This window comes from Miniopterus schreibersii (assembly GCF_964146895.1).
Source record: "Miniopterus schreibersii genome assembly, chromosome: X".
Lineage (NCBI taxonomy): Eukaryota > Metazoa > Chordata > Mammalia > Chiroptera > Miniopteridae > Miniopterus > Miniopterus schreibersii.
The window spans coordinates 18,858,457-19,002,635 of record NC_138104.1 but is presented as its reverse complement, the minus strand read 5'-3'; the positions used below and the strand labels follow the sequence as shown (position 1 = coordinate 19,002,635).

At 37.6% G+C, this 144,179-nt stretch overlaps 1 pseudogene across 1 annotated transcript; it reads right to left on the bottom strand.

Annotated features, from left to right (window-relative positions):
- Positions 1 to 40,939: 40,939 nt before the first annotated feature.
- Positions 40,940 to 143,062, bottom strand: LOC308551734 (eukaryotic translation initiation factor 2 subunit 2 pseudogene; annotated as a pseudogene). The gene is made up of 3 exons: positions 142,935 to 143,062; positions 142,606 to 142,818; positions 40,940 to 41,686 (listed from the first exon to the last, which is right to left on the bottom strand). The product of its transcript is annotated as a eukaryotic translation initiation factor 2 subunit 2 pseudogene (transcript).
- Positions 143,063 to 144,179: the final 1,117 nt, after the last annotated feature.

Sequence of the window (144,179 nt, the reverse complement as noted above, 5' to 3'; positions counted from 1 at the left end):
AATGTACAAAGATATAAATGTCTTCTTCTGTCTTTGAAAATGTAAATTTTATAATTTATATACATATATGCACAACCCAAGGACACGGACAATGATGGGGAGAGAGACTGGGGAGGGGGAAGGGACGGGGTGGAACGGGTCATTGGGGAGAAAAAGGGACATCTGTAATATTTTAAACAAAAATAAAGTAAGAATTAAAAAATGAAAAGAAAAGAAAGAAAATGTAAGTTTTAGGTTGGCTTCTTAGATAGCAAATGAAGTGATATTCTTATTTGTCCACATTTCCAGATATTACCTAATCCTCTTGCTTTTCCATGACCCCACCTTTATTCACTTCACCTACACAATGCACAAGAACCACATAATAATAACAATAATTGCTACTATTAGGTGGGCATATGCTATATACTGTTGTAAGTATTTTATATGCATGCTCCCATTTTATTCCCACAATGACTCAGTCATTCACATTTTAGAAATAAGGAAACTGAGGCACAAATGGGTCCTCACTAATCTTTAAATTTGGCTCTTACAGACTATCTGGGTATTTAGTAGTTGAAATATGAATCCTAGTCTATCAGCAGATATTTCAGAGGCGGTTGTGCAGTCCTCCAACCTTCTCCCCAAACCTCACTGCTTGCACATCTCTGACCACAACAGTAAAAGAGCTTTGGGCAGGGGTATATTTTCACCTATGGGGAAAAACAGACAAGACAGATGGACAAAGCTTTCTCCCTGCTTCTCCACTGCCCTTTTCTTGTGCTTCATGTTGTACAGAACTACTCCCTGCTGCTCCCTGTACCCTCCACACAAAGCAAGACAGAAACTTCAAACATTTCTTTTGAGGAACAAAAATGTTGACATAAACTTTAGCTCTGTGAAATGAGATTATATGAGGTTATCAGAGAAATTCATCTCTTGCAATTTTCATACAGGATATGTATTTTTACTATGGAAAGGCAAGTATTAATTATTTCTACATTTTATATCCCTAAATCAGATCTCCTAAATACATTTTTTGAAAAAATTCCCCCCATTTTTTTCTGATCTTTTGAGGTCTGTATCAAAATGAGGGGACATTCTGAAGGAAAGCATGTTCTATTTTGACTTTCCTCCTTTTTTTTCCACGAAGATTTAACAGTGGAGAACTGTTTGGTGGACTCATATATCAACGAAAGAAAAATCCAACTTGACAAGCTGAATTAATGCTCTAGGCATATGCTATCTTGAGGTGATTGAAGCAAGAAAAGGTTGAGGTGATGAGGAATATGCAGCTTAACTATTTTGTTAGTGCCTAGATAAATTATATAAGCAACCATAATCCACATAAAATAACAGAAATTCATGTGCTATCATTAAAAATAATCACTTCGGCTGCAAAGCACCAGTGGCCTATAGCTGAGTTGAGTAGCCTTCTTGACATTGATACTCACTTCCACAAATGTACCTACAAAGGGTTAACATCCTCAGAAAGAAAATTCTTTCATTTTGAAATTCTTTTAGAATGAGAGGATTCTTTTCAAAATTAGAAATAATTGGCATGTATTTCTTATTAAGAATCAATACTCTCTCATTGTTGAAAAATTTCACTATATAGATAAAAATTAGCCATTGAGACAATCATTGTTAACAGCATGGGATAATATTATTATATAGATATAAATATACACAGATTTTACATGTATATAATCTTAATTTTTTATCTCTTTATCCATGTCCATATGTCTTTCTCTTTTATCTATTATTTATAAGACACATCCTTCATTACCCAGTGGTACATTTTGTTTTATTTTTTATGTTAAATCTTAAAAATTTTTTTATTGAGGTGTAATTGACATATAACATCATTAGTGTCAGGTATACAATGTAATGATTTGATATTTGTATACCCTGTGACATGATCACCACAATAAGTCTATTTACCACCCAGTACCACACAAAGAAAAAAAAATTTGTGATGAAAACTTATAAGATTTATTCTCATGGCAACTTTCAAATATGTACTACAATATTATTGACTATCGACACCATGATTATACATCAATTCATCAATATATACCATTACATCTCAATGACTTATTTTATAACTGGCAGCTTATACCTCTTGACCCCTTTACCCATTTTGCCCACATCCCAAACCAGCCTCCGCCTCCCCCTGCAACCACCATTCTGTTCTCTGTATCTATGAGTTTTGTTTCTTTCTTTAGATTCCACATATAAGTGAGATCATACAGTATTTGTCTTTCTCTGTCTGACTTATTTTACTTAGCTTGATACCCTCAAGGTCTATCCATGTTGTCCCAAACATTTCTTTTGATATTCAAAATATTTTATCTCTAAACTCTCATCTGGTTTACTGGAAAAAGCTCTGTCTTCTCTTGTTGGGTCCTCCTTTCTTATGATAAGTCCCAAATCCTCATGGTTTTAAGCAATCCAAGAGATTACACTTGATTACCATTGCCTAGTGGTGGAAATATTGGAAAATCTGGTAAGACCACTGACCCATTTTCTGCAGCTGTTGTTGCTACATTATCAGTTGGTCCACATGAGAACAGATGGTTCACTTATCTGTGCAGATTCCTGGCCACTTTAAGGAGTTTCTAAGTGCACAGGTCACCTGACAAGGGTATAAGAGAAAAAAAAAAGAATCCTCTTCTTCCAGTGTTACACTCATTTATATCTAATGCATGCCACATTAAACCAGATCTCTAACACATTTTTGTGTATTTAGCATCTCTGTGGAGCCAGGAAGGATCAGCAGAAAGCCAGCAGGAAAACATGCCATACTGGGAACCAGTCCTCTCCTTTCTTAAATGAAGCTGTCCTTTGAGCTGGAGTCACAGTTCAAATTCCTTCTCAATAAAAATGAGTATCCCTTGTTGGGGAAGGGGGTGGTTAGTAGGGCTGATGTTGCTTCTTGATTAGTAAATCATATCTCAGTGCATAAGATATACTGTAATAACTTTTTGATAATTCATGATTCCCTTCCTTTCAGAAGGCCCCTTTACCAATTGCCTCCCCTCCCCAAACCCCAAGCTCAATATACCAATATGTATGGGATACAGTTGGCACAGCTCCATTTTCCTGAAAAGTTGGAATCACTAGACCATTGCCAAACCCCCAAATTTCCAGTTACAGCTTTCTCTTTGAATAATAGATTTCTACATACTCTACATTTGTTACCACTGAAATGATAATTTATTTTAAAAAAATTGATTCCAGTGTTTCTTGCTGTCTTAGCAACTTGAAATATTTGTGGATAACACTTAGAAATGGTCTTACTGGGTATGCTAGTAACTATTGTTATAAACTGAATTGTGTCTCCCCTAAAATCATATGTTGAAGCCCTAACCCCAAATGTGATTGTATTTGGATAAGGGTTTTTAGGAAATAATTAAGGTTAGATGAAGTCATAAGGATGGAATCCTAATCTGATAGCACTGGTGGCCTTATAAAAAGATGAAAAGAACTCCCCCCGCCCTTCTCTCTCCACATGAACGCATTAAGGAAAGGCCATGTGAGCACACAGTGAAAAGGCTGCCATCTGCAAGTCAGGAAGAGAGCTCACACCAGAATTCAACTATGCGGGCACCCTGATCTTGGACTTCCAGCCTTCAGAACTATGAGAAAATTAGTTTCTGTTGTTTAAGCCACCAAGTCTATTGTATTTTGTTATGGCAGTCCCAGAACACTAGTACACATTTTGGTATTGAGAATGGTTCTAGAATATCAGAATTTTAAGGATGAATTTTCTGAATTGGTTCTGAGGTTTCTGAAATTGGCTCTCTAATCAAGCTAGTTTTAAAGGTGCTAATGACTCTATTTCTAGTAGTAAAGAGAGTACTGATAGTTCATGGCATGATCTAGCAATGTATATGTACAAAATATCATTATTGGATATTTCTAATCAACCACTTATAAGAGGAAGGAGCTGGGTGACTGTACAGTTACGCACCCAAAATGATGTTTCAGTCAACTGCGAACCATATATACAATGGTGGTCCCATAATATATAATGAAGCTGAAAAATTCCTATCATTTAGTGATGTAGCCATCATAATGTTGTAGTGCAATGCATTACTCAGAGCTATAAATATAGTATAAATATATAAAGAAATAAATATTTTTGTACAGTTGTGCAATGTTTGTGTTTTAAACTAAGTGCTATTACAAAAGAGTGGAAAAGTTAAAAAAATTTAGAAGTTTATCTCTGTCTGACTTATTTAACTTGGCATAATACCCTCTAGGTTCATGCATGTTGTCACAAATGGCAAGATTTCATTCTCTTTTATTGCCGAGTAATAGTCTATTATCTATCTATCTAATCACATCTCCTTTATCCATTAATCTATTAATGTACACCTAGGTTGTTTCCGTATCTTGGCTATTGTAAATAATGCCACAATGAACATAGGGGTGCATATATCTTGCATATATCTTTTCGTATTAGTATTTTCATTTTCTTTGGATAAATACCCAAAGGTGGAATTGCTGGGTTGCATGGTAGTTCTATTTTTTAATTTTTTTTTTGAGGAACCTTTATACCGTTTTGCATAGTGGCTGCACCAATTTGCAATCCCACCAACAGTGCCTGTGTGTTTCCTTTTCTCCACATCCTCACCAACACATGCTATTTGTTGACTTTTTGGTAATAGTTATTCTTAGAGGTTTGAGGTGCTATCATGTTCTGGTTATTTTTTTAAAATTACAGTTTACATTCAATATTATTTTGTATTAATTTCAGGTGTAGAGCATAGTGGTTAGATAATCATATACTTTACAAAGTGTTCCCTCTAATATTTCCAGTACCCACCTGGCACCATACACAGTTCCTAAAATTTTAGTGACTATAATTCCTATGCTGTACTTTACATCCCCATGACTATTTGTAACTACCAACCTGTACTTCTCAATCCCTTCACCCTTTTTCTCCCAGCCTCCCAACCTCCCTCCCCTCCGGCAACCATTAGTCTGTTCTCTGTATCTATGTGTCTGTTTCTGTTTTGTTTGCTCATTTATATTGTTCTTTAGATTCCACATATAAGTGAAATCCTGGGGTATTTGTCTTTCTCTGACTGACTTATTTTACTTAGCATAATACCCTCTAGGTCCATCCATACTATTGCAAATGGTAAGATTTCATTCTTTTTTATGGCCAGTAGTATTCCATTGTATATATGTAACACAGCTTTCTTAGCCACTCATCTATTGATGAGCACTTGGGTTGCTTCCATATCTTGGCTATTGCAAATAATACTACAACGAATATAGGGGTGAATATATTCTTTTAAATTAGTGTTTTGTGTTTCTTCAGAGAAATCCCCAGGAGTGGAATGGCTGTGTCATAAGGCAGCTCCATTTTAAATTTTTTTGAGTACCCTCCATACACTGTTTTCCACAGTGGCTGCACCAATCTGCATTCTCACCAACAGTGCACAAGGGTTCCCTTTTCTCTACATCCTTGCCAACACTTGTTGTTTGTTGATTTGTTGATGATAGCCATTCTGAGAGGTGTGAGGTGATATCTCATTGTGGGTTTAATTTGCATTTACAATAAAAACAATGATAAAAAATGAATAAACTTAACAAGAATATTGCATGAACTTTATAAGACAACCTTAAAATATTGATGACAACAAAAAGGATTATTGAATAAATGGAAAGGCATTCCCTGTGTTTGGATAAAAGGCACTCATTTTATTGATGTAATTTCTCCATAATTTAATTATACCTTTAATATGCTCTAGTAAAAACACCAACATGATGGTGACACCAGCAAGATGGGGGAATAAGAATCCTTGCCCTTGTTACCTCACAGAGACACCAAATTAACAATGATATAGGAACCAAAATGCCTTTATGAGAACTGCAGAACCAGTTAAGAAGTTGTAGTACCCTACGCCAGTGCCAAGTTGAAACAGTCAGATTGAAATAGCTAAGAAGAGTGACTTCATGTTACCATAATTTACACTTCCCTTAGCTGGCACAGTGAAGCTTGGTTTCTGGTTCCTCTCTCAGAGGAGGGAGCAGAGGAAGAGAACACTTGGAATGTTTGTCCAACATCCTATCTTTTGGAGGAATACCTGAGAGACTGGTTTCTTTCTCATGTGACTTGAGGCACTAACAGAAGTGGCATAGTTTGGATGCCTGGGGGCTGCTGAAAGTATTGGAGAGTGGATCAACTTGCTCTAGCACTAGGGGGACTGCAGAGATGCACATCAAGACTGGTGTGGCTTGGTGCCATCGAGAAGGTACCCAGCTATGACTTCTTCCATGGGAGATAGGAAAAAGAATCAAGTGTGTATCTTATGGTCTAGCTTTTTGGAGAGCTACCAGAGGGACTGGTATTTGTCTTGCCTCTTTTGGAGCACTGATGGAGAGCTGGAATAACTCCTATGCCTGGAGGCCACCAAGAAGAGTAGTGCGGCTTGCTGCTGTAGCAGCAGAACCAAAGACAGACACCAGAGAGAGCGTCAAGTCCTTAAAAAGATGAACAGAATAGATTCAATGACATGGGAGCATAGATCAGACTGACGAATGTCAGAGGGAGGGAGGAGGGCGGGTGGGCAGAGGGGGAGAGAGTAACCAAAGAATTTATATGCATATATGCACAACCCAAAGACACGGACAATGGTGTAGAGAGGGACTGGGGTGGGTGGGACAGGGTGGAACGGGTCATTGGGGAGATAAAGGGACATTTGTAATATTTTAAAAAAAAAAAAAGAAACCAGCAAAATTCTCTAATTGGAAAATTACACTTACAATCCCAGAGAATTTATATCCCTCCAAAAAAGATTTCAGAGGCCTCTGAATTTCTAGCCAGGCTAATTGGTGAAAGTTTTCCCCACTATAAAGTCAGTACATAAAGACTGGTAGAGGTGGCTGTTTCTTCAAATGCATAATACTCAGTAAAAAAAAAATTACAAGACACGTAAGTAAACCAGGAACTAAGGCTCAATCAATGGCATAAAATAAATCTCCAGAAACCAACCCCAGAGAAATAGAGACCTATGAATTACCTGACAAAAATTTCAAAATAATTGTCTTAAAGAAGCTCAATGACCTACAAGAGAACACAGATAAACAACTAAACTAAGCCAGTAAACAATGCCTGATCAAAATGAGAATATAAAGAGAGATAGAAAGTATTAAAAAAAACCAAACAGAAAGTCTGCAGCTGAGCAATACAAAAAAGGAACTGAAAAATTCATAGAGGGGTTCAACAGCAGACTTGATCAAGGAGAAGAATTAGTGACTTTGAAGAGATGTCACTTAAAATTGTCAAGTCAGAAGAGCAAAAGAAAAAGAATGAATGAAAGTTATGAAAGCCTAAGGGACTTACAGGTCATCATAAGCAGGTAGATATATGCATCATGGGAGTTCCAGTAGGCGAAGTGGGAGATAAAGGAGCAGAGAGCTCATTTAAAGAAATAATGGCCGCCCAGCTGGGCGTGGCTCAGCGGTTGAGCGTTGACCTAGGATCCAGGAGATCAGGGTTTGAGTCTCGGTCAGGGCACATGCTCAGGTTGCGAGCTGCAGCCGATCAATGACTCTCTCTACATTGATGTTTCTATCTCTCTTTCTCCCTCTCCCTTCCTCTCTCTGAAATCAATAAAGATATATTAAAAAAAGAAAGAAAGAAAAAGAAATAATGGCCAAATACTTCCCAAATCTGAGGAAGAAAATGGATATCCAAATTCAAGTTCAAAGGATTCTAGGTAGGATGAAACCAAGGAGGCCCACACCAAAGCACAGTTGTAATACAAATAACTAATACAATAATTAATAATAATAATACAAGAATAAACTCTGTGTTTCATGTACTCACAACTGTAAACCTACTTTTTCCCACCCCTGTATATATAAAATATAAAGTAGTTATTAAGCAAACAATTAAAAATAACCCCACAATTGATAAGCTAAATCACATAATTGATAGAGCTGAAAATTATTTAGTGCATTGGAAAAATTAGTATTTGGAGTCTCTCAGAAGTGAGTGCAAAAAAGGTCAAGAAGAAAAGTTTGGAAAAAGTTAAAAGACAAAAGTTAGACTTGGAAGTTCCAACATCTACTCAAAAAGAATGCCAGAATGGGGGAAAAAGGGCCAAATAAATAAGATAAATTTTATGAGATGAATGAAGCCTGGATGATTTACTATGAAAGAATCCACAAAATGCAGAGTAAGAATAATTAAAGAAGACCTATATCAAAATACACCTTACTGAAATTTCTAAATGTCAACATTACAAAAATGTTTCCAATGAGAAACAAATAGGATACCTAGGAAGGAACAACATTCAGGCTGATCCCTACCATATTAAATACTAGAAGATAGTGAAGCAGGATCTCCAAAGTTTCAAAGGAAATAATTTGAAACCCATAATTTGATAGGTAGCCAAAGAATGTGAATATGAATTTAACACAAAGTTATTGAGTTATATGCTATAATTTTGGTGTGCTGAAGGGCCTCGCAACACAACAGAATTCCCCCCAAATCATAAAACTTCCTATATGGGTAAAAACACCAATAACAAACTGGCAAAATTATTTACAATGCGTATAAGAGAAAAATGATTAACATCTATACTATCTCAAGAACTTCAACAAATCAACTGGAAAATGACCAATAATCCAATGGAAAACAGTCACAAGCATTTCATGGGAAAAGTAATATAAATGACCAATGAATACATTAAAAGATGCTTAACCTTAAATCATTGGGCATGAAATGTCATCTACTCCTTGTGTGGTTTAAAGAGGAGTTAAACATTTGGGTAAGTGCCTATCATAATGTCATTGTTAAAATGCTTTTTTTCATCTTAGAGTATATTTCTGTGTAATTTGTGTAACTTTAAAAAGTATCTTTGATTATAAAAGCATAATTAAAGCAATTCTTTTTATCTAAAAAAAAGATGCTTAACCTAATTAGTAATCAGGGAAAAGCAAATTAAATAAATTGTGTGTATTATTCTTCATTCGTTGGATTCGAGAAAAATTTTTTAATCCTCACCTGAGGATATGTTTACTGATTTTTAGAGAGAGTAGAAGAAAGGGAAGGAGGTAAAGAGAGGAGAGAGAGAACGAGAGAGAGATATTGATCGGTTGCGTTCTGTATGCTCGCTGAGTGCCCCAACCAGGGATTGAACCTGCAACCTAGGCATGTGCCTTGATCGAGAATCGAACCTGAAAACTTCTGGTGAATGGGACAACACTGCAACCAACTGAGACACCTGGGAGTGGCTGGACTTGAAAATTTAAAAGATTGTTAACATTCAGTGTGGATGAGTGTGTGAGAGAAGGAAGCTCTCATATAATTTTTGTGGGGAGCAGGGATGATACTAAATAAATTTAATAATTGGTATGGCTCTGGTTTTCACCAATAATGGATACCAGTCAATGCATTCCACCAGTGCATACCAGTGGAATATGAGCTCTGAGTGGGAGAATAAATTGCTAAAACTGTGGGAAGCAATTTGGGATATATTTCAATTTTAGGAATGAACCTATCCTGTAGAAATACATGTGTCACACACGCAGAGGGGTACTTCTTGCAGAATTTTTGTGTGTGTTTTCTTTTCTTTGTTTTTAATTATTCTTGTTTAAAATATTACAGATGTCCCGTTTTCTTCCCAATGACCCATTCCAACCCATCCCTTCCCCCTCCCCAGACCCTCTCCCCGCCATTGTCCATGTCCTTGGGTTGTGCATATATGGATATAAATTCTTTGGTTAATTTCTCCCCCTCCACTCACCCACCCTCCTCCATTCCTCTGACATTCATCAATCTGATCTATGCTTCCATGTCATTGAATTTATTCTGTTCATTGGTTTATTAAGTTCTTTAGATTCCATATATAATTGAGATCATGTGATGTTTGTCTTTCTCTGCCTGGCTTATTTCGCTTAGCATAATATTCTCCAGGTCCATCCATACTGTCCCTAAGGGTACGAGATCCTTCTTTCTTATACCTGCATAGTATTCTATGGTATAAATGTCCCACAGCTTTTTTTTGTTAAAGGATTTATTTTATTTTATTATTATTATTATTTTTTAAATTTATTGTTGAAAGTATTACAGGTGTCCCATTTTTTCCTCCCCAATTGATCCCCTTCACCTCGCTCCCACCCCCTCCCTAGGCCTTCAGCCCCTCATTGTCTGTGTCCATGGGTTATGCATATATGCCTATAACTTCTTTGGTTAATCTCTTCTCACTCTCCACCCCCCTTCCCTCTTCCCTCTGAAATAGGATCGTCTGTTACATGCATCAATGTCTCTGGATCTATTTAGTTCATCAGATTCTTTTGTGCATTAGCTTCTTGTTAAAGAAGACCCTTCAACATTTCCTGTAGTGCTGGTTTGGTGGTAATGAACTCCTTTAGCTTTTCCTTGTCTAAGAAACTCTTTATCTTACCTTCAATTCTAAATTATAAGTTTGCTGGGTAGAGTAATCTTGGTTGTAGTTCCATGTTTTTCATCACTTTGAATATTTCTTGCCACTCCCTTCTGGCCTGCAAAGTTTCTGTTGAGAAATCAGCTGACAGTCATATGGGTGCTCCCTTGTAGGTAATTAATTGCTTTTCTCTTGCTGCTTTTAAGATTGTCTCTTTGTCTTTAACCTTTGGCATTTTAATTATGATGTGTCTTGCTGTGGGCCTCTTTGGGTTCCTCTTGTTTGGGACCCTCTGTGCTTCCTGGACTTGTAAGTCTATTTCTTTCCCTGGGTAGGGTAAGCTTTCTGTAATTATTTTTTCAAATAACTTTTCAATTTCTTGGTCTCTTTCTTCCCCTTCTGGCATCCCAATAATATGAATGTTGGGCCTCTTGAAGTTGTCCGACAGGCTCCCTATGCTATCTTCATATATCTGGATTCTTTTTTCTTTTTGCTCTTCTGGTTGGGTGTTTTTTGTTTCTTCATGTTCCAAATTGCTGATTTGATTCTCAGCATCTTCTACTCTACTGTTGATTCCCTGTAAATTATTCTTCATTTCAGTTCATGTAGCCTTCATTTCAAATTGGTCCTTTATTATGTCATAGATTTTCTCAATTATTTTCGTCATACTCTTACTAATATCCTTGAGCATCCTTATAACCATTCTTCTTCTTCCTCTTTTTCAAATATATCTTTATTGATTTCAGAGGGAGGAAAGGAGAGGGAGAGAGAGAGATAGAAACATCAATGATGAGAGAGTCATTGATCAAGCCCACAACCGGGCATGTGCCCTGACCGGGAATCAAACACCGATTGCCTGGATCCCAGGTCGACACTCAACCACTGAGCCACGCCTGGCCAGGCATAACCATTATTCTGAACTCTGTATCTGTTAGCTTGCTTGGATCTATTTCATTTAGTTCCTTTTCTAGAGATTTCTTCTGTTCTTTCCTTTGTGACATGTTTCTTTGCCTCCACATTTTGGCTGCTTCCTGGTGTTTGTTTCTGTGTATTAGGTAGAGCTGCTATGTCTCCTGGAATTGGTAGAGTGGCTTTGTGTAGTAGGTGTCCTGTAGGGTCCAGTGGCTCAGCCTCCCCAGTCACCTGAGCTGGGCCTTCTAGGTGCTCCCCTGTGTGGGCTGTGTGCACTGTCCTGTTGTAGTTGAGCCTTCATTACTGTTGGCATCACTGGGAGGATCTGACCCCTACACCAATCAGCTGTGAGGACCAGCTGCAACTACAGCCAGAGAGCTGCTGTGCTGGAGACACCCCTATGGAGCAGGATTTACTTCAGTGGAGCTTTGGTGTTCACCAAGTATGCCCCTTGAGTGTGTCACTGGTGGATGTGGTAGCATTGTAATCCAGCGTGGTTGAGTCTGACCACCAGGTGCACTTTCTCTGGGGCCTCTCGGGAGGTGCAAAGTCAGCCTGTGCCAGTGCCTTCCCCAGGGACACCCAGCATGAGCTACACAGCAAACCGTAGTTGGCTGCTACTTGTGCTGGGCTTGGAGGTGCCCAGGAGAGGTCAAGCTATGAGCCAGTGCAGGCTGTCACTAGTGCCAGGCCTGGGGCCACTTATCAAGCCGTATGGGGCCCGCCGCTGCTTGTTTGAGAGGTTTTAGGAAAGTCCTAAGTATGAGGCTCGAGAGGCCACTTACACAGAAAAGCCCCTGGAAATGGCCTGAATGAGCTGCAGGTAGGGAGGAGCGGGGTTTTGGGGAATCACCAGGGTGGGGCCAAAGGTGTGAGTCAGGTGCTGGGGATTCAAATATGGCGCCTGCGTGCCGGCTGTGTGTGGGGAGGACTCGCCAAAGGAGCCATGGCCTCTGCCAGCTCTTCTGCCTGGGAGGAAGCTGCCCCCCACCTCTCGCCCAGATTTCAGGCAGGTTAGTCCCTCCCCAAGTGTCCCAGGTCCTTTCAGGCTGCTGCCCGGCGCTGGGCTCAGAGGGAGAGCATCTGAGTGAGTCCATGCTGGGCCCTTTAGAGGAGCTGCTGGGGCTCCCGCAGCCTCTGCGACCCTCAGCAACAGTCCCCGCTCGTTTCACAGTCAGGAGTTATGGGGAAATCTCTTCCCAGTCCTGGAGCCCTGAGCTGGGGGCCTGCTGTGGGGCTGAGACCCCTCACTCTTCCAGGAAATCCCCACCACTGAGATTCCCTCCCGGGTTTCATCCGGGGCACGGGGTGTTGGCCATGGATGAAATTCAGCCTCTGCAATTCAGCGTCGATCTGCCCGCGTCTCCGCCCCTCCTACTGGTCTCGGTGCTTTTTCAGCTCCCTGCTTGTGGGGCTTCTGTTTAGATGGATTTCAGAAGTTTCTGAGTGATGGTGGTTCTGTATTTTAGTTGTAATTTTGATGTGGTTGTGGGAGGCGACGAGTGCAGCTGTTACCTACGCGGCCATCTTGTTTCTCCAATCCCCACAGCTTTTTTATCCATCATCTACTGATGGGCACTTGGGCTGTTTCCAGATCTTAGTTATTTTAAATTGTGCTCTTGCAGAATTTTTAAATAACAAAACATTGTAGGGAAAGTGTTTATCGATAGGGAATGGATAAATGAATCATGAACCGTCTCCACTATGGAGTATTATGTCGCTCTTAAAAAAATAAGTTATATCAAAATTTAGTGGAAAGCTGTTCAAGTTATAATATTATGATAAAAAATTAAATTTTAAAATAATTTTAGTATGATGACTTAAAAATAAGATGAAAACTTTGTACTTATATATATATCTATGTAAAGTAAGGAAAAAAGCTAACTGTATCTCTGCTTAAGTATTATTTCATTCATTTGTTAAAGTATTCAAAAGATGTTGATGGCCCGGCTGGGCGTGACTCAGCGGTTGAGCATTGACCTAGGATCCAGGAGGTCAAGGTTCGATTCCTGGTCTGGGTACATGCCCAGGTTGTGGGCTCGATCCCCAGTTTGGGGTGTACAGGAGGCAACAGATCAGTGACTCATCATTGATGTTTCTTTCTCTCTCCCTCTCCCTTCCTGTCTCTGAAATCGATAAAGATATATTTAAACAATAACAACAACAAAACAAAATAGAAAAAAAAATCCTGACCATAGAGCTTATTTCCTAGTGGGGAAAAAATGAGTTTGGAAAGTCGGTGATTCAAGTGTATGTTTTTTCTATATTCCTCCATGCTGGATTTTTACTTTTAAGTACACTTATATTTATGTATTATTATTGAATTAAAAATTTAAACATTTATATAGATGGAGATAACTATCAAATTTATCTTTTGAGGTGAGAAGAGAATAGACAAATACTCTACATGGGTTATCAAGTTCCCCCCCAAATCAGAAACTACTTATACCTTTGGGGAGAAAAAAAGACAATGAGTGATGATCAGTGGTACAAGATTGTGGTAGTAATAACTTCTAAGTCTCTGTGAGGTTATTCTTTTTGGCTAGAAATAGAATATTTTTAATAATAATAAATTCTTTTTAAGAGTCCCAGGTTTATACAAATCTATTTGTACTTGGAGGCTTTATAAGAAATTACTTGGCTTTCCAGAGTAATTTTAATTTATTATTAAATTTTGTATGCAAAAATTTTAAAATTGAAAAGTATTTTTACATGCATAAGATAAAGTTTAAAAATATATGGTTAGTACTAGTTCCAAGGCCATTGAAAAAAATTGATCTCTCAATACATCAAAATAGGCCCTTCCAAATGGGAAAAGGAATGTGGCAAAAAAAATAGTTTTAAAAAAGATTGCTATCATTAATAATGTAATAAAATCAAATAATAAAATAATTATTTTTATTATCCTGTGGCAAAGATTACAATAATGATATCATAAAATGTTGATAAAGTTTTGGGGAACCAGGTACTTTAATATGCTGCTGGTAGAATTATATCTTGGAACACATTTTATGAATGATATTGAGTAATATAAATAAAAATATTACTATTACAATACTTTTTTGTTTAAAATACTCAATTATTTATTTATTTATTTATTTATTTTCATTCATTTAGTTATTTATTTTTATTTATTCATTTATTTTTATTGTTCACAATATTACAGATGGCCCTTTTTCTCCCCATTTATCCCTTCCACCCACTCCCCACCTCCCTCCCCAGTCCCACACCACACTATTGTCTGTGCCCTTGGGTTATGCATATATGCATATAAATTCTTTGGTTAATTTCTCCCCACCCACCCCCACCTTCCCCTGAGATTCATCAGTCTCAACCATGCTTCCATGTCACTGAATCTATTTTGGTCATCAGTTTATTAAGTTTGTTAGATTCCACATATAAGTGAGATCATGTGATGTATGTCTTTCTCTGCCTGAATTATTTCACTTAGCATAATATGCTTCAGGTCTATCTATACTGTCCCAAAGGGTATGAGATCCTTTTTTTAAATTAATTTATTTTTTTTATATCTTTATTGATTTCAGAGAGAGGAAAAGAGGGGGAGAGAGAGAGAGATAGAAACATCAATGATGAGAGAGTCATTGATTGGCTGCCTCCTACACGCCCCTAACCAGGGATCGAGCCCGCAACCCGGGCATGTGCCCTGACAGAATATTGAACCCCGATCGCCTGGACCCTAGGTTGACGTTCAACCACTGAGCCACGCCCGGCAGGGCGAGATCCTTTTTCTTTACATCTGCATAGTATTCCATGGTGTAAATGCCCCATAGCTTTTTTATTCACTCATCTACTGATGGGCACATGGGCTGTTTCCAGATCTTAGCTATTGTAAATGCTGCTACTGTGAACATAGGTTTGCATATATTCTTTCTGATTAGTGTTTCAAGATTCTTAGGATATATTCCGAGAAGTGGGATCACTGGGTGAAAAGGCAGCTCCATTTTTAATTTTTTGAGGAACCTCCATACTGTTTTCCATAGTGTTTGCACCAGTCTGCATTCCCACCAGCAGTGCACTAGGGTTCCTCTTTCTCCACATCCTCCCCAATACTTGTTGTTTCTTGATTTGTTGATAGAGCCATTTTGATAGGTGTGAAGTGATACCTCATTGTGGTTTTAATTTGCATCTCTGATGATTAGCAAAGTTGTTCATTTTTTTATATGTCTCTTGACCACCTGTATGTCCTCCTTTTATATCCTGTGAAGTAATCCCTTCCACTCTGTTCTTCTTTCTCTGGATGGCTGTGGGTATTTGGGGTCTTTTTCAGTTCCATATAAATTTTTGGAATATTTGTTCTAGCTCTGTGAAATATGCTTTTGGTATTTTAATAGGAATTGCTATGAATCTATAGATTGCTTTGAGTAGTATGGACATTTTAATGATATTAGTTCTTCCAATCCATAAGCATGGTATATTTTCCCACTTGTTTATATCTTTCTCTATTTCTTTTTTCAGTATCCTGTAGTTTTCCGAGTATAGATCTTTTACATCCTTGGTTAAGTTCATTCCTAGGTATCTTACCTTTTTAGTTGCTATGGTAAATGGTATTGCTTTTTTAGTTCCTCTTTCTGAGGGTTCATTGTTGGTGTATAAAAATGCTGTTGATTTCCGGATGTTAATTTTGTATCCAGCTACCTTGCCAAATTCATTTATCAAATCTAGTAGTACTTTGGTAGAATCTTTAGGGTTTTCTATGAACAATATCATGTCATATGCAAATAATGACAGTTTTACCTCTTCTTTTCCAGTTTGGATACCTTTTATGTTTTCTTCCTGTCTGATGGCTATGGCAAGGACTTCCAGTACTATGTTGAATAAGAATGGTGAAAGCACACATCCCTGTCTTATTCTTGTTTTTAAGGGAAATGGTTTTAGTCTTTGACCGTTAAGTATGATATTGGCTGTAGGTTTGTCATATATGGCCTTTGTTATGTTGAAGTATGTTCCCTCTATTCCCACTTTGCTGAGAGCTTTTATCAAAAATGGATTCTGGATTTCGTTGAATTCTTTTTCTGCATCTGTTGACATGATCTTATGATTTTTGTCCTTCATTTGGTTTATGTGGTGTATCACGTTTATTGATTTGCAGATGTTGTACCAGCCTTGCATGCCCGAAATAAATCCCACTTGGTCGTGATGTATGATCTTTTTAATGTATTTCTGGATCCGGTTTGCTAGTATTTTGTTGAAGATTTTAGCATTTATGTTCATCAGGGATATTGGCCTGTAATTTTCTTTCTTTGTAGTGTCTTTATCTGTTTTGGGGATTAGGATGATGCTGGCCTCATAAAAAGAGTCTGGCAGTTTTCCCTCCTCTTGAATTTTCTGGAATAGTTTGAGGAGGACAGGTGTTAATTCTTCTTTGAATGTTTGGTCAAACTCGCTGGAAATCCATTTGGTCCAGGGCTTTTGTTTGCTGGGAGTTTTTTGATTACTGCTTCAATTTCATTAGTTATTATTGGCCTATTCAGGTTCTTTGGTTATTCCTGATTCAGCTTTGGAAGACTGTATGCTTCTAGGAATTTGTCCATTTCACCCAGGTTGTACAGTTTGTTGGCATATATTTGCTCATAGTATTTTCTTATGATCCCTTGTATTTCTCTTGGGTCAGTTGTTATATCGTCTTTTTCATTTCTGATTTTATTTATTTGTGTTCTCTCTCTTTGTTTCTTGGTGAGTCTTGCTAAAAGTTCATCAATCTTATTTATCTTTTCAAGTAACCAGCTCTTGGTTTCATTGATTTTTTGTATCATTTGTTTAGTCTCTATGTCATTAATTTCTGCTCTGATCTTTATTATTTCCTTCTTTCTACTTCCTCAGGCTTTTCTTGCTGTTCTTGTTCTAGTTCTTTTAGTTGTTGTGTTAGATGGTTTAGTAGAGCTTTTTCTTGTTTCTTGAGGTATGCCTGTACTGCTATGAACTTTCCTCTCAGCCCTGCTTTTGCTAATGCCCCCTAGATTTTGGGTTGTTTTCTGTTCATTTTAATTTTTTCCCCAGGAAGTTTTTGATTTCTAACTTGATCTCATTGGTAACCCATTCGTTGTTTAATAACATGCTTTTTGCTTCCATTTGTTTGAATATTTTTTAGTTTTTTTTATAGTGGTTGATTTCTAGTTTCATGTCATTGTGATCTGAGAAGATGCTTGATATGATTTCAATCTTCTTGAACTTGTAGAGACTTGTTTTGTACTCTAACATGTGGTCTATTTTTGAGAATGTTCCATGTGCACTTGAGTAGAATGTGTATTCTGCTGCTTTGGAATGAAATGTTCTGTAAATGTCTCCTAGGAAGTACTTGTGTGTCAGCCAACATCAGGGGCTGTCTAGGTTTGTCAATGGCATCCTTAGGTAGTTGGCTGGTCTGAGGCTCACTGTGGACCACCTTCACTTGTCAGCTATTTTGCCTCCCCCTTTGTGGTTGCCCGGTCTTACTCCAGAGTCTTCTGAACAGTCTTTAGGATTCAGGCTGGCTAGTATAGCTTGGGATATTGTTCCCCTTACTTAGAGGTTTAGCTGTCAGGCACTCACTGTGGGGAAGTTAGTTTCTGCTTCAAAGCCAACTCCTCAGTCTCTACCCTATCTTCTAATTCTAGTTCCCCATACAGTGGCCTGTTGCAGGTTCAGATTGAATTCAGACTGTTGCCCTTTCTGTATGGGCAGTTTCAGCAGCCTGGGCTCAGTGGGTTTGTTTACAAAAGATTCTGGTGAGCAGTTTGTCTGCCCAGCGCTCAGAAGGGGTTTCAAGCTTTTCTTCCAGTTTCCAAACAATAGTCCTTGAGAGTCTTATTCTTGTATGTGAGCTGATCTCCCTTCCCCCTTAGGACTGTGCCATGTGGGGAATATCTGGATCTTCAGTGAGCTCGGTGGGTGGTGCTCTTAGCCTGCAGGAGAGGTAGGCGTGGTCTGCCCCTCCTTTCCTTGATCTGGTTAGCTGTTCGCATGGGGCGCTAGGTTCAAACTCTCCACAATGCATACACAAATCCCAGCTTTTGCTGGTCTGTCTCCCCAGTGCAATCCAGGAATGTGAATGCCCTTTCATCAATCAAAAATTCAAAAATGTGCAAAGCAACACAGGCAGAGAACTCACCCTGCGAGGTCCTGGTGCTTCCGCCCCTCAGAACCAAGCCGGAGGGGTTACAAAGTCTGCCCCACGCAGCTCCCCTACACAGCTAATCTAAGTAAAGCTGGGGCAGCTCCTTTTGTCCTATCCTGTCTCCCCTCAGGGCCGGTCAAAAATGTCTGATTTGCTGAATCTGCAGCTCTGGTGGCTGAAGTCCAGATCTGCTCCACTGCAGCTCCAACGGATGGAGTCCCAATCTGTCCTGCAGGCAACTCTGGTCTCTCTCTGGTGGTGGGAGGGCTCTCTTCCCCTTCCCTGAGACACACAGCTGAAATTCTTTCTCAGGTTCTACACAATGCCTTTCAGGAAAGCAGAGGTTCCCTGTAGGTGGCCTGCTCAGTGTAGCCTTCTAGCCCCTTTATATTGGGAAGCCACACACTGTGGGTCAGCCTTTCCCACAGTCAGCACCATGTCAGCACTGGGGGTGAAAGACTCCTGTCCTGTCTGCCTCCATTACACTCATTGTTTCACTGGGAAGGCACAGTCCCCTTCTTGCAGGCACACTGTAACCCTGGCTTCCTATGCCCGCCCTGCACTGGCCTTCCCTTCTCCTTTGCTCAGGGTTTGAGATCCCAGTTTTTGGGTGGCAGTCCACACTCTCAAGTGGGAGGGAGCTTTGCCACCTCTAACCCTCAGGCCATGGAGCTCAGCACTGGCTTCAGGGGGGACTCCTGCTTTGGACACCTTCCCCCCCTCTTACCAGACTCTATGATGTTTCTTCACTACTCCTTCTTGAAATATGTCCACTCAAGTATGTTTCTCTTGTTTTTCTAAGCTGGTTATGCAGTATTTTAGTGGTAAATCAAGTCCTTGGTTGGGAGCAAGGGTGCTCTGCTTCTTGTCAGAGTGCTGCCATCTTCCCTCTCCCTACAATACTTTTAATAAAAACTTTGGACCCTACAAATATATCTGAACAATGTAATTTGTTTAATTTACGAGGGTTGCATACATTTTTCACCACAATACTTTTAAAGGTAAAAAAATTAAAACTACTTGAATAACAAAACATAAGCAAAGTGAATCATCTATCGATATGATTTTATGAAGTTTATAATTGTAAATATAGATTTTTTAAAAATAATGTAATTCTTTTTTTTTTTTTTTAATATATCTTTATTGATTTCAGAGAGAGGAAAGGAGAGGGAGAGAGAGAGATAGAAACATCAATGATGAGAGAATCATTGATTGAGCCCGCAACCCGGGCATGTACCCTGACCCGGGAATCGAACCCCGATCGCCTGGATTCCAGGTCGACGCTCAACCGCTGAGCCACGCCCGGCCGGGCTGTAAATATAGATGTTTATTGACACAAATGTTCAAAAAGAAAGGTATGTAGAAAAAGGTTACAAAATGAAATATACTGCTCCATTATTGTGAAGATTATTTTGTGTTCACTTAGGACAAAATTAAAAATTATTTACCAAATTTAACATGTGTAGCATGTTCCCTGCTACTTCCCCTTCTACATTCTTGGCAGACATAAGTAATAAAACTGTCCATACAAGCCTAGGTATGGTCTCAGAAACCTTGTCAATACCATTTTCAGTGTAGTTTTTATAAATCAAGCAAAATTGGCACTTGAGATAAAATATATGTATATATTTTAATTTATCTTTATTGTTGAAGGTATTACGGGTGTACCATTTTCCCCCTCTAATTGACTCCCTCCACTTCACTCCCACCCCTTCTCCAGGCCTTCCTCCATTATTGACTGTGTCCATGGGTTATGCATATATGCCTATAACTTATTTGGTTAATCTCTTCCCACCCTCCACCCCCTTTCCCTATTTCCTCTGAAATATGATCATCTGTTGCATGCATCAATGTCTCTGGATCTACTTAGTTCATCAGATTCTTTCATTTGCTTCTTCTTAAATAAGACCCTTCAACATTTCCTGTAGTCCTGGTTTGGTGGTGATGAACTCCTTTAGCTTTTCCTTGTCTGAGAAGCTCTTTATCTGACCTTCAATTCTAAATGATAGCTTTGCTGGGTAGAGCAATCTTGGTTGTAGTTCCATGTTTTTCATCACTTTGAATATTTCTTGCCACTCCCTTCTGGCCTGCAAAGTTTCTGTTGAGGAGTCAGCTGACAGTTGTATAGGTGCTCCCTTATAGGTAACTATTTTTCTCTTGCTACTTTTAAGATTCTCTCTTTGTCTTTAACCTTTGGAATTTTAATTATGATGTGTCTTGCTGTGGGCCTCTTTGGGTTCCTCTTGTTTGGGACCCTCTGTGCTTCCTGGACTTGTAAGTCTATTTCTTTCCTCAGGTAGGGGAAATTTTCTGTAATAATTTTTTTAAATAGGCTTTCATTTTCTTTCTTTCTTCTTCTGGCACCCCAATAATATGAATGTTGGGCCTCTTGAAGTTGTCCCAGAGGCTCCTTATGCTATCTTCATATTTCTGGATTCTTTTTTCTTTTTGCTCTTCTGGTTGGGTGTTTTTGTTTCTTCATGTTCCAAATTGCTGATTTGATTCTCAGCATCCTCTACTGTTGATTCCCTGTAAATTATTCTTTATTTCAGTTCGTGTAGGCTTCATTTCAAATTGGTACTTTATTATGTCATCAATTTTTCTCAGTTGTTTTTGTAATAATATGCTTGAGCATCTTTATAAACAAAATTCTGAACTCTGTATCTGTTAGTTTGCTTGGATCTATTTCATTTAGTTCCTCTTCTAGAGATTTCTTCTGTTCTTTCCTTTGTGACATGTTTCTTTGCCTCCACATTTTGGCTGCTTCCAGGTGGTTGTTTCTATGTATTAGGTAGAGCTGCTATGTCTCCTGGAATTTGTAGAGTGGCTTTGTGTAGTAGGTGTCCTGTAGGGTTCAGTGGCTCAGCCTCCCCAGTCACCTGAGCTGGGCCTTCTAGGTGCTCCCCTGTGTGGGCTGTGTGCACTGTCCTATTGTATTTGAGCCTTGGTTGCTGTTGGCATCCCTGGGAGGAATTGACCCCCAGGCCAATTGGCTGTGAGGACCAGCTGCAACTACAGCCAGAGAGCTGCTGTGCTGGAGACACCCCTATGGAGCAGGATTTACTTCAGTGGAGCTTTGGTGTTCACCAAATGTGCCCCTTGAGTGTGTCACTCATGGATGTGATAGGGTTGTAATCTAGGGTGGTCAAGTCTGACCACCAGGTGCACTTTCTCTGGGGCCTCTGGGAGGTGCAAGGTTAGCCTCTGCCAGTGCCTTGCCCAGGGCCACCCAGCATGAGCTACACAGCAAACCGTAGTTGGCTGCTACTTGTGCTGGGCTTGGCGTTGTCCAGGAGAGGCCGAGCTATGAACCAATGCAGTTGTCGCTAGTGCCAGGCCTGGGCCACTTATCAAGCCATATGGGGCAGGCTGCTGCTTGTTTGAGAGATTTTAGGAAAAGTCCTAAGTATGAGGCACGAGAGGCAACTTGCACAGAAAAGTCCCGGGAAATGGCCTGGATGAGCCGCAGGTGGGGAGGGGTGGGGCCACTGTGAATCACCAGGGCGGGGCCAAAGGTGTGTGAGGTGCTGGTGATTCAAATATGGCACCTGCCTGCTGGCTGTGTGTGGGGCGGACTCGCCAAAGGAGCAATGGCCTCTGTCAGCTCTTCTCCCTGGGAGGAAGCTGCCCCTCCACTTCTCGCTCTGATTTCAGGCAGGTTACTTCCTCCCCAAATGTCTCAGTTTCCTTAAAGCTGCTCCCTGAGTGAGTCCATGCGTGGGCCCTTTAAGAGGAGAGCCTGGGGCTCCTGTAGCCTCCAGGACCCTCAGCAACAGTCCCCGCTGGTTTCACAGCCTGAAGTTGTGGGGATTTCTCTTCCTGGCCCTGGCGCCCTGGGCTGGGGACCTGATGTGGGGCTGGGACCCCTCTCTCCTCTGGGAAACCCCCACCGCCGAGATTCCCTCCCGGGTTTCAACTGAGGCACAGGATGTGGGCCCGTGGCCACGTCTTGGTGATACTGCCGCAATCTGCCCATGTCTCCGCCCCTCCTACCGGTCTGATTGCTCCTTCAGTCCCTGGTTGTGGGGCTTCTGTTCAGCCAGATTTCAGGAGGTTCTGCGTAATGGTTTTTCTGTGTTTTAGTTTTAATTTGTATGTGGTTGTGGGAGGTGGTGGGTGCAGCCATCTTATTTTCTCAACCATGATGAAATATTTTGATATCCTTTACATAACATAAATGTTTTCCTTTTTATTTTCTCATGCTATTTAACAAATTTGTATCAATAGTATATTTTAAAATAAAATTTAAGTTAAAGATTGTTCTCTTAAAAAGCAACCAAGTAGAGTGATCTTGGTGAGAATGGTAGATACACAACCTCTGAAAATTCCTCTATGATAAAATGAGAACACTGACAAAAATGATCAGAATCAACTCTTTCAGGACTCTGGAAATTCACCAAATGTTTGGACCATTCTCTAGTGTATATATTTTTTAAATGGTTGAACAGTGAGCCTTGTGCCATAACATGCCCTGTACTTATGCCCCTCTCCTAATCTCAGTGGTAGCCTTGAAATTCAAAAGCCCACAATCCTGGTGAAAACCAAGAGCCTAACATCCATTGAAGGATTCAGAATGAGGTTGGAGCTCTTTAAAATCCTTGTTTCAGCAAATTGCTATTATTTGACTTGTTTGGCAGTTCCATGGGTAACCCTAGTTCAGAGGCTTATCTTTACTTGACCTGACTCAGAGCTAACCCAATGTGGAAAGTGTTTTCCTCAGGGGTGATCGCTGAAATCAATTATAGGGAAGTAATTAACTTTGCAGCTGCCTGAGGTTGTGGATAACAGTTGAAGCAAACAATAGACAAACCATAAAATTTAGAAAGAAAAGCTGGGGAATGAGGTCCATAGGGGTTTTGAAAAGCTCTTGCAGAATCCTGGAAATTTAGAAGGCTATGTGCATGCCCAAGGCTGCGCACAGCTGTGCACATGCTCCGGAAAGATTTTAGAAGGCACTAAGCTTTCAACTCTGGCTGATCTTGAGGTTGTGCATATGCAGGAAATGAAAACTAAAGCAGAACTTGAAACTGCCTGAGTGCTGATGTTGTTCCCGAAGATGCACACAGAGCCACTGGCAAAGATTGGAAGACTTATTGGTCCAAGTGCTTAATGAAATCTTTGTCCAATCATTAGATGACCACTAAGCTAACCAAGCAGAGATATAAAAAAGAATAGAGACTTTACAAAATTAGTTCAGAATGTCAATAAATAAGTAACCCACCACCACCACCAAATAGCAACAACAAACCCTGAAGGGGGGTCCATAACAAATCACAACAAATTCCAATTTTTGGTATTATACAATGTTCTCCAATCACAATGCAGTGAAATTAGAACTTACCAACAGAAGGAAATTTGGGAAGTTCTCAAATGTGTGGAAATTAAACAATACATTTTTAAGTAGCCAGTGGGTCATAGTAGAAATCACAAGGGAAATTAGAAATTACTTTGAGGTGAATGAAAAATTAAACACAATATACCAAAACCTATGGGAGTTAGCTGAAGTGGTACCTAAAGGAAAATTTATCTCAAATCAATAACCTAAGCTTCACCCTTAGAAACTAGAAAAGAAAAAACACATACTAAATCTAAAATATGTAAAAGAAAAGATATGAATGAAAATAAAGGAAATAAAGAATAAAAATAAATAAATAAAATAAACCAAAACTTGATTGGAAAATCAACAATATTAACAGAACTTTGGGTAGAATGAACAACAACAACAAAAATAGAAGTACTCAAATTACTAAAACCAGGAATGAAAGAGGGAAAATCCTATTGACAAAATGGACATTTTCTTAGACACAAACTATTGAAATTATATCAAGGAGATAGAGAAAATGTTTATAAACTTTTAGCAAGTAAAATAATTGAATCAGTTATCAAAAATTTTTCATGGAGGAAAGCCCAAGACCAGATGGCTTTGCTGGTGATTCCTACCAAATGTTTAAGGAAGAATTAAGTTTTCACAAACTCTTCTAAAAATAGAAGAATATGGAATATGTACCAACTCATTTTATAAGTTACTCTTACCCATATCATAAAACCACATGTAAGGAAAACTACAGACCAATATTCCCTATGAATATAGACACAAATGTCCTCAACAATATGTAGTACTAGCAAACTGAATCCAGAAACATATAAGGATTGCATATATCATATATACTATATAATTACATCTAACATAGAGGTATGTGCTTTACAATTATATTTATTATTTATATTATATTATATTATATTATATTATATTATATTATATTATATTATATTATATTATATTATATTATATTATATTATATTATATTATATTATATTATATTATATTATATTATGCTTAAACAGCATGACCAACATGGATTTATCTAAGCCATAGTTGGTTGGTTGAATGTTTGATTTAATATCCCAAATCAATGGAATATACCATATCAATAGAATAAAAGATAAAAACCACACAAGCAACCCAATAGACATAGAAAAAGTTTTGGCAAAATCTTATATCCTTTCATGATAAAAACTAGGAATACAATAGAACTCTCTGAACCCAAAAAAGGGCACCTACAATATTCCCACAGCTAACATCATACTTAATGATGAAAGACAGAGCATTCCCCCTGATATCAGGAACAAGACAAGGATGTCCACTCTCACCATCTGTATTTTACTGGTGGTTCAAGCAAGGGATATTGGGCAAGAAAAGGAAATGAAAGGCATCTGGATTACAAAGAAAAGAGTAAAACTGTCTCCACTTACAGAGAATATGATTTTATAAAATCTTGAAGAATCCACTAAGTCCCTAATAACAAAAACTTCGGCAAGGTTGCAGGATCCAAGATCAATACACTAAATTCAATTGTATTTCTTTATGATAGCAATTAATGGTAGGAAAATGAAATTAAGAAAATTCCATTTATAATAGCATCAAAAAGAATAAAATACTTAGGAATAAATTAACTAAGGAAGTTCAAGACCTGTACACTGACAAAAGAAAGCATCACTGAGGAAAATTAAAGAGGACTTAAATAAATGTAAAGGTATACCATGCTTTGGATTGAAAGATTTAATATTGTTAAAATGGCAATACACCTCAAACTGATTTACTGATTCAATACAACCTTTTTAAAGCCTACTGTTTTACCAGAAATTGATAAATTGAGCCTAAAATTCAAATCGAAATGCTAGAGACTCAGAAGAGCCAAAATAATGTTGAAAAGAACAAAGTGGGAGGACTCACAGTTCCCCATTTTGAAGTTTAATATGCAGCTATCAAAATCAAGACAGTGTAGTGCTAGTGTGAGCGTAGACATATAGAACAATTGAATAGAATTGAGATTATAGAAATAAATCTTCACATCCATACTGATTTTCTAGAAGTGTACCAAGACAATCTAATGGGCAAAGGATAGTTGTTTCAACAAATGGTGCTGAAACAACTGTGCATCCACATGCAAAACAATGAAGTTGGACCCCTACGTCACACACATATTAAGTTAACTCAAAATGGATCAAACGCTTATATGTGAAGTTTGAGGCTATAAAATTGTTAGAAGAAACCTTAGACATAAAACTTCATGACCTTAGATATGGCGATGGATTCTCATCATAAACATAAGCAACAAAAGAAAAAATGATAAATTGGACTTCATCAATTTTTTTTAAAAAGAACATTCATGTAATCCAATGGACATCATCAAGTAAGTGAAAAGACAACCCACAGAATAGGAGAAAATATTTCCAAATCATATATGTGATAAGGGGCTTGTATCCAGAGTGTATAAAGAACATGTAAACTGAACAGCAAACAGACAAACAACCCAATAAAAAAATGGGCAAAAGACATGAATTGACATTTCTCCAATGGTGATATACTAATAATCATTAAGCACATGAAAAGATGCTCAATATTATTCATTATTAGGTAAATACAAATCAAAACCAAAATGAGACACCAATTTACACCAATTAGGATGGCTATATTGTAAAGACAAACAATAACAGGTGTTGGAGATGGTGTGGAGAAATAAGAATGCTCATACTTTGCTGAATTGCTCATGAATTCGTGAATGTTCACACATGTAAAATGTTGTAACTACTCTGGAAAACAATTTGGTATTTTCTCAAAAAGTTAAACAGAGACTTAACATATGACCCAGCAATTTCATTCTTTTTTTTTTAAAAAAAAAAATATATATCTTTATTGATTTCAGAGAGAGGAAAGGAGAGGGAGGGAGAGATGGAAACATCAATAATGAGAGAGTCATCGATCGAGCCTGCAACCTGGGCATGTGCCCTGACCAGGAATCGAACCCCGATCACCTGGATCCTAGGTCGATGCTCAACCGCTGAGCCACGCGCGGCCGGGCGCAATTTCATTCTTAAGTATATACCTAAGAGAATTGAAAACATACATTCACACAAAAACTTGTACATGAATATTAATTGAAGCATTGTTCATTATCACTAAAAAAGTGGAAAGCCATTCCTGGATGAATAAACAAAGTTTGGTAAAACCATACAGTGGAATAGTACTCAAAATAAAAAGATACATAGTACTGATACATTCTACAACATTGATGAACCTTGCAAACATTATGCAGAGTGAAAGAAGTTGAAAACAAAAGACCTCATTATTGTATGATTCCATTTATATGAAATGTTCAGAATAGTAAAACCAATAGAGACAGAAAGTAGATTAATAGTTACCAGGGACCGGGTGAGGGGAGAATTGGCAGTGACTGCCAATGTGTATGGAATTTCTTATGAGGGTGATGAAAATGTTCTGGAATTAGATAGTGTTGGTCATTGCACAACTTTGTGAATATACTAAAGGCAATGGAATTTATCATTGAAAATGTGAATTTTATAGTATGTTTAGAATATATCAATAAAAAAGTTATTACCTGAGAAAAATACATAAGATATTCTATTGCTATCATTAGTTAATAGACTGGTGTGATTATGATGTATATGTGTTCGTAAGAGAATAGTGAAGAAACAGGCCAGAATATTTTGCTACAATGATTCTGAAGGCAAAATACTAGTCATTAATGTCACAAATGATATAAGAATGCCTCCTATCCCTGTTGTTGCTGTTGTTATTTGTTGCTGTTGTTATTATCATTTATATTTATTATTGTTATTATTGTCATATTATGGAAGCTCTAGTAAGAACAATACATCATGAAACAGAAATGACAACTATAGCTATTGAAAATTAAGAGGATGGATTTTCATTATTTGCAGATTATATGATTGTTCCCTGAAAACTTCCATGAAGTTCAATTTAAAAATTGTTACAATAAGAATGAATAAAAATAAGATGGATACATATACATATAAAAGCAACAGTTTGCACTTAAATTACAAAACCTCATTAGAAAATATTACTCCTAAAACTTCATTTTCCAAGATTGGAAAGAAATTAAAAGCTTAGAAATAAACACCCCACAAGAGTTAGGATTTATGTGAGGAAAAGCAAAAATTGAGCACTTTGAAAGAAGAAAAATAAATGCAGAGGTAGGTCATAATTCTGAACATCAACACTGAATCTTTTGAAATTATTAAATTATTTTCAAAATTATTTATGAGTTCAATGTAGTTTTTATTCCAACCTCCTAAAGAATTTATATTAGAATATCATGAAAAGATGCTAAGGGTTATCGGAAGGAATAAACAGTGAGACTAGCCAAGGAAACTTTGAAAAGGGAGAGTGATAGAAAGGTCTCATCATATAGCATATTCTAACTTTATCCCCCCTCAGACACCCGACTCACTTTAAACTACAATAGCCAGGGAGGTGTGGAATTGGTACAAGAATTAATATCTGGATCAATGGGAAAAAATGGTCCAACAGAAAACAACTACCACCATCACCAACAGCAACAAAACACTTGATTTTATAAATAACTTATAATATGACCAGTATGACCTTACAAACTAGTGAGAGGAATAGAAGAATTATTTGGTAAATGATGCTGGTACAATTGTTTAAATATTTGGAAAATAAATTTATATCCCGATTATTTTCCTTACATCAAATTCATTAAATAGTTGAATATGAGAAACAAAGAAAATGATAAAGGCCAGAGAAAAGGAAGGTAAATATTCATTAACTTTAGTTGAGAAGGAACTTTCTGAGTATAAATTAATGGAAGAAATCACAAAGGAAGAGATTGATCAATAAGACTATATAAAATTAGAACATTGTGTGCATAAAAAGTGCCCTATACATGGTATCTACCATAGGGCTAGAGTGAAAGATTGATGGTTCTGGACTTGTGTTTTGAAAAATCACTGTGTGGAGAATGGATTCTAGAAGGGCAAGGGTTGGAAGCAGATAGGCAGTTTAGCAGAATGTTGCAGTAAATTAGGAGAGGTGATTCTGGCTTGGACTAGGGGAATAATGGAGATGGTTAAACGAGGTCAGATTTGGGGTACATTTTGAAGCTAGATTACTATTTCTAGAAAAATTTGTTCTGTGCAGATAATTAAGAAAAGAGAATGAATAATTAGAGAGGTACTCAGGGTTTTAAAGATGTGGTCAAGATTTAAATATAATCCAAAGGGCAAGTGCCAATACAGAGGAATATGTTGATCAGGAAAGAGTAAATAGACTTTACAGAAGAAAGTATCAGAGGAAATGATATTGGGATGGAACACAGAGCACACCTCAATGAATTAGCTTTGACAAGAAGGAAGCAATTTCATTTGATGAATTGATAAAAAAAAAAGATGGGTACAGGGGTACAGGATATTGCTGTGTTTGTGAGTGGTAGATTAGTAAGGTGAAGAAGTCCATGCTTCAAACCTCTATTTTCTTTTGTACTGAGGCAAATGTGCATTAGGGAAGAGCAGGCTTCATGAGGTAGTGACCTATGCAGCCACACAGGGCTCCTCACTCAGAAGGGGGCTCCACATTTGGGGTTTTAATGCTCTGTGATTGCCATTTTGGAATTCTTAATCATTGAACCTTCAAACTTGTTTTGTACATGTGAAGTCCGATGGGAAAGTGGAACCAGCTTGGGTCTTGGGCATTGGATCAGGCATGGTTTTACCTCCTGCTGCCTCCCGCCTCTCCAGGACTGATTCTGGGTTGCCCACTTCCCTGCTCCTGCCCAGCTACTGCTGCCACCCTCTGTCACTGGCAGAGGCCTGGGTAGAAGCATGTTGATGATCAGGGTCAGGTGTATATGGCCCATTCCTTAAGTGGTGGGGCAAGGACCTGGGTAACTATGAGTGTCTACATTTGTCCTAGGAGTATCCCTGCACCCAAGGGAGTGCAGCATTATATAGTAATTAAAAGAACATGGTGACAAATTGAGGCAGAGACTGCAGAAGGAAGAAAAATGCTTTTATTTTCCTTTTTGAACCAGCAACCTTGCATTTTCATTTTGCATTGGGCCCTGCAAATTATGTACTTGGGCCTGATTAGGGGCCCTGAAGAGGGCAGTTAAGGTTTGGAAAATGTCTCGGTGGAATGGGAGATGGAGTATGTAATAGGATATCTAGGCAATGTTCATGAATCTAGATTGGCACTAATTTACAGTGTTATGTGTCATCACTCTAGAAGCATTCAGTATCAATTTATCCATTACTGGTGATTTCAGAACAAATGTGATAGAAATGCAATACTGAAATCAAGGAAGCAGCCTTTATGTGATTAATAAGGCTTTTTAATGGAAGAGCCACCAAGTAATGATTCTTTGAAAGTGTTGACTGAGCACCAAAAGTGTGATTCCTCAAACTTCTGCAGAACTCATGTAGTAAACATTTAGCTTTTCAAGGCTATGTGGTTAGACACTTCATCATTTCTGTGATTCTCTCCAGTTGTAGGGCAATGGAGACTATAGATTCTGTTCTGACTTTTGTGATATTTGCTTGGGCACTCTCAGTAATTTTGCATTGGGCATAGATGAAAATAAAAACAGCATTTCATAGAAAATTTTGGTCCCTTTCTCAAAGACCCAGGAAACAAACATAGCCATCTTAAGATGGGAAAGATTTGCTCTAGTTCAGAAAGTCAATGACTTATTTAAAACATACATTTTTCTTTTAATCTTAAGCTGGAAAGCTCCACTAAGATCAGAAAATTTCCTTGCTTGACTGAAACAGCAGCATTTTGAGAGGAGGTCAGTATAAACATTAATTTAGGACTTGCAAGATAACATCAGCTTTTGCTTTTTGTTCAAGGCCATGTATTGGTTTAACTTCACTCATTGTCCCTTTAGATTGGGGAAGATGGGGGTATAAAAATGCAATTTCTCAGTGATGTTACTCTAAACTACTTTATTATGCAGTTAGCTCTTTGACCAGCAATGTGTTCAGTGACTTGCCTGATTCCCTGTGCACACATGCCTTCATTCTTGCTTTTTGATAAAGGCATTAGTTTCCATGACTCGAGACCGAAAGCATTATCAAATTGGAAGTGTTTAGTGTCTCTGAGAAGCTATTTTTCAGTCTCACTTGAGTTGTTATAGAATAGGCTTGCATCTCAAAAATCTGACATTTACCAAGGAGAACAGTAGTTCAAGAGGCAAATAAATTGAGTACTTACTGCTTTATGCTACTTTCTGCATCAATGTGCAATTCATGAATGAAGGCAATGTAGGAGATTTGTCATACATTTGGGGTCTTTGATCTCAGCCCTCTACCAATTGTAAATTCATCTATATCTCCTGCTTTAGGACAAATACGTGGAGCTGCAACCCAAGACATGAAGAATTCAATATTGATGCACTTGATTGTAGTTTTTCCCCAATTTTTATCCTGGTTCAAGTAACTGGGTTTCTATTTGGTCCCTGAGACTTTTCTGTACTGATAGGCTATCAAGTTCTGAAGGATGGGGACCCTGACTTGTTCTTGCCAGTTCTGAACTCAAGCTACATTCCTTTGACTAAAGCCCTATTACCAGGTACCAGACTTTCCTTGGTGCTGCCTGCAAGCTTACATCTTTAAATACTATGTTCCTAAACTCTTTGTGGTAGTCTCTGTATACTTGTTGGGTAATTCTTTTACCGGTTGCTATCACTATGTCAACAGCCTATCCATGCCACAGGACTGTTATTTATTTTATTGGAGGCCATCTTTTTTTCTGTCTGGCAGGGTCTAATCCCATTACTTGACATTTAATCAGTTTCCACAGTCTGTAGCACACGATGTGTCCTAGTTTTGTTAATCCTTTGGCTCCCAGATCTGTCACAGGAAAAGACAGAATATACACAGGAATATCATCAAAAGACTATAGTTTCAGCTGCTTTGAACTTGTAGGATGTTAGAGGACCATAATGTTTTTTGGCCATGAAGATGTTGGTAAGGGAAATAAAGGTGAAATCAGTATTATGAGAAAGGTAGAGGGAATGTGTTTTGCAAGCTTAGAGGTAAAAGAATGAAGTAGTTAGAAATATTTTGGTTGGCTGGCAATCAACAGAAAACAATTAGAAATATCTTAAGCAAAAAGGGAGAATTTGTTATAAAGAGGTATATGGAATTCACAGGTATAAATGCAGCCCATTTTTGAGGAAAGGACTCATTTATCTCTCACATTTCTTTTTATTTATACATCTGCTTCATTCTCTGAATACAAGTGTGCTCAGCTTTTAAGATGATGGAACAGAAAATATATTTTAAAAACCAAGCATATAGCCCTGGCTGGTGTGGCTCAGTTGGTTGGAGCGTCCTCTCGTACATCAAAAGGTTGTGGGTTCAGTTCATCAGGGCCCATACCTAGGTTGCTCAGGGTGTGTACAGGAGGCAATGTTTGGATGTTTCTCTCTCCCATTTATGCTTCTCTCCTTCTGTGTGTGTCTCTCTCTCCCTCCCCCTTTCTCTAAAATCAATAAGCATCTCCTTTGGCAAGGATTAAAAGACAAACATACATTTGATCATGTAACTCCTTGTCTTAAAATCCTCTGATGGATCCCCATTGCACCTAGAATAAAATCTAAAGTCCTTAACATGTTCTACAAAGACCTATGTTATCTTTTCTAACCTTCTCCTACCTACTTCTCTAACCTCATTTGCTACTACTTTTTTTTATTCTTCTGTTGGTAAACAAATTAGACTCCTGCTTTTAAGCCTTTAGATTTCATGTTTCCATTATTCTTTATTACATTGCCCTGTCCTATTTTTCTAGTATATGTTACTTTCTGAAATTATACTGTGCATGAACTTACTTATCTGCTTATCATCCAATACCTTTTCAGTTGTGAGCTGCAGGAGAGCTAAGACATTGCCTATCCTTTTCACTCTTATAGCTTCAGTACCTAGAATTATGTGTGACACATGTTAAGGACTCAGTAAATATTTGCTAAACCAATTAAAAGAGAAAGATGATTGAACATTGAGAGTCAGACAGCAGCAGTTACCTGGCTGTCTGTTAGGGAGAAAGAAAGACATAAACAATAATAATGTTTTTTAAAGATATATAATGTATAACAATAAACAATAAATGGTAAGTCATATTAGCTAATATTTTTTGAATACTTTCTTTCTGTTGCTGTTCAAAGAATGTGTTAACACATTTAATCCTCTCAACAATCTTATGAAATAGATCCTATTATAATTCCCACTTTAAGTCTGTGAAAGCTATGGCATAAAAATGCTACGTAACTTGACCGAGGTCAAACAGCTTGTAAAACAGGAAGACAGGATTCAGGGTACAGGCCTAGATAGTCCTAGTACACACACAGTACACCTAATCACTAACACATACTGCCTACCTTGGTTGCATAGCAACACAGTAGCAAAATAAACTCAATTCTGAAGCAAATTCTCCTTCATACATTCTCTAGCCAGAGTTATATCTAGGGTCTGAATATGTAAGTTAACTTAAAGGTTGGAATAACTAAGCATATACAAGGGCAAATCAAAGTGTGTGAGAGGTGGGAGCCAAGCTGTTCTCAACACAATAAATAAAGCTCAAAAATGGAATTAACCAACTTTAGGAATAGTAAGTGAACTCACCGAAAATAAAATGTGAAGGTAGATTTTATTTTATTGTCTCTAATTGGTGGTTTTTCAGAATGAAATACACAGTGCTGAGATTTTAAAACATACTGTGTGTGTGTGTGTGTGGTCACATTCAACTACATCATAGTTTGTCCCAAAGTAGGGCAATATTAAATTCTTGTGTACTTATATACATTCATCCAAACTGTGGAACATCTTTTATTTCTTATGTAAAGCAAAATTGGTGTCATAAAATAACTACTGGAGTATAAATATTGAAATTACTCTGGCATCCAGCAAACCTCAGACCAAAAAAGGAGGAAAAAAAAGAACAATAAAAGAAAAAATGCTTACCATAAGAGCAGGTGAAAGGGATAGGAACCATCCGTTAAGAAGACATTAAAATGGAAATCTCAATTCTTACCATGAAATGTTGAATACTGTTTTATACAGTGTGTGTTGTTTACCACAAGATGGCAGCTAAGCGATTGTCATTTGAATGTGGCAAAGGTAGGTAGGCAGTGTTGTGTAGAAATCCTTTCTTTCTTTAATGAAGTGCAAATTGAATTTCAAATTTTGCTTCTAACAATATGTATAAAAACCATGGTACAGAGGACCCTGTCATCAAATATATAGACTGCCAATATTTTTCTGATTTTATAGATCTTTAAAGTTATTGGGAGGATGGTATTGATTGTCAGCCAAGAAAAGCCTCGAATAAGGCTTATTTAAAAATCAAATAATAATTGAAAGCACAAGCTATACAAAGAAGATGTGCCAGGATATTGGAGAAGAATAGAAATGTATAATTTGGATGAGGGAACCAGGCTTCATTACAGCTAATTGATCATTCCAGCAATGATGCTCATCTTGGTTGTTATATCAGTGGTTCAGTAAACTCCATCTATCATTAAGAAAGCCAAACCATGAGAGGAAAGGTATTTTAGAAACATCAATGAGGCACAAAACATTATTCCTTTAAGTTCAGCCTCTTCCATGAAGCATTTTCTCACTTCTGAATTCCTATCACTCTTGTTGCCCAAACTACTCACGTTGGGATTTAATCATGCCTGGACCTATGTTGCTGTCTGTGTCTTTTGTGTGTTTATTTTTTATTAGATTATAAAGTCCTTTGTATAAGAAGTGTACTTTATTGGTTTCCCCACCGGGAGCTCATGGGAAGGAAGACAATCTAATTAAAAAATAGGCAAAGGACCTGAATAGACACTTCTCCAAAGAGGACATACAGATGGTCAAGAGACACATGAGAAAATGCTCAATATCACTAATCATCAGAGAGATGCAAATTAAAACCACAATGAGGTATCACTTCACACCTGTCAGAATGGCTGCCATCAACAAATCAACAAACGACATGTGCTGGCGAGGGTGTGGAGAAAGGGGAACCCTGGTACACTGCTGGTGGGAATGCAGACTGGTGCAGCCACTATGGAAAACAGTATGGAGGTTCCTCCAAAAGTTAAACATGGAGCTGCCTTTTCACCCAGTGATCCCACTTCTAAGAATATATCCTAAGAATCCTGAAACACTAATCAGAAAGAATATATGCACCCCTATGTTCATAGCAGCACAGTTTACAATAGCCAAGATCTGGAAACAGCCCAAGTGCCCATCAGTAGATGAGTGGATAAAAAAGCTGTAGGACATTTACACAATGGAATACTATGCAGCTGTAAAGAAGAAGGATCTTGTACCATTTGGGACATTATGGAAGGATTTGGAGAATATTATGCTAAGTGAAATAAGCCAGGCAGAGAAAGACAAACATCACATGATCTCACTTATACGTGGAATCTAAAGAACTTAATAAACTGATGAACAGAATAGATTCAATGACATGGAAGCATAGATGAGACTGACGAATGTCAGAGGGATGGAGGAGGGCGGGTGGGTGGAGGGGGAGAGAGTAACCAAAGAATTTATATGCAGATATGCACAACCCAAGGACACGAACAATGGTGTGGAGAGGGACTGGGGAGGGGGGTGGGACGTGGTGGAATGGGTCATTGGGGAGAAAAAGGGACATCTGTAATATTTTGAACAAAATGAAATAAAATAAAAATAACACAAAACAACCAAAATAAATAAATAAATAAATAAATAAATAATAAAGAAATAAGAAGTGTACTTTACTTTTTCATGCTGAACATGTGGTTCACCTAGCAGCATGCTTGGTTACAGAGTGATCATAGTAGCATGGGCAGTTAAAGAGTGTGCACCTTGGAGCCATACCGCTTGTATTTATATCCTATTTCTGTGTAACCTTATGTAAGTTATTTAACCTCTCTGAGAGTTCATTTTTTTCAAATGTAAAATGAATACCAGTTAATATAAGTAAAAGTTTTAAGATAGCACCTTGTGTGCAGTAAGTTCTTTATTAGTTTTTGCTATCAATGATTCACGTCTTGGAGAGCCTCCTAATATGAGAGACCCAAGTGGCCCCTTTGAGCTGCCTCCTGGTAGACTTAATAAACCTGGCGCTGGGAAACCAACTGCTCTCTACTGGTAAGCCCTCTGGTCACAATTACGTTAAACGATGTTTCCTTAAGAGAAAGAAAAGGTTTAGTCATAAGTACCTGAAAATCCTATAACCTGTTCTATAAAGAGTGCTTTCCGTCATACTTCTAGGAAGGAAGTTCTCGCCATTTTATAATTTATAAAGTTGGCACACCACTTTGGAGAGGCTTTCTCTCAGAGTGAGGTCTGTTGTTTCATAATATGGTCAGTTCCGCTGAAGCGCTGGTTCAGTATTGTCTCCTGGACTGTGTCTTGTTCCAGGAATATAATGGCGGGGGGAGGGGGGGGAGGGAGGAGGCAGAGTTTGGGACTCGTGGTAATAGAGGATAATCAATATTCATGGAAATTTACTATAAGCCTTTTGGTATCATTTTATAGCCAAAAAATCTGAGCTTCAGATAGTTTGTAACTTTCAAGGTTATTTATACTGGTGGCTGCTTTTACACGTGGGTTTACCTTTAATCCACTCAATGCCTTTCCTCAATCCTTGTGGTCCTTTTAGTTCTGCTTATAAGAAAGCAGATAATTCTTCCTTGAGAGACAACATATTGGTCCACCCATGAAGAGTTTGATGTTTCCTTCTCAATGTTTCTGCTGTATTTTTTTATGCTTTTATTAAAGGGTTTAGATATACAAGCATATTTTAGGGTTGCCAGATTTAGCAAATAAAAAGGCATATATAGCGTATCCCCCAAAATGTATACACATTAAAAAAAAAATCTTTATTGATTTCAGAGAGAGTAAGGGAGAGGGAGAGAGAGATAGAAACATCAATGATGAGTCATTGATCGGCTGCCTCCTGCATGCTGTATACACACTTTAACAGCTAATAGCTGTTAAATGAAAATGAAATGTATTTTAATAAACACTGCCTTTATAATTATTCAGAGTGTACGTATACATTTTTGGGGACACCCATATGTCCCAGATATTGCATGGGATGTACTTATATGAAAATGTTATTTGTTGTTCACCTGAAACTTAAATTTAAATGGGCATCTTGTATTTTTTGGCAATTCTAAAAATTTGCATTATTGTAAATATGTTCTTCCCTCCCCTCTTTCTTCTCTCACTTCCTCCCAATGTAGTTTCATTCTCATTTATTTGGAGGGTGAGGGTATCCCCAGAGCTGCCCACAGTACCTACATACAATAGGTGCTTAAATGTTGAAAGGAAAGAAATAATTTCTATGGGATTTCAAGTTAGTTTAATTGGTTGCAAGGTATTGGTGTCCATTATCTAAAAAACTGGTGGCTGAAAGACAGGAATCACTGTGAGTTACACTTGAAGAAAAAAAAAAGAAACAATTATTATCTAGTAAAATAATTTGGTCAATACCAGATAAATTATTCTCCTAGGGTAGGTTTGAGGGACACAGATCATGTTTAGTTGGTTAGTTTCCATTTTCACCTCTGAAGTGCTTGGTCTCATAGAATTGAGTCTATCCAAGCCCCTTCCTCAGACTCACAAATGAAGTAATCCATATGTAACAGTTTAATCTCAGTTATCAACTCATACTGGTATATGTTTTGATGGGACTCCTGTTGTCACCAATCTGCACACTTGACCATCTCCTCTTTCCATTCCTGCCCTTAGTGTCTCAAGATGGATACAGACTAACTGAAATGCAAAGGAAAATTTCCCAGAGAGTTTCGTCTTCATTTGTTTTTGCCCATGAATCTCCAGCTGTGGTAAGCAATTCGTGTTAAATTAATGAAAACATGTATATCATTACATGTATCTAAATGCTTCTAAAAATCCTTTCTTTCTGAAACATGATGGCTATTGTTAGAATTATTTCCAAAATGGAAAATGACAGCATTTTTAGAAATGGAAGGTTTATTTTAAATCTTCAGAGTTGTAACTACCCCCAAGAGGAACTGAAACTGATAATTATTAAATCAATTTATAATTTCATTGATGGAAAATATCTTAAATAGACATTATCCTAAATAGACATCCTGCTGAGGACCTAGAAATAAAGCTCATCTGTGGAGCTGTACTAGGTTTTCCTGAAAACAAAATTAGCTAATTTTGTGCAGCATTTACAGTCTTATTACTCTTAACAAAATTCCAAACTCCATCTAAACCCTACTAATGTAATAGCTGCTCTTCAGGGTAGAATAATAAAAGCTACTTACACAACTTAGAGGTTATAATTATAATGTGCTATAGTTCCAATTTCTATAGGAGAGTGTGCCCATCCTAGCAAATTGAGAAAACTTTACAGGAAAAGCATTCATTTTAAAGAAAATTATTTAATTTCTAATACATTTACAATTGCTTTCCAACTGTCAATATCTCTGGTGTGCCTCAGAGGATGTTAACCAGAATGTAAGCAAGCAAACTCCCACAAACACAAAGTCTTCAGAAACAGTTTCCATTAGCTTCTATTGACCAGATGTCAGGGGTGTACGAGACATTAGGAAAGCAAAAATGAGGTGTAGAGGATGGAAGCAGGAGTCTACATGGAATCTTGCTTATATTGTTGTGAAAATATTTCTTCCTCAAGGGGTTATCTTTCCATCTTTTTTTTCTCTCTTGGGCCACTGTTGTATTCATGCTTTCCAGATAAATGACCCCCAAACTCCAATTACTTCCCTGTCACCTTTAGACTGCTCTCAGTCATGATATGAACACAGCACAAAAAGTAAAAGATAGCACATGGATAGAAGGTGCCAGAACCAAACCTGGGCACCATGTGCCTCTGCAATGTTTATGGTTTGTGTGTCTAGTAACTACTTCCACCCCAGGCATTGTTCTGTATATTTGCCTGTGGATGTGTGGAGGGTGCAAGGACGAGGGAAGATCTACATCAGAGTGATCTGCTCCCCTCCTTTGTAGTTGCAGAAATAGTTGGAAGTACAACTTCAGGGATTCCAGAAAGAACAAAAGTATCTTGCACTTGTAGGGGCTGTGTTTTCACAGAAGACCATAGATGATCCTTACAGCAGTACTATTTGGGTAAGGTTAAGGAATCTCTTTTTTTCTCATAAGAAACTGAGGCTCAGAGGAGTCAAAACCTTGTCCAACGCGACACATCTCATAGAATATGGCTGCTCAATATCTTACTTTCTTCTCCAAGTTAGTAGTGGAACAAATGGTCATTCTTCTGTAACTGCTGTTTTTCTTTTCCTTTTCTAAATAAAAATTTTATTGAATTTATTGGGGTGACATTGGTTAATAAAATTATATAGGTTTCAGGTGCACAATTCTATAATACATCATCTGTATATTGTATTGTGTGTTCACCACCCCAAGTCAAATCTCTTTCCATCACCGTTTATCTCCCTTTACCCTCTTCTACCACCCACCCCCCTCTTCCCTCTGGTAATCACAACTGCTGTTTTTCTCTTCCTCCCAGCCCTCTCTGTCTTTTCTCAATTTTACTGACCACACCTTTCTTTACTTTGCTTTGCTGATATTGGCAGACAGCCAGTCCTGGGGTCATGTTTAACAATGCAGTTCCTTTGTACTCACAGGTCCTTTTGCTTATGGTATCAGTGAGGCATCTTCCAAGACTTGTCCTGGATGTAAGTAGAGTATCTTTTTCACACAAGGAATTTCACCCCCTTTCCCTTTCCCTATCCTATTTAGTGAGGAATAACAATAGAGACAGTTCACCTCCTCAAGGCCACCACATGTTGCTAACTTCTGGACCATTGACATTGGGATTTTCCTTACCTTAGTCTTGTCTTACAGTGTACATCATATAAAAGTAGAAATATGGCAGGTGCTTACAGATGAGACAGCATTTGAATACACATGGCACTTTTCCCTAAAGCTTTAATGGTAGGCTTCCTGGGGCTCCCTGGCTGGTCCTCCATTAACCTTTATGTAACTTTCACTATTATTACCTAATCAGCTCACAAAAATGAATAAGAAAACCTTTTTTTCTTTTGGGGATTTTTTTCTTCTTCTCATGTTTGGAGCACCTATATACGTCTAATATGCTGAAGCCACCTTTCTCCCCTTCAGTTTTACCTTATGGAAATATGATTATTTAATTTTATACAGATCCAAAGTTTCTATCCAAATATCATCTCTAACATATGTTATTCCATTCATTGTATTGTAGCAAATTACATATATATACCTAGTAGAATTTCAGTTAATGTTTGGATCCAGATTCCTTCAAATGGATATAATAATTTTACAGTACACAGGGGAGAGTGTCTATCACTGGAAAGTATCAAGATGAGTGTGGGGAGAGACTAAGGAAATGATGAATCAATAGAAAGCCTAGTAGATGGAGTTCTTCTGCCGGACTTCCATCTATACTCTTGGAATCTAAAAGTTTTGTTCTTCTCAGGAAATTTATCTGTATCCCTTTGCTCCTAATTGTAGTGGACCACATATCAAGCATGGTATAAGTATCTCCCTTTCCATATTTGTAAAGAAAGTCCTCACTTAACACAGTCAATAGGATCTGCAACTTTAAGCAAAATGACGTTTAATGAAATAAATTTTTACCATTGGTTAATTGATATAAACAAGAGTCAAGTTCTTTTTATCACTGCTATAATAACTTTAATTTATCTTGCATTTTACAGAAGTCTATGAACAATTTTTAAAAAGCACCACCTTACCCCATCATGTGTCTCCAAAATTGTTAAAGTAGGCCACGAGTATGTCAACAGCTTGAGCATCGGTATCTTGAGAGGATTTCACACTAACCAGCCACACACCAAAGAGCTTGGCAGCTTTTCTATATTTAAAAAAAATTTTTAAATCCTCACCCAAGGAGTGAGGATATTTTTTCCATTGATTTTTTTTTTTTTTTTAGAGAGAGTGGAAGGGAGTGGGGAGAGAGGGAGAGAGAGGGGGGAGAGAGAGAGAGAAACATCTATCCAGGTACATGCCCTTGACCAGGAATCGAACCCATGACCCTCTAGTGTGCAGGCTGATGCTCTAACCACTGAGCAAGCCGGCCAGGGCTCTATCTTGTTTTTAATACAATGGTGTATCCACACTGATGTTAAACCTGTCCAGCCAAATTTCCAAAACACACTTTGCAAAATCAGTGGTGATTTGCAAATTAGTGAGCTTTGGCATGGAGTTGTGCTCACTTGCCCGTGACAGGCTGGGAGCCGGTTTTAATGCTGGCAACAGAGCATGAAGAATGACAAATTTCACACTGTAAGAAATAGAGGCAGATGTCCTTTTGCAGGATTTTGTTCGATGATTGGCACATTTGATAGGTGATGTATTCTTTGAAGTATCTTCTCAAAACATTTTCTATCTATTTCTGTTGGAATCTTCCTTTGATTACAAGTTTGTTATTACCATCGATAGAACCACTTGTACCCAATTCAACCAATAAAAATGCAATGAGATGTTTGGGTGGTGATGTAATAGTTTACAGATATCTGTAAAGTTGACAAAAGAAGTTTACATGGTTCCTACTCAGAAGACCTGTGGAGATATCATGACAAATTTCCTTTTCTCTCCAGCAATCTTAGCTGGATTCTTTTCCCTTATGATGTTGAACACTCAATTCAGTAACTCTTCATACACGTCTCTTTCTGAGCTTGCTCACGCAGAGCCTTTCTGATTATGGAATGAGATACCATAATCTTTTTTGCTGTCTTCATCTTCTAAAGCTTTGTCTTTCTCTAGAATTTTACCCTCATCTAACAACTTGACATTTTTCTATTTCTTCTTTTTATTGTCATCATCTGGCCCAGCTGGTTCTTGAACATCACTTTCAGCCTTAGGAGCCTTTACACCTTCTTCAGCTTCATCAATATCCAATATATTTTTTTGTTTTTTTTTTCTTCTTTTTCTTTTTAAAAATTAAGTTTATTGGGGTGAAATTGGTTCATAAAATTATATAGGTCTCAAGTATACAATTCTATAATACATCATCTGTGTACTGCATTGTGTGTTCACCACCCAAAGTCAAATCTCCTTCCATCACCATATATTTGACCCCCTTAACCCTTCACTACTTTCCCCACCCCCTTTCCCCTCTTGTAACCACCATAGTGTTTTCTGTGTCTATGCATTTTTGTTTGTTTGTTTTTCTTGTTTGTTCATAGTTTGCTTTCCGTTTTATATCCCATATCCCACATATGACTGAAACCATATGGTTCTTGACTTTTCTGACTTGTTTTGCTTAGCATGATATTCTCAAGATCCATCCATGTTGTTGCAAATGGCAGTATTTCATCTTTTCTTATAGCTGAGTAGTATTCCATTGTATATATGTACCACATCTTCTTTATCCAATCATCTACCAAAGGACACATTGGTTGTTTCCATGTCTTGACCACCATGAATAATGCTGCAATGAACCTATGGTACATATACTTTTACAAATAAATGTTTTCAAAAATTTGGGGTAGATACTCAAAGGAAGGGTTGCTGGGTCATATGGTAACTTTATTCTTAATTTTTTGAGGAACCTCCTTACTGGTTTTTATACTGGCTGTACCAGTTTACATTCCCACCAGCAGTGAATGAACATTCCTTTTTCTTTACAACCTCTACAACACATTGTTGGCACTGACAGGAAGTCAGAGAGGTCAGCCCCAGGCCCTGGCAGCAGCACAGTTCCTGCTGACACCTCTCCCACCACTATACTAGGCAATTGCATCAGCCAAAACCAAGAGTTAAGTTCTTATGGCATCTCATCAACATTATAACAAAATGATGTTGAACAAACTGACATTATTCAGGGAACTGCTGTACTAAGAAATCCATTCTGTCTTAAATATCTGAAGAAATCTTGATGGGAGTGGCTATAAGATAGGGCTGTCTCCAACTCCCATACTAATATTCAGGCTGGTAGGTTTTTCTCCTAGGATTCTGGGACTGCCTCTCTTCACAGTCCTGATGCAGCCATAGCAAATGGCACAAACAGGTGAATATATGTTTAGGTGACTCAGCCAGAATATTGACGCCCCCTGAATTAGTCAGAGTCCTATTATCTCTGGACAAAGAAGGAGCAAAAGGGGATCATCCAGAAACTCTGAATAGCATTGTAAAAGGATTACTCAATGAAAGCATATTGGGTTTTAGAGTCAACTTTTTGGAAGTTGTGCACTAAAGCTAAGTGGAAAAGAGCGAAGGCTCAGGCCTCAGCATTTGTGAGCTGAGACAGTCATTTACTGCAGTGCATTTTGTTGGCTGCCATAAAATGTTGATGGTGGCAACATGCTACCATTCTCTTCTAACTGGCAGAGAAAAGCACTGAAGAGTAATTAAATAGTGAGCCAGCTTGGAACTTGCTGAACAAGAATTGACCAAAAGAGTAGAGAAGAAAGAAGACAAAGTTTCACCCAATTCATTCTCTGCTATGTTACTGTAAGTCCTAGTGGGCAATATCAGTGTAGCAGGTATGGTAATGGGTTGTTCAGACTGACATGTGGTACTTGAGATACAGTGAGACTCCTCCAAATTAGGATTAAGCCAGTATTCATTAAAGACAATTGTATAATAAAGCATTTTGTTTTTCAGCAGACCAAAAAAATCTGTACTACTACCAAAGATTTGTTAAATAAATACACCTGCCCTGCTGGAGAGTGAAGTAAATCTATATGGAATGCCAGGCTCCTGACTAATGTATAGAGCTGACAGAGGAGGAACCATAGCTGAATGGGAAGGCAGGGATATAGGGCTGTGTCCACATCGACAGCTCAACTAATTCAAGCATTTGTAATAAAAGTAACAAGTTTAGTTGGGACTATCTTAATAGTCCAGGTGTTTGCTTTAAAAATTGAAGTGTACTTCACAGAATCATGTTTAAGAAATGTAATAACTATTCCATTTCTTGCAACTAAAATAGACCTCTTTTTATAGGGGAGCTATTAAAATAGACAGATATTTTCAGAACATTTCTGCTTAATCTTTAGAAAGAAAATATACCTCTTGAGGCAAATACGGAATTTTGACCATTTCAAATATGAATAAAAGTGAGATTGCAGTTGGATGATAGCAAAGGGAAATTTAACTCTTTGTTTTAAACACTTCTTTTATGTTTTAATTTCTCCAATGGGAATGTAATATATATATTATATATATATAATCCTCACCCGAGGATATTTTTTCCATTGACTTTAGAGAGAGTGGAAAGGAGGGAGAGGAAAAGAGAGAGAGAGAGACAGACATTGATGTGAGGGAGACACATCGATTTGTTGCCTCCCACACGTGCCCTGACTGGGGCTGGAATCAAACCCACAACCCTTCGATGCGTGGGGGCAATGCTCTAACCACTGGGCAACACTGGCCAGGGCAGGAATGTACTATATTTGAAATTTATCTAAATGTATACATATAGATGTAGTTATAGATACAGTGAAAGTGACCCTGGGTCAATGAGTGTAGTGGTTAGCACCATAGGATTTTAAATATGGCAGATCTTCGTTCATACATGGTTTTGCATGGACTCTTTTTTAATTACGTGGCTTTGGGAAGGTTACCTAACCTTGTTTGTAAAATGAAGATAATAATACCTACCTTGAAGTATTGCTGAGAGATTGTAATAATGTATGCAAAGTGCTTTGCATAGTGCTGAACTCAGAAAGGTATCCAATTAATGGTTAGCTACTATTTGTATTATTATTACTTGTATAGTGCTTTATACTTTTCTAAGTTCTTTCAAATGTTATTTTATTCATATGTCTTAATAATCCTGAGAAAAGTTAAAATCAGAGGAGAATTTTCAAGAATATTGTCACTTTTTCTAATGGAATGGTCACCGATGTAGATATGCACCCACATTCAGAGGACTGTCCTTCCTGTTTCCAGTTTTGTCCAGTAAAATCTTGGCCTTTGTGCTCAATACTTACTAACTTGCAACATATCATTTTGAAAATGGTGACCACTGAGCTCACGTCATTATCCAGAATAGAGGAATGTACCTTGAAGTATTTAAATGTTTCTGAAGAAAATAAAAATCAATTAGAATCAAGAGGTTTTAATCTATGAAGAGAAAGTTCAAATTCAATCTCAACAGTAGATACTTAGGTTCATTATGAGGAAGTAAGTACAGTAAGTCCTCATTTATTTTGTCGATAGGCTCTTAGGAACTGCAACTTTAAGTGAAACAACATATAACGAAACCCATTTTCCCATAGGCTAATTGGTATAAACAAGAGTTAAGTTCCCACAGCATAGTTCTGGTCACAAAATCACCAAACTTCTAAAGACAGATCCAAAACATGTCTAATATTAAACATTGAAATAAATGTGAGCTATACACACATTTAGGAAAGATGAAAGAAACAAGTAAGAGAATTATTTCCCAGCTCACTTATTCCAGTTCAGGTGGGTAGGTAGAGCTTATCCTCATAGCTCAGAGCATAAGGAGGGGTCCACCCTGGATAGGATGCCCTGCCATCACAGAGCGCACTCACACCCACACCCACACTTGGATTGGGACAATTTAGACACACCAGTTCATCTGGTGTGCACATCTTTGGGAGGTGGGAGGAATCCAGAGTACCTGGAGAAAACCCATGCAGACATAAGGAGACATGCAAACTCAACACAGACAGTGAGTGGCCCAACTGGGAATTGATTTTTCCCCTCTCATCAACATTATAATGAAATGACATTGAACAAAATGACTTTATTCGAGGACCTGCTGTTTAAGGGTCATTTAAATGGCATCCACAGCAAAGTATATTGACCTAGATCTAATAGAGCATGCAAAAAAAATGCTCTGCTAATATTAAACAAAACAAACTCTAGAAAAGGCAGTAGCTATCTTTCTAATCTTGCCTTTTATGGACTTAGGTTTTTATATACTTATTCTTTTTCATTTTTTACCTTTAAGAAACCTTCTTTCTAGTCTACCCTTCTTAGATATTTCACTTGTGCAAAAGAACTTTGATTAGACTGATGGTTCTCAGAGCATCACCTGTAGGGCTTGTTAAAATACAGATTGCTGGGCCCCAGCCCCCAAATTTCAGATTCATTTGGGAACTACTAACAAGTTCTCAGATGATACTGATGTTGTTGATTTGGGAACTATACTTGGAGAACACCTGAATTAAAATAAGGCAAGGTCACAGAGATTTTGTATTTATAGCTGATTAGAGAACAGAATCTAATATTTATTCACTTACAGCATGAAGGCTGTGTTTCTACCTGCTGCATAATGTCTTGGCAAATGGGACTTTAAACTACTTATCAGTTCAGTGGATATTTATTTTAATATCTGCTATGTGTCAGGCACTGGGCTAGATGCTAGGGATATAGCATAAAAATTAGACAATGTTCATGGACCCCAATAGTTTTCATTCTAGTAGGGGGTGACAGACAAAAAATATTGAGATGTACCAAATAGTGATAGCTTCTATGAAGAACAATAAAATCAGGTAGGAGGATAGAAAATAATAGAAAGTAGGTACTGTTTTATAAAAGGGGTTAGGGGAAGCCTCTTTGAGGAAAGAAAATTGAGCAGAGACCTGAATGAAGTAAAAGGGTAAGCCATGAGGTTGTCTTGGGGTGAAGCTTTTCAGGTAGGGGGTTAGGCCCCAAGGTCCGATTAGAGTGTTTAAAAAACAGCATGAAGGTCACTGTGGCTGGTGAAGCCTGAACAGCGAATGAAGAAATGAATGATAGGAGATGAGGTCTGTAGGTTAACAAGGGCTAGGTCATGTAGAGCCATCATAAGGATGTGGAATTTTATTGTGAACAAGATGAGACATAAGCAATAAAAAAGACTATATTTGGAAGATGACTTGATTTGTCATTTTAATTTACATGGTTTGATATTGTGTACAGATAGTGATTTATGGCATTAAATTCTGAAAATTTCAACATTCAAAATTTCCCATTGTTATCTTTTCCCCCAGGACAACTCTAGTCAAATCTGAATTTTAACTTTTACTGAAGCCCAATAATTTTTTGAGAGTGAATGAAACAGATACCATTTTCCAGGAATGTCTGTCGTCATGTTTCTGGTATTTCTTTAATTTGCTTACTGTCTTTTCTGACACTTGTTTGTTTTTTCCCAGTGTATAGCACACACTGAAGAGCTTTCAGACCTTAGCTGGAATTTCTTCTAGTAGGCAATGCCAACTGCTGTCTTGTCTTTTCTCCAAAGGATCTGGAAAATTTACAATAGAAAAATGAACATCAGCTCCTCAAACACAGCAAATAGAGAATCCTGATAAGCTTGGAGATGTCTTAATAGGACAAACCCCTTTGTGAGTGAAGAAATAATTAAAACAATTTATGGTTCTTATGCCCATTAGTAATGTAACCTCTTTGGAATTTAAGAATAAACTGGTGGGGTCACAAAAAGGAACATTCTGTATGATTCCATTTATAGGAGGTGTCTAGAATAGTCAAATTCATAGAAACAGAAAACAATGGTGGTTTCCAGGAGCTGGGGGGAAAGAGAATGGGAAGTTGTTTTTTAATTGGCATAGAGTTTCAGCTTTGCAAGATAAAAGCTTCTAGAATTTGGTTCGACAACAACATGAATATACTTAACACTAATGAACTGTGCACTTAGAACTGGTGAAGATGGTAAATTCTATGTTATGCGTATTTACCACATTTAAAAGTAGTAAAACAAATTGGTTGAATCTAATAACAGCAATAGTAAAAATGAACTAGTAATATAACGCTGCTAGAGAGTATGGATAAGATCACATGCCCTATATGGATTCCATTTAGATCAATTCAGTAGACAGTTACTATTATGTGTGTGACAGAAGGCTAGGTGCCATAGATACAGACCAGAATAAGATACTGATTTTTGCTCACTTGGAGCCTAGTTGTTAAAGACAGACTTATAAACAACAACAAAATAGAATGTTACTATACCATCAGAGAATTTTGGAAACGTGGTAAATTAAGGAAGGTGACTCCTAAATTTGGTTTTGAAGGGTGAGTTTTCATGTTGGACTAGGGAATGAAGAATATTCCAGCCACAGGGGATAGGCTGTGGTGTGAAAGATTGTGTAATTTTAAAGTGAACTCTGATGTAGAAGCAGTAATGAAGGAGAGATATTCTAAGAAAGATTTAAGAGGTAGAGATCAGAAGTCCTGGTGACTTAGTTGAGGTGAAGTCGGGGAAGAGCAATAAATTGAGGATGGCTTCCAGGCTTTTTGCTTGGGCTACTGGATGGGAGTACTATATATATACATATAGATGTAGTGATAGAGACATAGAGTATAACTCTCAGGTGTAGGTCTGTATTAAGGCAGTCCAGGTACTTCTCTATATGGATTAATTTGAGGGAAGCCAGAATGTCTGTCTAAAATTATCATTCAATCTTCTTGATCTGAAACACCCAAAATGGTCACTGACTGATTACATATGGAAAGATTAATGCCAGAAGAAGCTCAAAGTGAAAATCTCTGTCACATAGTATCAATGATATCATAGGCAAGTCAGTCAACATCCATATTATCTTCCTCCTAGCTTGTCTTTCTGTACTTGGTGACTGAAAAGTCAAAATTTCATTTTTCAGATTCCTTTGTAGCTAGAATGCTGGAATTTGACCTGGTTCTGCAGAAACTGCATTTGGAGAGATGGGAGTTCTGTCAAGAAGGGCAGCCAAGACATCTGGGTCTTTTGAAACAACTGTGGCAGAGTTTATGGCTCCAGGCTCAAGTTAAAAGTACAAAACAGGAGGCAGCAGAGGTAGTCTTTCCACTATAACCATCCTGGGGTATGGTTGGGCATTTCTCGTTGCTCCATCATTGCTTCTGGCTATTTGGCATCCGAGCCTGGTTCTTGGCACTCACAGAGATTCTATGGGGTACCCAAGTTATTTTTACTAAATCTCTTTTTCTTTAGCTAGAGTGGATTCAGTTATCTATACCTAAGAACTGTGACCAATATACATGAGACTAGCCTTCTCTCATTAGCATATTTGATCAAATGAACTAGCTGACATTTAAGCCCCTTAGAGTACTTAGGTTAGGTAGGTTTCAGGAGTGGAGGTAATAGAGACTTGTAAATGCTGAGGTCAGACAGGTCAGGTTTAAGTTATGGCTGTACCATATGGTATTCTTGTTACTTATTCAGGTAAGTTACTAAAGCTCCATATATTTCAGTTATTTCAGCTATAAATTGGATATAATCATCATGTTTAACTCATAGTGTTTGTGATAATTAATATATATAACTTATCCCAATGCCTGGAAGATAATAGTGCCCAAAAAATGTTTACATTTGCTCATATTAACACTGCATACGTAGGTTCTGTCTCACACACTAGGATTAGGATTCCATGACTTTTCACTGAGTCTTGTTTTTATATTTGGCCTAATAGACCCATTTCTCTATACAATGCACAATTACAATCTATTTCTTTCTTATTTAATGAATTCCATCGTTAAGTGAATAAAAACAAAAATAAAGAAAAGAAAAAACAAACAAAAGGAAGATTTTTTTTGTATTAATTCAAGTCTGAGCTTGGATCAACCTATGAACTTCCATGATGACTCTTAGAATGTTTAACAGTCAATAACTGTGGCATTTTAGATGCTAGGGCTATGCCTCTGTTCCTGTTAGGATTGGGCAGTTGTTTCACTCAGTTTCTGATTTGAGGATTGAAATACCTTATGACTGAGTGAGGTGGGCAAGACCATGGATTACTTTTAAATATTTTTTTTTAAAAAAATATATTGATTTCAGAGAAAGGAAAGGAGAGGGAGAGAGAGAGATAGAAACATCAATGATGAGAGAGTCATTGATTGGCTGCCTCCTGCACACCCCCGACTAGGGATCGAGCCCGCAACCCGGGCATGTGCCCTGACCAGGAATCGAACCCCGATCACCTGGATTCTAGGTCGATGCTCAACCGTTGAGCCACTCCCGGCCGGGCTACTTTTAAAACATAATGCTGAGCAAAAGAAGCCAGATACCCAAGACTACATAATATGTGATTCTGTTTATATGAAGTCCAATAACTTGTCAAAACTAATGTATGTTGATACTGTTTAGAAATAAGGTTTCCTTTGGGGAAGAGTAATGACTGGTAATGAACACAGAGGAATTTTCTGAGTTTCTTAAAGTGATTTGGGGGGTGGTTACATGGGTGTATGCATCTGTAAAATTAATTGATCTGTGTACTTAAAATGTGACACTCTGTTGTGGTTATTTATCAATTTAAAAGAGGACTCTGATCACACTTTGTTGAATGGCAGCATCACTGAAATAAATACATGAGGTTCTACTTTAAAGAGACAATATTAATATGATTATATTTGTTCTGACATTAGAGACACGCATATTACTCTACAGTCACTCCTATTAGGCCCTATCCACAGTCTACAATCCAAGAAATAAAAACAAGTATATCTCTGGTGCTAATATCAGAATATGTTGATTTAGGAACTTATTTTGGCCTTTGTGAAATACTGAATAGTCACTGTTAACTTGCTTAATGTTCAATACTAAAGAAGTCACGAAACATTTTAAAACAGTTCCATTCCATTGGTTGTCTTTATTTTACCAATAATTAAAAAAGTAAAACACTGCATTTTACTCCCTTTAAGGTTAAAAGGTGACCATCTGATTTCTATTTAATGCTGCATTTGTGTTTGGTTATGGTTCAAAAATGTTCCTTTAATCATGACATGGAGAATTGTTTTTGGATGCCAGATATCATATGCTGTTCAAAACTCTTTGCGAATTGTGAAATTAATTTTTCTTGTATACCAACCTTTCCTCAGCTGTTTCATTGACTTGGCTTTTCCCCCATAATTCACTAAGTAAAGGGTTATCATTAGTCATAGTTTGTAAAGAACTTGCAACTTTCAAATCCCAATTTCCTAATCAATAAATGTGGAGAAAATTAGTAGATATAAAGTTGCAACACATGAAACATTAAAAAAGCAAATGTTAAAAGAGCATATGTTAAATATAACATGTTGCTTCAGATCTATGTGACTTTCAGTTAGTGTTTTTTTAAATTAATATTTAGAAAAAACATTTGTTTTACAGACGAGGTCTCCAGAGAAAGGGAGAAAAGGCACCTAGCAAATATCAACTCTCTTCTACCCCAGGTTATAAATATTTTGAGAAACAAAACAAAGACTATAATAGAGATACCCAGATATTACTTTCATTATTGGGAAGGTCCAGTGTGAGGATCTGTCTTTAGGTTTGGTATCCAAGTGGCCCTGCCCATGAATCCCCAGAATTAGGCAAATATGCCCACCCAGTGTCGGAGAGAACGGATTTGGGGTGGGCCTCCCCCTGCAGGTGTAAGCACGTGTATAACCAATGGTCTGGAGGAACAGAGAACTTATGTTGTCTATAGGAAAGCTTACTCCCAAGAGGAAAAGAGAGCAAAATCAAGCCAATCATGCCCAGTTATTTTTTGCAAATTTACCAGTCAACCATGCCCTTCCATCTCCCCACAGGCAACAAAGTAAGGATTTAGAAAGAGGTCCTTAGTAACTAAATGAGCTCACTTTGCAAAAAGGGAACATCAGGTCTGGAGAAGTGTTCCTAAGTAACGTAGCTTTTTTTCATTGAATATTTCATGTCCTTCTATTTTCCGAATTACTAAAGAAAAAATGTAAATAAAAATATAAGGCATAATTAAAGTCTAAATGAATAAATGTTTTTAAATTATCAGCCATGGCACTACCTTCAAAATGAAAAAAAAAATTTTTCTCTAAAACTATAAAGTAAAAAATCAAAGAGAACAGAAAAAAGTTAGTTTGTGTTGAAAATCTCTAAGATTGTGATCATTTATTTTCAACTATCTTCAGAATTCAAAATGTGAAATATTAAGATTATGTAAAAACTGATACCCAAATATTTTTAGACCATTTTACTTTTCAATGCAAAGTATAATGCTTAGAAAATTAGGGAAATATTACATCTTCACTTTATAAAGCATATGTTAATTTCTCCCAAGCCTTATTTTATATTAAAACCTCTGTTCTTTCCCAGGAGACCTCTTCATCACAAGGAGAACCTTCTTATCATAACTTTCTGGACCATGTTACTGGTTTGCTTCTCCAGTACTTTTCTTTGCTATTTTCTGATAACATGCTGACAAAGCAACAGAAGTCATTCTTATTCATACACTTCCCAAATCTTGGTCTTGTCTATGGTCTGTTTGCTATTATAAAAAATAGAAGTCCTCATTTTATAATTTTCTAGAATCCAGAATCATGTGCATTAGATACCACTACATGAAATCTGAATACATTTCACAAAAGATTGCTCATGTCATAGCAAAAGAACAAAAAAAATTGCTCCCAAAATACAGGGGTAGGCAAAAGTAGGTTTACAGTTGTTCTTTTGGAAAATAATACAATAATTAATAATACAAGAATAAACTGTTCCACATATTCACAACTGTAAACTTACTTTTTCCCTCCCTGTACAATGAAAGTAAATGGAAAGTAAAGCTTTAAATTACATCCCTATTATTGAAAGGAAGGAAAGAACAGTAACATTTGAAGAGTCTATCCTATGAGCCAGACACTATGTTCCAGTGACTTTTCATACATTGCTTTACTTAATCTTTACAAAAATTCTCTGAGGAAATGACATTATTCCCATTTGTCTGATAAAGAAACTAAGGATTAAAGAGGTAAGTGGCTTACCTGAATGTGATTACTAAGTGGTGGAACTTGAATTTGAACCTGTGTGTCCAGCTTCAAAGCCCATGCTCTTTATCAGGTTAAAAAGATGAAATGTAAGAGGGGGAACATTTTTTACATAGTTTAGGTGAAATTAGAAATTCCTGGTTTATCAGCTATAATTTATCAGCTATAATGTTATATAGCATTTTCTGGCAATTTTGGTGAAAATACCGACACTATTTCCTAGACACCATTCTCACGGTATTCTATGCACCAGACCAGATAATATCAGACTCAATGTCATTGTGACACCTACAAAATTTGACTCAAAGACTCTAAGGAAATTGCTGGCAATGGCAAGACAAAGTTCTGTCATGATTTCACCAAGGACAGGAGCTGCTAAATCCCATGTTATACTTAGGCCTTCCAGTGACATGTTGAAAATCCCCAATTTCTAGTCTAGCATGCCCCCAAATACCCCAAATTATTTCTCAGAAGCATGGTAATGCCAGTCTGGATCCTAGGGTTTTGGGATAGACCTTTTAGGATTCCTAACAGCTGCTTCTTTGTTGCTTTCCCTAATTGCCTCAGTACATGCTAAAATTTGTGCCCTTGTGGAAAGTCATAACTCATTTGGACTAGTAAAACATGTAAAAGTATAGCTGCCCTTGTGCTTTCGAGTCTAGTAATTTCTTTATTTTATAGAAAAAAATAACCAAATCTGTTTTGACACCAGCATTATCTTAAACCACTGTAATTATGCTAGTCAGCCAGTAGTTTTAAGCAAATTGAACAGTTCAATAACCTAAATCTCCAGCAAAAATCTTATCTGCCATTGAATAGGCAAAAGCAAATGCAAAAAAATCTACTTGTTAGATCAAATTTTAAAATTTCTATCAAATACGTTTCAAAATTGCATTTGATAAAAAACAAATTACACAGGAAATATAGTTTTGAAATGACTCTTGAGTCAAATGGCTCAACGTCTAAGTGAAAATTATCACATGTACTAGGACTCTCAACTGAAAGCAACTGAGACTGACTCTGATTTGATTTAAGCAGAAAAGAAATGTAAAGAGTGGACAGGAAAACTGGAGAACTAAGCTAATAAACTGCAAGCCAAAGATAGCACTAGAAAAGTGCAATGAAAAGTGAAGAAGAAGCAGTGATTGATTCTGGGTAGGATGTTTTCCACTTTATGAAAAAACTGTTATTTACACTAACTGCCATCTCTGCTTTATAATCATTTTGATATGTGGCTTATCTTCTCTGCTAGATTGAAGTTCCCTTATAGGAATTGCTCCTTACAGGAAACAAAATAAGGATTTAAAATTTTTTTTCAGCACCTAGCACAATTAATTGCATACATTTAAGATGTTCAACATATCTTTATTAATATACCTACTTTATGTGAAGTACTATGTACTACATACTGGAGAAAATGAAGTTAGCAGAAAAAAGCTTGACTTCTTTCTTCCCGGAGCTTACAGTATGGTGCGTAAAAAAGGTATTCAAATGACCACGTTAATGAATGTATGATTATAAACTTTCAAAAGTGCTATGAAAGCATACAGCAGGAGGATCTAGCCTTGTCTCTGGAGAGTAGAAGAAGACATCCTTGCAGAAATGACATTAGAGCTGAAGTCTCAATGATGAGTAAGAATTTGGCCTAATGATAGGCAGAAAAAAGCATCTCAAGCAAAGAGAACAGTATATGCAAAGGCCCCTGTACATGGTGGGTGCTGCACAATTATTTTGTACTCAGCTTCACCTTCTTCTGTTAAACTTTAGGTGAAAAGGTTTCTCTTCCCCTGTCAAAATGAATCTTTCTTCTTGTATTCATATTTATACCTTTGCTTTTGAACTTCAATCTATGAACTGTCTTTTATTTCTGCTATATCTCCAACTACTCTCTCCATTAGATATTTCCCTTCAAGATATAATGCTCAAATCTCTGTGACCTTTAAAAACCAAAATGATAAGCAAACACTTCTCTGAACCCAACATCTCTCTACACTACTTTAGTTATTTTTATTATCAAAACTTCTAGAATAACAATATTCTCCACCTACAATCTGCACTTCCTCAATTCCTATTCATTTTTGACCCTACTAAATATGGAATCCTGCACAACCACTTCACTAACGGAATCTTACCAAAGTCACCAATGACCGCCTTGTTGCAAAATCCAGTGGATATTTTTCAGGTCCCATCTTATTTGATTCTTGATAGCACTGGACACTCTTGACTACCTCTCTCCTTTTTGAATGTCATAATACTGCTCTTTCTTTGTGTTCTACCTTTATCTCAGTCTACTTTAGAGCCTCTTTGATTTATGTGTATCCCTTAAATATTGGAATTTCATCTTAGATCCAGGATCTTCTTATTCTATACACTACAGCTGGGTGAGCTCTTCCACCCTGCTTCTTGGTCCTTGAGCAAATTTTTTTTGTTTTTTTTTGGTCAAGCCTTGGTTAAAATTTACACATTGTGACTTTTTCTCTGACTTCCTCAAGTCATTGGTAGAGTTTACTTTTCTAAGCTTCACTGCATTATATATCTATATATATCCCCATAAAAACAAGTTTCATCTTATGTTTATCTGTTTCCTAGCCTGTATCTCCAACTAGGTTAGCAGTTCTTTGAAAGCAGTGGCCATCTTTTTATACCTAGGTTTTAGCCCAGTGCATGGCAGAAAGTAGGTAATCATAAACATTTACAGATGTTTAAATGGATGGGTTTGGGTAACCTCTTTTGTCTTTACAGCTTTGTAGAGAATGTCAGGGGAAAGCTGTGGCTACCTGAAGATTGCACAGGTAATAAGTGGCAGAGTCAAGCATACTCTCAGTTTCCGTGAACCACAATATGATGCACATTTATGTGATGTTCACATTCTGCAAACTGCTCTCTTATCTATTATCTCATATAATTATCATAACAATCTTGTGTACTAAGATAGATATTTTGTTGCCATATATATGGAAATTGAAGTTCAGAAAAACTGATTAATGTTTACACAGGTAGTAAGAGGCAGAGCCAAAATTTGAACTAATCTCCTATGGGTACAACTTCAGTGTGCTGTCCACAGCTAAAGAACCACTTAGTTCTAAGGTGATGTGGATTAATGGAATGAACAAGGTCTTTTAAGTCAGATAGACCTAGTTTCGTATTCTAACTTTGCCGCCAACTAGCTGCATGGTTTTAAAGAAGTTTTTTGATGTTTCCATTCCTCAGTTCATCTCTAGGCTGGGATAATACTATATACCTCAAAGGGTTAATGAGGGGACTAAGCGATACAAGAGATGGAAATGGCAGTGCTCAGTAAGTGCCCACTCATATTAATATTCTTTGTTTCTCTCCCTCTCTCTCTTTGTTTTATTTCTGACTTATTCTCTTCAGGCTTGTCCCTATTTTGTACCAACACCAACACCAATGCCAGAAAAAGGCATCACAGAGACCACTTTGGAAAGATTTTATAGGACATTCTTTCCACCTCCTCTCTCTCAAGATTGTTCTGTCCCACTTAAAGTGACAATATAGATGCCAGAAAGGACTTATCCTGCCCTAAGTGAATGTGTTATTGAAGGAAATAAACTCTGTTATTGTATGACTGTTACCAACCACACCCATGTGTGTTCACATATTCACTCCCATCATTACCCTTGCCTGGTAGAATCTCCTTTCTTCTCTTCTCAGACTCACCCTTCAAATTCACACACATCCTGTCTCCTCCAGGAAGCCTTCTTTGACTTTGTCAGCCCTCAGTGAACTCAACCTTTCCTAGGCTTCTAGGACACTTCTGGTTTATGTTGTAGATATTTTCACTTCCTTGTATATTCAGTATGTCTTCTCGATTAGCATGAGGTTCTATTTTTTTGTTTTGTTTTAATCCTCGCCCAAGGATATTTTTTCCCATTGGTTTTTAGAGAGATGGAAGGGAGAGAAGGGAGAGGGGAGAGAGAGGGAGAAAGAGACATTGATTGGTTGCCTCCTGCACAGGCCCAGATCAGGGCTAGAGATCGAACCTGCAATCCAGGTACCTGCCCTTGACCGGGAATTGAACCTGAGACCCTTCAGTGCACCAGCCAGTGCTCTAACCACTGAACCACACAGGCCAGGGGTAATGTGAACTTCTTGAGGGTAAGGAGTGTATCTTATGATTCAGTACTCTCTACCCACACCCTCATCAGCCCCTTATTTCCTGCCAGAAATGGTATAGGGGTGTGTACCTATGAGGCATGTAGGAAATACTGGTGGTTTGATTCACCTTGCATACTACACTTCACTGTCAACAGTAGGTGAATGAAGGGAATTTCCCAAGGGAAGAATGTGAAAATCTCTGCACCTTTAGCTACGTAAATCATATTGGTGAGGACCTGAACACAATGGCTTGCATTATGTCAAAGTTTAGGTGAGAACCAATGTCACATTAATCTTATCTTGTTTTTCTTTTGAGTCCTGTAACCCAGAGTGTGTGTACTTTTGGGAATAAATACACTATTAATCATGTTTGATAAACCAAAAAGGCTGAAGCCCCAATAACCTACTTATTCTGTTTACTCAGGGGAGGTTAGACAAGAAGGATGTGATTTGCATAGACACCTAATGTGAAGGCTTTGAGACTTCACCGTGTCTCCTGAGACTACTTTACTGCCCTTCTATCTTTCTGATAAGATAAGAAAACTTATGCACCTGGGCAGTGCTTTATGCTTTTCTACAAGTCCACTGCTAGTACTATAATCTCACACCTACTTTATTGCAACATCCTCCTAATTGACTTCTCTGACTCAGTCTTTTGTTGTTTACAATCTATTATCCACACTGCAATGAGAGTGATAGATCCAAAGCACAAATTTGATTTTGTCCCACCCTTGTTTAAAACACTTCAGCATCCTTAGGATAATGTCTAACCCCTTTGGTATGCTCAAAACAAAATGAAAAAAAAAAAGCAACTCTTCCTGGTTTGCCTCCTGCTTAGCATTTCAACTTCATCTCCTGTCACTCCCTGCCCCCATCTTCCATCATGTTGTACTCTAAGCTCCAACCTTCCTGAAATACTTGTATATCCACAAGTGTGCTGTTTTATTTATTTATTTATTTATTTATTTTAAATTGCAGTACCTTTGCATATGCTTTTTCTGCTTATTATCTTCCTGCCTTCTTCTGACCTCTAATTGGAGAAGTTTTCTCCATCCTGTCACTTAACTCAAACTTCATCTTCTAAGTGAATCCTTCCTTAATTCACAATTTATCATTATTTGTTCCCTCTTTTGAATATACATACCTGCATTATGACACTTTTCTCACTGCATTATAAATATCTGCTTACACATCTATCTCTGTGGCCTATATATAAATTTCTTGAATGTTGAAACTATGGCTGACCCGTCCCTCCAACCTTGTTCCCTCAGTACTATACACATAATTGGTATTAGGGAATGTTGGTTAAATGAGTAATTATTATATTTCCAAACTTAAAGACTTCTTTTTCAATTAGAGTGACCTCAGAGTTGCAGCAAAATAACCAGTTGTTCAACTATTCACAGGCTTTTGGGCTGGGTTAGGTGTGGTTATGTCTTGAGAAAGGATGAATTTAAATGTTCTGTCAAGTTTCTTCTTAATTCAGGATTCTATAAATAAACATCAGATTAGAATAACACCGTCAGCAATGTAGAAGCAACGAAAGTTCCTTGTTTTTTGCTTTATACTTTCCATTAGTTTTCTAAATATATCATTTCCTCTAGGCCTTCTCATACTAATCATTTATAACAGGAGGTCCCTGAGTGATTTTTGGTCCTTATCTCTATTTAAGCTCAACCAGGACCAGTTTATTTCATCATATATATAAACACACATACATAAATATATTTGCAACCTCAGAGGCTTTCTAGGTGAAATCTGAAACCAGCCCCTATACACAGAGGGCAAAGAGAGACTGAAGAACAAGGCAGACCACTCCACGTTGTTAGGTGGCAGTTTAATAAGCAAGAGAAGATACTTATGAGGCTTGTTCTTGGGCAGCTACAAGATGAGTAGAACTCTGGGCCCACCCATTAGAATCTTAAAAGTTTACATAGAGGTCTCAACAACACATTGCTCTCTCAAGGCTGTGTCCTTGAAAATGGCTTCCACTCTAGGAATGGTGGGAAGAGTGGACATTCCAACCACAGGCAAGGGGTGAGGAACCTCTGATTGCCCAGGTCTGGCTCTCTGGTCAACTGGAGGTCATGTCCTCTCAATGACCTCCTCTAACAATATATACACATATCACCTTCTTACTAATATCCTATAAGGTACTTACTATTTTTATCCATATTTTGTAGATGAAGAAACTGTAGCTCAAAGAGGTTGGAAAACTTGGAAGTGCTGGAGACTGAACCTAAACTTGGATCTGATTGTAAAGCCTATCTTTGAGGCATTATACCACACTCCCTCATCCTTTTTAAAAAAAATGGCTTGAACTAGATTATCCTTGAGAATTCTGTCCAAAGTTTTTCCTCCCACCCACCCTTCAAGGGCTCCATTGGGGCCAAGCAAGAGTGTGGTGTTCTGCAGATCTGGGAGCTGAAACAAAGAGATATGAGGTGCCAAATATTCCCCTGTGCATTCGTTTTTCTGTAATTATTTCATATTGAGATACACTATAAAGACTCCTAAGATGGCATATTCAATAGTAATCTTCAGGACTTGTGGTTGTTGCCAGTCATTTATCTTCCTCTTAGGCAACTTGATCTTTTAAAGCTAAATTCTTTCCACAAGTGAGTGATGAGAGAGATAAATACACAACTTTTGGGAAGCATTTGTTCCAAAAGTGTGAAAAGCCTAAAAAAGTGGAATATTTCACTAAAGAAAGGAAAAGCTTATACGGAGCTGAAGAGATCTGTGTCCTGACAGCAAAACGTTAAAAAACAATAAAAACATTTTTTTTCACTGTGTCATCCCTCAAAACACCTGGAACAAATTGTCATCACAGGTGTCTTGTAGAATAAAACAAAGAACACTGACTTTGGAGTCAGAGACCTGGGCTTGAGTCCCATATCTATACCTTACTAACAATGCAACCTTGAGCAGGGGACTGAACCACTCTGAGCTTCTATTTCCTCACTGTTAAATTGGAGATAAGTGCAGTGGAGGGGGGATCAAAGGTAAAAATAAATATAATACTGTCAACAATAAAAAAATAAATTAAAAAAATAAATTAATTGGAGATAAAAAATGGGGACTACCTCAAAGGGTTGTTCCTAAGATTAAATGAATTAAATCATGTTTTAATAATGTTTTATGTGCTTCCATTCACATCAGATATTATTACAACTTACTTTGGTCCAGTGCCAAGCCACTAATCTAGTTACCCTTCTTTTAATACTGATCATTCTCTGTTTGACCACAACCAGACTTCATTGTACCCCTACCCCCCTCCCAGGCTCACTAAAAAGGCAGAACTATGACTGTTCTAAGAAAACAATCCCTTCAGCCAATATAAGCAGATAACACACATGGTGAACTGTGGTTGTTGACTTAGTTATGACAGACAATATCTGGGTGCCAGGAGACCTACATCTAAGCATCTCTACTGCCTATTTCTAAACAGTAGGAATGATACCAGGCACAACAATCAGACCCAGCTGCTCTAGTGGGAAAGAGAAAAAGAATGGTCTGTTTTGTGACAACTGGCCTACACCAATTCAAGGGACTTAAAACTTGAGATTAAGTTAAAGTTCTTTGAACATAGGAGTGACTGAGGTGCCAGTGGGGAATATAGAAGTATGGCTTTGACAATGGTATGTTTCACAAAGAAGGAATAGGCTGCCATATTTCCTGTGGTCACAACTTCCTAAGGTTGGTTAGCTTCTTGCTGATTGCAGATTTCATACTGGGAAGAATCACAACAGAAAGGAAATTAAGGAGATGCAGGAGCAAATTAGAATGCTGAATATCTCCTTAAAGATCAGGTGGACGCCCTCCCCAGTGTGGCTCAGTTTGTTGAACATCATTCCTTGTACCCAAACATCACGAGTTTGATTCCTGGTCAAGGTGTGCAGGAGACAGTCAATCTCTTTCTCTCTCTCTCTCTCTCTCTCTCTCTCTCTCTCTCTCTCTCTCTCTCTCTCTCTCTCTCTCTCTCTGTCTCTTTCCTCCCTTTCTCTCCCTCTAAAATCAATAAATTAAAAAAAAAGTGAGAAAATGAAGATCAGGTGGAGGGGCAAGATGGAATGGCATAGCTGAAATTCAACATCTAAGGTTGAGTATTATGACAAAAACAAAACAAATTAAATAATGTCTTTGTGGTTCCATCACTGGTCTGATTCTCCACTTTGATTGCCCTTTCCCTCTTTTTTACTTTCTTAAATTAGTACCCTTCATATGACCTATAGCAGAAATAATGAACTGTGTATCTCAACATATAAGGCAATTCTTGGTGGTGAAAAAATAAAAATTTAAAAATTAGTCATCTCAGAGGAAAGTTAGTAAAAATGCTAGTTCTGTGTTGAAGAGTTCTCTTGGATCAAACTGATTGCATAAGGCTTAAAAATCAAATAGTATGCTTGTTTACTAACATATTCTGAGATTTTTTTCCCCTTGCAGATGTAAGACATGAAAAAACCGGGGCTATGCTCACATATGGAGGTAATTTGTTCAGATGTACAACTGGGCTGGAGCCATCATCAGTAACCCGGTTATAAATTCTGAACACCCTGTATTTTGTTATTTCAAAGTATGTTCTCCATTTCAAGACAAAAATCAAATCAGAATTGCTCTGAAAGATATCACATTGAGGGTTCTGAGTACAGAAAAACATCACTGGCAACAGTTTGGACATTGGCTTATACCAAGTCTGTCTGAATTTAAACTCATGAACTCTCATACTTAAGTCCAACATAAATCGTTTTGTTTTCAAGTTCCCTTAAGCTAGGAAAATTAAGACTTCCTGTTCTTTAGGGAGAAAAAGAGTCTAAAAATGTAAGAGGTTAGAAATTGTCTTGAAGCTCTTCATAATTGAGTATAAATGAATCCAAACCATATGGATTGCATTTCCTTTTTTTTTTTTTTTTTTTTTTTTTACTTTGAACACTGAGGGGAAAAACATGTTTGGCAAAATACTTTTTGTTTTTTTCAAACCCAAATATGTTACTTTCACCCCTGAGCCTTCTTCCCAAGCTGTACCATATGCTAGGAATGTTCCCAGGATTCTTCAGTCTTTAAGTTTGCAGCTCCTGTGAGGCCTACCTACCTCAAGAAGCTATCTCTAGGTGACTTACAAGAGACATTCCAAATGCCTCTTGAACCTTTCTGGGTAACATACAACTTTCAAGACCTTTTTTTTAACCTTCTGTTTATGTACACTTTTAGTTGTGTAAAGGTCTATTTTGTTCATGTGTAATAGCTTATGTCATTTATTCTACATTTAACAACCATTTATTTAGTATCTAATGGGTCCAATGTTTTATGGATAAATGCCTAGGTTAGCACAAGACCCTTACATTGTGCTGAATGATGCAACCCATATGAAAGACTAAACAGAGCCTTGGCTAAGTATCCACAAGTAGGAGACAACCTAGAAGAGGGAATTGGAATGATCTTAACCAGAAGAAATTTCTTGATGATGGGATTTGAAAGGCTCCAATAAGTCTTCTCCAAAAGTAGCAGATTCATTTGTTTGAATTAATAAGACTATTTAAAAAGATAGATGTATCCTAAAATATAGTAATAAAATTTTAAATCCTGCAATTTACTTTCTTCCTACTAACTCACTGAGTTTTACACACCAAGGAGGGTAAGTTTCAATAGGAGTGATAAGGGAATCAGAACAATTTGGGCTGATATTCACCATAGATTGATTTTTAATTAAAAAAATTTTCAATTACAGTTTACATTCAGTATTATTTTGTATTAGTTTCAGGTGTACAGCATAGTGGATAGACAATCATATTTTTTACATAGTGTGCCTCCAGATATTTCCAGTTCCCACCTGACACCATACATACTTACTACAATATTATTGACTATATTTTCTATGCTCATAGATTTTTAAAAATTTAATATATATCAAAGCAACTTGTTATTTTTGTGAATTGAGGTTAGGAGGAGGAGATATAGAGAGAGTGAGAACAAGAGTGTGAGAGTGTGAGAGTGAGAGGAACCTGGGTAGAAAAGGAAGTAAGGATGCTTGAATTAGATTTTAACTTATGTTTATGACTTAAAGAGAACACACACACAAAGATAACTCAAGTTGAAAAGGAAACTGCCTATAATATGTATAATATTAATTTTTCATATTTGCCTTATTTCCCTAATGAAGCTATAACCATTTTGGAAGTTAAGGACTCTCTAACACTTACCATTTGCCACCCATACCACTCCCACTCCACTCTCACCTCAACACCTAACCAAGCCTGAGCCCAGAGGGGACATTCAGTTCTTGGTTGATTGATTATAGGCACTTCTAAACATGGAGAATGCCTTCAGCACAGTGTCACACACTGCAGAAGAGATACAACCTGAGGAGAGAATAAAATGATTGTGACTGTTTTGTTTGGAAAAGCAAACCTTATGTGTGAGAATAACCCTGTGAGGATAATTCAATGCAATACAGGATTTCCATGGGAACCCTGGGACTCTATGATAAGAAAACATCTAACTCCAAAGGAAGCTTTAAAGCAAATGAAAGTGTGTGTGTGCTACTCTGTGTGGTGGAATTGAAATTTAGGAAACTTGTTACCTTGAAGTGATACAGGCTGAAAATATGTTTGTATAGCTTATCTTACCTGCCCAATTGTATACTTCTAGGAGATCTTCTCCTATCTCTTCCTCTGTTGTATTTCTGATGACTTTCCTAGGACTTTCTCTATGATGAGGAGGGGAGAGGTAGACTGATAAATAGGTTCAATAAGTAGATTTGAAGGTGTGATTTTATAATGCTAAATTAAGATGAAGTTAATTATTAGAGATGTAACCCTAACCTCCCAAGGCTGATAATACTTGGGAGCACACTTCCACAGAAATCCTAATTAAAAATCATTTTCATTTTCGGTGGCTTGTTTCCATAAAATCCCTGTAGGGATTCAAGAGAGACTGAGCCTCTGAGGAGGAGGTGGATCTTTGCCAAGCTATGAAATGAGTAAAGTGAGGTTTGACGGGAAACACATTCAAATTACAGATCCAGAAAAAGGAAGTGAAACCATGGTGAAATGAAGATTAGAAGGAGGTGCCCAGGGCCCAGATGAGATAATGAGAGAGTAATGCTTATCTTATTTTGATTGACATTAGCATGTATATACCTGACACTCTGTTAAGCACTTTATATATGTTACCACATTTAATCAACACAATTTCATGAAATAAGCACTACTATTGCATCCATTTTATAGATGAGAAAACTGAGTTTCAGAGAATAAATATTTCCCCAAAGTCACTCAGCTAATACTTAGAAGAAACAGGATATAAACATAGACCTGTGTAGCCCCATTTAACCACTTTAGGACACTGCCTTAAATAGATTCACCTCTTCTGGGTCCCAGGGTGTTCATAAGTGGGAAGAATTAAATGACCACATTTGGTTATATCTCAGTACTTGGACTCAGCTTATTATAGCTTGAGGGAATAGGAAATACTAAGACTATTGAGACAGAGTCCAAGTCCTATCTTTAAAATTTCCCTTTCTAGATATTTGCTCAGGTACAACCACCATACTTTAAGAGAAAGATATGAAGAAGATTTGTTACGTGGAGCACGTTGTGGAAGCTGGTCAGAATGATGAAGGGACCCACTGGCATATCTTTTGAGGGACAGATGAAATGTGGGATGATTAGCTCAAGAAGAAAAGCCTATTGACATATAATAGCTGTCTTTAAATATTTGATAGACTGTCACATGGAAATAGCATTAGACTTATTCTATGTGGCTGTAGAGGGGAAATGTGGGAACAGTGGGAAGATATTAGAGTAAGATAAATTCTGGATGAATAGAAAACATCTGCATAAACATAAAGCAGAGTTTCATAACATTATTTTATGCCTTGGACCCATTTGGAAATCTGGTAAAGCCAATGAACTCTTCTCAGAATAATGTTTTTAAGTGCATAAAATAATATGCCTAAGATTACACAGGAAACAAATTACATTGAAATATTATTAAAATATTAAAAATTGAAGATATCAGCCATGATTTTTAAGTGGATTGAAAATACTTGTGTGTTTTTTATTATTGATAATACTACTAGGGTTTTTTGCTTACATTCATAACAGAAGAAATGGTAAATTTCAATTAGAGATTAGGGAAAATAAAGATATAGAATTTTTTGTTGTTGTTGTTCCCATCAAAATTCATGCTACCTCTAAGGGCTTTATGGATTCCACGTTAAGATTTCCTGAATTAGAGGTATCAAAGAGTAGAATGTAAAGTCATGTAAAGTTGTGGTTTTCCTGTCACAGGAATAGTTATTAAAGAAAGACTATCAGGGATGTTTAAATAGGATTTCTGCTTTGGTTACATACTGGATGAAATAAACTCTTTAGGTGCCAATTCTAATATTCTATACTCAAAACTCTTTAATGGCTTTTATTATCTATAGCAGGGATTTTCAATTTCTTTTTTTTTTTTTACACCAAATGTTACATTTTATTTATTTTTTAAATAGTGATTTATTTATTTTTCCCATCACCTTTTATTGCCCCTATATCCTTCTCTACCTCCACCAATCTCCCTCCCCCTTAATCATCACACTCTTGTCCAGTTCTTTCAGCAGCAGCAGACTTTCTTCAAAATAGAGTCTTGTACAATCCCTCAATAAATATCAGAAAAGGTGGGATCAGTTTTACACAGAAATAGAGGGCCTAGATATCTGCCTTCTTAGCTATCCCACTCACTACCTTCCCTCTTCCCCACCCGCACCAAATTGAAGTGTCTGTTTTCTAATGTGGGATCTCTTCTGAGAAGTCCTAGAACTCTGTGAAACACAGCCATAGGATTAAATATAAGCTCCTTAGGTTTGCATCCAAGGCCAGGTAAAATCTTACGTTTGATCTGCTGCTCAACAAAGTATTCATTGTCTCCAAACAGCCTACAAAATTCTTTTTAAAAAAAATACATTTTATTTTTTATTGATTTCAGAGAGAGGAAGGGAGAGAGAGAGACAGAAACATCAATGATGAGAGAGTCATTGATCAGCTGCCTCCCGCACACCCCTGACTGGGGACAGAGCCCCCAACCCCGGCATGTGCCCTGACTGGGAATCGAACCACCACCTTCTGGATCCTAGGTCAACCGCTGAGCCACGCCCGGCTGGGCCTTACAGCATTCTTGACACCACACCTTTGTTCACACTGCTCCCCAGTCTGGAATGCCCTACACACCCTCCTCCCCTTTGCCATTTCCCTAAACTATATCCTTCTTCAAGTTTAAATCAGGTTCCACCTCCTCCAAGAAGCATCCCCTGATCAGTCACCCTTGGTGATTATTCCTGTGCTCTGATTCATCCAAATACTTCTATTTGACACTAAATGATGTTGCTTTGCTTTTGTTGCCATGTCCATTCTGTGTCCTCATTAGGAGAGAAGCACCCAGAGCTCTTAGGCTACCCTGTATCTTGGGGGCCCAGTAACGTATTCTGTAAACATAGGATGCTGAATTAGTTCGTGCCTATGAAATTTATTTTTCATGTTTGTCCCATTTCCCTAAAGAAATCATAAACTTTTTTTGGACAAGGATTTTCTTAGACATTTCATCTGCTACAATCTTTCCAGCACCTAGCATAATCCAGAACCCACAGAGACTTGAACTAGGCATAGTAGGTTATGGACAGGAAAGATATTAGATAAGGGCAATTTTGAAGGGATGAAAAATATGATTGGATATAGAAAGAGTTGTATCTGTTTCTGGGTAAGACAGATGCCAAGAATAAGGTGTGAAGGGATTCCCTTGAGAGGGAAAGAGCAGGTCAAGACATGATTAGGTAAGGCAAAGAATAAAATATCAAGGAACAGATAATGTGACTCACGATGGGAGAGATCAACAGAGATTAATATGGAAACGCTCTGAGGTAAAAAGCATGGATAGAATCCTTCTCTTGTTGACACTTAATCAAAGCTTAAGCAGTTATTCAGTCTAAGCACAGAGAAAATCTCTTCTTGGGCCTAGATTCTGAGTTAAGACTCAGGGTCTTTGACTCAGTCCTCAAACAAATATCTGAGATTTCCAAATCCTCATTTGAAAACACTGGTCAGATGACGTGTCTCTGAACCACTAACATCCTAATGTCTGCTCTGTACCACGTGTTCAGAAATCCAATTTAATAATAATAAGATTTATTAATAAGAATAAGTACCATTAGTTGTAAGCTTACTTAGGATCAATGCACTGTAACAAGTGATTTAGATGAGGGAGGAGAGTCTGGAATTCCAGATAGGATAAAATAATAGGATAAAATGCTCCCAAGAAGCCAAGTAGGGTAAGAACTCACAATAAATAACAATAGCTCACAATGCTAAGTGACAGGCATGGTTTCATACATTTATGTTACTTCATTTGATCATCATAACAACCCTTTGAGCTAAGTATTATTATCACCATGTTAGAGATGACAAAACTGATATTCAGAGAAATTAATTGACTTATTTTAGGTCCCACAGCAAGTATGAATGGCAGAGTGGCAGTTTTTTTTAAATAAATAGCTTTAAAATTTTTTTCATTTATTGATTTTAAAGAGAGAAAGGGAGAGAGAGAAACACTGATTTTTTGTTCCACTTATTTATGCATTCATTGGTTGTTTCCTGTATATGCCCTGACCTGCGAACCTGCAACCTTGGCTTATTGGGATGACACTCTAACCAACTGAGCTACCCAGCTGAAGTGGAAATTTGAACCCAAGTCATCTTGGCTGCAGCTGATGCTCTTTCCATGGCTTACATTGCCCCTATTTGCTGTACTGTCAAACATCATTCTTATCTGTTAGGGAAGAAAGAAAACAAAAAGAACTCATTCAGCAAAATTGCCAGTTATATATAGAAAGAGGGGCCAGGAGTTTGAGTATAATGAAAAACTAGAAAATTCCTAAATGTCACTTGAACTAGACATTTCAGTCTCTGTCCCCAATATAGTGTAATACCCCTCCCAAGATTCCTGAAGACACTCTGAAGAAATAGCTAGTAAGTGTCCAATGGGATTTTGATGCCTTTCTTTTTACCTCATGCAGGTTTTAAGACAAGGAACTTGCCAGATAGCACTGCAGAGATCTGAGAAGGAAGAGAAAGGGTCATTTGCAAAATAGTATAAATCAACTGGAATAGTCAGAGGGTGATTTGTTTATGCTGTGGGTGCTCCAACTAGATGGTTTGTAATTTACACTGGGTCAAAGCAGGAACCAGTGGTCAAGAGAGGAAAGATCCTGCATTTTTTTGTTGTTTCTGAATATTATGTTCAAACAGTAGCCTTCTCTCCTCAATAGGTCAGAAATATCAGTGGGATTCGCCTCAAATTCTGAGTTAGTAAATTCATCCTCAGTTACTTCAAGGAGAGATACACAGGTATTGCCTAAGGGATTCTTGCACTTCAGGAACCTATTTAAAGGGTTTACACAAGTTCAATTTTATACAAATTCAGTTTTTTTATTTTTTAAAATATATCTTTATTGATTTCAGAGAGAGAGATAGAAACATCAATGATGAGAGAGTCATTGATCAGCTGGCCCACAACCGGGGCATGTGCCCTGACCGGGAACCGAACCCTGATCGCCTGGATCCTAGGTCGATGCTCAACCGCTGAGCCACACCCGGCCAAGCTACAAATCCAGTTCTTGAGCACACATTTGGTGAGATGGCTCCAGACTCCATATCCAAGGCATTTCATAGCAAAGCCTCTGTATCAGTGCAAGCCATTTCCTCCGGATCTTCTACCAACCCACACCCTCAGATTATCGTCTTAATGGATTATGCACAGCCACACCCCTTTCCAGGTCTATGATCTTGCCTGGAATGCATAAATTCCTCTTTCAAATCTTTACTGCCCCACCCTGTTCTTATTTCTTTTTCACCTCTGCCTTTTTAGTGTCTTTTGCTCCTTTTCTGACTGACACACATTCACCCTATCCATCAAGTACCTCGAGGGCATACTACTTTATCTTTGGCATCAAGGTCAAAACTGATATTTGCTTACAAATAAAGCTATCACTTTTCAGCCTAACAGCATGCTCAGGCTGCTCCAGGGGGAAGAGAGGAGAATACATATCTCTAAAACCTAGAATGCTCTTTCCTTTTAAAATTAACTTTATTGAGGAAAAATTTACATCAAATAAAATGCACCCATTTGAAATGTACAGTTTAATTACTTTTGACAAATGTATACACTTGTGTAACATCACTACTATCAAGATATAAAATAGAAGCCCTGGCCGGGTAGCTCAGTTGGATATAGTGTCATCCCTATAAGCCAAGGTTGTGGGTCGATTTCCAGTCAGGGCACATACAAGAATCAACCAATGAATGCATAAATAAGTGGAACAACAAATTGTTATCTCTCTGTCTTGCTCTCTTTCTCTCTCCATCCCTTCCTCTCTCTGTATAAAAACCAATAAATAAAAAATGTAAAAAAGATATAGAACATCATCCCAGAAAGTTCCCTCCTACCCTTTCAAAGTCAAAGCCCCCACTGTAACCCCTACCTTCTGGTAGCCACTAATCTGATTCTATCTTTATGGAATAGTTTATACCCTTTTCTAGAACTTTGTACTTATGAAATTATATAGTATTACTTTCTTTAATCTGAATTTTGGAGATTCATTCATGCTATTGCATATATCAGTAATTTGTTCATTTTAAATTTCTGTTCATTTTTATTGTTCATTTTTTATTTCTAATTTATATTTTTTATAGACTATGCTGCAATTTATCTATTTTCTGTTGACTGATGTTTGGGTTGTTTCCAGGTTTTAGCTATTATGAATAAAACTACTATGAACTAGTAAATATATGAAAATCTTTTTGTAGTCATACACAAAATACCAATATATGGAATTACTGGGGTCATAGGGTAGACATACATTTAACTCGATAAAAAAATTTACAAAATTTTTTTCAAAGAGGTACCATTTTATACTCCTATCTACAATGTATAAGAGTTCCAATTTTTTTCACATTCTCACTGACAATATTGTCACTTTTTAATTTTAACCGTTCTAGTGGCCATGCATTTTAACCTCATTTTGGCTTTAATTTACACTTTCTAGAAGACTAAAGGTGTTGAGCATCTTTTCATCAGCTCATTGGTCTTCCATATATCTTCTTTGTAAAGTGTTCAAAGTCTTTTTCATCCCCTCCTTTTATTAGTTTCTTGTCTTCTTACTATTGAGATGGAAGAGTCCTTTGTATACTTTGAATGCCAGTACTTAGTCATATATATTTTGTGAATATTTTCTTCCAATCTAAGGCTTGCATTTTAATTTTTTTTGTTGATGTATTTTTATAAGCAGAAGTTTTTCAGTTCCATTATGTTCAACTAAGCATTTTTTTTTTCTGTTACAATGAATGCTTTTGTCTTAAGAAATGAAGGTCACAGAGTTTTTCTTTTATATATTCTTCTAGAAATTTTATAACTTTATCTTTTATATTCAGGAATATGATCCATTTCAAGTTATGTAATTTGTGTGTATGGTGTGAGGTAAAGATAATTTTTTTTTTTTTTTTTTTGCGCATTTGGATATCCAGTTGATACAGTTCCATTTGTTGACAAGATTATCATTTCCACATTGGATTACTTTGAAACCTTTGTTAGGACTCAATCATACATAAATGGGTCTATTTTGGAATTTTGGACTCTATTCTATTTCATTGATCTTACTTGAATATCTTTTTACCAATACTACACTTTCTTAATTACTGTATCTTTTAAAAATATAGGTTTATTGAATTTTTTAGAGACAGAGGAAGGGAAAGAGAGAGAGAGAAAGAGAAAGAGAAAGATTGATTGATTGCCTCCCTAAAACCTAGGTATGTGCCCTAACTAGGAACTGAACTGGCAGCCTTTCCATGTACAGGACAATGTTCCAACAAACTGAGCCACACCATCCATGGCTTGATTACTGTAGCTTTATAATAAGACTTGATATAAAGTAGTATAAACTTTCCAACTTCTCTTTCATTTTAAAGATTTCTTTGGCTATTTTAGGTTTTTTGTATTTCCATATTAATATTAAAATAAGCTTGGCCATTTCTGAAAAGAATTTTGCTGAATTTTTGACTGAAATTGCATTGAATCTACAAATCAATTTAGGGAGAATTGATGCCTTTAGAAAATTAGGTCTTCTGATTATGAGCATGACATATCTCTCCATTTATTTAGGTTTTCTTTACTTTCAGAAATATTTTATAGTTTTCAGCATGCAGGCCTAGTATATATTTTGGAAAACTTATTCCTAAGTATTTTTATGCATATTAAATGGAATTATTTATAAAATTTATTTTTAATTGTTTTTTTGTTACTATATAGAAACACAGTTAGTTTTACTATAAATTGATCTTATATCATGTTGCTATTGCCTTGTGTGCAATATATTATTTTCCAGCTGCTTTCAAGAGTTTCCATCTTTGATTTTTAGCTAGTTAACTATGATATGTCTGAGCGTTGTTTTCATTATAATTCACCTACTGAGTGCTGTTGGGTTCTTAGATTGTTGTTTTTCAACATTTAATAAAGTTTCAACATTATTTTTTCAAAAAAATCTTTCTGCCCCATCCTCTTTCTCTTTTTGCCCCCGGGGATCCAATTACATGTATATTTGAGAGCTTTGCATTATCTCACAAACATTGTATTAACACACAAAAGTTCACTAGCTCTGGTTGGTATGTCAGTTGGTTGAGTGGCCTCCCATCATTGAGAGGTCACAGGTTCAATTCCAGTCAGGGCATATGCCCAGGTTGCGGGTTCCATCCCCAGTAGGAGGACGTGCAGGATGTTTCTTTCTCTCTCTCCCTTTCCCTTCCTCTCTCTCAAATAAATAATAAAAAAAATTAAAAAAAAGTTCACTAAATTGTTTTTCAATATTTTTCTCTCTATTTTTCAGGTTGAATACTTTCTATGAATTTGTATTTAAACTTACTCAGCCCTTCGCTAACTCCAGTTTGCTTTTAAGCTCTTCTAATGAATTATTTCATTTCAGATACTTTGCTTTAAATTTCTAGAACTTTAATTTGGTTCTATATTGTTTTTATTTTTCTGTTGAAACTTGTTCTATTTATTTATTTATTTATTGCCTCAACTTTTTAAAAAAAATATGTTTTTATTGATTTCAGAGAGAGGAAGGGAGAGGGAGAGAGATATATAAATATCAATGGTGAGAATGGTGAGAGAGTCATTAATTGGCTGCCTCCTGCACACTTCCTACTGGGGATGAAACCCACAATGGGCATGTGCCAGGAATCTTAACTGTGACCTCCTGGTTCATGGGTTGAGGCTCAACCACTGAGCCACACAGCCTAGGCTGTCCTCTTATTTAAACATTTCTCTTTTTCAAATCATATTTTCCTTTATATCTTTGAATTTGTTTTTTATAGCAGCTTTAAAATCCTTGTCTGTTAATACCAAAATCTGTTCTTCCTTAGGGTCTCTTCATATTGATTGCTTTTTACTTGATTTAGGTTCATATTTTCTTTTTATGTTGAAAATATTTTGATGTATTGCTAGAAATTTTGGATGATATATTGTTAGGAATGGATTATGTACGCTTTCTTCCTTTACTTTACTGGCAGGTCTTCTTGCTTTTGTGACAGCTTGGTTATAGGATTTGGTAGGGTGGGTCTAGAGTACCCCCCCCCCCAGAGTAGTCCAGGGTAACTATAGCATGGTCCTTTTCCTAATGCATGGCCTTTCTGTGTTCTTAGTTGAATGCTGGGGATTTTACTGAGGTCTTTTCACTCTGGTTGGGGTGGAACTCCAATGTTTCCGAGCACTGTGCAACCCCTAGAATCTCAGTTCCATTCTCAGCCCCATAACAATCTTTTGTTGCTAGGTCTTGTATAGTCCTGCCCTGCACGTGTTTAGCCCAAGTCTTGGCTAATGACTTATGGAAAAGTCCAGCAGAGTCATCTGTGAACCCTACTGCACAGCTCCCTCCTCTTTGGTATCCTTCCCTGAACTCCAGTATCTGTTCTATCAGCTCAGCAGGACTACTGTGGTCCTCTTGGTCTTTATTTTCCTGTGTCTTGTTCTGGAAGTTGTTCCAAAGCAGAGAATTGACATGAATTTGAGGCTTGCTTTTGTATGTTTTCTTTTTCTCAGTAATCAAAGTTCTGCACTGCCTACTGTTCTGTACCTTAAAACAGTTGCTTTACATTATGTTCAGTTTTATAGTTGTTTTTTTAAGAGCAGAGGGGCCTTTTGGTACTAGTCACTCCATCATAAACAGAAGTATTCCTGATTTCTTATGCTTTAACACATTTGATTTTTAAGTATTATTATCACTGTTGTTGTTGATCTCTTTTTAAAAATTAAGAAATGCTAAGTGAATGAACCAAGGTCCAAACCCATGCTGTTTAACTTTAAATCCCACGTGCTTTCCATTACACTGTGTTGCCTCTACATTTAAGTAGCTTTCTAGATTTAGTGATTTGATAGGTGCTGAAGAGGCACCATTTCAACTAAATCTCTTCTCCCATAGTCTAGTACAGAACTCTGAAGATTTCACTATTTCAATGTCCACTTTAAAAATTTACTCTCAAAAAAACCCCCTCACCTGAGGATATTTTTACTATTGCTTTTTTTTTTTTTTTAGAGAGAGTGGAATGGAGGCAGGGGGGAGAGAGAGAGAGATAAAATCCATGTGTCCGGGAATTGAACCTGCAACCCAGGCATGTGTCCTTGGCTGGGAAGCAAATCCGTGACCCTTCAGTGCTCAGGCTGATGCTCTAACCACTGAGCCAAACTGGCCAGGGTTCTTCTTTAAAAATTTAGACACTCATTTTATAATAGACTAGAAAAGACCTTTAAAACCTGTATTTATTGGGGTGACATTTGTTAAAAGTTTAAACTGCATAAGTCTGTAATACACCATCTGTGTATTGAATTTGTGCCTTATTAATTATCCAAAACAACGACTTCATTTTGAGGAAAGTGAGGCAGAAAATAAATTATCTGCTTAAGGTCAAACATTCAGTAAGTAGAAGAATCAAGACCTGAACCAAGTTTCTTTCTGTCTGATGTTCTTACCACCAGTCTCAGTAGCCTCTATGACTGCTTAGAGTAAGACTCTTGGAGAACAGAGCCTAGAACCATTGCCTAGGAAAAGGTATAGCAGTTTACATAGTTGCTTCATATATTTGAGAAGGCAATGATGACATCAGTAAAGTGTAGTTATTCCTTTGCATGGTCATCCTCTGAGAAGTTCAGAGAAGAATACTGGACCTGAGCAGGAAACTTCATCATAGTTACAAGAATATGAGACGTGAGCCATACCTCCTTTCAGGAAGTAATTACTTCTGAACATAATGGTGAAATAGTAGCAGGATCAGGTATTGAAATTTACATGCAATCAAGGGATTTTTAAGTGGGACAAAGCCACCCTGTTTACTACATTTCAATTGTGATAGCCACATCTGGTATTACTTCAAAGCCTTTCTGAGAATCTGGTAAAAATGATCTGTGGGTCCTGTCATAAAAAAGATGAGTTCAATTTAACTGGAAATTTCTTCCGCTTAGCCTTCAGCCATCCAGATATCAGAGTCAGACAAGTAAATACATCATGGCTTTTCTTGATCCTAATTTCATTTATTTCCCATTGTTTCACAAACATGTATCCTAAATCTTGCTGTAATTTCTACATCTCTTAGAATTTTCTCATGTTTTTCTATCTACTTGTTAAGAAAAGGAAAGCTAAATTTTTACCTACCTGGGTTTGATATTGGAAACCTGCCAAAATTACTTGAGTGCTTCTTCCTTTTGGACGTGGCTGACTGTCCACAAAGTGGACATCCAGACAAATCTCTTCTCTCAAACATCAAACCCAAAGGAGTTTGGGTCTGATGAATCTCCTTCCCCTTTGGAGTTTCTGTTAGTAATTAAGAAGGCAGAAAGTATGAGATTTTAATCCATTGGACAAGCTCTAGCTATTGTGTCCCACTTTCCAGGGCTAGATTCATACAAATAATCCAGTGAGGGGCTGCTTGATGTGCGTTGGCTAGTATATGAAATCCTGTAACTTCAGTACCGAAGTATTATCTCACAACCTTTTAGTGAGAAACAAGTCTGAGGAAGCTTATTTACATCATGGCGCTCCTCAAACTTCAAATAAACAAGAAGAATAAATGTGAAGTTGCCAAAGTCCTATAGATTGAGTTATCAACTATAATATCAAGAAAAATAATAATAGCTTATATTTATTATGTATCATACATAATTCTAGGCACTTTACATGTGTTCCTTATTTTACTCTTTGCTTCAACCCTCTGAGGAAGAAGTTCGGTCAGAGTGGTTAAGTAACTTGTACAAGGTCACAAGACTGGTTCAGTGGCTAAGCCCAGATTTCCACCTGGGCTGCCTGCCTCCAGAACTCTAAGCTTATTAGGCAGGAGTGATAAGCATTATCATTGGGTATCTGCTCATACTCAAACTATGGACTACATTCTAAGTAACCATGCTTATAAGGATTTAAAAATACATGAATAGTTTTAAAAGGCATTATGAAATAGTGACATTCTTCATTTTAAGCTAAGGATGGTCCCTTGTAGTTAATTTAATTACTTAACTAGAAAGCAGATGTGGAAAGATTGGGTGGCTGGTGACATAAGCTCTGGCCCCAGTTCTGCTATTAACTAGTCTTATACCTAATTATCTTAGAAGTCAGTTTCTTCACTTGAAAATTCAATAAATATTGAGCACTTACTATGTGCCAGGCACTGTACTTGGTGCTACAGAAACAGTGATTAACAAGGAATTATGACAACTGAGAATGTCAAACTAGGAAGTCTCTAAAGTTTGTTCCGGAACTAAGCATAATCAAAGTCAGCAGTATTCTAGATACTCTTCAACAGAAAGGTGCTGATTAAATAGCCATTTGACTCACTAGAAAAAATGTGTAAAGCCTAGACTCAAAACTGATTCAGAACTAAACTGCTTTTGATTACTAATCTCCTTACGTCATCGCCCAGGTGCTAATGCAAATTATCTCTAGGGTAAGACTGCTGGAATGTACACTTCCTACTCAGTGCGGGGCCCTGAAACAAACAGAAAAAAAGCCATAATTATTTTCATGCTCTCCTCCTTTCTCTCTACTTTCTGGCTTGGCAAACAGTTCCCTTTAGTCACAGGGATTTGTAGCTTTAAAAAGTAGGAACAATCAGGCTTAGAAATAAGCAGTTCATAACCAAAAAGTTGAAATAAGTGGGCAAACAGAAGTCACTTTGCTGAAAATGCACTTCTTATTGATTTTCAACAGAGAATACAAAGATAAAACTCTTAACTGGCGCCACCTTCATTCTAGCCAAACCATCCAAGAGAAACCAGGTATATATAGCCTGGTACCTTTCCCCCTCTTTTTTCTTGGGAGTGAGCTTGCCCACAAGAATCCCATATTTCCTTCTGGTCCTCTAAGCCATGAATTTTAGGGTAGGCTCCTCTCATGACTGCACTGTATCTAGTGTAGTATAGTTAGATCAATATGACTGAGCATAGAGTCAATATTTGGAAGTGGCCTAAGATGGAGCAAGGGTCAGACCATGGATAATGATGCCCTTTCACAGGTTATGTACTTGAAAGCAAGAACCACACTGACTGCAATCTCTCCATTTTATTTAGTTTTGTCATCAATCCACATAAAAGAAGAATCAGAATGTTATTTTGCTATTTCATAACTATGTACTCATTCATATAACCATACCTCATCTATTCATATTTCCTTATTTTACAGATGAGGAAACTGAGACCTAGAAAAGCAAAGTAATGTGCCCAAAGTACACTGCTTATGAGAAGCAGAGTGGATATTATTTCTCAAAATAGAGGAGTCTAATGCTGGGAGAAGTATCAACCCCAGGTTTAGGTTTAATTTAGCTAATTTTTATGAATACTTATTCAGACTTTACTTTTTTATTATGAGAATTTACCTTCTATAGGAGTTCCACATTAGGTCATCACACTTTCATGGGGAGAAATAACAAAGATGATTGATGGCTTCTAAAATTGGGTGTGGTTACTGAAAGAGAGCAACTGTTTCAAATGAAAACGACACTCCAGTGTAAATATTCTTTACAGAATGAAATCTAAGGTTCTGCACTTCCTAGCCCCTGGTCCATGCCAAGTTGCAAACTGTCCCAGCTGCCAGCCTGTGCCATGTTGACTCATATGCAACCACCGGAAGGTTCTTTCAAGGCATGATTTCTCTCCTCAGCACTGAGTCATGAACAATATCATATGCTAGCCATTTGGAGTGAATGCAACAAAACAAAACTATCTTGCTACAGGTAAAGTAAGGGCCCTTGAGGTGTCAGCTTTATGAAGGCAGATGAAATATAATAGAATGACAATAGTGCAGGTGATGTGAATGACCCAATTCCAGTCTATTTGCAGCGTACATCCTTCTCTGCTTTACTGAGTGAGAAGTTCCATTTCTCACCCTTCTTTTGCCTTTTTAATCTACCCTCCATCTGCAACTTGGACTAAAATTCTATTCCCCTTTCAGCCACTTGAGACAGTGTAAATTAGAATGGCTGAAAACCCTCAGGACCCTGAGCAGCAACATTCTCCAGATCCACAGGACTCTTTTCCAGCTGCTCTGCTAACTATTGCTAAGCTGCTCTGTAAACTATTTTTGTTCCATTCTCTGTTCCATTTCTCTTTCCTCATTATCCACTCTTCCCTTTCCTTGGGTTTCAGTTTTCTCTTTTCATCCTTTGTTGAGCTGTACCAACTAAATCTAAGCACCTGATTTTCTTCCTGCCTCACTACTTTCCCACACTAACAAATGCAACCATATTCCTTAAATCAATTCTTTATAGGCTGATATTTTTTCTCCAGAAATCCAGCAAGGACATAAATAAGAAGGAGTATCTTTCTCATGCTTTAAGAAACCAATACTGAGGAGGTGTGAAATGCAGCTAGATAATAATGCAGATTGAACTGTGCTAGTTTTTGTTTGCCCCGGTTTCTCTGAGAGCTTTTTGATGAGGTGACATCCTCCTGAACTTGGTCTTAAGATTTGAATTTTCCTTATTCACAGACCTTGAAGACAAGACAGTGCAACATAAAGTATCAACTGAAGGCAATTTCCTTCAATGGTTCTGTTTGATTCCATTTAGTTTATTTACTCTGGAGTCAGATAGCACTAACTGAAGAGGACAAGTGTGCATAGGACATGATCACAGCTTCTTCTTCATCTTATCCCAATAAGTAAGCAGCCAGTTTACTGGCTTTGCTTTTGGCTTTAGTGGAAGCAGATTTTGATTGGTAGCAATCAGGAAGGCAGACAACTGAGAGACCATCTGTGTGCTTAGCACAACAGCCCAAATCTTCAGATGGTGGGTGCAGATCTGAACATCACCAGAGAGCTCTATAAAAAAAAGTTAGTCAAATTGCTGAATATTCCATGTATCTCTCTTTGCAATACTCAGACTGGAGCCATATTTTACTTTGAACCTTGTGGCCCCTCAATAAAGCCCAAAGAGGTGGCCTTGGTCAGTGGTGATAGAAGATGTAGCTCCAGCATCACAGAACTGGGAGAATCACTCAGGTAGGTATTTGTATCATGGAGACAGACATGCAAAGTGGTGTTCATGACAGGAAACAGTATGACCACTCACCTTATTCAGGTATATAAGAAATAACATGTATTTTCCTCTGTGTTTTAGGGCAATTGGTAAAATTTTAAAAGTATTAAAATATGAAACTATGTACATTCTAAAACTCAATAAATAACCATAATCAATATTCTAGCATACTTCTTTCAGATGTATCAAATATCTAAGTGAGATAATACTGGGAGTATAATTTTATAGAGAGTTTTTTAGAATTATGACATAGTAATAATTTCCCTATGTTGTATATTCTTTTAAATGATATTTTAATGCCTGCACAATTGCCTGTTTCTCTTATATATTTAGCTTTCCCCCAACATTTTGCTTATATACAAAATGTAATGAGCATTATTGGGCATAAACATTTTCCTATATTTTGAATTTTGTTTTTCTTCTAGGATGGATTCTGAAAAATAACACCACTATTGAGACATAACTTTGACTCCATGACATGATTGTTGGAGCGTGGATTTTTACCCTGGTTTTATAGAGCTTGAATGCACTTGATTAAATTATTTGGTGTCCATCCAGATGTTGGGCATTGCTCAGTCATATCCTTAGAAATTTTTTTTTTTTTTTGGTCTTCTGAATTTTAATCTTTTTTTTTTTTTACTTTTAAAATTTATCTTTATTTTTGAGAGTATTACAGGTATACCATTTACCCCCCCCCAAGTGATCCCCTCCTCTTCCTCCCCCCCCCAGGCCTTCACCCTGTTATTAACTGTGTCCATGGGTTATACATATAACTTCTTTGGTTAATCTCTTCCCACCCACCACCTCCCTTCCCTCTTTCCTCTGAAATATGATCATCTGTTGCATGTGTCAATGTCTCTGGATCTATTTAGTTCATCAGATTATTTTGTTCATTAGCTTCTTGTTAAAGAAGGCCCTTCAACATTTCCTGTAGTGCTGGTTTGGTGGTGATGAACTCCTTTAGCTTTTCCTTGTCTGAGAAGCTCTTTATTTGACCTTCAATTCTTTGCTGGGTTGAGCAATCTTGGTTGTAGTTCCATGTTTTTCATCACTTTGAATATTTCTTGCCACTCCCTTCTGGCCTGCAAAGTTTCTGTTGAGAAACCAGCTGACAGTCATATGGGTGCTCCCTTGTAGGTAACCAATTGCTTTTCTCTTGCTGCTTTTAAGATTCTCTCTTTGTCTTTAAACTTTGGCATTTAATTATGATGTATCTTGCTGTGGGCCTCTTTGGGTTCCTCTTGTTTGGGACTCTCTGTGCTTCCTGGACTTATAAGTCTGTTTCTTTCCTCAGGTAGGGGAAGTTTTCTGTCATTTTTTCAAATAGGTTTTCAATTTCTTGGTCTCTTTCTTCCGCTTCTGTCACCCCAACAATACGAATGTTGGGCCTCTTGAAGTTGTCCCAGAGGCTCCTTATACTATCTTCATATTTCTGGAGTCTTTTTTTCTTTTTGCTCTTCTGGTTGGGTGTTTTTTGTTTCCTCATGTTCCAAATTGCTGATTTGAATCTCAGTGTCCTCTACTCTACTGTTGATTCCTGGTAAATTATTCTTCATTTCAGTTCCTGTAGCCTTCATTTCAAATTGGTACTTTATGATGCTATCAATTTTCTCAGTTATTTCCCTAACAGTCTGCTTAAACATCCTTATAACCAAAATTCTGAACTCTGTATCTGTTAGCTTGCTTAGATCTATTTCATTTAGTTCCTCTTCTAGAGATTTCTTCTGTTCTTTCCTTTGTGACATGTTTCTTTGCCTCCACATTTTGGCTGCTTTCAGGTGTTTGTTTTTGTGTATTAGGTAGAGCTGCCATGTCTCCTGGAATTTGTAGAGTGGCTTTGTGTAGTAGGTGTCCTGTAGGGTCCAGTGGCTCAGCCTCCCCAGTCACCTGAGCTGGGCCTTCTAGGTGCTCCCCTGTGTGGGCTGTGTGCACTGTCCCGTTGTAGTTGAGCCTTGGTTGCTGTTGGCGTCCCCGGGAGGAACTGACCCCCAGGCCAATCAGCTGTGAGGACCAGCTGCAACTACAGCCAGAGAACTGCTGTGCTGGAGACACCCCTATGGAGCAGGATTTACTTTAGTGGAGCTTTGGTGTTCACCAAGTGTGCCCCCTGAGTGTGTCACTCGTGGATGTGGTAGGGTTGTAATCCAGCATGGTCAAGTCTGACCACCAGGTGCACTGTCTCTGGGGCCTCCTGGGAGGTGCAAAGTCAGCCTGTGCCAGTGCCTTCCCCAGGGCCACCCAGCATGAGCTACACAGCAAACTGTAGTTGGCTGCTACTTGTGCTGGGCTTGGCGTTGTCCAGGAGAGGCCGAGCTATGAACCAATGCAGTTGTCGCTAGTGCCAGGCCTGGGCCACTTATCAAGCCATATGGGGCAGGCTGCTGCTTGTTTGAGAGATTTTAGGAAAGTCCTAAGCATGAGGCTTGAGAGGCCACTTGCATAGAAAAGCCCCTGGAAATGGCCTGGATGAGCTGCAGGTGGGGAGGGGCGGGGCCTCTGGGAATCACGGGGAGGGGCCAAAGGTGTGAGTCAGGTGCCGGCGATTCACATATGGTGCTTGCCTACCAGCTGTGTGCGGGGCGGACTCGCCAAAGGAGCAGTGGCCTCTGCCAGCTCTTCTGCCTGGGAGGAAGCCGCCCCTCCACTTCTCGCCCCAACTTCAGGCAGGTTAGTTCCTCCCTGAGTGTCCCGGGTCCTTTCAGGCTGCTGCCCGGAGCTGGGCTCAGAGGGAGCGTCCGAGTGAGTCCGTGCCGGGCCCTTTAGAGGAGCTGCTGGGGCTCCCGCAGCTTCCGCGACCCTCAGGGACAGTCCCCGCTGGTTTTACCGCCCGGAGTTGTGGGGACGTCTCTTCCTGGCCTGGAGCCCTGGGCTAGGGGCCTGCAGTGGGGTTGGGACCCCTCCCTCCTCCAGGAAACCGCCACCGCCGAGATTCCGTCCCGTGTTTAAACCGCGGCACTGGCTGTGGGCCTGTGGCACGTGTCCATGATGCAGCCCCGACCCGCCAGCGTCTCCGCCCCTCCTACCGGTCTTGGTGCTTCTCCAGGTCCCTGGTTGTAGGGCTTCTGTTCAGCCAGATTTCAGGGGGCTCAGAGTGATGGTGGTTCTGTGTTTTAGTTGTAATTTTGATGTGGTTGTGGGAGGCGGCGGGTGCAGCTGTTACCTACGCCGCCATCTTGTTTTCCTCTCCTTAGTAAACTTGTATTTCTTTTAAAGGTGTCCTGAAACACCAGCTTTTGAATCCCAGTGACAATGTTATTAATTTAGTAATAAATAGTGTAAATAGTATATGTAATTAATAGCAGCTTTTATTGTGTATGTATTATGCATCAAGCATTGTGCTAATTTTTTTATGTGGATTATCAAATTTAATATTTTTGAAGCTTTCTTGATCATAATAAGCACTTGGACTTACAGTTAAAAATAACAAACTCTCAGGCCCAGGAAATGATTGTTTGCCCAGGTTTCTCTGAGAGCTCTTCGGTGAGCTGATATCCTCCTGAACTTAGCCTTAAGATCTGAATTTTCCTTATTCACAGACCTTGAAGACAAGACAGAGCAACAGACTGTTTTGGGGTTTAGTTACCTCTATAAAATGGGCAAATGTACTGGGCTTGCTCACCTTACAGGGTTGTTGGGTAGTCCTAAGGAGATAAAATATTTGCTAGAACATTATAAAAGTTATAAAACTCTGTGCAAAGCAAGTTCTTAGTATTGTCTTTATTGGTAATAGTAAAAATACTTGACTACACCTTCCACAGCATTGAAAGCTGTGGTTTAAGGAACCAATGTAATTAAGCTGAGCCCGAGAAAGTTGCAATTTTATATTTCTTTATTTTTGAAGCAGATAGTTAAATCCTTTAGGAAAGAGAAAAATATAATTGTAAGTTTTACCATCATTGTTACTGATAAGAAAAAACAGGTTAATGCATATATGAAGAATCATGAGATTTCACCCTATTGTATTGGAAAGTCTATGGAGGAGTTGTTTGAGAGAATTTAGTTTATTATGACCTTTGAGATATCGCTTTATTTTCCATTGAAATGTACATAAGCAGGAAAGAAAACAGCCTTTTTTACACCCGGGGAAAAATGATCGAAGACACTTTATTACCGGGCACACCAACAATGTAGTCAGCTATTAATAACCCCTTTAAGCCATTCCAATGGTTGTTAACTATTAAAATTTACTGGGACAAAAAAGATCCTGAGACATTGAAGCATGCAACAGACTGATGTATTTCAGAGGGAAGGCAGGAGTGGGTGGGTGGGAAGAGATTAATCAGTTAACTTATATGCATACCTGCATAGCCCATGGACAGACATTAGTGCCGGGAAGGCCTAAGGGGGTGGTGGGGGGTGGCGGCAGGGGTCAGTGGGGAGAAAAATAGGGGACATCTGTAATATTTTCAACAATAAAGGTAAATTAAAAAAATTACTGAGTAAATGAAATATATAAAAAAGAAAGTGCAGGTCAGGTAGGCATTTGGGAAGAAGAGACTGAAAATAACCAGTTTCATTGGCTCCTCTAATATCTTTGAAACTTAGGCCATAAGTTTTTTTGACTTCTTTAAAAGCTGGTCTAGTTATTCTAGGGTTGTCATAATATCCCCACTCAATTGGCCACACCCTTTTAAAATTTCTATAATACTTTCCTGGCTTTTCTAGTCTTATGTTTTATCATAAACCCTTTGTGCAATTAAAGCATCTTTCTGGGTAATTGTGACTCTACTTGGATATTGGCCTAGGTATTATTTCTGCTCAAGCATCCACTAACTCTGGGTCCATGGAAGAAGACATTTCTTTTTTCTCTAGTCTAGCTCATCTTGCACTAACCTAACACAAAAGACCTGTTGAGGACATTTCTGGGTTGTTAAAGCCAGTCTTTCCAATTTTTGGCTCTGGATTTTTTAATGTAATACATCCCTAAGCGTAGTTAGAAGGTAAAGAACAGGAAAAGCTTGGCAAGGATTTTGATAAGTTATGAAACTCACTGTTGTCTCATTCACCTTTCAATTGGTGGTCCCTGTGCCATTTTGTAAGATTGTGTTGCATGTGGTTTCCAGAGATTAAGGCAAAGTAACAAAACAACATAACTTCTAGTAACATGTGTGTCTATAGTAAAAATGACGAATATGTGAAAAAATTTTAAAGTTTGTTACAAAACAAGCATTTTAACACTCAACAGTGTTAAAGTCCCAAGCCCTGTACCTTAAAGATAGAAGACTGTATCTTTAGGTGGGTGCTGGAGTCAGTTAATCCCAAGTATAAATTACTCATATCTGAGAGGAAAGAACCAAGAAGAAATGCAGCAATTTGGTTACCAACAGTCATTCAGAAAGACCGATCAACCTAAAGGTTGTTAAAAGTATTTGTGTTGCCCGACTGTCAGAATTTGCAATCAATCTGAAATGATATTAAAAATAAATGTCATTGCCCTGCCAGGCATGGCTCAGTGGTTGAGTGTCGACCTAGGATCCAGGAGATTGCAGTTCGATTCCCAGTCAGGGCACATGGCTGGGTTGCGGGCTCGATCCCCAGTCGGGGGCGTGCAGGAGGCAGCTGATCAATGACTTTCATCACTGATGTTTCTATCTCTCTCTCTCTTCCTCTCCCTTCTTCTCTCTGAGATCAACAAAGATATTTTTAAAATAAAATAAAAGTCATAGGTTCATTCTTCTTTTTGCTATTATAGTTTTATTAGTCTTTTTTTCTTTTGTTGGGCCATCAAGGTGATTTAGTTTTGTTTACAAAAAATGATATAACAGTGCAGTCAATGAATATTGTTTTTGTTTTCTTTTTTAAAAGAATACAATATACTCCCCAAATCTTAGGTTTTTCTTAAAATTCATGTTGTTCTTGAATAAAAAATACTTGAACCATCCTTGTATATTTGTACAGAATATCTTTGTGTATTTACTTAGGTTTTCCTTCTGTTTGGAATTCTATTACCTTCTCTTTTCTTCCTTATAAACTTCTGCTTTCTCTTTGAGACTCAAATGTGCTTCAGGAAGCCTTCTAAGACTTTTACAGAGAGATAAGTACCTCCTCTTCTGCAGTCCCATAGTATTTCATTCATACCCTTATTAAAGCTCTTATCATATTGCTATAATTATGTGTCTCATCACTGCCCCCTCCATTAGCATGTGTGGCTCTGGAGGAAAGGGACAACACTCTAGTATTCTCTGATTATTTAGAGAATAGTAAATATTTATTACATGCTTTTTAAATAAATGGATTACTATCTTAGATCTAACTGATTCTTGCTGGCACCTCAGTTTAATGAAGTCCAAGGGACCACTGAAAGCAATGTGGCCTGGTGCCAAGAGGGGGAGATAGGGTGGTTCCGTAAGTAGAATCCATAGTTATTTTGAATAGAAACAGAAGCTAGAATGGTAGTTTTCAAACCTGGCTGCAGATGAGAGTCACCTGAGGAGCCCTTAAAACTCAATGCCTGGCTCCATCTAAGACCCACTTAAATTAGAATACTGGGGGTAGAGCCCAGGGCTTGATAGATATTCAAATCTTTCTATATGATTCTAATGTGCAGCCCAGGTTGAGTACCACCAAGCTTGAAGTTGAGGAACCCAGGAATGTCAGAAAGTGTCTACGCTGAAATGGAAACAGGAAAGCAGATGAGGTATAGCTACTAAGTCACAAACTTGAACCCAGGAATGAAATCAAGGTTGGTACAAATCCATGAAGTGGAGAGGAGCCCAATTCGGCACATGAATAAAAGGCTGATTCTTGCCAAGTTCAGTAATACTAGCGGGATAAGTCAGAAGTCAGACATACAGAGATCAGATATGGTCAGAGAACGAAGTTTCTAATTGTAACAATCAGTTGCCAGAGATGATAAGTTCTGTTCCAACCATGACTTGACTCCATCTAGCTTGACAAACTTACAGAGTCTCATCTCTGGTGCAGCGAAGGAGCTCCAAAACAAGTTAGACTTATGATAAAACCAGAGGTTTTATATGTGCATACAGTCCTTATTTCTCATATTGTTCTCCTCACCAGCATTGTAAAATTTTGAGACAAAACTTAAGAAAATACACTTTCCAACAAAATTTCTCTCTCGCCCCTACTCATTATTTATTTTGGTACAGTACTCATGCCAGGCCAAAGATAAATGAAAGAAGCGTGGGATACAAAAATCCAATGACTCTAATTTAATACATTAGAAATATAAGCAGATTGACAAGGACAGTTAATGACAGAGAGTTGAATAACATGTTAAAATAATTTGCTATGTATGCCAAACACTGTTATATACATTTCCTTTGAAATATTTTATTACCTAATTTCACATGTATTTGTGTAAGATACTATTTAGTTGTTACTAAGCGGATTTATTTCTAAGTTTCTATCTCTATGTATATTTCACAACAAAAATTGTGAAACATGTTGAATCAGAAGTCCCTCTGAAAGGCATACTGTTTTATGGTTGCATTCAAAATACAAGATCCCTGCCCAGCCCATGTTGCTCAGTGGTTGATCGTTGACCCACTTGACAAATTTTTACTTGACAAGGAGGAAGAATAATTCTCTTACCTGAGATAGGACAGAAGGAAGAAAAAAATTAGGATTCTAGGATGTTTCTGAGGTTGAAACATCATCTCATGTTAGATGACCTCAGTTATCACAAAGGAAGTCATTACCTGAAGGTGAAGATCAGATTAGATGTTAGAGAGAGAAAACACACACACACACACAAAAACTTCAGACCATTGCCATTCAAATTGTGGTCCCTGAACCAGCATTATCAACACCTGGAAACTTGTTAGAATCACAGAATCCTAGGCTCCACCCTAGGTGTACTGAATCATAATCTTTTGGGGGTGAAGTCCAGAAATATGTATTTTTAATAAGATCCCCGGGACATTTTTATTACATTAATGTTTGAGGAACACTGGTCTATGAAAACTACTGTGGAGGTGCCAATACAGAATTCATTGGTAACGTACAAAAGTGCATCTTTTGAAATGTGAATAATAATCTCTGAAGTTCTATTGTGAATATGGCAAAGATGATAGTATTATTGATGCTGACGACTTATCCAGGCTGAAGGGGGGTGTGGAACTCCCTTAAGTTACAGGATTTCTCTATGGCCAAACCAACTTTGTATCACATTTTTACTCCAAAAAAAAGCAGAGTAAGGCAACAAGCTGTGTGGACATTGTCTCCCAAATTATTATAACTCTTTGACCTATCTGGGCTGTCCAGTCTTACATAGTAAACCATTTGAAGGCACATATCTTATATTATTTGAATTAAGATTCAAGATACGTGTGTCTGGCCACTCAAATGTACATAAACAACATATGAAGTAAAACTGTTAATACTATAATTCCAGTCAATTTCCTATTCACATTTTTGTCATTGTTGGTTTTGGTTGTGGAAAAAAATGGTAAAGACCAAAAACTTAGTCCTTTTTTCTAAAAGAATCTTATTTATAGGTGGGACCCAGGGACCCATAGTTCCAATCTTGTCCCTATCTTGATCTTTTTCTTTCTGTGTAATTGAATATTTTGTGTTGTCAACATTGCAGACCTGGGAACTTAAAACATCATTAGAGCTATAAAATATGTGTAGATTTATTTACACTTACACTGATAACTCCTTCTGTAGTTTTTAAAAACAAAATGATTTCCATAAAGTTTCTGCTGCACTAACTCAAATAAACTCCAAATCCCTTACATTTCCAACCACTACAAAATGCATAAAACTAAAATTATTTAAAAACTCTCAAAAGTCCAGTTTGGGATTTCAGTGAAAAGTCAACTATTTGATCTGAATCAGTTCACTCATCTTGTTTTGCAATAAACAGTATATGGGGACATGTCAAATCTGAATTAATATGGCAGGAAGGGCAGGAAGATAAGAAAGAAGAATTATTTTGTTTATATGGAACTATTCTGGTCACAAGATGAAAAAAAAAGGAAAGGAAGTCTGACCTATGGCTAATATCTATTTATTTGTGATCATAATCAGCTTCTTGACCTAAGTTTCTATGGATATAGGACTTAGGATGTCATATAGTTACCGTGATGCTCATTAAGATACCATTTACTTGTTAGTATTTTAAATCAATCTTTTGCTAATTTAAGCAAAAGACTTTGGTAGCAAAATGTACTTGTGTTGAAATCTATACATCATGGAAAATGCATAATGACTTAAATAAAGACTCCAAACGTGATACTAGTGGCCTAGCTGGACCCAGGAAGTATTGTTCCTCAGCAGGACTCATTTGTGACGTGACTATTGATCACTAAGCCAGACCCACCCCCCCAAAAGAGTTTAAAAAGACGCTGAGTGAAGTCAGCAATGTATTAGTCTCTTGCAAATCTTTGTTCCAATGCTGCTTCCCCTACCCCCCCCCCCCCCCCCCGGTGGCTTGTCTAATGATGGTAGTGAAACATTTTGCATGTTGCACCATAGAAAGAAGTATTTTTAGTAAAGCAATGAGGCTGTACAATAGTGTGGCGAAGGCCAAGGGAGGGAGATGTGGGGGTGGGAGGAGGTGGGCAAAGGGGTGGAAAAAGGGGGACACCTGCAGTACTGTCAACATTAAAACTTTTTAAGTAAAAACATTTAAAAAGCAATAAGGCTCCAACTGAAAAAAAAAAACTATGACAATAACATCTTCAACTAGTAAATAAATAGTGGCTGGAACTCATATATTCAAAGAATTTGTAACAACTACAACAACAATATTTAATACTGTTAGTTTGTTCTAGATAGGGCTACAAGTTTTACATAAATTATCTCCATTAAGACTCACAGTACTTCTATGAGGTAGGTGCTCTTATTATTTCTATTTCATAGACAAGGAAACTAAGGCTCAAGGATCCCAAGGCCACAGAGCTGCTCAGTTGCAGAGGCAGGATTAGAATTTACCTTTTTCTCTTTGTAGAGCCCATGATTTTAACCACTACTTACTAAACTGCTTAATTGTGTAATTGTGAATAGCAGGAGTGGCAGTAGGGTTATTTGTAACTTGAATTTTCCTGTTTTTAATCCATATTCTTTGTACAATATGGAATCAAATAAATATACTGTTATCTGTTTGGCAAAGCAACAGATCAGACACTTGTACATGCTGACTCAGGGATGCCCATGCTACTGGTTGATGAGCCATGGGTTAGATAGCAAAGAACTAGAGGAGAAATAACCACAAGGTTTAGACTTCCTTATAGGCCTTGAGGGTCAAGTGATGTTTAGGATCAGAGAGATGAGCTGGGTAAATGATCCCTCAGTATGTGTTAGGCACTGAACTAAGAGATTACATATGTTATGTCACTTCTAAGAAGAGCAGGTGTGAGATGCTACTTACAGTGAGGCAGATTGCTGAAGGGGTAGAAAGCATAGCATTGGCTTAGGCTTCCTGAGGTATCTTTTGAGTTCCTCAAATATCACATTTTCTATTTCTTTTGTTTCTCCACTCTGACTCAGCATGGGATTCTGGTACTCAATAAACGCATGTGTTCTGGATCTACACTAAGCATTTGGGTGAAGACTGGAAACAGTTGAATATTTGGATATTTTCAGATATTGAGATTTGGCATGCAGACACAGCCAGAGGTGCAGGGTCTGTTTATATGATTTAGGGTCTAGTAAGCATTTGCTGTGAGGTTAAAGTTTTTTTTGCTCAAACTCTGACATCTATTTTTAAAGAAACAATTTCTATGTAGGAAGCAGAATGGGTGATTAGCAGGCAACATCCATTTTCTCTGAATTTCAGGGGTTACTAGTTTCTTGGAATAATAATTAACTCAGGACAATAGAATCATAAACCATATCTTGGATTCACATTTTTCTCCATGTATAAAACTCTGCAGCATGGAACCCCACAGCAAGGAAAATGGAACCCCAACTCGTAAGACACCTCTCTCTCTCTCTCTCTCCCCCCCTCCCCCCCTCTCTCCCTCTCCCTCCCTCCCTCCCCCTCTCTCCCCCTCTCTCTCCCTCTCTTCCTCCCTGGCCTACTGTCTGTGTCTTTGTCATATTTCTTTTTCTGCATAGGTTTTATATTGCATCACATTCTCATGCTCTTTTCTGTATTTTGTATGCACATCTTTGTAGGTTTTAGTCCTTATATGAGTCTATCTGTAAGATAAATTCCAACTTGAAGGGAAATTGCTAGTCCATTGAGTATATGCAGCTTTTAGGGGGGTATTCTTTCTTGCCCCTCTTGCCCAGTTAAGCAGATACAATCTGTTCTATTTCTAATCACGGAAACCCCCAAATTCTCACAGCATTCTATGGGGTTTGTATAAGGCCTTTTTTCCCTTTTCTTATAATTTTACAAGGCTATGTATGCATGTAAAAATTTTTTTCCTTTATTATGCATATGCTCATATGCACTTTCACTGAAATGTAGGAAAGTGATGATATATATGCTGCCTGCTCTATGTAGTCTTCTCTGTTCTGCTCCTTCATTTGACAGACACTCTTCGGCTGATTTCAGTCCCCTCATTAATGCCTCCCTTAGGCAGCATTGCCCTTAACCCACCCTAATCTGTCTTTATACTTACTTTTTTAAAAAAATATATCTTTATTGATTTCAGAGAGAGGAAAGGAGAGGGAGAGAGAGATAGAAACATCAATGATGAGAGAGTCATTGATCAAGCCCGCAACCCGGGGGGTGTGCCCTGACCGGGAATCGAACCACAATCGCCTGGATCCCAGGTCCACACTCAACTGCTGAGCCACACCCGGCCGGGCTATACTTACATTTTAATTACTTTACAATTTACATTGTATTGTATATTGTTTTCATTCTTTTTATTCTTTTATTTTCCTCCCTACCCACTTCCTACCCCATCTTCCTCCTTCTCTGCTGGGACAGAACCTTTTCTAAGGGAGTGTTGCCTTTTGCTATTTCAGTCTGTCTGTCCTGCTACTTCAGTCTGTCTGTCCTGGGCCCTGCTTCCAGCTAAGCACTCTCTTCGTTAGCAACCAGCCCATGTGTATTGTGCATTTGTTACATGTGTTACACTATGGAGCATGAGGTAACTTGTTTTAGCAGTCTTCATATTGTGGAGTACAAATGTGAAACATTTATGTTACTTTCCCATCCATGATTTCATTCTATTCTGTGGAGACTTTTCCCCCCTTTTTCTTAATAATTTTATAGGAATTTTATACAACTTCCTAGGTACTTTTAAAAAAATTAACAGTTCAGCCCTATTCAGTTTAACCCTGCAACCTCATGTCTGCAATTAATTTCTCTCCCCATCCTTTGCTGGTTAGCCTTGTGCTTGAAAGATTTAGAAAGGGGAGAGTGACAGGATGCAATTGGAGGAGAAGGCAAATCTCAAAATGAGTTTAGGATCCCTTTTCTTTTAAAAGTATAAACTCTTCTAGCATTGGGTTTGAGAGGGGGATAGGAGAGATGGCAGGTTTCTTCTTATATAACTGGTCATCTGGTGCTGATAAGGAGGCCTGCCTGGATTCCTTCTGGCTTTATCTGGTTCCCTCTCTTACTTATGGCCTTCGCTAATACAGCAGTCTATGTAGAAAGATGGTTGGTGTCATTTTCGTGGTGGTGGTGGTAGGGCAGTGTTTAGCCTTAGCTTAGCTTCTTGAAAAAGGTCTTGCTTATGGTAGATACCCTTAACCTTTCCTCTGGTCATGGTATTACATTCCTTGGCTCTCCATCTTCTTCTGTAATCTCTGTTTTCCTCATGACAGGCCGTGGGCACTGCTGAAGTCCTCTTCCATGTCCTCCAGCATTAAGGGCTAGCCTATTCCCTGGAAGACTATCATAGTGTTTCTTACTCCTCTGTTGCAAGCTACTCATAGAAACCTGTTACTTTCAGTAATCTTCAGATGATAAGTAGGCAACACCTATGTGTTCGCATATAATTTCATTCATAGAGAAATACATCAAGTTCTCTCAAGATTTCCCTCACCAAGATTTACTGCATTCTTACAGATGCAGAGATGTGCCTGTAGTTCATAGCTTGGCAAGTATTCAGTGAGGAAATGAGATAACAGACTCACTTTCTTGCAGGGACTTTGGAAAGGAGTAACTCTCACCCTTTCTCTCATATGAAGAGAAGGGAAATGACTTCTTTTTATATTAGCAGTCCTGACAACTCTGATTCACTTTCAGCTCCCAGTCCCCTGGTCTTCTATGGGTTGGCCAAAGAGTAGAGGCTTGGGGCAGCGGCTAGTGGTTTCATGGTCAGTTCTTCCACACTTTTAAGCCTTTATGACAGTGTCTGCATCCAACTATTTTTGGGTCTCCTAAGAAGTATTTAGAGATTATTTTCTCCATCTTTAAATCTTTGTTGTCAATTTTAGAACAACATGAAAAATTCCACTAAATATCTTAGTGGATATTTAGTGAAATAATATATAAGGAACTTCTGCTAAAATTTATTGTGGTTAAACCAAACCATTCCCTACTTTAAACCTACATATCCAGACTAGTACAAGTTATACATATCAATTTCTTGCTATAGTCAAATTTCAAGCTTGATAGATTCTCAGTAGGGCAAACATTGCATCTGTAGCCTTCCTATATGCCTCTACTCCAAACTGATTTCCTCAGTCTAGAACAAACGGAACTAACAAGCAAAATAGAGACAGATTCATAGATAGAGAGCAGGCAGACAGCTCTCATGTGTGTGTATGGGGGGTGTTGGAGGCAGGTGAAAGGATTGAGCAAAAAAAAAAAAAAAAGAAACTCATGGATAGGGACAGTGGTGTGGGTGTGGTGATTGGGGGGAAGAGGTGTGGGTGGAGGTGGAAGAGGGTATAGAAGGGATAAATGGTGATGGAAAAAAATAAAATAAAGGTAAAAACAAACTGCTTTCCTCAGTCTATGAATATTTATTGAATTTACAATCTAAACCAGAGGTCCTCCCCCATGTATTACACATGATTGATGGATACACTTATGAGACAAAATTTCATGGTTAAGTCAGGATTATGAATAATTTCCAATGAATTAGCAATAACTTCCTCCTTCTCTCCCACTCAAGAAAACATAGTGGGTTGCAAAGAGTGAGTGATATTATTAAAGCACTTAACTTAAAAAAATTGCTCTGATTTATTAAAAATAATTTTCATATGTTGATACTTTTTCTTAGTAACAAATTATTAGTAATGCACTTTACAGCTTCTTATGACATCCAGTTCAGAAACTGCTGATCTAAACCAAAAACTCTTTATATTCTCTACTTTTGACTCAACAAAATTGCAAATTTCCTAGAGGCAGAAATCACATCTAATATACACCTGATGCTTAGTATATTGCATTTATATAGATAGTGTATATATATATACATATACATGTGTGCAAATATACACACATATATATTCAGTACTTTACATATGTGTGTGTGTGTGTAGTACTTTAGTTGAGCTGGTGCATTGATTATTATGTCAGGAGTGAATAGAGAAGAAAGGCATTAGTTTTTTATAGCCTCAAAACATTACTGTTATTAAGAAGAGATAGGAGTTGGACATTGATTTGGCCTTTGTCACAACTTCTGCATCACCTTTTTAGGATCAGAAAATGCTAGGGAGCTAGATATTTATTCATATATTTAATTCATACTTAATGAGTATTCATGTGCTAATCATAGTTAAATAGGCACTATGAGTAAGATATAGTTGCTGTCACAGATGAACTTACAGCCTATTGGAAGGAGGGGCTTATTATTAAACAGTCAACTACATTATGCTGTGCTCTAAATTAGGGGAACTATAGAGTGATACGAAAACATATGACAGGGGAACTGAACCCTGACTTGATGGGAGGTGGCCATGGAAAGCTTTCTGAAGGAGATGACAGTTAAGCTGGGACCCAGGTGGTGAGTGAATGTGATTGGTGGGGAGCTGTCCAGGCCAAGGTAATAGAGTCTGCAGGGGCCCAGAGTCATTTTAGAGCATGCCATTTTCAAGGAACCAAAATAAATTCAATAGAGCTGGAATACTGAGTCAAGAGTTACTCAAGAATTTAAATCATAAAGGGCCTTATATTCAGGCTAAGAAATTTGAGAGCAATGCATGCAATTGAAGGGTTTTAATTAAGGATGTGACATGATCATATTTATATTTTAAAAGCATCACTCTAGATGCTTGGTGTGAATGGATAGAAAGAGAGCGGGGTTGGAGGAAGGAAAACCAGTTAAGAAGCCAGTAATTCAGATGATAATGATGGAGACTTGTGATTTTAAATCAGTTTTTAAAGCTTTTATCTCTTTGAGGTGGCCAGATTATTTGTTCCCTTAAAACAAGCAGTCTTTATAGATTTCTCATATAGCTTATCACTCCTCAGATGGCACTCCAATCCTGTGCTTATTAAAATAAAGTAAGTGGAGGTTCATTGTTCACTCATTATGTTTTCTATAAATCTTCCCGTGTGTGCGATGTTTTCTTTCCACACAGGTTTTGGAGAACATTCCCTCTTTCCTTGCATCAAGAATCTTCATTAGACCTAAGGGTCCTAAAATGTTTTGTGGGTTAGGTTTTTCCAAAAGTAAACTATGGGATGGATGTAGGTATTCATGATGTTTACTAGGCAATGCTCTCAGGATCAACAACTGTACAAGGGAGGAGCAAAGAAGGGAAGGATTTTTTTTAAAGGGAAGAAAACAACAGTGAGTAGAAAGAGAAGTTGGGCTGTGAAACAGTTGCAACAAAGGCCTCAGCCAACTCCAGTGTGGGCTCTGAAACTGGGATATTCCTTTAGAGTTGTCCCACATTGTGATGAGTTATCAAGTCTTTCTACTTTTGCCTTGACCAGTCCTTAAATACATACAGTTCCAGGGAAGGGGTTATGAAATGAGGAAAGGCAGTTCCTTCCAGCTAATGGCAATTTCTGGAAAGGACCGCCAGCTGAGTGCTGTCAGTCAGAAGTATTTCCAGAAGCTAGAGAATATTACTTCTATGGTAAAATAAGTTTGGCAAATGCTAGGCTAAACGAGTTTCTTTACTGAAAGAATTCTTAGAAATTTAAATATGTTGGTATGCACGGTGAATCTTCAACATGGAATAGAGTGATTAGAAGATAGCAACTGTGGGTGGCCAAAGAACACATTCTTTGAGGACTATCTCTTAAGCATAGTGCCAGTAAACATCAGTTTGAGAAATGCTGTAGTAGAGGCAAAGAAGACAGAATAAATAATATGATCATGGGGACCTGGAGCTCTGTTATCTGAGATTTTGTCTTAATGGTCCAACATAGCAAATAACCCATTTTGGTTAAACTATTCACAATGTCTGCCTTTGCTTAGATTGTTAGACTAGTAAGTCTGATCCACAACCAAGTCAAACAGGACTTAATTCTTAATGAAAGTCTAGCTTAGTGTGGAGCCAAAATGTTTGCTTCATTGTTGACCATATTTCTTCTCATTCTGATGGGCTTATGGGGCCATTGTGTTTTGTTTTTGGAAATTTACACTTGTGACAACAAATGCAATGTTGCTTTCAAGAAAAATCTGTCATGTAATAAATAGTATTGCTGCATGATATAGGAGTCCTTAAAAAAATTCAGATAAACTAGAACTTTTCTCAGCTCAATTCCATGTCAACTTTTGCATCCCTGTGATTATTGACTCAAGTGTTAAATCTATTTTCTCACTCCTCTTTTCCTGAAATAGTTCTCAGTTCAGAATGTCTGCTTACCTGGCTTTCATACAAATCAATTCAGATTAAGTTAGAATCAGGCAAAAGGTAGTTTCAGAAATAAGATGTCTTCATTGAAATATGCTGCCTGTACTTGAGAAAATTCATAGACAGGAAGGCATAATATTTTAAGAATAACTTTGAAAAGTTAGAGAAAAATATTTACCTTCAGAAATGGCAAAGAAGGCTCTGAATGCCCACCATGACCTGAAACTACTTTTGCTATAAACACCATGACATTAAACTTTCTCAAAGTCAGTAGAAACTAACGTGTAACTTTGACCATTAATTTTCAGTATAACACAGATGTGTGTGTGTGTGTGTGTGTGTGTGTGTATGAGTGTAGAGAGATAGAGGGAAGAAAAGAGAGGGAAACTTGCTTAGAGGTAATCTAGATTATACTATAGTAGTTTGTCAATGGGATAAATTTTGCCTGGAAGAATGATTATTTTATATTTTGAAGTTAATTGCAATGTTTTACAGTCTTAATATGCTGATTTTTAGTTTATCAGAAGTTATTTGAATCTTTCTGCCAACCTGAGTTTGTTAATCTTGGGCACTGGGATATTGTTAGTTTATTATTATTTTTTTAATCAAAATAGTGTCAGTGCCCTTTTCCTGACCAAGTTTTCATTTTTAAAAATGGTTCCCCAAAGCAGAATTTTTTCAAGCTATATTTGAATACTGTAGGAACTGACAGGAGAAAAGAGCTTAAATGGATTCAGCTAAATAGAAATACCAGTGAAGTTACATATTCAGAAGTACACTGGCTTTTGAAAATACCTAAGACAAGATAAGCTACATTTTAGAGAAGTGCAAGAGAATTTGTTTTAAAATAAATGAATTGTTCAAGTCCTACTCGAATGTGCTTATCAGAGACTTGGCAACCTACCCTGCTCCAGTCAAAAACAAATTTTGATTGATGATGTGCTGTCTGCCAGGTCCTGATCACCTCATCTTTTTCATAGCAGTCACTGAGTGAAGTGAGCGTGTTATGAAAAATAGCAATAGTGAAGAGGCTAGGATACCAGGAATCTGGGTAGAGTGGCATCAATAAAAGTCACAAGTTGCCTAATAGACAGGAAGTATAGCTTTATCCTTCCTTGATCCCTGTTTCCCTTTCCAAAGAAATGAAATGCTATCGACACCAAACTATCATCACTCTCCTTATTCCCCCACCCCCATGTCCACCCAGACAGGAAGAAAGGAATTGGTTCAGTTAGTTTCCCTGCATTGCAGATGTCCTGTTCTCAATGTATATTTGTTTGCTTTAGCTTTACTAGCATTTCCCCTTTATATAATGTATACATATGATCCATACAAACCTGGGCAGTAGGAAATCAAAACACTCTTTTAGCCAAAGATGTTCACAAAAATTTAAAAATAAAGAGAATTCCTAACTCTAGTGTAGTAGCTTGTAGCAAAATTGCAGTGAGCCCAGACTTTGAAATAACCAACTTACAAAAGATAACATGTAAACAAGAGGACTCTGAGACTTGACTTTCTACTCCCAGGCTGTTTTTTATTCTCAGTATCTTATTCATTCATTGGGAGACATTGAAAAGAATCTCAGAACTTTGAGGAATTATTCAGGTTCAGCTGTAAATAGTAGGACAGTTTAGGAGAACAGGCTCCAGGGAAAATTCTCAAGGAAGCCCAGTCCACCTGTGGTTGGTTTCCTGCCCTTGATTTTGTCTCCCTCCTACAGTGTTACTACTTGCACTTTAATTTGTCGTACTACCTAATTAGGGAAGGAGGACATAAATTTTATTTTATTATTTTATTTTATTTATTATTAGTTTTTTATGATTTCTTTTTAGAATCATAAAGTTAAATTAATTTATTCACTGTTTTCAACATTTTAAAAAATATTTTTACTGATTTTTAGAGAGAGAGGAAGGGAGAGAGAAACATCCATGTGAGAGTGAAACATAGGGCAACATCAGTTGGCTGCCTCCTGCCTGCCCCCCCACCTGGGATCCATTTTGAAGACGGGCATGTGCCTGGCCCTGGGCATGTGTGCTGACCAGCAAACCTTCAGTACACAGGAGATGCCCAACCAACTGAGCCACACTGGCCAGGGCCAATTACAGTTAATTTTTTGATGCTGAAATTGTCTCAAATGTAGCCAGTGGGAGCCCCTCATGCTGGGCTTATGCCCTTTTGTACAATCCCATAATTTTGTGAATACTTCCTTACTTTTTGGAACAATAATATATATTTCAGATCACCTTCACTTTCTCTGTCCTGGCCCTGGAATCAGTCATTTCTCCAAAGACGTTCGGAGTTCCTTTGAGTGAGGGACAGAATTTAGAAACCAGGATCTTGGTGCCTGGTAAGATTGTTGCTATCGGGTGTCATTTTTTCTAAGACCTTAGCAGTGGGCAGAACTATGCCATATATATATTAGAACATTAGTTTACAATGATATTTCCAATTCAAGTTTGATATATATATATATATTTTAATTTTGAATTTATCTTTATTGTTGAAAGTACTACAGGTGTCCCATTCCCCCCCCCCCCCCAATTGATCCGTTCCACATTGCTCCCACCCCTTCCCCAGGCCTTCACCCCATTATTGTCTGTGTCCATGGGTTATGCTTATATGCATATAACGTCTTTAGTTAATCTCTTCCCACCCTCCACCCCCCTTCTCTCTTCCCTCTGAAATATGACTGTCTGTGGCCTGCGTCAGTGTCTCTGGATCTATTTGGTTCATCAGGTTCTTTTGCTCATTTGCTTCTTCTTTAACAAGACCCTTCAACATTTCCTGTAGTGCTGGTCTGGTGGTGATGAACTCCTTTAGCTTTTTCTTATCTGCGAAGCTCTTTATCTGACCTTCAATTCTAAATGATAGTTTTGCTGGGTAGAGCAATCTTGGTTGTAGTCCTATGTTTTTCATCACTTTGAATATTTTTTGCCACTCCCTTCTGGTCTGCAAGGTTTCTGTTGAGAAATCAGCTGACAGTCATATGGGTGCTCCCTTGTAGGTAACCAATTGCTTTTCTCTTGCTGCTTTTAAGATTCTCTCTTTGTCTTTAACCTTTGGCATTTTAATTATGATGTGTCTTGCTGTGGGCCTCTTTGGGTTCCTCTTGTTTGGGACTCTCTGTGCTTCCTGGACTTATAAGTCTGTTTCTTTCCTCAGGTAGGGGAAGTTTTCTGTCATTTTTTCAAATAGGTTTTCAATTTCTTGGTCTCTTTCTTCCGCTTCTGTCACCCCAACAATACGAATGTTGGGCCTCTTGAAGTTGTCCCAGAGGCTCCTTATACTATCTTCATATTTCTGGAGTCTTTTTTTCTTTTTGCTCTTCTGGTTGGGTGTTTTTTGTTTCCTCATGTTCCAAATTGCTGATTTGAATCTCAGTGTCCTCTACTCTACTGTTGATTCCTGGTAAATTATTCTTCATTTCAGTTCCTGTAGCCTTCATTTCAAATTGGTACTTTATGATGCTATCAATTTTCTCAGTTATTTCCCTAACAGTCTGCTTAAACATCCTTATAACCAAAATTCTGAACTCTGTATCTGTTAGCTTGCTTAGATCTATTTCATTTAGTTCCTCTTCTAGAGATTTCTTCTGTTCTTTCCTTTGTGACATGTTTCTTTGCCTCCACATTTTGGCTGCTTTCAGGTGTTTGTTTTTGTGTATTAGGTAGAGCTGCCATGTCTCCTGGAATTTGTAGAGTGGCTTTGTGTAGTAGGTGTCCTGTAGGGTCCAGTGGCTCAGCCTCCCCAGTCACCTGAGCTGGGCCTTCTAGGTGCTCCCCTGTGTGGGCTGTGTGCACTGTCCCGTTGTAGTTGAGCCTTGGTTGCTGTTGGCGTCCCCGGGAGGAACTGACCCCCAGGCCAATCAGCTGTGAGGACCAGCTGCAACTACAGCCAGAGAACTGCTGTGCTGGAGACACCCCTATGGAGCAGGATTTACTTTAGTGGAGCTTTGGTGTTCACCAAGTGTGCCCCCTGAGTGTGTCACTCGTGGATGTGGTAGGGTTGTAATCCAGCATGGTCAAGTCTGACCACCAGGTGCACTGTCTCTGGGGCCTCCTGGGAGGTGCAAAGTCAGCCTGTGCCAGTGCCTTCCCCAGGGCCACCCAGCATGAGCTACACAGCAAACTGTAGTTGGCTGCTACTTGTGCTGGGCTTGGCGTTGTCCAGGAGAGGCCGAGCTATGAACCAATGCAGTTGTCGCTAGTGCCAGGCCTGGGCCACTTATCAAGCCATATGGGGCAGGCTGCTGCTTGTTTGAGAGATTTTAGGAAAGTCCTAAGCATGAGGCTTGAGAGGCCACTTGCATAGAAAAGCCCCTGGAAATGGCCTGGATGAGCTGCAGGTGGGGAGGGGCGGGGCCTCTGGGAATCACGGGGAGGGGCCAAAGGTGTGAGTCAGGTGCCGGCGATTCACATATGGTGCTTGCCTACCAGCTGTGTGCGGGGCGGACTCGCCACAGGAGCAGTGGCCTCTGCCAGCTCTTCTGCCTGGGAGGAAGCAGCCCCTCCAACTCTCGTCTGGATTTCAGGCAGGTTAGTTCCTCCCCGAGTGTCCCAGGTTCCTTTCTAGCTGCTGCCTGGCGCTGGGCTCAGAGGGAACCCATCTGAGTGAGTCCGTGCACGGGCCCTTTAAGAGGAAAGCCTGGGGGCTCCTGCAGCCTCCGGGACCCTCAGCCACTGTCCCCGCTGGTTTCAAAGCTCAAAGTTGTGGGGATTTCTCTTCCTGGCCCTGAAGCCCTGGGCTAGGGGGTCTTATGTGGGGTTGGGACCCCTCACTCCTCTGGGAAACCTCCACCACCGAGATGTCCCTCCCGTGTTTAACCCGCAGCAGCGGTCGTGAGCCCGAGGCCGCATCTCCATGATCCAGCCCTGATCCGCCTGCGTCTCCGCCCCTCCTACCATCTTGGTGCTTCTTCAGTTCCCTGGGTGTAGGGCTTCTGTTCAGCCAGATTTCAGGAGGTTTTGAGTGGTGGTGGTTCTGTGTTTTAGTTGTAATTTTGATGTGGTTGTGGGAGGCGGCGGGTATAGCTGTTATCTACGCCGTCATCTTGTTTCCTCTAGATTTAAAAATATATGTGTATATATATCTTTATTGTTGAAAGTATTACAGATGTCCCCCTTTTTTTCCTATTGGCCCCTTCTACCCCACCCCCACCCCTGCCCCAGGCCTTCACCATACTAATGTCTGTGTCCCTGGGTTATGCATTTATGCATAGAAATTCTTTGGTTAATCTCTCCCCACCCACCCACCCACCCACCCACACCTTCCCTTTGAAATTGGTCAGTCTGTTCCATGCTTCTATGTAACTGAATCTGTTTTGTTCGTCAGTTTATTATGTTCTTTAGATTCCACATATAAGTGAGATCATGTGATGTTTGTCTTTCACTGCCAGTCTTATTTCACTTAGCATAATATTCTCCAGGTCCATCCATACTGTCCCAACGGGTACGAGATCCTTCTTTTTAACAGCTGCATAGTATTCCATGGTGTATATGTCCTACAGCTTTTTTATCCACTCATAGCTGCTGCTATGAACATAGGGGTGCATATATTCTTTGTGACTAGTGTTTCAGAATTCTTAGGATATATTCCTAGCAGTGGGATCACTGTGTCAAAAGGCAGTTCCATTTTTAATTTTTTTTTTGAGGAACCTTCATAATGTTTTCCGTAGTGGTTGCACCAGTCTGCATTCCCACCAGCAGTGTACCAGGGTCCCCCTTTCTCCACACCCTCACCAGCACATGTTGTTTGTTGATTTGTTGATGGAGCCATTCTGACAGGTGTGAAGTGATACCTCATTGTGGTTTTAATTTGCTTCTCTCTGATGATTGGTGAGTTTGAGCATTTTTTCATATATCTCTTGGCCATCTGTATGTCCTCTTTGGAGAAATGTCTATTCAGGTTTTTTGCCCATTTTTAATTGGATTATTTGTCTTCCTCTTGATTAGTTGTATGAGTTCTTTGTACACTTTAGAAATTATCAGATGTATTCGATAAGGATACATCCTTGGCAAATATGTTCCCCCATACCATGGAGTTCCTTTGTATTTTGAGGCTGATTTCTTTTGCTGTGCAGAAGATTTTTAGTTTGATGTAGTCCCATTTGTTTATTTTTTCCTTTGTTTCTCTTGCCCTAGGAGATGTATTGGTAAAAATTCCTCTACTTGAAATTTCTGACTTTACTCCTTATGTTTTCTTTCAGCATTTTTATGATTTCGTGACTTACATTTAAATCTTTTATCTATTTGGGATTTACTCTTGTGTATGGAGTAAGTTGGTGATCTAGTTTCATTTTTTTTTTTGCATGTACCTGTCCAATTTTTCCAACACCACTTATTGAAGAGACTGTCTTTTCTCCATTGTATGTTCTTGCCTCCTTTGTCAAATATTAATTGACCATAATGGTGTGGGTCGATAGGACATAGATTTAAAAAATGAAGGTACCTCTGGGAAAATTAGTCACACTTCAGTGCGAGTTAGTCCAGTAATGTACATTGTTCTTGGTTAACTGGCTAAGACCAGCTGCTCTGTTTTATTAGTGTAAATGGACCTACCGTTGACCCTTAAACTGCATGGGTTTGAACTGCACTGTTCCACTTGTGGATTTTTTTTGATGAGCATACAGTCAGCTCTTTTAATCCCTGAGTTTTGCCTCTGCAGATTCAACCAACTGCTATCAAAAATGATTTTCAGCAGCAGTTGTGAATGTGCAGATGTGGAGGGCTGACTGTCTGCATTATTTTAAGCCATTTAATATAAGAAACTTGAGCATCCATGGATTTTAGTATCTGCAGGGGTCCTGGAGCCAGTCTCCCACACATACCAAGGGAAGACTGTAGTTAAGCTTTCGGGAGTCAAAAGTTATACACGTATTTTCAACTGTGGGTGTCAGTGCTCCTAACCCTGCCTTGTTCAAGAGTCAACTATATGGCCCTGGCTGGGTTGCTCGGTTGGTTAGCTCCTCCTCCCAGTATGCTAAGCTTCCATCCCGGGCTAGGGCACAAACAAGAATCAACCGATGAATGCATAAGTCAAACAAATCCCCCCCCCCCAAATCAATCAATAAAAAAATTTAAAAAGTCAGCTCTGTATATATATAATCTCCTATTGGTTCTGTTTCTCAGGAGAACACTGACTAATACAATGATTTAGTAATAATCCCTACTGCCAAAAAGAAAAAAAAAAAAATCAAGGTAGCCCCTTAGGCATGATTTTTCCTCTTCCCTTCTTGATGTTGCCAAAAAATTTATGGTGTACAGTGAATTTTTGGTGGCTTGTGACAACCCAATGCTATGGCGTGGAGAGTTCATAGTTACCAACTATGCTGCTGGAGACCAGCAGATATAAAGGATGAAGTTATCTTGTCAAAGATATAGCCTTATTCTTCTTCAGTAGCTAGTCATCTGTTTCAAATGATTTGATATTCCACCATTTATCCACTGATTTTAAATATCATATCATCATATTTCATACAAAATTTCCAAGTCTTTAGCATTTATTTTTGGACTTCCTTTGAAATTTTACTACTGTATCTGTCTCTTTATTCATGGTAAAAAAATGTTTTAATTACTTGAGATTTATAATACATTTCAAAATACGTGGTAAGGCTCACTGTCACCCTTGTGGGTATTATCTTGGGTATTCTCCTGTGTATCCTCCTGGATATGTGCTTATTTTTTTGTGTTTGATCTTGAGAATCAGCTTACTGGTTCCAAAAATATCCTTTCAGTTTTGCTATTGAAAGTGTATTAAATGTGTAGATTATTTTAAGGATTGACTTTTCCTATCTATGAGCAGGCATAAGGTACAAATTTAAATTTATTTATATGTATTAAACTATTTTTATAGTTTCAGTATTATTTTAAATATTTCTCCTTGTGCATTTACCACTTTTTCTAGATAGCTTATCATTTAACTTTTAATTGCCAGCATAGCTATATTTATATCACCTTTATCATATATTTGTTCCTTCTCTATATTACATTTGACTAGACTAGCAAGAGCTTTATATGTTTTATTGGAATTTTTACAGGACTACCCCTTGTAGTGCTTATTATTTCTTCTGTCCCCTAAATCATGAGTTTCTGATTTAATCTTTACTAATTCTTTATTCCTATTTTCTTTGGCTCTGTTTTGTCCTTTGCTAGCTTTTTGAGTTAAAGTCTAAGTAATATATTTTTTCATTCTTCATGTTTAATAGAAAGAACATTTATAGCTATGAATTATTATGAGTACAGCTGTGGGAATATTCCATACTTTTGATATGTTGTACTTTTCTAAATCACTGGATTTCTAAATCATTGGTAATTAGTTTTCTAAATCATTGGTATAATTACAGTATCTTTTATTTTATTCTTTGAGCAATAAGTTACTTAGAAGTGCATTTCTTATTTACATAATTAAATTTTCTTGAAATGTTGTTTATTTCTACTTTTACTGCCTTGTGGTCAGAGAATGTGATCTATATATTTTGTGCTTTGGGGAAATGATTGTAGTCAAATCAATCAGAAGGAGGTTGGACTTTTATTGTGTAAGGTACAATGTTCAATATCTAACTATTAAATCACCTTATTATTGTTCTTATTTATATTATTTATTTATTTTTCCTTATGCATTTGCTAAACATGATTTAAAAATCTGACTACCATTTACTAATTGTGGCCTTGAGCAAATTACATCATACTTTCATGCTTCATGATTTAATTGAGCCCAGCATATAGACTGTTATGAAAAATATTTGACTTAGTGTACATACAGTGTTTTGCATGCTGTTTAGAACAGAATAAGTGCTTTTACCTAATAATTATTTATTCATATTTTTCCCATGGTCTTATTTTGATTTTTAACTCCTTGTGAAGAGCTTTGCTTTCTAATAGGTAAATTTAAATCTTTATGTTTGTTATTGTATTTTTTAATCTCTGACTTAACTCTCTCTGACTTAAAAAAGTGTTTATTGAATTTATTAGGGTGACATTGGTTAATAAAATCATATAAGTTTCAAGTATATAATTCTATAATACATCATCTGTATATTGTGTGTTTACCACCTCAGGTCCAGTCTCCTTCCATCACCATTCTTCCCCCTTTACCCTCTTCTACCTCCCCAGACCCCTCTTCCCCCCTGGTAATCACCATACTGTTGTCTGTGTCTATGAGTTGTGGTTTTTTTTTGCTTAACCCCTTTCGTTTTAATGGTTTCCCTCCCTCCCTCCCTCCCTCCCTCCCTCCCTCCCTCCCTCCCTCCCTCCCTCCCTCCCTCCCTCCCTCCCTCCCTCCTTTCCTTCCTTCCTCCTTTCCCTTATTTTTTTTCTGAAGTTTTGTTTCTATTGTTCTCTATATTTTACCATATACAGCATGCTTTGACATTTTTTCTTCAGTTACTTCAAACATACACAATATGTTTACCTTTAAGCACTATTTAGATCTGAAGCCATCATGCAAATCAGAGAGGCTTCGGACAGAATTTATCATTGTTAGAACTTGTACCAAGTGAGATTCTCCCAATGTGTTAACATGGAGGTGTGCACTGTAAGACAACTGTGTGGGATTTTTGTTGTCATGGACTTCTCAGCTGGTGAGTCCATTTCACAAAAGTAGCCTTTCAAGTCCCTCCTTGAAAGTGGGATTATATTTTAAAAAGAGCAGTTTCTTTTCTTTTAATCCCTTGGTCTTTGGAGTCCTTTTTCTAAGGGTTTGTAGATTTCCCTCCTTTTGAAGAGTTGATGTGAGCAAATAGTTCTAATTTTTTTGTCTTTTTATTTCATTTTTAAAATTTTATTTTATTGTTTACAGTATTACAGATATTTCTCATTTTCTCCCTTTTTGCCCCCTCCACCCCCTGCCCCCCCCAGGCCTTCTCTATGCTATTGTCTATGTCCATGAGCTATGCATATATGAATATAAGTTCTTTGATTAATCTCTTCCTGTCCCTTATCCCCCCCTCCCACAAGGTCTGTTATTCTGTTCCTTGCATCCATACCTCTGGACCTATTTTGTTCATCAGGTTTTTTTGTTTTTTAGATTCCATTTATAAGTGAGATCATGTGATATTTGCCTTTCTCTAACTGGCTTATTTTGCTTAGCATAATAGTCTCCAGGTCCATCCATGCTGTCCCGAAGGGTATGAGATCTTTTTTTTGCAGGTGTACAGTATTCCATTGTGTAAATATACCACAGCTTTTTTAATCCACTCATCTACTGATGGGCACTTGGGCTGTTTCCAGATCTTAGCTATTGTAAATTGTGCTGCTATTAACATAGGGGTGCATATATTCTTTCTGATTGATGTTTTGGGATTCTTAGGATATATTCCCAGAAGTGGGATTTCTGGGTCAAACAGAAGATCCATTTTTAATTTTTTGAGGAACCTCCATACTGTTTCCCACAGTATCTACACCAGTCTGCATTCCCACCAACAGTGCATTAGGGTTCCCCTTTCTCCACACCCTCGCCAGCACTTGCTGTTTGTTGATTTATTGATGGTAGCCATTCTGGCAGGTGTGAGATGATACCTCATTGTAGTTTTAATTTTCATCTTTCTGATGATTAGTGACTTTGAGCAGTTTTTCATGTGTCTATTGGCAATCTCTATGTCCTCTTTGCATAGTTCTAAATTTTTTTTAATCCTCACCAGAGAATATTTTTTCCATTGCTTTTTCAGAGAGAGTAGAAGGGAGGGAGGGGAGAAAGAGAGAGGAACACTGATGTGAGAGAGACACATCAACTGGTTGCCTACCCCACGTTCCCCAAGGTCCATGCATATATGCATACAAGTTCTTTGGTTAATCTTTTCCCAACCATCCCAGCCTTCCTTCTGAGATTTGTCTGCCTTTTTGCTTTTGCTTGAACACTCTCTTATCTTTTCTAAAAATCCAGGTCATTACCTCTTTCTGTGCTGGGCTTAAAATTCTCTTTCATCAAGAAAACTCAGGCATCGTGAATCTTGGGCTACTCAGGTCATTACTCCTTTCTTGCTGTTTCTCATATTCCCTTCATATCTGTATTTCCATTGTGAACCACTCCAGGGTAGGCAATATGGATGAAAAATGTCAAGGGCCTGGCATGCTGGAGTCTCCTAACTTTATGTATGGCATGGGGGAAGTCTGACAGACTGAAGTAGTTCAGGGCATAATTCCTCCATTTCTTAGAACGGGATCTTAGATACAGTCATTTGATCTCCTGTTGCCTATTTCTCACCTTTAATATATAATAGCTAATATGTGTTGAAAGTTTACTAGGTGTCAGGTGATTCACACATATTCTTTAATCCTTACAGTAAATTTTCATGGTAGGTATTAGTTTTCCTCTTATTACAAATGATGAGACTGGCATTCAAAAAGTTAAGTGGTTTATCCAAGATCACACAGCAAATAAAAGAACCCAGATTTGAAGCCAGGTCTTTCTGAATAGAAAGCCCCCACTTTTCCCACAATATCAAATAGTGTCATAATAATATGCAGGGTTATAATTAGGAACAGACAAAATGAGGCTTTCAAATGGCCTTAGCATAGTGCCATGCTTATGTTTATTTCTCCTTTCCTCCCTTTCCTTATCATTGTGTCCTCCTATCACAAATCACAGTTTTAGAAGCCTCTTTAAGGTATAGCTTGGTAAACAAAGCTGTTGCTGTTCAATTCTCTTTCATTTTCTTGCTTCAACAGAGTTTTCAGCAATAACTTATCATCTGACAATTACAGGTAGGAATTAGTTCCCTACCAAATTAAGAACTTCTTGGCATGAATGGCCATATTTCATGGATTCTGAAGTGTGTATTTTTCACATTTTAGCAGCTCTGACACCAAGATGGACGTTACAATTGATGATGTCTTACAATTACAATTACAATTGCAGTGTTTTCTCTTTCAAAGTGGCACACAGAATGATAGTATGTCTTAGAATCAATGGTTTCTTAGAGTCAATGAAATATGACACACACAAGTCAATACATTATAAGTATGTAGATTGTTTTATGGAATCTAACCTCTTTTCAGAAGCTGTAAAAAATCATAAACATGAAATTACATGGAAAATTATTTTATTGATGAGAAAACTGAGGCCTAAAATGGGGTGTGTGATTTTTTAAAATTCATAGAACTTCTAGGTGGCAGAGCCAAGACTAGAATGTAACTTTCTTAATTTCTATTATACCACAATTTTCCCCCTTTTTTGACCCCTGGAGAAATTATATCTTGATTCTGTTGTACTCTCTTTCTCTGACCATTGAGAAATATGTTAATTCTTATTGACTTTTTACGCACATATCCCGTATTGACTCTGAATTATAAATGCAGGGTGGCTCTCAACACTCTAAGTGGATGTATTCTTTTTCTGGTTCTCACAAGCAGAGGTGTCTCTATCTCTTCTTCTGTGCATTGGTGAATTTAATCCTTCCCTGTCCCTACTTATTGACACTTTTTAATTTGCTTCTTCCTACCTTGTGTCTGAATTCAATTTATTACTCACCTATCATATGATTTCCTACCAATAAAATGGTTCATTTCTAGTCTATCTCAAATGCACATTTACCATTTACAAAATTTCTTCATAAAGTACAAAGAGGTATACATAATTAGTATAACAACAGACAGGAAGTCAATAATCAAACTTTTATTTTTGATGTTTCTAAATTTAATTTTTTTAATTCAAAATATTACAGATGTCCCTTTTTCTCCCCATTGACCCCTTTCACCCCACCCCTACCCCCTTCCCCAGTCCCTCACCACACCATTGTCTGTGTCCTTGGGTTATGCATATATGTATATAAATTCTTTGGTTAATCCATTCCCACCTTCCCTCTGGTTTCTACACTTTTCAACTTCCTCAGCACCTGTTTAAAACTATCTGAATCTAGTAGGTGCTCAGTGAACTCTTGCCAACAAAAAGCTTGGATAGCTACATCTCTCTTCCTGCTAAATCAACAGCAGAAAACACTACCTAGGGTAATGCCTGGCACACCCTAAGCACCCAATAAATGATAATTCCTTTATCTCATCTTCTCAGCAACTGTATCCACATAATAGTTTATAGCTGTAGACTCAGGCCCTGATATTGGCTCCTACCTTAGTGGGGCCTCTATAACGAGTTCTTGATCAGACACTTTATGTATACATCAGATTTATGCCTTACCAACTTATAGAATATTAGAATGGGAAGAAAGTATAAGTAATCATTTAATCTAATGTCCTCATTATACAGGTGAGGGCTCATGTTGTGAGTGTTTATATCTTGATACAATTAGCCCATTCCCCTTGATGTCAGTTATTCAGCAATTAGAAGACCCCCCTCCCAAACCAAATGAAATTCCCAATGTTTCTAAATTTTTTAACTTCTAGGGCATGGCTTGTCTGTTTTCCAAACATAGACTGAATGTCTGGTGCCAGTGTGATATAGAAGGAAAAAACAGGCTCTGCCCTCAAGAACTGTATAACTTTAAACATGGTAGATCACCTCTCTTAATATCCATTTCCTACTCTGAAAAATTAGAATGATAATACCTCTTTTGTGGATGTTATTAGCTCATATTCATAAAACAAATCATAGTGTTAACAATACATGTTGGTTGTCTCTGCATTTCTTTTCCCCTAATCTCCAGGCATTCTGATCTTTAGCTGTTTAGCTCTTTTTCTATTACTGTGTGTTGATCTAAAGCTTTGACTATTGGAGCCTTGTTTAGGGACCTATGCTCTCTTGCTTTCTACCTGGTCATTTCAGAGGGCTAATTGTACTGAAGGTAAAAACCCTTGAAGTATTGTTTATAAGTGAGGTGTGGCATTATTAGTGCTGTAGTGATGGAGGAGTACTGTAGACAAGATACAATCACATTCAAAACCACTTGTTTACTTATTTTTCCACTTGCTACTTCATAGATTTGAAAAAGCAGTTCTCAAACTATGATCTGAAGAGGGCTGGGGGTCCCTGAGAACCTTTCAGGGAATCTGCAATGTCTTCCTCTTTCCACTTACATATCTGTGTAAGGTTAGATTTTCTTCTTATACTCCAGCCAAACAACTGACAGAATGCAAAAGCAGATATGAAAATCCTGCTGTCTTCTATTAAGTCATACATATAAGAGAGCTGCAAAAATGTGAAACAATGACATTCTCCTATTTTTATTTTAAAAAATATAGTCGCCTTTCATGAAATGTTATTTATGTTAATACATAGTAGGTTATTATTGTTGTTTAAGTGAATTAAAAAGAAATATATTTTAAATTTCACAATGCTAATTTCCAATGTAGTAAATATTGATAGCTATAACCCATATAAACAATGAAGTTTTTGGAGTCCTGAATTATTTTTAAGAGTATAAAGAGGTTCTGAGACCAAAATATTAGGAACTGAGGGTATAGGTTAAAGAAAGTAGATTATAAATTATAGTTAATTTGCAAATTTCTCTATATTAGAAATCAGGGAACTAATGTCCACAGGTCAACTGCAGACTTCTTGTTGTTGTAAATAAAGTTTTATTGAAACACAGCATACCCATTTTTTATGTATTGTCTATGGCTGTTTCAGTTCTACAATGGCAGAGTTGAGTCTTTGAGACTGTATGACTCAAAAAGCATAAAATATTTACTATCTGCTTCTTTATAGAAAAAGTTCACTGATTTTGCTGTATAATATAGAACGTCTGTGTACAATTTTAAAAGAGAAATATATTTCTCTTCTTTGATTCATTCAAGTATTCTTCTTATACATATCAAATGAATCTTGATAATCAATAAAGAGACAGATGACAATGTTTACTGATAATCTATGTTTAAGACACTGTTCTAAGTATTGGAGATATAATGTTCAACAAAATAAACATTGGTATTATCCTCACAGAGATGATATCTTTTTACTTGAGCTCATTTTTGTTTTGTTTCTTAATGTTAGATCACTCTTATCTTGAATACACTGTAGCTTTATGGACCTTTGTCTAGAGTAGAGACAACGAAAACTGTCAGAAATATGCAGATATTGTGAATGATTGTGGCCAATGGAATGGAAGTCTATGAGCTACCAAATATGTATTTAGAGAATATGACATTTGAATCCAATGTGGATGAAATAGATTCAGCAGTATCCATTTATTAGTTCAACAAACGTTTATTAAGAAATTTTTGTGTACTAGACACAGTGATTTTATATGACTCCCATCCTCTTATATTTACCAAGCAATTAAAGTGCATCATGCCATGATTAGAAAAGGGGAGGAGGGATTATTATTATATTGGAATGCTATTACTTCTGAATTTTAGTCCTTCTTATGAGTTGTGTAGATGGCAGTGGAAAAAAGATTGCTAACTTTTTTTACTCAGTGCCCAGAATAAGATGACTATGACTTTATTTCCTATCTCTTTTCTTGAATTTCAAAGGTGAAATTCAGTTACAAGAAAAATCATATTCCCAGAACAGTTTAGAGTTAAAAGAGAATCAGCTTACTTAAATTTAAAATTAAGGAGCTGAGATGCTAAGTGGTTTGCCTAAGATAATACACCTAGTCTGTGGAGGACTGGGAACTAGAATCTCATACATGAGCTCTTTCCATTGAACCATACTGTTTTCTTTCTTTTCCAAAGTGTTTACTGTGAAAGAGACACATGTAATCTACTGCCTTGTCAAGACAAAAACATGAAATTAAAATCCATCCATGATGAGATCATGTCTCTGAGTAGTTCAAAATAATTCTTTGATATAGTTATTCATTGGGGAAGTAGATTCCCAAAGCAGTGACAAGGAGAGGCAAAAAAATAAGCATAAGATAATTGAGGGGAGGAGGGTGAGGCAGGAGTCAAATTACTGTAAAATACATGAGTACATGACTGGGAAACCAACAAGCAGTAACATTGTCTTTTTGTGTTTGTAACAAAAGAGCTGATTCAAATTGTGACTCCAGGAAATAGCTTACCATCTTCAAGCTTCAGGTTTCCTATATGTAGAAATGCCTACCCCATAAAACTGTTGTAAGGGTTACAGATGATAACTGCAAAACACTTAACTCAGCTCCTGACATAGAGTAAGCATTCAATTAAAAGTGAGTATTATCACTAGTGTGAATTAATTTTGTTGTGATCACTTTTAATGATCCAAATGTAATTGGGTGTATACATAAAGATAGCAGTCTGGCAGTTCTGGTATTCCAAGATTGTCTGCATCTTCTTTTTCAAATGGCAAAGAGCCTCGCATCTTTATGAAGGTGTTGCAAGGAACCCTGGGGAAAAGGTACACTGAGAAATTGATTCAATGATGTGATCTCTGACAAATAGATGTAAATGCATAGATTGGCCTTTTGGCTTCTATGTAAAAAAAAAAAAAATTATAAAAGAATTTATAAGTAGTGTGTCATCTCCATGCTTCTTACTGGAGGAATATATCATCACAATCTTATCCTTTTTGCCTCGTAGAGTAAGCATTTTTTATTTGTGCTACTAGTCACAGAAAAATATGGGTCAGGTAGGGGAATGTTGGAGCAGTCTTTTAGAAACTAAAATTTTTTTCTCAACTCATACTTTAAGATCTGCATATAAGGCCTGCTTTACTACGGAGTCATTTACTCACCCCAACGAAATCTATGAAGAGGCTTTCAGAAACACATTTATGGTGGTCCCTGACAATTGGATAACTAGGAAAATAATCCAGTTTGCTCTGGTTTCAGGATCATTGATATTTTAACAGACATTTATTGAGTACGGCACTGTGCTGAGCAGTGGGGAATCAGACTCAGCTGTTGTCCTTAAAGTAGTCCATTAATTTATTCACTCAAAAAATATCATAGACTTGTTGATCACCTGCTATGCACTATGTGCAGGACATGTAAAAGTGAACAAGATGAACCTGGTTCAGCCCTCCAAGAGGTTGCAGTCTAATGGGAGAGACAGATTTAGTCAAACAAGCACGTAGTTACTAACAGTGGTGCATGCTATGAGAAAAAAGTGTTGTTCTGAAAGCACACAGGAGGGAGCCCAATCTAATTTGAGGAACCAAGTTTTGAATTAAGATTTTTATAGATGTATAAGTATTAACTAGATACAGGAAAGAAAGGCGGTGACAGCATGTGTAATGACAGTGTAGCAGAATGAATTATAGCATATCTGAAGAGCTAAAGGGTCAGTATGGCTGATAATCAGAGATCAAAGGAGAAATGCTATGCAATTAAATCAGAGAGATGGGCATGATTTGGGTCATACAGGCTCTGTAGGCCATGGAAAAAAAGTTTGGATTTTGTTTTTCAAGTGCAAAAAGAAGCCATTTAAGAATTTTAAGCTGGGAAGTTGTATAATTTGATTGGGGGGACCACTCTGTAATATACATGATTATCTAACCACTCTGATGTACATTTGAAACTAATACAGAATAATAGTGAATGTAAACTATAATAAAAATATAAAAAAAAATAGGTATAAGAAATGTAAAAAATACATAATTTTGGATCATGGATAGAGGGTGAATTGTTTGTGAACTAATGTGCAAAGAGGGGTAAGAGATAGGGGGTACTCAGTGAGTTAGGACAAAAATGATAGTGATTTCAGCTAGGGCTGTAGTAATGGAGGTGAAAAGAAGGGGATAAATTAGCTTCAGATAATCCCCCTATACCACTATCTGTCCTTTCCAAATACTACTAATGAGTTTTCTCATCAAGGAATTCCCTACTAAGTCCACCTGGCTTAATTGTTCCCAGCCTGAGGAGGTGTTCCTGCTTCCTGATGTTACTATGTCTGTGATATCTTAGTAATACCTTCTGTCTTTTCAGTACTCTGATTTTTTTTTTTTATATTAAATTCTCTTCTGGATTCATTGATTCAATACAATAAACATTTGCTTTGAATTTTAATGAATTACTCAAAATGTAACCACATATATTAAGACTAGTAACTCTAAAGTTGTCATTATAGGTGTTCTGATTCCATTAATTCTAGTTTAATTATTTTATTCTATTTTTTAATTTCTTATTTATTGATTTTAAAGAGAGTGAGGAAGAGGGAGAGAGAGAGAGAGAAACATTGATTTGTTGTTCTACTTATTTATACATTCATTGGTTGCTTCTTGTATGTACCCTGACCGGGGATCAAACCCACAACCTTGGCATATGGGGATGATGCTCTCCACTAATTGTAATTTAAGAGAAAAAAAAGACTAAAAATCTAAATTGACAAAATCATGTCTGATAGTCATAGATTTTATAACTGGCAGAGGGAAAATAAATTTAATCCAGTTCTCACCACTTTCTAAGTATTTTTTAAGGTGAATAAAAACACCAGAGATTCAGAGATGTTAACTGACTTGTCTAGGATTCCAGAAGTACATAGTTTGCAGAAGCAGTTCAATTACTCCAAAATTTCTTTCTTGAAACTGACAGTGACCATGACAGTTTAAACTATATTTTATAACTTGAGAATATCATGATTTTTAATACAATATATTGATTGTATACATTAACATGTTCTAAAAATGTAGTTTCTATTGAAACATAAAATATTGAGATATAATAAAAACTCTAGTTAGTAGGTAAGAGACCAAAAAGGGGAAAACAAGAGTGAGATATAAAATGGAGCCAGGAATTAAGTTAATAAAAATAATGCACGCCTCTGAGTTCTTACACCATGGCTGTGGTGCGACCGTGTAAGTCTCACCATTCTTTTGACATTCTTTCTGTAAATTCTGTCTCTGACTAATATGTAGCTTCTAGATAAACAGCATTTTTGTATAAGAATCCTAGGAACTAACTTCAGAAGATGCAGACTCCGACCTTCAGTCATCCCAGCTCTAGAATTGCTGACCTTCAACTGTAAAACCAGGATGACATAGAACCAGGATGATGAGGACCAGGGTGACGCACACCAGACCATTACTTGACCAGTTTCGAGATCCTTATCGTAATGGACTGTGCTAGCCTGCACGTAAAGAACTTTTCAACGCCCTCCCCTTGATTTATTTGTTCAGCTTTGCCTCTCCCTCCTTATAAAAACCTCTGCCTGCACTGAGATGTTGAGATGGGCTTTGCAACAAGAGTCCCCCATCTCCTCAGGTGACCTGCACTTGAATAAATCTCTTTTCTTTTTCACCAGTATCTGTCTCATGAGTTTCGTTTTTGTGGTGCTAGGTAGCTAAACTTGGGTTCCAGTTACAACTACAACTTCGACTCTAAGCTTTTTAAGTCTTTTCTCGAAGAGGGAAAATCTCAACTGGATCAGCTGCATTAGTGGTTCTCAACTTTGGCTGTGCACTAGAATCACCTGGGGAGAGCTAAAATGTTGATTTCCAGGCCCAAATTAGACAAGTTGTATCAGAACCATTGGAAGTTGTGTCCAAATTTCAGTATTTAAAAAAATCTCCCCAGGTAGTTCTAATGTGTAGTCAGAGTTGAAAGCCATTGAGATATTTGGTCCACAGTGACCCACCATCACCTGCTTGTTATAAAATCAAATATAAACAAGAAAAATCTAACTAATGTTCCCAGAAGAAACACCACTATTCCTGATAGTAAGATGAGGGAGAAATCTCTCTCTAATATCCTCCTTAAAAAGAAACTGAGAAATGGGGAAAAAAGAAAACAAATAAGAAAACCCAATGCCCTTACAAAAATACATATAAACCTTCATAGATATGTTTTTCTGTACTTAGCTTTTAATAGAGGTTGGGTGGTAGCTATTTCAAATTACCAATTAAATCTTTTAATGACAATTTGGCGTTGGCATTCTTTTGTGAAATTTGGCAGCCAAAATGACATAAGCCCAATAAGAAGCCATCATCAGATCCTGGCCCTAATTGTTGTGTTTTCCCCTTGGGTGGTGATGGATTTGCTCTGGGCCACCCACATTCAGATCCTGCTATGGCTAATGATACATATTTGTAAGACAGCTCACCCTGGGCTATGCTTGCAATCTGTGAATCCAAGGAAAACTAACTATACATAATAGCTAAAATCATGGACTTTGAAATCAGACAAACCAAGGCTCAAATCCTGACTCCCCACTTACTTACTATCCATTAACCTTGGGCAAGTTATTTAACTTCTCTGACCCTTAGTTTTCTTACCTCTTAAATGCTGATAATAATTGTATCTATCCCATAGGTTGTTGTAAGGACCAAATGACATAATGTGAATCATTTTCCTGTCATATAATATATGCTTAATTAATATCAACAACTTAAGAAAATCATTTATTGATAAGGCAAAAATCAGATCTTATATTAGCCCACTCTAACTAGTTGAGCTAACCACATGGCTAGGTAAGCATTGTGGCCAAAGTCCTTCTCTTGTCTTAGGGTGAGAACCTCTCCAAAGGCATCTACACCAACCTTATATTTTTAAATCAGCAAATCTCATCAAGTATTTCATTTTGAATAGTGTTTATTTATTTTTATTTTATTTTATTTATTTTATTTTTATTATTTTATTTTATTACTTTTTAATTTAATTTAATTTTATTATTACCACAGTGGCCAATTTTTTTCTCAATGCATCCACAACCTTCTATTTTGTTCTAGTCTTTTCTTGGCTGTTGATCCTTGGCATGTTTTTGAGTTCTCAGTCCTTCGGACTTAGTGATCTTGCATGCCTCTGATTCAGTCTTAGAGCTCTTGAAGAACTCTGGTTCATAAAATATCTTGATCTGACTTTAGCCTTTTCTAACTGAAGCTAGTGCTATAGCAGGCCCACTACAGATGGTCCACATGATCCTCTTTCAAGGGAGGCTGAAAACTGAAGCAAGGTGAGTAACTGGAATATGTGGGAATATCAACCTTGAACATGTAACAAGATTGAAAATAGCCCCATCTTATTGTTTCACTGGTATGTTTTTTAGTAGTATGTTACATACGTAGTTCAGATGTTAATTCATTTGGGCTGATTTAAATAAATCTGTGCTGCTAAGTCATCTGTTGCTCTAAAACAGAGTTTTTTGGTTTTTTAATTTTTCTTTCTTTTTTTTTTTTCCTGAAAGGTGCATATTTTCCCCCCAGCTTTATTAAGATATAATTGACATATAACACTATATAAGTTTAAGGTATAAAACATGTTGACTTGGTACATTTATATATTGCAAAATGATTACCAGTGTAGTATTAGCTAACACTTCCATCACATCACATTTTTACCATTTCTTTTTTGTGGTAAGAGCATCTAAAATCTACTCTCTTAGCAACTTTCAAGTATATAATATATTACTGTTAACTATAATCACCATACTTTACACTGGATGAGATTCCCAGAACTGTTTTTATCTTGTAACTGGAATTTTGTACCTTTGACCAACATCTCTCTATTTCTCCCACCTCAGCCCCTGGCAACCACCACTCTACAATCTGTTTCTATGAGTTTGGCTTTTTCAGATTCCATGTGTAAATGAAATCATAAATATTTGTCTTTCTCTGTATGACTTATTTCACTTAGAATAATGCCCTTAGATCCATCTATGTTGTTGCAAATGTCATGATTTCCTTTTTTGTGATTGAATTATATTTGCATATATATATTTTTCTTTTTATCCGTTTGTATATTGATGAACACTCAGATTGTTTCCATTCTTTTTAAAGCTTTATTTATTTTTAAACTTTCAATTATAGTTTACATTTATTATTATTTTGTATTTCAGGTGTATAACATAGTGGCTAGACAATCATGTACTCTACAATGTGTTTCCCTGATATTTCCAGTACCCACCTGGCACTATACATAGTTATTATTGACTATATTATCTATGCTATACTTTAAATTCCCATGACTACTTTGGAATTACAAATTTGTACTTCTTAATTTCTTCACTTTTTTATCCCAGTCTCCCAACCCCCCCTCTCCTCTGGCAACCATCAGTCTGTACTCTGTAGCTATGAGTCTCTTTCTGTTTTGTTTGCTCATTTAGTTTCCACACATAAGTGAAATCACATGGTATTTGTCTTTCTCTGACTTACATATTTCACTTAGCATAATGCTCTCTAGGTCCATCCATGTTGTCATAAATGGTAAGATTTCATTCTTTTTATTTTTATTTATTTATTTATTTTTATTTTTAAAAAATATATCTTTATTGATTTCAGAGAGAGGAAAGGAGAGGGAGAGAGAGAGAGAGAGAAACATCAATGACAAGAGAGTCATTAATCGAGCCCGCAACCCGGGCATGTGCCCTGACCGGGAATCAAACCCCAATCGCCTGGATCCTAGGTCAACGCTCAACCACTGAGCCACGCCCGGCCGGGCTCATTCTTTGTATATGGCTGAGTAATATTCTACTGTATATATGTACCACCTTTTTTTTTTTTTTTTTTAAATCTATCTGTCTATTGATGGGCACTTGGGTTGCTTCCATATCTTGGTTATTGTAAATAATGTTGCAATGAACGTAGGGATGCATATATTCTTTTGAATTAGTGTTTTGGGTTTCTTCAGATATATACCCAAAAGTGAAATGGCTGGGTCATAAGGCATTTACATTTTTAATTTTTTGAGGAAATTCTATACTGTTTTCCCTAGTGGCTGCACCAATCTGCATTCCTACCAGCAGTGCATGAGGGTTCCCTTTCCCCCACATCCTTGTCAATACTTGTTGTTTATTGATTTATTGATGATAACAATTCTGACAGGTGTGAGGTGATATCTCATTGTGGTTTTAATTTGCATTTCTCTAATGATTAGTAACATTGAGCATCTTTTCATATGTCTACTGGCCATCTGAAGAGAAGTGTCTGTTTAGGTCCTCTGCCCAGTTTTAAAAAAAATGGAAACCCACTTGTTTGTTTACTTTTGTTTCCCTTGCCCTAGAAGGGAGAGACAGAAACATCTGTGAGAAACATCAATAGGCTGCCTCCTGTACTCCTCCTACTGGGGATTGAGTGCGAAACTTGGGCATGTGCCTGGACCAGGAATTGAATTGGCAACCTCTTGGTGAGTGGATTGATGTACAGCCACTAAACCACACCAGCCAGGCCATATATGGGATTTATTTTTTCTCCCTCCAACAAAAGGCATTTTATTTTGCATATCAACACCTCTCACCTTCATTTTTCACTGTGTTAAAGTTTAGATTTCCAGTTTAAATCTTTCTTCATATAGAGTAATCATTTAAAACAAGCTTTAATTTCTTATTTAAAATTCATCATTATTTTATCTATTTATCTTAGAAGGTAAATGCACATTAACCTACCATTTATTTAAAATAAGATTTGATTGCCGAGATCATTGTAATATAATAAAAAGTATATATTTGTTTTTTGTAGTAACCCTTGTAATTTCTTTTTTAAAATAATACTTTATTAAATTTATTGGGTTACAGTGGTTAATATGAACATATAGGTTTCAGGTGTGGGTTTCTGTGTTACAAGATCTGTATATTGCACTGTGTGCTCACCACTCAAAATCATATCTTCTCTGGTCACCATATATTAGGACCCCCTTCACTCCTAACCCCACCCCACCCCTTCCCTCTGGCAACTGCCACACTGCTGTCTGTGTCCACAAGTTTCAGTTTTATATCCCCCATATGAGTGAAATCATGTGGTTCTTAGCTTTTATTGACTGACTTATTTCACTTAGCATAATATTCTCGAGGTCCACCCATGTTATCACAAATGGCAGTATTTCATCCTTTCTGATGGCTGAGTAGTATCCATTGTGTATATGCACCACATCTTCTTTACCCAGTCCTCTATCGAATGACACTTTGGTTGTTTCCATGTCTTGCCCACTGTGAATAATGCTGCAATGAACATATGGGTGCACATATCTTTTCGAATACATGTTTTCTAGTTTTTCAGGTGTATACATGTGGCCTTTATTATGTTGAAGTATGATCCGTCCATTCCCACTTTGCTGAGAGTTTTTATCAAAAATAGGTGTTGGATTCTGTGGAATGCTTTTTCTGCATCTATTGATATGATCCTGTGATTTTTATCCTTTATTTTGTTTATGTGATATATCCCATTTATTGATTAGTGAATATTATACCAGCCTTGCATCCCTGGAATAAATCCCACTTGGTCCTGGTGTATGATCTTGTAGATGTATTGCTGGGAATAACACTATGAGCTGCCTTCCTCAGATTTTCTGTGGATTTTTTACTCCTGTGTATTCTCTGCTACATTTCCTACTAATTCCCTGTCAATGTTGGTATTTGCTGGACTGATTAATGGGCTTCTTTGCTTTCTCTTGATTCCAGTTTCCTGCTCTCCTCCTGACAATTTATTTCTGGATCCCTGTTGTAACTGACTATCTAGTCCTTAATCTCTGTTTCCAATCTGCTTCCAGATCCTTTTAATCTCAAGGTCTCTTTATAGCCCATTCTTTCAACTCTGGAGCTACCTGATGATGTCATGAATTTTGTGGGAAATATATTAGTTGTCTGCCTATGCCTTATTCAGACACTACTTAACTGTTATAGACCTATTACACATGAATTTCTATTTTTTTTTCCTGCTGCATAAAGTACTTCCTTTTATTGGCCATAAAACCACCTTGTTTAAGTTACAAGGGGTGTTTCCTAGGTCTAGTATTAATATATGTCTAGTGATGTCAGGGCCATAGTTTTTAATCCCTATTTACATTAGCTTCACAATGCCACCACTCAAATCCTATTGTGTTGCCATAGACACCACTGATATCTTAGGTCACAAGGGTTCACAAATGGAAATTCTTTTCTATGCCCTCAAATTATTTCACCCAAATTATTCCCTAAATCTCCAGCCAAGTTTTTAGAACTCTGCACAATAGAATCCCCACCTATTTTCTGAGTTCATTTTCTGTTACTCCCTTACATGCGTACCTTTATTTCCAGCCAAACAGGATTATTTGCTCTTCTTTATTCATGCCCTATTTGTTTTTGAACCACAAGTTTTGCCATTCCTCTTCCTGAAAGGCCTATCACTTAGTAAACTTTGATTTTTGAAAAGTTTGTGATCTTCAAACTTTGCTCAAAGCTCTAGTGTGGTTGTTGACCTGAATTCTTTGCAAACATCCTCCTTTACTTCTTACCAGAAAGCCCCTGCTGTAGCCCAAATGGTCTATTGATCTTCCCATACCATCCAATGCATAGTGTGTGCTGCTGTGACTTTATTCATGATGTTTCCTGTGCTGGGATCTTGTGGGGGAACCAAAGAGAGCTCATCAACAGTTACAAATAAAAGAAGAGAGAGGCATTTGGACATTCAGAAGAAACTTGTAGTTGGAAGGATTAGGAAAGATTTTAGATATGAACTATGCATAATATTTTCATAGGCAGGTATGGGGAGATTCCTTTGTGAGAGGGAACTACACTGAACCTACCTGAAAGAATTTCTCTAAGATCAGGAACAAGATCACTCTCATCACTCTTATTCAACATAGTGCTGTAAGCTCTAGCCAGAGTGTTAGGAAAGAGAAAGAAATAAAAGGTATCCAAATCAGAAAAGAAGAAGTGAAATTGCGCATAATATGAATTTATATATAAAAAACCCCTAAAGATGCCACCTAAAACTGTTAGAACAAATAAGTATGTTTAGTAAAGTTGCAGAATACAAAATCAACATACAAACATCAGTTGCACTTCTATACCTATCCATGAACTATCTGAAAAAAGAAAACAATCACATTTAAAATTGAATCAAAAGAATAAAACTTTTAAGAATGAATTTAACCAAGTAAGTGAAAGATTGGTACACTGAAATCCATGACATTAATAAAGAAATTTATGAAGACATAAATAAATGGAAAGATATCTCATGCTCATGAATCAGAAGAATTAATATTGCTAAAATGTCCATACCGTGCAAAAGTATCTGTAGATTCAATGCAATACCTATTAAAATTCTAATGACATTTTTCACAGAAATAGGAAAAACATTATTATAATTCATATGAAGCAAAAAAATATCCCAAATATCTCAAGTCATCCAGAGAAAGAACAAACTTTTAAACTTTATTACAAAACTATAGTGGTAAAAAAGTATTGTGCTGGGTAAAATTAAACCAGAAACAAACATATACAGTCAACTGATATTTGTCAAGGGAGCCAAGAATACCCAATGGGGACAGAATAGTTTCTTTAAGAACTGGTACTAAGAAAACTGTATATTTACTTGGAAAAGAATGAATTGAACCCCTGTCTTACTCTACTCACAAAAATTTACTTGAAATGGATTGAAGACTAAAATGCATGGCCTGAAACTGTAAAACTTCTGGAAGACTACACATGGAAAAAGATCTTTGACATTGGTCTTGGCAATGATTAAAAAAAAAAAAAGTTTATTATGCTTTTTGGTCCAAATAATTTATCATTAAAAAAAATTCTTTTTATTGATATCAGAGAGAGGAAGGCAGAGGGAGAGAGAGATAGAAACATTGATGTGAGACAGAATCATCAATCAGCTGCCTTCTGGACACCCCCTACTGGGGATCGAGCCCCAAACCTGGGCATGCGCCCTGACCAGGAATCAAACCCTCGACACTCAACCACTGAACCACGCCGGCTGGACGGCAATGATTTTTTTGATATGACACCAAGTGTGCAAGCAACAAAAGTAGGAATAAACAAGTGGCAATGCATAGAACTAAAGAGCTTCTGCAAAGAAAACAATCAGAAAAATGAAACGGTAACTTACAGAATGGGAGAAAATATTTGCAAACCAACTCTGATACATGAGTAAAGTCCAAAATATATAAGGAATTCCTACAACTCAAAGCAAATCCCCCCAAATGGTTTGATTAAAAATGGGCAAAGGACTTGAATAGAAAGTTTCCTTAAGAAGGTATATAAATGGCCAGTAGGTGCATCAAAAGATGCTCAACATCACTAACATCAGTAATCATCAGGGAAATTAAAATAAAACTACAATTAAAGATCACTTCACATCTGTAAGAATGGCTATCAACCAGAAGACAAAAAATAACAAATGTTGGTAAGGAAGTGGAGATAAAGGAATCCTTGTACACTGTTATTGGGAATGGAAATTGGTATAGTCACTTTTAAACTAGTGTGGAGCTTCCTCAAAAATTAAAAATAGTATTACCATATAATCCAGCAATTCCACTTCCAGGTATACACCCAAAGAAAATGAAAACACTGTCTTGAAGAAATATATGCACCCCTGTGTTCATTGCAGCATTATTTCTAATAGTCAAGTCATAGAAACAACAGTGTCCATCATCAGATGAATGGATAAATAAAATGTGATACACACACACACACACTGAAATATTATTCTGCTATAAAAAGAGGAAATCTTGCCATTTGTGACAACATGTATGGGTCTTAAAGGCATTATGCTAAGTGAAATAAGACAGAGAAAGACAAATACTGTATGTTCTTACATATGGAATCTAAAAAAGCTGAACTCATAAAAAAAGAGTAAAATGGTGGTTGTCATGGGCTGGGGGTAGGGTAAATGGGAAGATGTTGTCAAAGAGTATAAATTTCCAGCTGTAACATGAATAAGTTCTGGAGATCTAATGTGCAGTATGAGGAGTATAATTAACAATATTGTATTATATACTTCAAAGTTCTTAAGAAATTAGATCTTAAATGTCATCACCACAAAAAATGGTAGTGATGTAAGGGGGCAGATATGTTACCTAACCTGATTGTGGTAATCATTTCACAGTATATACATGTTTCTATCCATCGTGTCATACACCTTAAATTATGTATGTAATGTGTTTCTCATATCCTGATAAAGCTGAAAATTTTTAAATAAAAACACTTAATTGGCCAATAAACATGAAAATATGCTCCCTCATACTGCTAATCAAAGATATAAAAATTAAAAACTTAAAATAAGACACTATGATTCATAAAAGTTTCAAAAATGAAAAAATATCTGATAATACAAAAGGCTGGTAAGAATGTGAGGTATAGGGAATACTTGTGGAAGTGTAAGTAGGCATGTCTTATTTGGCTGGTAATTAAGCAGCAGCACCTAATGAAACTCAAAATGCATACAGCCCCTGCCAACAAGTATAAATAGTTATTGTATTGTGTCTAGGTAAAGAGAAGCGTTCATCCATGAGCTCTCATCCAAGCAAGCATATACAATAATATTCATTGTGCCATTCATTCGACACACATTTATGAGTGCCTGATATGTACCTGGCACTCTTCTATATGCTGAACAAAGCAGACAAAATCCCTGCTCTTGTGGAACTTACATTCAAGTAGAGTGAAGCACTGTTTGTTATATAGAAAAAAATAAAAATTGCCTAAATGATTATCAAGTAGAAAATTAAAAAAAACACTCATGTGCATATAAGTTCTTTGCACATAGGGTTATTTGTTATTTTTTATTTGGTGGGAACTGTGTGGAGACCTTTATAGTGACTGAGATCTAGTTATCTTACCTCTAAAATGTGGACCAAGCATATTAGACATCTTGTCTCTGAATGTCCGCAGGGGTCTCCCTATTACAGCATGAGGTCAATTTGCTTCTGTTTTGTTCTGACCCACGTAACCAGCCAAGGTGATGAAAAACATCTTAATGAAGTTGGTGTATCTTGTGTTGGTGGCTGAGGGATAAGAAAGTCTTATTCCAAATTTCCTATAAGCGTTAGAAAGCTACAGATATCTTTTAAACTGTAGCCTCTGACCCTCACTATGAGAAAGAAACAGTCTTATTTATTAACAGCCATTCTGACTGCACCGAAGAGCATTTATTTCCACCATTACTTAAGGCCTGTCTGTAATCAGCTACATAAATCAAAAGTAACAGGAAGGCCTTTGCCCTCTTAGAACCAATAAGCCAAAAACAACACTGGCATAAATGGATATCATTGCCAGGTACAGATAGACATTTATATTTACCCATGTTCCATAAAATAAGTATATAATATGAAAACAAAGCAGTTAAAATATATAAAATATTTTACTTTTTGTATTACTTCAACAAAATTCCGTCATAACCACAAATGTAACTCAATTAGTCGTTGGCTCTCATACTTCTCCCTGCTCGGTTCTCAAGTAAGAGTGGGTTATTTTTCTGAGGTGAGCATAGGAGCACTGAGGGCTGAGTAAATGTAATGAAATGGAATAGACAACTTCCACTAAGAGATATAGAGCTGCATCTGGGAGCCAGATGCATTTTATTAGTGCCATTGGTCTCTTGAAAATGGAGAACTGCTAGCTGTACCCTATCACCTGGTCATTCTATTTAAACTTGTAATAACACAACCTTACAATTTACAAGATTGAATTTTGGACCCTACTTGTAGGTTTATGGCAGAGATTTTTACTATACTACTATCACTGTCTAACTACCACTGCTGCTAATATCACTACTATTGCATTAGCAAGAGCTACCCTATGTTGAGTGCTTTAGTGTGTGTCAGGAACTGTGTTTAACATAATCCTCTCAATCTTTATAGCAACCTTAAGAAACAGGTACTATTATTATCTCCATTTTACTGGTACAGAGGCTCAGAGAGTTTAGAGAACTTTCCCAGAATTACCCAGTGATAGACCTGGATTCAGGTCCAGAGTTTTAGACATCAAAGCCCCAATGCTTAAGAACTACTGTACTACACCGTATACTTCCTTTTCTTGTACACTTTCATCTCCTATAGTCCACAGGAAATCTAATTAAAAACATAACTATAGCCACTGTGGACCTGACCTTCTTGCTCTGTTTCTCTTCTCTCCTCTCCTAACCAAAGAGAGTTCAAATGCTAGCCAAGAAGATTGCATAGCTGGGAAGCTAGAAAAGGAAGAAGACTGTCTCCACTAAGGACTTGTTTATTTATTTATTTTTAATCTTCACCCGAGGATATGGTCTTCATTGATTCCAGAGAGAGAAGGGAGAGGGAGAGAGAGAGAAACATCGATGTGAGAAACATCAATCGGTTGCCTCACTAACATGCCCTGACCAGGGATCAAACCTGTGACCCTTCGGTGCATGGGGCTGGATGACTCCTCAATCACTGAGCTACACCAGCCAGGGCAGGACCTGTTTCCTTTTAATTAACACAGTATGGTAAGACTCTTGTGAGTTTCAGGACCCAGAATAGAAATTTATACCATTACATGCTTCTAATATAAATGTGTTCTCTCAATCAGAAAGAATATATATGTACTCCTATGTTCACAGCAGCACAGTTTACAATAGCTAAGATCTGAAAACAGCCCAAGTGCCCATCAGTAGATGAGTGGATAAAAAAGCTGTGGGACATTTACACCATGGAATACTATGCAGCTATAAAAAAGAAGGATCTCGTACCCTTTGAGACAGCATGGATGGACCTGGAGAGTATTATGCTAATTGAAATAAGCCAGTCAGAGGAAGACAAGTAGCACATGATCTCACTCATATGTGGAATATAATGAACAAAATAAACTGATGAACAAGATAGATCCAGAGACATAGAAGCATGGAATAGACTGAGGGATCTCAGAGGGAAGGTAGGGGTGGGGGTGGGTGGGAAGAGATGAACCAAAGAACTTATATGCATGTATGCATAACCCTTGGACACAGACAATAGTGTGGAGAAGGCCTGGGGGCAGGGGTGATGGAGGCAGTCAATGGGGAAAAAAAAGGAGACATCTGTAATACTTTCAACAATAAAAAGAAATAAAAAAAAAAAGAAATGTGTTCTTTGTTTAACAACTTCGAAAGGAAAAACATTATTGATGCAATATGGACCAGAGATGTAGCCAAGCACTCAACTGGAAGAAAAAACGAATTGAAAACAATTACTTAAATTACCAAATTAGACTAAAATTAGTTAAAGCATAAATGGCAAAACCAAGGAAAGCTTCTAATCTCACTTTCCAATCAAATTAAATATACATATGTAGCTGGTTAAAGATCTAACTTTCTAAATTTTAACAAAAATATCATTGCCACTTGTATATTGGTGATAGACACTGGAGTCATGCTCAAGTGGAATGTAATTTACTCATATAATCTAGGCAATTAAGACCAGAATTATACAAATACACCTACTATGTAAGTCATTTCAGTTTTGTCTTTCAAACTTATCATCATCTGCTTTATACAAAAGAAACAATAAAATGTTTCTTACCAGATCTCTTCCCCAGACAGAGAAGCAGAAAAAGTTGGTTTTTGTTCTGTTTTGTTTTGATTTGTTTTGTCAGACTTCAGTGGCTGAGGGTTGACTTCATCCCATGCCTCAGTTACAGCACACCATCACCACTAGTCCCTGCAAGGCCTTGTATTTATACAGGCCTTCTGTATATATGTATGTGTGCATGTGTGTATGTATGTATGTATTCAATCATTCAGTCATTAATTTGTTTCATTTTTACCTCCATTCCCCACTTCTGTTTTCCTCCCCTTACCATAGGCAGCCATTCTAATGCATTTGATATGTATCATTCTATTTATGTTTTTGTAAAATGCATATTCTTATCTTATGTGAATGTATGTTTAGTTTATATAAATGGCAGTGTTCTGTAGACCTCACTTGGTTTTTTAATTTCTCACTCAATGTGAGATATAAATACATAGCTACAAATATATGTATGTGTATGTCTATATTTATGTATGTAAAGCATAAAATCACAAAATAAAACTTTTTCTGCATTACTTTTCCAATTAGTTTTACCCACTCTTTTGGGAAATGGGCACATCAACTGTGAATGGTGAAAAGTGAAGTATAGCCAGGCCAAAACACCGATTTTATTTTTTTAATTGTGGTGCTGTCTTTAATGGAGGTACATACATATTGAAGTAGATCCTGTTTATTTATTCCAAAATAAGATCTGTGTTGACCAACTGACATTCACACTTCAAGATCTCCTTGCTAGTTTTTCAGTCATAATAAACCTTGAGACAAAGTATAGGTTGCTTGTAATTGTGGGTTTTGTGTTGTGATGTCCATGTATGCACAGTTGTCTGCCTAAACCTGTCTCAGCCTGTATAAATGGACATCACTGAAACAATTATTAAAAGGTAGTGAAAATGGAGGATCACTTGTGAGGATGAACTGGAAAAAATCAATATATATACTTTTGATGTGTTAGGAAACCTGGATTCCACTCCTAGCTCAACTACAAACTCATTATATGACTCCAGAAAAGTTCTCTCTGGGCCTTCATCTACAAAACGAAAATAGTTGAATTAGGTAAACTCTTAGGTCCCTCACAGTGCTGTTATTTCAGGTTAATAAGATTTGCATTTCTGGCTCAAAGAATAAATACTCTATTTCTTCTCCTCCTTACTCATCACCCAGTTATACAGGGAAAAAACTGGTAAAAACAATAGATTAGGTTGCCTTTCATTTTTTTCCATGAAAGTTGGAAGATGAGAGGCTCAGGAGCAGGAATAAGGTAACAATGGATACCTTTGAGAAGCAGTGCCAGAAAGGTAGGGGCAGCCATAGGCACAAGGAAGACTTGCTTCAGAGACAGCTATTGTGGGTTATTCACAGAACTAAGAAACAAAAGCGTGTACTGTTCAACAGATAATAAAAACGGTCCCTGGAACAGAAACTTGAATCCACTAGGCAAGACTAATGATTTTTCAAAATATTATGTTTGAACAGCCTTTGCTGTGGAAAAATCTTGAAAATACTATCTCTGTGTCTGTGCTTAAGGCAAACATGGTTTCAGTTGAATGAATTTGCCTGATGTTTGTTGTACACATATCCAGAAAATACTCAAATGGCCTGTCAGACTCAGTAACATATTTCAAGATTATTATTCAATGTGTAGCTGAGTTTTCTCCATGTGTATTGCAACATCATCAGCCTAATTCTTAAATGCCTATTGGGATTGGAGGGGGTTGGGAGATCATTGATCCAAGTCTGAGACTGGCTCTGAGTCAGGAAATGAACTTCAAATGCGTCATCGTCCCGGCTGGAGAAGGCCTGCTGCACAGCAGAATTGAGCATCACTCCAGTACAACCTTAGCAGGACCCTTTCCAAGACCATAAACTTTACCTTTTCCAATTTCATCTCCAGACCCCTGAATCCCTCCAGTGCTTCACCAGCTCCCACCCCATCTTCCAGTATTCTGGATTCCTAAGAACCTCTTACGTAGTACAGCCTCCTGCATAATGTCTTGTGAGTATCTGGTGCCAAGTCCTGTGCTATTGGGAAGATAAGTGTTAGACTGGGGTCAAATTCTGTCTTGGCAATGGCTGCACATATGTACTTGGGAACGGTATGATCCAAGATCCTAATTTGATGAAAGAGATCACTGTAGTCTAAAGAAGTTAAATGTACTCATGCTTATACAGGTAATCAGAAACAGAGTCCATATTATTTCTCCTCTGACCCCAACTGGGTGTTCTTTGGACCTGTGTATGTATGTATGTATGTATGTATGTGTATATGTGTGTGTGTGTGTGTGTGTGTGGGGAGAGAGAGAGAGAGAGAGAGAGAGAGAGAGAGAGAGAGAGAGAGATTCTTAACAGTGTTCAATTATAGGTCTCCAAGAAGCAGTTAACAAAAGTTGTCCTATTATATAATATGATGCTAAGAGTAGTCTCTGAAATAAAACAGATGAGGGCTTGAATTCTGGGTAAAAATACTATAAGGTATGTGACCTTGAGCAAATAAATGAAGCTCTCTGTCCTGTTTTATCCTGTAATCTATGTTGTCTAATATTAATATAGCCACTCTAGGTTTTTTTGGGGGGAGAGTAGTGTTAACATGAACTATCTTTTTCAATCCTTTTAACATATTTTTAAATATTTTTTATATTTAAGGTGTGTTTCTTGTAAGCAGCCTCTAGTTGGATCTTGCTTTTTAATCCAATCTGACAATCTGTGCCTTTAAATGTTAGATTATTTATATTTAATGTGATTATTGGTACTGTCGGATTTGAGTTTATCATCTTATTTGTTTTGTATTTGCTCCATCTGTTCTTTGTTTCCTTTTCCCTTATTTTCTGTTCTCTTTTGATCAATTGAATGCTTTTTTATTTTTCTTTTCATCTCTCTTTCTTGGCTTATTGACTCTGTTTTGTTATGTAGTGGTACTTTTGAGACTTATGGTTTACATCCTTGACTTATCACAGTCTTCCTTTAAGAGATATTATATTGTTTTATATATATTAAAAATTTTTTTCAAGAGTATACCTCCATTTCTCTTCTCCTAGCATTTAGGTTATTGTCGCTATGCATTTTACTTTTATGCATGTTTTGAACTCTACAATACATCGTTATTACTTTTGTTTAAACTGTCAGTTATCTTTAGCAGATCTCTCCCTCTCCCTCCCCGTATTTCCTATTTCCTATTTCCTATGCTCTTCATTCTTTTGTGTAGATTCAGATTTCCATCTGGTATGGTTTTCCTTCTGCCTAAGGGAGGTCCTCTAACTGTTATTATAGTGCGGGGCTCTTGGTGATAAATAATTGCAGTTTTTGTATGCCTGAAAGTATCTTTATTTGCCTTTCTTTTAAAAAAATTATCTTTATCGTTGGAAGTATTACAGGTGTCCCCTTTTATTGACCTCCTCCACCCCATACCCTCTCCCCCCTCCCTGGCCCTCACTGCACTATTTGCCTTCCTTTTTCAAAACATTCTTTCCAGGTGTAGAATTCTAGGTAGATAGATTTTTTTCTTTCAATAGTCTAAAGATACTGCTACACAATTTCTTTTCCTTGTTTTTTTTCTTTGTTACTTTGTATATAACAAGTCCCTTTTCTCTGGCTGCTTTTAAGATTTTCTCTTTATGATTGGTCTTGAACAATTTGATCATAATATGCCTCGGTGTAGTGTTCATGTTTCTTGTGCTTGGAGTTTATAGAATTTATTGCATCTGTGAATTTGTAGTTTTTACCAATTTTGGAATTTTTTCAGCAAATATTTCTTCAAATACTTTTTTCCCCTGCCACTCATCTCTCTCTCCCCTTTTTTTTTTATGACTTCAAACATGGATATTAAGCCAATTAATCTATCTCATAGCTCTGATTTTTAATTTTTTTTTCTTGTTTTTACTCTCTGTGTTTCCTTTGGGGTAGTTTCTATTGCTGTGCCTTTAATTCAAATAATCTTTCTTTTGCAATGTATAATCTTGCTAATCACATCAGTGTATTTTTCATTTCAATCATTGGAGTTTTTATCTCTAGAAGTTTGATGTGGGTCTTTTTAAATATCACCTGTTTTTCTACTTAGCTTTTTGAGCATATAAAATTCAGCTATAAAAATGTTTTAGTGTCCTCTGCTAATTCTAGCATATATGTCACTTCTGGGTCAGTTTCAATTGATTTATCTCCTCATTATGGATCATGTTTTCTGCCTTTTTACATGCCTATAAATCTTTGATTTCATGCCAGACATTGTGATTTCACCTTGATGGCTGCTGGATATTATTGTATTTCTATAAATATTCCTGAGTCTTGTTCTATGATGCAGTTAATTTACTTGGAAATATTTTTATCCTTTCAGGTTTTGCTTTTATTTGTTAGCTGGTTTTGGAGTGGTGTTTAAGCTAGGGCTATTTGTTAAACACTACTGAGGAATGACCCTTCTATGTACTCTGCCCAGTGCTCATGAATTACGAGTTTTTCCAGTCTGGATGGTGGGGACAGATACTATTTCCAGCCCTGTGTGAGCAGCAAAGAGTTTTTTCTTTTTTTTCAGATGGCTCTCTTCCAGCCTTGGTTAGTTTCCTTATACACGTACTAATAACTACTCTGCTGAATCCTTAAGGGAAGCCCTCTGTAGATCTCCAGAGTTCTCTGTGCAGCTCTCTCTTCTTTCGTAGCCTGTTCTATAAGCTCTAGCTTTATTAGCTTCTCCAGGCTTACAGCTGCATCTCTTTAACCCACGAAGTCTACTGCCTTTGCCTCAATTCCCCCTCTGTATACATAGCTCAGAAAATACCTTAAGATAGTCAGTTGGGACAATCACAGGGCTCACTGTATTTGATTCCCATCTCCCACTTATTGCTGTCCTTCATTGATTAATAGTGTTTTAAAAACTGTTTGTTCATGTATTTAGCCTCTTTTTGTTTTTGTGGTTGTTTTAAGTGGGAATGTAAAGCCCTCCCATTCTTGTTATTCCATCTTGGCTGAAAATTGAAGTCCCACATTAACTTTTTTAAACATCAGTTTCTTATCTGTATAATGGAAGTAACAGTGGTAACTACAGCATTGAGTATTTGTGAAGATTGAGTATGATAACATGTGAAGCTTTCTCATAGTAGCTGCTCAATAAATATATATTATCTTCCTTTCTCCTTTCTCACATGCTAGCATACTTCTTCACACCATTCCTACCAGTGGACTGCTCCTTTTAATGGCCATCAAGGCCTAAAGGCTGTTTTGAGTTGTGTCTGTAACCAGTGTGAATTCTCAGTCCTTTTGAATTCATTCCAAAAACTTACTTGCATACAGGAAGAGAGCCATACCTGATCTATCTTAAGAAAATAGATTAAAATAAGTACTTTCTTACTTCCCCTAATGCTGGGGGTAAGTAAAAACAATCTAACTCTATCACTACTTCCAAAGGATAGTAATTTTTTTGTTAGGTGTGTCTCAGGGTTTCAGAATTGAGAGGGAGGGAGGGAGGAGAGAGAGCGAGCAAGGGAGAATGAGAATATTTATTTCATCATTATAACACAGACAGGCCTTTAAAGGGCTATGTATTATTTCAAATTTGATATTCACTGTTCTTAAGGACAACTAGTGTTTACTTTCATAGCTTAGTTAAGTCTATGGATCATTTATATATAGTCCTCTTTGCCTTCTCCAGGAAGCAAAATACTTTTGAGTGAGGAAGTCCCACACCCTCTTAGAAAACTGGATAGAAAGATTGAAAGAGACTCAGATGGAAAAGGAGGGCAGACACCCAAAGATGGTGCAGGCCAAGGAATGAGTCACAGCTAGCATACAGTGTCCAAATATACTAGAATATAACTTGACCTTTAAAGAAGGAAAAATCTTTCCAAAGATTGACTCAACTTATACTCTGCATCTTCCCCATGCACATGTTAGAGTACTGCCTTGGTTGCTCCTGCTGAACAACAGTCCATTCATTGAATTGTTTATTCAATTAGCAAATATTTATTCAGCATCTACTATGTGCATAGCACAGTGCCAGGGGCTGTGATGAATAAAATATGGTATCTCTCCCATGGAACTTTTATAGTCAAACTGCTGCCAAAGGTAAGGAGTATCCATAACTGGTGTCCTTAAATTTAACAGAATTTCATAATGCCAATCAGTCTACTGTGAGAGTTTGGAGGGAAATGAATTTTTTAAAATTATGATTCATTTAAGCCTTGACCATCTAGCTTTAATTTAGTCCTACCTATTCACACACTACATGCCCCCAAACCAATAAAGTTAAACCCTGTTTTCAGCCTTTACATAGGAACTACCACACATCTTTCTGGATTATTACTGATTCTTGATGTTGTTTCCCATTTTTATGCTCTTCCTGCCCTACAGAGTTGTCAACATCAACTTATGTATCAAGCTTGATTCTCTAAGGACTTTCATTTAGCTTAACCCTCTAAATCTTTTTTATTCCTGGATACCTCAGGTAGGGCAACCTGGTCAAGCTGTGGTGCTCATGATACATTCTGGTTAGGCTTTTCTTGGTTCCTGAGAAATGAAAGTAGGGCATTTCAGTATTTAGTTACTAGACAATAGTGAGCCTGCTCAGGAAGTATTTCAGAGATTTATTTGTTCCTTTGACAAGTATATATTAAGCAGCTACTATGTGCCAGGAACTCTGATAAAGCTATAGTCTAGTGGTGGAAAGCTACATTAATTTTAAATGTCCAAACAGGATAATGATGATAACAACCTCCTGCTAGGGAGATGGATCCGCTCATGGTGGTGGGAGATGGCTACTTTAAATAGGGTATTGAGAAAAGTCCTCTCTAAAGCATTGTCACTTAACCAGATCTGTGCATTAGATATGAGCCAGTTATGGAGATTCATCTGGAGGAAGAGCTTTCTGGTCAGAGGGAACAACAAGGGAAAAGAAAAAGTTCTATGTTATGCAAGAGGAATAGAACGAAGGCCAGAGAGATGAGAATGGTGAGCAGGAGAAGAGCAACATGAGATAAGAGTACAGACGTGGGCAGGGAGCACATCTTTGCTTTGATTTTATGACCGTAGTATAATAGAAGCTTTCTGGCTTTGTGTTGCTGAGATCCATCTCCCTAGCAGGAGTCTCAGATCAAAAGTCTGGAAACCTGTGTTCTAGTATTATTCAATCATTAATTTATGTATATTTCCTTTAACAAGTCACTTCTCTATTTTCTCCCCTAAGTTTTTTCATTGGAAAATGAAAGGATTGGATTAGACTTCTTAAGGCCCTTTCAAGCTCCAATATTCTATGGTCTATGAAATAACTTTCAAAATTCTGACTAAAAGCTATGATCTGTCAATTAATTTCTTTTTTTAAAAAATACCCTTTAGATAGTATTTTTAAAAAATATATCTTTATTGATTTCAGAGAGAGGAAAGGAAAGGGAGAGAGAGATAGAAACATCAATGATGAGAGTCATTGATCGAGCCCACAACCCAGGCATGTGCCCTGACCAGGAATCGAACCCCGATTGCCTGGATCCTAGGTCAACGCTCAACCGCTAAGCCACGCTCGGCCGGGCTGTCAATTAATTTCAACTGAGCTGCTTCATACCTTGTTACTCCTGGGGATAGAAACCTTAAGGGATCTATTCCTATGTAGATATTACATTCTAATGAGTTTTCTCAAAGTTAATTTCAACATATTTTAATTATCTATGAAATAAGTGATAACACATAATATTTTTATTCTCAATTACTTTCAAAATATGCTTTAGGAAAGACTCTCCTTTAAGAGATTTGAAATTGTGGCATTGTATATATAGATACATTATTGAAGATGTTTGAATAACAATTTTAAAATAAGTAATAACTTTACTGATATATAATTCACATATCATATAATTCATCCATTAAAAGTATACCATTCAGTGGATTTTAGTATATTCAAGAGTTGTGCAAAAATCATCACAATAAAATTTAGGGCATTTTTATCATCCCCTCAAAAACACCTCAGATCCATTAGCATAAATCACAATTTTTTAAAGCCCTAAGAAATCTTTAATTTTTAGGAAGTGTCATGAGCTAACATTCAAGAAGGTAACCTTTTCTCATGGATCTCTGTGAGAGCTAACTTTGGAGGCGTTGGTTTGCCTCATTCCACTCTGGGCTATGGTGTATAAGTTTAGAATACAGGGTGAGGCAAAAGTAGGGTTATAGTTGTGAATACACAAAACACAGTTTATTCTTGTACTATTATTTATTAATTTTTGTATTATTTTTCATACAAACAGCTAACTGTAAACCTACTTTCCCCCCCCCCTATATAATAACAATAGCAACACAATAAAGAATGAATTAGCCGTGGCCGGATGACTCAATTGGTTGGAGTATAGTCCTGTGTACCAAAAATCTCTAGCTATCTACATATATTGGCTTCTTAGATGTGTATTTGTGTTGCCCTCATAGATGGAAACAATCTATCAATTACATGAATGAATATTACCTGCTATAGACTGTTCAGTTTTATGGAGATATTTAGGGCAATTGATAACCTTAGTTATCTAGCATCAAAATAACAGGGACCAAATTATTGGGCTTCTCTTGCTGCCTACAGGAATCTTTGTATTATAGCCAAAGTTTATTTGCTATTGACCGCTGACCTACCCAGTGTGACAGTGTGGCCAGCTTGGATGAGAAGGCTTAATTCGAAATTTTGGAAGATTAGGTCTTAAATTGCTCTTACTGTGAGCGTATTATCCATATAGAATACTATGTGTTTTTTCTTGAGTCCAGTGTTCTTAAATGCTTTTGGATCTCTTCCAAGATTATTTATGATAAAGGAAATGAAAAGAGCACAGTTAGAATATGGTAAAAATCGTAACAATGTTAAAGGTTTGAGCTCCAGCCAGTGGTCCGTCAGCTAATTACACTGTGGTCTGCCTAAGCACCCAAATCAGATATTTTCCCCTCCAGGATCTGTTATTCCTATTGGTAAAACTATGGATAAATACACTGAATAGACAGAAAATTTCACACTACTTGGGGTGTTTTAGAATGTGCAAAATTACAACTATCTATTTGTGAGTCTAAATTCTGTCATAAAGTATGGTCACTGGGAGGTTGCCTGGGTGTTTTCTCTCAAGCACATCCCCAAAGCAAGCTTATCCAAGGGCTAAAAAAAAGATACTTCTCAGAGAGGTACCAACTTGAAGGTGTTGTGTGTGTGTGTGTGTGTTTTACCATACAGTGTTAGCTAACATAAAAGACCTTCTTGAATATTGAATAGTGCTCCTATGGAAGATGCCAGTCCCTACCCCAAACCTACTGGGCAGCCAGTAACTGAATTTTTACAAGTACCCAGGTAGTTCATACACATGTTAAAGTCTGAGAAGCACTAGGACAGATGGTCTCTAAAGATATCCATTAGGTTAAGCAGTACTTCTGGGACTTTCATATAGTAGGTTTCAGGTGGGGCCTGTAATTCTGCATTTATAACAAGATCCACAGTGATGCCAATGTTGTTCATCCACAGAGCATGTTTCTATAGTAATGAGCTGGTCTCTGATTTTCTGTGAATCTGTAATGAGAACAGATTACAAAAACCTAAGTACACACATGTTTAGCTAAGTTCTTTCATGGTTTGATTAGCATATGTTGCACGTTATCTGGAAGAATCTGTGTGTTCATTATAGAAATAAATTACTTTGTAAAGTACTTTATACTTTTTGAAACAAATGTCAATACATTATCTCATTTGATTCCAGACTTCCTGCCCTTGTTCTCTCTGCATAGGCATCTGGGGCTGGTCTGGGCTCTGAAGTTGTGGCACCGTGAGGGCAGCTTTATTTGGTCTTAGACCCAAACACAAACACTAAAGCTGGAATGTTGAGCTGGTGACCAGTAGGCTGGCTCTATTTCCCTGGCACCAAGGGTTTCCCAGGGTACTCTTGGAGAAAAGAGTACTCAAAACTAGGGTGAGTCTCTTAAGAAGTAAATGGGGCTATTAGAAAAATCCATGTGTTGTGGAGGTTCAACACAGGGGGTTAGCATTTCTGCCCTTTTGCCCTGTCCCAGTGGAGACAGAGGAGGGGGAGGAACTATGGAAACACACTGGTAACTGTCAGGTAACTACCTGAAACAGACTAGAAGAGCTCTCCCAGATGGTTTGGGGTGGTGTGATCAGTTGTTACCTACAATTCCTCTCTGCTTTTTCACTTCTTAACTACAGTTCTCTAATCAAAATGCAAGTAGTAATTAAGTGTAAAACCTCCTCTGAGGTGTTTTGTTGATGATTAAGTAGAAGCCAGATGGCAAAGTTGCAGACTAGGCTGAACAGAGGGAAAACATGAGCTGAATTATTGACTTTGAATGCCTTGGAAATGTATTTACTTTGTTACTGGGCTGTGTGCTGGGCCTATGGAGAGTTCAAAGTATAACTTTCCACTTCTTTATATTCTATATTTTCTTTAATATTCCCAATTGATAGTGGTAGCCAAAGCACCTTTGAGTACCTTTAGCTCAAAACAACCACTTGATATATAGCAAATGGTCCAACTACATGTTTATTTCCTAAGTATTGAGAAGACTATAACACTGTGAATTTAGTTGACACTTTGAAGATCAAGGCTTTTAATGCAGATATCACAGATCTCATGATTAGAAGCAAACATATTTTCCCTTTTTATTTTATTTTTCATTTTAAATCTCTTTTTCCTTTTTGTAAACTTTACTTTTCAATTACAGTTTACATTGAATATTATTTGTATTAGTTTCAGGTGTGTAGCATAGTGGTTAGACAATCATATACTCTACAAAGTGTTTCCCTCCTGGTATTTCCAGTGTCCACCTGGCACCATACATAGTTATTATAATATTAGTGACTATAATTCCTATGCTGTACTCTACATCCCCATGACTATTTTGTAACTACCAACCTGTACTTCTCAATCCCTTCACCCTTTTCTCCAAGTCTCCTAAACCCCCTGCCCTCTGGCAACTATCAGTCTGTTCTCTGTATCTATAAGTCTGTTTCTGTTTTGTTTGATCTTTTATATTGATCTTTAGATTCCACATATAAGTGAAATCATATGGTATCTGTCTTTCTCTGACTGACTTATTTCACTTAGCATAATACCCTCTACGTCCATCCATGCTGTCACAGATGGTAAGGTTTCATTCTTTTCCATGGCTGAGTAGTATTCCATTGTATATATGTAACACAGCCTTTTTATCCATTCATCTATTGATGGGCACTTGGGTTGCTTCCATATCTTGGCCATTGTAAATAATACTGCAATGAACATAGGGGTGCATATATAATTTTGAATTAGTGCCGGGGCCAGCCGGCAGGCGAACGAGGACCTGATTGAGGGGGTGAGGATTAGAAAAGAAAGACTCATAGAAAAGGATGGGATCGGGAGGGCTACAGCCAAGGCAGAGCTGAGCTGAGCTGAGCCGGGCTGCGCGCCGAGTTTATTGATTACAAGCTTTTTATAGTGCACCCAGACCACAATACCCAAAACAGTGACCTTTTACCCAGTTCCTGCTCTGCACAAACATTCTTGTTTGTCTAGACACTCTGTCTCCAAGTCAAGGTCTTTGTGCAGGGTTTCTACTCCCTAAAGCAAAGGACACTATGTAATCTTAACTAAGCTACAGGAGGCAGAGGTGCTAGCTCTGCCGACCCACCCTGCGGGTCAACGTGCCAGAGATTTCTCTCTAAGGCGACGCTAGGGTCGGCGAGCCCCTGGAGAGACTCCAGGGCAGCACCCTACCAGGCAGAGGTGCTAGCTCTGCCGACCCACCCTGCGGGTCAACGTGCCAGAGATTTCTCTCTAAGGCGACGCTAGGGTCGGCGAGCCCCTGGAGAGACTCCAGGGCAGCACCCTACCAGGCAGAGGTGCTAGCTCTGCCGACCCACCCTGCGGGTCAACGTGCCAGAGATTTCTCTCTAAGGCGACGCTAGGGTCGGCGAGCCCCTGGAGAGACTCCAGGGCAGCACCCTGCCAGGGAGACTATTCAGGAGGGGCAGCCAGCCGGCTCCCCACAAATTAGTGTTTTGGGTTTCTTCGAATATATTTCCAAAAGTGGAATGGCTGGGTCATAAACTGGTTCCATTTTTAATTTTTTGAGGACCCTCTGCACTGTTTTCCACAGTGGCTGCACCAACCTGCATTCCCACCACCAGTGCACTAGGGTTCCCTTTTCTCCACATCCTCTCCAGCACTTGTTGTTTGTTGATTTATTGATGTTAGCCATTCTGACAGGTTAGGTGATATCTCATTGTGGTTTTACCTAGTTTCTCATGGATGAAATTGTACTTAAGCGATCATGAACATTGTGTGATGCTAAAATAGTTTACTAATTATCAGTTGTGCTATAACAAGTTATTTTAAAAACAAACATGATAACAGAACCAATTGTATATGGTATTGTTTTGTGGGTTTTTTTGAAAAACATAAATGGCATTCTATATATGCTTATGTGTTGTGCAAGTCGCTTAATATGTCTTGTATGTTCTTCCATGACAGTATTATAGTTATACTTTATTACTGCATATTATTTCACTGTATGGACATATATTTTATTTAGGAACTCTCTTATTAATCAAGATCATGTTCTTTGGAGTTTTAAACCTTATGAACATTATTAAAATGAACGATAGCTTAATTTGCATTTTTCTGATGATTAGTGTTATTGAGCATCTTTTCATATGTCTGTTGGTCATGTGTATGTCGTCTTTAGAGAAATGTTTATTCAGGTCCTCTGCCCATTTAAAAAATCATATTGTGTGTGGTTTTTTGCTGTTAGATTGTATGAGTTTCTTATATATTTTGGATATTAACCCCCTATTGGATGTACCATTGGCAAATAGCTTCTCCCAATCAGTAGGTTGTCTTTTAGTTTCATTTCCTTCGCTGTGCAAAAACTTTTTAGTTTGATGCAGTCTCATTTGTTCATTTTTTGTTTCCCTTGCCCATGGAGAGATATCAGAAAAAAATATTGCTAAGAGCAATGTCAAAGAGTTTACTGCCTATGTTTTCTTCTAGGATTTTTATGGTTTGCACTCTTACATTTAAGTCATTAACTTGTTTTGTGTTTATTCTTATATATGGTGTAAGAAGGTGATCCAGTTTTATTCTTTTGCATGTATCTGTCATTTTCCCAACACCATTTATTGAAGGGACTGTCTTCATTCTATTGTATATTCTTTCCTTGTTTGTCATAGATTAACTGACCATATCATCATGGGTTTATTTCTGGGCTCTCTATTATTTTCCATTGATCTGTATGCCTGTTTTTATGCCAGTACCTTTCTGTTTTGATTGCTATGGCCTTGTAGTATAGTTTGATATCAGGTAGCATGTTACCTCCAACTTTATTCTTTCTCAAGATTGCTGTGGCTCTTCTTGGTCTTTTGTGGTTACATATAAATTTTTGGATTATTTGTTCTAGTTCTGTGAAAAATGCCATTGGTATTTTGAAGTGGATCACATTGAATCTATAGGTTGTTTTGTGTTGCATGAACATTTTAATAATGTTGATTATTCCTATCCATCAGCTCAGTATGTGCTTCCATTTATTTGTATCTTCTTCAATTCCTTTCTTCATTGTTTTATAATTTTTAAAGTATAGGTCTTTTACCTCCATCATTAACTTTATTCCTAGGTATGTTATTCTTTTTGATGCAATTATAAATGGGATTGTTTTCTTACTTCAGATAATTTTTCAATATGTTTTTTGTAGTTGTCTCCAGTGGAAACATCAGTCTGTAACAAGGTAACCCACCTTCACAGGACAATGGAAATGTGAACTTCACCCATTCTAGCTCATCAGGTAAGAGCTCTTCACCTTTTGCTCTTGCACCTCAGGCCTCAGTAGTATTCAGTAACTTTAAGGGGGAGGCTGTTACAAGCATAGGCTCTGTGGTCTGTCTGTGTTCGATTTCTGGCTTCTTTGTTACCAGATTTGTGTCCCAGTAAAGGTTACTTATTTTTTTTCTAAGGCTCAGTTTCCTCATCTGTAACATGACAATGAACATAGAAGTTATCTCAAAGGTTTGTAAAAGTAAAACAAAATAATCCACACATACATCATAATGCTTAGCAAGTAGTATGTGCTGGCTAGATAAATATTAAGTATTATTATTATTATTAGTATCTTTAGATTTTATTTTAGCACAGCCATAACAAGTTATTCAATATAACAATTTTAATGTAATGACTTACATTCTTTTATAATGAATGAGTATAATTAAATAGATAAAAGCTGAGAAAAATAAAAGAGAAATTTAGTGAATTTATATAAATGCTCTTTCAATTGCTTTTCCCCCTCAATTTTATCACCTATAAATCACCTACCATTTTTTCCCTTGGCCCCAGAACCTATAGTACTGCTTATATTAACACCCTCATCCCCAAACTAAAGTTTTATGTTGAAAGATATATAGTTAAATATATTTCACTAATCGGATACTTTCCCTCCTCCTTCCACAGGTCCAAAATAACTTTTTGATGACACTATGTAACTCTAGATATGTAGCAGAAATATTTGCTTAAGCCTACATTCCCGCCCCCCCCCCCCCCGAGAATTTATGTATATCTGGGCAGGACAGCACGCCTGGTAGAATGTGCCCATCAAATGGCTTATTTGAAAGGAACTGTGGGATAGAATGGACTTTATTTATTTAATTTTTTGAACCACTTTACTGATGCAGAACTGACATACAAAAAGCTGTGCATATTTAATGTATACAACCTAATGAGTTTGGAAATAAGCATACATTGGTAAAACTATGGCCACAATCTATGCCATAAACATATCCATCACCTCCCAAAGTTAGAATGCACCTTAACTGAAAAGAAGTGAGAGGTACCCTTGCTTGGTTAAAAGAACAGTGCACCATGGTTCAAGAGGAGAGGGTTTCTGAACCCAGTACATGCACTGTAACTCAGGTTGTCCATTGGCCCAGACTATCTGGACTCCTGCCTGAGACAGCCTGAGAGGCTGCAATGACATTAAGTAAAAGCTAAAAGGACTGTTTTCATTCCAATCTAGGTAGCTGAGAATGCTGTGTCACCAGTGGTGGTGCCAGTGACTCCAGCAGAAATGGAAGAACAGATCAGTGGTTTCAGCAGCAATGGAGCCAGTGCCCTTGTAGATATCAGTGCCCTTTAAAGTGGACAGTGGCAGACTCAATGCAGATATGCATAGACACTGAACCGGGAAGCAATGCTTCTGTCAGGCAGCATCAGTAACCCCTTTCCTGAGCATCAACAGCATAGCTGTTAATTTTTTGGCACTAGTGGAACAGCATATCTTGTCAAGGAGAGTTAGAGCAGGTGAGGAAGGGAGAGGGGAAGGGAATCCTGAATGCTATAGGGTAGCTAAAGAGCACATGGGAAATACCCTCTGTGTGTTCCCAGAAATATTGGAAGCCGTCTGAAGGAGACTGTTTGTCATTTCTACAGAATGGACAGAGACAGAGCCATGCTTTATGACTATTACTGTCATCCTATCATCACTCCTAAGCTGGAGTAGCTTGAGGAATACACGGGTCAGGAACAATGATGTTGGTGTTGGTAGTATAGGAGGGACTATAGGTTTCCAAATACATCAACAAAATATAGAGAATTGTCATAAATGTTAATATTCACCATTCATTTATTTCCTGGATCCCAAATGAAGCAGATAAATATAGTAGATGTAACACTAAGAAAATAAGGTTTTTGAAGGACAGAACCAGGAACTTGGGGAGCCTGGTGGGAATATTTAATCATGTGTATAACTCCTTTCCTAATTGTCTTCAGGAGCTGGTTATAAGCCACATAAGAACATAAGTTTCGTTTTAAGAACATGGCTCAGTTTGAGACCCAAATGGTGATACTCTGCTTGTGTAGCCATCTTTCTAATACTTTGGGCTTCTCTAAGGCACAATAGGCAAATGATAACTTTTGCTATTTCCAAGACTCATTTTTATTCTCTAAGAATGAATAAATTAAAAATACACATTATAAATGTTGAAGGAATTTCTCAAAAAGGAGTTCTAGAGTGGTAATTTGAATAGTATAATTCTCTATGTATGAAAGTCCTTCTGTATTTATTGCTAAAAAAACTCAGGCAAATTGATTTGTTATAGCTCATATTTTCTGAAGATCACATTCATTCAGTAATATACTCACTAAATGTGAATTGAATATTTACTTTGTATCAAATAGTAATCAAATAATCAGATAAATATATTTAAAATTGCAAGTGTAATAAGTCCTGGAAAAAGAGCCACATAGCACTTTGAAACATGTCCTTGACTGAGAGGTTAAGGAAGACTTCCCAGGGGAAGTCATATTTAAATTAAGAATTCAAATATATGCGTATGAGTTAACTAAGTAAGGAAACTGGCACTGACTAAGGCAGAGGGAATAGCATGTGCAAAGGTCCTGTGGTGTGAGGGGGCTGCGGCCCCATTTATTTTTTCATTACCCGAAGTCATTCTTTCTCCTAAAATAAAATAGGGTAATGGGAAATTTTAGAATTCATATTTTATAAAAACCACAGGAAGAAAATCTTCCTATTTAGAAACTAGAACTCACTATAATCTTTCCCCCATACCCATTCTTTCCCACCTACTGAATTTTATTAGTTTCCTTTTGTGGTGCCATGTTTCCCTGATTATTTCTAATTCTTGTGGTCTTGGGTTGATGTCTGTGTATTTGAAGATGTAGTTACCACTTCCAGTCTTTACTAATTGTCTTTGGCAGGCAAAGCCCTTCATCAGGCAACCTGTCCAATGATTTTGGGTGGGCAGTCTGGTGGTGTCCGTGCCGCTTAAGTCACTGAACAGCTTGGTGTTGGGGTGGGTTGAAAACCTGGGATAGTGATACTTAGCCTGGTGCTAGACCCCATTGGGACTCTGGGTCAGAGGTTCCTTACCGGAACCTGGGTTCATGGGCATAGATTGGAAGCCTGAGGCCACAGGATACACCTAAGGCCATGGGGGTTGGCTGATTCTGGAATATACCAGGAGCCACCAGGTGTGACAGAAGCTGGCTGCTGTTGGGGTTCACGAGAGTCCACTGGGAGTTTGGTGCCACATGTGTCAGCCTATACTGGAGTGGCCCATAAACCTGGGGCCACTGAAGCTGCCTGGGTTCAAGGGAGCAAACAGGCACTGGAGTGAATCAGGGGCCTGGGTTAACAGAAGCCCTGTAGGATCTTGGAGCCAAATAAGCTGCTTGGAGCTACACTGGCCACTGACGCACCTGGGAAGCAGGAGCTGGCTGGCACCCATGTGTGCTGGAAACATGTGATTACAGGGGCGCTCTGAGAGCCTGAAGTGGTAAGAGCTTCCAGAAGCCACTGCAGCTGGCAGGTGCAGGTCTGGGTTCATGGAGTCCACCAGGAGCCTAGTGCCATGGTGGTTGTTTTGGGTTGCTGGAGCCACCTAGAGCCACTGGAGCCTGCAGGGAGCCAACTAGGGCTGTGGGAGTTGGCCTAGTATTGGGGCAAACAAGCTCTGTGATCTATGCTAAAGTTGGGCACTCACTTTACACTCCATCTCCCATGATGAAGGTGTCTCTCTTTACACCAGGCTGCTTAGGCTTGAGGGAGAGGTAATGGGGACCTGGGTTCTGGGAAGCCCACTGGCAGCTTGGTGTCATGAAAGCTACCTTTGGCTGCTAGAGTCAGCAGATGCCAGGGTGAGACAGAAGCTGTGTTCCCCGAAGCATGCAAGGAGCTCTGCTGTGAAGCTGCCTGGAGCCTGGTAGGTGCCTGGGGCTGCTGGAGTAGGCAGGTGCCAAGGCGAGCATGGGAGCCTGCTGGGGGCCTGGTGTCATGGGAGTCACCAGAGGCCACTGGAGCCAGCAGGGGCCTGGGTAAAACTTCCTATGCAGTCATTGTGCTGATGCCACTCCTCCACAGCATTATTTCTAATAGTAAAATATCTAAGATCATTCAGCTAATAAGTGGCACAGTCAGGATTTGAACCCAGATATTTTGTCACTGGTGGAATATACCATTTTCATTAAATGTTCAGATTTCCGTTTTGCAGATTTGAAAACATGCCTTGGAAGGTTTCATGACCAGATAGGAGAGGATCCAGGGCACTCCAGAAACAGAGAGGCTAGGGTGTCTGTGAGGGATGATTTTGAATGCTGCATGTTCCTCATCTTCTAATCCATCCCTACCCATTCTAGTGAAGCAGCTTTATTAATGACTTCCTAATTTGAAATTCAACAAGCTTATCTAGTTACCAATGTCACTGCTGTATTTTACATCATTAATCCCCTCCTTGACTTCCATATCACCACATACTCTCCCAGTTATTGCTCTTTATATGATGTTATTTGTTGCAACCACTGAGGTGGGCAATCCCTGAGGGCTTACTCTTTGTTTACTTCTTCTTTTTTATACTTTGACCATTAACCAACATCACTAATTTGAGTGATTCTTGCATTCGTGTCTCTATCCTAGTCCTCTCTCCTAAGCTCTAGCTCCACATCTTT